Source organism: Opisthocomus hoazin, chromosome 11 (assembly GCF_030867145.1).
Source record: "Opisthocomus hoazin isolate bOpiHoa1 chromosome 11, bOpiHoa1.hap1, whole genome shotgun sequence".
NCBI classification, from domain to species: Eukaryota; Metazoa; Chordata; class Aves; order Opisthocomiformes; family Opisthocomidae; genus Opisthocomus; species Opisthocomus hoazin.
In genome coordinates, this window is record NC_134424.1 from 13,939,682 (window position 1) to 14,060,564 (window position 120,883).

The 120,883-nt window shown below is 52.1% G+C and overlaps 2 protein-coding genes and 1 long non-coding RNA gene across 4 annotated transcripts; all 3 read right to left on the minus strand.

Annotated features, from left to right (window-relative positions):
* Positions 1-1,071: 1,071 nt before the first annotated feature.
* NCKIPSD (NCK interacting protein with SH3 domain) lies at positions 1,072-55,624 on the minus strand. The gene is made up of 13 exons (XM_075432667.1): positions 55,397-55,624; positions 33,217-33,329; positions 32,245-32,446; positions 27,819-27,906; positions 24,998-25,626; positions 16,642-16,812; positions 15,366-15,452; positions 13,777-13,915; positions 8,312-8,392; positions 6,904-7,032; positions 5,044-5,136; positions 3,309-3,481; positions 1,072-2,737 (listed from the first exon to the last, which is right to left on the minus strand). The coding sequence occupies exons 1-13, from the start codon at positions 55,565-55,567 to the stop codon at positions 2,534-2,536; spliced, it is 2,280 nt and encodes a 759-aa protein (XP_075288782.1). The 5' UTR covers positions 55,568-55,624; the 3' UTR covers positions 1,072-2,533.
* A 9,250-nt stretch (positions 55,625-64,874) lies between these two features.
* Positions 64,875-95,769, minus strand: IP6K2 (inositol hexakisphosphate kinase 2). Of its 2 annotated transcripts, none has more exons than XM_075432699.1 (6): positions 95,688-95,769; positions 72,690-72,988; positions 70,362-70,584; positions 69,371-69,546; positions 67,862-68,037; positions 64,875-65,659 (listed from the first exon to the last, which is right to left on the minus strand). In XM_075432699.1, exons 2-6 carry the CDS (start codon positions 72,889-72,891, stop codon positions 65,162-65,164), a joined length of 1,275 nt encoding a protein of 424 aa, XP_075288814.1. In that variant the 5' UTR covers positions 72,892-72,988; positions 95,688-95,769; the 3' UTR covers positions 64,875-65,161. The 2 variants fall into 2 exon arrangements, with proteins under 2 accessions (XP_075288814.1, XP_075288815.1); XM_075432700.1 differs by lacking the exon at positions 95,688-95,769 and adding an exon at positions 95,486-95,596.
* On the minus strand, positions 71,440-72,680 carry LOC142362712 (uncharacterized). Its single transcript, XR_012765242.1, has 2 exons — positions 72,434-72,680; positions 71,440-71,693 (listed from the first exon to the last, which is right to left on the minus strand). It is a non-coding gene; the product is annotated as an uncharacterized LOC142362712 (long non-coding RNA).
* Positions 95,770-120,883: the final 25,114 nt, after the last annotated feature.

Sequence of the window (120,883 nt, forward strand, 5' to 3'; positions counted from 1 at the left end):
CACGAGGAGACACCACGCTAATGGCGGCCCATTAGGGCTAATGGAAATGCGTGTTATCTGCGCCCGTCACCCCTGCACAGAGCAGGAACCGCCGAGCGGGCTTGGGGATAACGAGTTCCCACACTGGGGTTTGATTCCCTGCGATGTGCGAAGGCCTTTGCTAGGCGGCGGGTGCAGCTCTCCCCCGGGACCCCCCGTGGCTGGCTGCCCCCCGGCTCCTCCAGCCTGGCCGTGGTGACAGGGCCGGCAGAGGCTCGGGGATGCTGAAGGGAGCCGCCAGCTCTGCCCGTTCGGGCCCTGCCAGCCCCCGCGGCAGGCAGGGCGCAGTCCCGACAAGCTTTGCCCAGGCTCTGCTCCTGCCTAGCAGAGCCATGGGTCCTGCCCGCTTCTGGGCCTCGGCTGGGCTCTGGGCCTCCTCCTCTGGCACAGCAAAGCCTGGGCTGCGTCGGTGAGGGCGAGTGCCAGAGGAACATCCCACCACTGCAGCGGGGCACGAGACAAAACCAAGCCCAAGCCAGGAGCAGAGACCAGCGTCCCTGCTGCCAACTCGGTGCTTCGCCAAGCGCCCGCTGCCCTCCCACCACACGCACCCCCTGCCACCCGAGGCACCCCCGAAGCAGCGTGCACAGAGCCAAGGTTTGGAAACAGACATCTGCAGCCAAAGCGCGACTCATTAGCACTCGATACAGACCGTTAAACCCTCGCCACGCGGCCTTGCTGCCTCGGCAGCTCTGCTGGGAGCCAGCTGAAGCTGCGTGTGCCTTGCGGGGAGCGAAGTGCTGAGTCCAGCTCTGCCCAACCCTTCATCTGGAGCAGCGATGCTGGGCAGGCCCACGGGGGTGATGGCTGTGCCCCCAGCAAGGGCTGCTGCCCTCCGCCGCTCCTTGTCAGCCAGCAACATGGTAGGAAAATACAGAGCAAGAAGCTGGGTGTGGGAAAACGACTGTCTTGCTCCCATTTGAAGATCAGCACCCGCTGCTTTGCCGTAGCGGGCAGCAGGCACCTGAGCCGTCCCCACCCCTTCGGTCCCCCCACAACAGGATGGGGCAGGCAGGGATACGTTCACAGAAGTCCAGTTTAAGACATTTTTATTCCTCTGCATGTTACACTTAGTGTTTAAGAAAATACAGGATCCCTTTTGACATTCATACATTTTTACAGGGGAAAAATAGGTTTCTCTACGAGGGTGGTTATTAAGCTTGGGCATTCTCAGGCTGACTTCAGGAGGTCCTCGCTCCCCTTGGCTGCCACGCCAACCCCCTCCTGAGCAGCACTGCCCCAGTGCCCAGAGGCCAGGCCTGCAGAGCAGGACTCTGTCATCGCCCCAAGCTAGGGGAAAAAAAACAAACCCAAAATACAGTGCCCAGTGTTTCCAGTTCCACTTCCCAATAGCTCCTACACTGGATACTGCAAAGGAAGAGCTGGGGACAGGGAGCGACCAGACTGCACACAAGAATATCTAAGAGACCCACGTTAGCGTGTGTGACTGTCTGTAACAGGGCAGCAGGTTAATCCCGTTTGCTAGAAACCTAGAGGAAATATAAATAAGGGTTCCCCACACTCGTGCATAGTCACAAACAGCTACTGGACACCAGGCTCACGCTGCCTTGAGTGCTGCCACGTGGAGAGGGAGGGCAGCGAGGCAGAGCTACTATGAAGCTCAAGGCAAGAAATCCACACGCTTCACGAACAGAGCGCGCCTGCCCACGCACAGCCCCTCTGCTCGGGGCCCCGGGGCAGCGCTGCGAGAGGCGGAAAGCGGCAGCTCTCGCTTGGCAGGACACTTCTTTGCGCTGTGTCCGGGCCAAAGGCTTCCTAAGGGCAGTGTCACTCATGGGGTTGTTACTTCTAGGCTGCCACAGTGTGCAAGAAATTCAGATTGAAACGTCACTATAGAAAGCAGATTGAAAAAAGCAGCTGCTGGGGTAAGACCTCTATGACCCTAGGTGGGCTGCTACCCAGAGGCAAAGCTGAGGGCCAGGAGGGAGTGAAAGGCTCACTAGACGAGGCGTTGGACTGCGAGCGAGCTACCCCCCCTTGGCAGGGCTGCAGCACAGTGGCACTAGCAGCAGAAAACAGAACAGATGTTACGAAAGCTTCTTCCAAGCACCAGCAGACTCCACTTGGTCACTGCAGGGAGAGATGCACATGGACAAGTAGTGGTACTCTAAGGCAAAGGCCTTTCTCTTCGAGACCTCGGGACACCAGCGCAGCGAACCGCAGCCCCTGCCCTGGCTGCCAAGTCCCCCGCAAGCTCTCTGCCCTTCCCGCTAACACCAGCTGCCCAGGTACCTCCCGCCCGAGGCCGGCAGGCAAACCACGCCAGCGCCCACCCCACTCCGACCACCCCCGGGCACCGCACGCCCTGCCTGCTGCTGGCGTCTCTGAAGGGCCGGTGAAGGCTGTCCCAGCCTTAGGCCTCGCGTGGAGGGGTATAAGGTATGAGCTGTACTGGGAGGGAATGGGGAGAAAGTGTCAATAGGAGACATCATCGATCCAAGTGGTTCAAACTCCAGTCCAAGCTGAGGGGCGGTTAGCTGGTACCGGGAGAGATTTCTGGGAACTCCTTATAAATCTCCAAGATGATCAGTTTGTCCATCTGGCACTGCTGGCTCTCCTCCTCCTCGCCCAGGATGCGCTGCAGGATGCCCTGCAGGTCGGAGAGGCGGTGCTGGTGCTGCAGATAGGGCGTGGAGCGGATGATGGCGTGCATCAGAGACAGATACTCCATCCTCAGCTGCCAAGTGGGAGGGGAGACAAAACACAGAGCACAATGAAAGATTTAAAATGAGATAAACAAGCATGCCAGCCTCCATTACAGCATGAGCGCAGGAACAGCTGCTGCTGCACCACCAGCCAGAGCACGACTCCAGAGGCACCTGCTTTTCCTTAAGGCTCATTAGCAGCTACGGAAAATTCGGCTTTTCCCACAGCAACCCAGTGCTGCTCTCCACCCGCTCTCAAACATGTGCACATCCCCTGCCTCTTGCAATACCAAAACAGAGAGATCCCTCCTCTGCTACTCACAGAGGGTCCCTGTTCCCAGAGGTCCCTGGACAGAACGGTGCAGACCACAAGAAGCCTGGCAGATCTTTCTTCAAATGTGCCCTTCTACTGCTGTGTGCTGGGCAGGATAAATCCCCGCTTCCTCCTCAGCCCCCAGGGTTGATCTGAGCACCCAAAAATGTTGTTTCCACCCCAGGACTCCACTCCTGCCTGCACCAGCAGGCCTCTCGGAGGTCCAGGAGAAACACCATTGTTTTGGGACTGTGCTCCCTTCCCCAGTGCCTATGGGTTACTGCGAGCACCTTGTCTCCTGGGGAGAGATCAGCAATCTGTCGCACCAGGATGTCTATCAGGACCATCATGTCCGTGTGGTAGAAGATGCTGGCCGTATCCTTGCTGGCAAAGACGTCCTGCAGAAACTTCAGCACTGAGTGCGGTGGCTGAGGCTGGTGCTTGAAGATACAAACTGGATCATCTGGGGGAGGCAGAGAGACTGTGCTAAGCCACACGCTCCCCGCTGCCCTGCTCCTCCACCTCCAGCGCTCAGCCCGTCGTCAGGCCTGCAGGCTTTGAGCGGAGGCTGCCCCTGGCCTCGGCCACCCGCTCCCTGCCTGCGGCGAGCCTTTGTGCCCGCAGACCTCAGCCCCTTGCACAAAGCTGCGCAGTCAGGATGGCAGCTCTGCAGGGTACCAAGCCGAGACCAAACTCATTAGCATTAGCATTAATCATTGTTTATGTTTCACCTACCATGCCAGGTGAGAGCTCATTAGCACAATGCCTCTCAGTGCCCCCCCTTTTTGCTCAACAGCTACCTCTCATTTTTTCCCTGGTTTATAAAGTCTGGTCTAATGACCCCTCTGAAAAGTCCTTCAGAACCTGTACCAGAAACAAGCTTTCACCAAGGAGACCAGGCTAGTACCATCCCAGAAGCAAGAAAAGAAACACTTCTAACTTTAAATAGGCCACCACATTCTGTTTTCTTCCAAAACACGTCCCTGCAGACCCCAAGAGGGGCTCCGGGACACTGCAGCCCCCCTCAGCAATTGTCAGGAAGGCAGGCAAAAAAAGAAGTATCTTCATTATGTTGTGGCCCCCCCTCTTTCTTCCCCCAGCCCCTCACAGTAAGGTGATCCCTGCAGGGAATCTGGCAGGGAAAGGGCTAAACAAAGGCTTTGGGAGGAGGCCAGACAGAAGAACACTGAGATGCCGGCTGCCCTCAAACTGATACAGTGTGGAGACAGTGATTTGCAACTCCAAAGAGAACTAAAGCCGGAGTAAGATGAGCTGCAAGCATCACAGGATGAGTTATTTACCAGCAAATCAACAAAATGAATCTCAGGCAGCAAAGCCCCCGTGCTCCAGAAGGTATTAGAAAGCACAATAGTGGCACGCAGCTCAGGCAGACATATCTGGCACTGCTCTTCCTGCGGAGATCTCCAGCTTTCTAGCAATCTGCTTTGCAAAAGCTCTACACGTACAGTGGATTTCACTCTACACCTGGAGCAGACAAAGCTAACTCTCTGCCTGCGAGGCTGAAATGGGAAGTTCCACTCTAAGCAGCATTTCGGAAGGCAAGACCTCCCTCCGGATCCGTCCCCCGGGGCAGATGATTGCCAGCACAGGCTGAGGTTTGTGTGCCAGCGCTGATGGTGCCTTGTCTGTCCAAGGACACAAGGACCAGCATTCCTCCCAGAGAAGAGCTTGCCTACATTGCACTCGGCCACGCCGCGACCTGGGGCTGATCCGACCCAGAAGTACATGGAAATGGCAGCCCAGCGGCCTCTCCTCTCTTCCTAGACGCCATCAACACCACTTTATTCTCCGTGCAGCTCCATCCCCAGCAATGCAGCCTGTCACCCTCACCAACGCACCAGGAAGCTACACATCCTGCCTGAGCCAACAGCTCCTCAGCTGCCCGCATCCCCGACAGATCCCACCCCGACACATCCCACCTCTTAACGAGCACCGGGCTCATCTCACCGAGCCACCATTAGCTGCACCCCCTGCCAGGCACCTAACAGTGCCGCAAACACTTACCTCCTCTGTTCAGCAGCAGCAGCAGCTTTTCTGTGAAAGTCTTGACATTTGAGTGCTTGCTTATTGTAGTCATGATCACACTGTGTTCTGGAACTAAGGAAGAAACCTGTTCAGCACATCCCTTTGTTTCCTGAAGACCACGGTAATAAAAAAAAAAATAGTGGAGGGCTCCTATTTTGCACAAGTGCTCTGGGGAGCTTTGGGGAACCACAGTCTGTCAGGGCTATGAGAAGTTTCAGCCCCAGAGTGGGTGGGCAGGGAGAGGGACAGTGAAATAAATGCAGAAACAACGCATGAAACACTTAGGACTTTGTGCTTACTACAAGCATCTGATTCACATGTGGGCTCCAGTCCTGCCAGCCCAAACACCTTGCAAAGGCTTTGTGTTGTCAAACATTACCTCTGCTCCCAACCCTCTGAAGCCAACGGCTCCACTCTCTGGTATCTTCATAGTTCGTGCCAGCAGTGCCTAGCTGGAATTCATTGCCTTGCAAGGGCTCATACGAAGGGATGACCAGGTGCCATGTCAGAAGGAAAAAGTTCTTCCCAGCACTCGGCTCTGGGCTGTGCAAGGATAGGGGCTGAAGACTTCTAGGAAGTGTCTCCTAGCCTGCTTTGGGGGTGATCTGTCGTCGCTAAAATATGTTGACCCTAGCAGACCTTGTGCACGTGTGTGAGTGTGCACACTCCAAAGCATCCGAACAGCACAGTGTGGCTACTTCTGTGGCACAGGGCTGGCAACCCTATAATATCTCACAGGCTGAAAAGCGCTTTAGGATCTTTACATTGAAGGGCATCGATATAATATGCTTTTAGGACAGTTTTTTGAATTAATGCTGCACCACTGAACTGTACGATGAATCTTTCAGACAGAGGAATAAAAATTCAATCCACTAATAAGCAACCTGAACATCATTTAACATGTTCTTAGCATCAGAGAACAAGTCACTGCTCTCGGCTACACCCCCGGTGGGCAATAATCCCCCAGAAACACACAGCCCATCATGCATTATTGCCTAATTACTGCAGCCAGAAACTATATGGGTAGGCATGAGAAGGGGTAATGAACGAAAGCAGCAGAGACCATACTTAATCAGTCTTTATGCAGTCACCTTTCACATGAAATTAGAAACTTTCACATAAATGTTAATGAAGCACAACTCAAAATAACAGGTAAATTACTGGACACGTCCTTGCTGCTTTATCCTCCTCTCTCTCCACGAAGCCAAGAATAAAGCCATGAAGCAGAACACGAGCAAGGAATTAACTACAGACAATTGGAGCAACAGGAGATTTTGGGATAAGGAGTGGCCTTTCTTAGCAGGACCTGGAACTACTCTCCAATCTTCCAACAACAGGCTTCAAAACTCACAGGCAGTGAGTTGGACTAGATGACCCACAGAGGTCCCTTCCAACCCCTATTATTCTGTGATTCTGTGATTCTCTAGGGACCAGACATGCTGTCTGCTCTGGTGGAGCTCAGCAGGGGAGGGAGGACAGAGACTGAGGGCACTCAGAGCGAACGCAGCTCAGGCCAGCACTGGAGAACCCCACTCACGTTCTGCAAGTGCAGCCCAGCAACTGCTTTGACCCAGGCGGTGTGGAAGTACAGAGAGAAATCTGCTGGGCTTCACAGAGCTGCTGTGCCCCAGAGGGTCAGCTGGTTGGACATGGCTGCTTAGACTGTTTCTTCCTCCAGGTTTTTGCGCAGTGTTTAAACACAGTGTATTGCCGGAGGCTAGGGGAGCTGCAGAGGGTATCACAGCACCATGAAGGCCCAGCGAGATTCTCCCTCCCCATTGCTCACGCCTCACTCCAGACCACTGAAATCCTGCCAAGGCAGAGCAGCACCAAACTGACCTGGAATGTGGAGATTGAAGGCCAGAAGGACGTTGACAAATAAGTCAGGCAGCTGGTCGGTGGCGTCCGAGGGCAGACCATCCTCAATCACATCCAGCAGGAACTGCACAAACTGAGAGTTGAGATGTTCTGCGCAAGGAGAAAGAGGGGCACTTACAGCACAGTGAAAATAAACCAAGCAACAAGGGACCACACAAGCCACTTCTCTGTGCTTTTATCCTTAAAAACCATTAGCGGAGTGCCAGTGTCAGCCTTCAGGGAATTAACAACCCTGCAAGTGGACTAGACAGACCCCTGAAGTGCCTGTGTGCAAGAGAAGTGGCTCAGAACATTCCACAGTGCAAACGAACACTGAAAGTTGGTCCCCCACTTGCAATTTTTTAGAGTAAACAAAACACCAAATCCTGCTCTAGTTGCTGTTGCAGCATCACTGCCACCAATGAAGGCCTCAAGTAGGAAGAGATTTGTGCTCTTCACCACTGGTTTAATCCATCTATTTAAAAAAAAAGTAATCATCCAGATCATTAGTAATAACCCATTTTTCAATTTACCTATTAGAAGAGCTCAGGAGCTCAAGCAAATAAGTCCACCTGCAGGAAATAATTGCCAGGGTTACACAAAGAGAGAAAAGCAGGAGGTGTGGAGTCTCATTCCACAGTCTCTACTGCAGCAACCTAGATCCTGTATGTGTTTACCGGGGTGTTAAGGTGAAGGTGCCGAGGAGTTGCTTATAAAAATCTCTACTGCATTTCTAGGAAAACTGAGCCCAGAGTTTCCCAGGTAGGGGGAACACCACAGGGCCTGGGGAAGAAGCAGGCAGGCAGGGCTTTCCAGGATGAAGACTGGAATGAAAGGACAGAGGATAAAACAGACAGATCTGGCACATTTGTACTTTTTAATTGACTACAGTACCCTTAATCATCTCTGCTTTCCCTAAGAGCTTACAACACACAGGGCTGCACCATCCTGTTCGAAGGGAGAGCAGGAAAAGGCCACATCATGCAGCTGACAGCTTTAGTGGGCGTTCACGGAGTGATCCAGGCTCTCAGCCTCCTCTGCAGACAGAGCATCTCCGAGACAAGAGGTGCCTGCTTTCACACAGGGCAGTGGTAAAACAAAACGTGGCTTAGTGACGGGCAAATCCACCTCTTCTGCAGCATGGCATCAGTCCTCCACTGCCCTAATCCCGATCTGCACTGCTCTCCCTGGAAATCTGGCATCTCAGCCCAGTGTTTCAGCAGCCAGGCTCTACTGATAAAGAGCAGACCCTGCTCTTGCCCTGCTCATGCTGGGCTTTCCCCACCTTGGCCACCACGAAAGGTCCCTTCCCTGTGTCTGCTGGCATGCCCCAGATGTCCCACCACCAGCTCTGCTACCCTGCCAAGCCATAAGCAGAAGCTACTCTTACCATAGTGATGATACGGCAGGGGCTCCCCCATGGAGAACATCATTGCCAGCACCAGTGCAGAGTAGCACATCTTTTGATGATCTGCAAGACAAAGGTCCTGCCATTAGTTCTTCTGAGGATGTGGGACACTGTTCCCGAGCTGCAGCTGGGAAGTCATACATTTCATACAGACATTTAACACCGATTAGACTGCTCCTTGTTCCTGGTTTTATTGAGCTATAAGGGTGTTTTTCCCCCTGTTTAAGCACACCACACGCCTTCTGTGCCATGCATTTCCAAAGCAATTTAAAAATAATCATGGCAAGAATTCTCAATCTTTTTCCCCTACGCTTAAGAGGATCTGGGCAAACTTGATCTGAATAATTAAAAACCTCCCCTGCACAGTCCCAGGACACATCCCATAGTTATGCAACTACTGAACCCAGAAAAAGCATCCATCTGGCCACCTTGAAATGCCGCCTGTTCCAACCAACACCACCCCCGGACAGCTATGCTGCTTGTTACCGTCTCCGCACTGCTCTACTTTCGCTACCTCAGCTCTGCCTGGAGGTACAAAAGGTCTCTGGGGAGACCAGATCCCTGCTCGTGACTCAGGCTGTGCATTTGCCCACCTCCCCGGCCACACGTGTCTCCAGCATTGATGTCCCACAGCCTGCCAGTCCACCACAATTTTCCCTGGCAGCAGCTATACCCGAATGCTCCAGAGAACCACAGCCGGTGCCTTTCCTTAATTTTAATTAATGGATACACCTCAAATGATATTTGCAGAAGAAAAAAAAGCCATGGAATAGGATCTGTATCATCATCAAATGTAGCCTCCATTAAGTTCAACAAGTCTGAAGATGGTAGGAAAAGCAGTATTATTTTTATAAAGTAGGTTACCACACATACTGGCTAACTAAAGTTCAGCTATATCTGCCACAAACAGCCTAGGGGCACTGGTTACAAGGAAACTGAGGGTGTATTTATAAAAAACTGACCAAAGGTACTTTTTATTAGAGAAGGAAAAAATCCCTTCAACGTATGATGCTTCTCCCAACAGTACTGCTTCCCTGCACGACATGCGCTGGTTCCAGTCCCCCCTCCAAACCCTTTAACACATTTCACTTCTCTATGCACAAATCAATCCATCTCCAAGCACCTGCACCCTGCAGTTTGGTTTTGACTGCACAGGCTGATGCCTTCACTGTCACCACATACTCCTGGACTTAGCCAAAGGACTTGCAACACTTGGCAGCTCTCAGATTTACTGTTAGCACGGGAGAAAAAAACGCTAGCAAATCATTCCAGCCTCGTGTCCCTGGAAAGTCAGCTCTATAAACAAAGAACATGTAGACTTTGTCAGAGCTCCACGAGATGTCTGAGTTTTCAAACAGCAATACATTGAGTGAAAATAGATCATTGGGGGCTTAACCAGAGATACTACAGCATTAACAAGATTAAGAGTCTGTAGGAGAGCACTCTATACTATGTGGTAGCAAAGGAAAGCTGGAAACTCCTGTTACTCTTGGTAAACAGAGACGGAGGATATTCACTGACTTAAATGTAATTCATACTTATGTAAGCAGCTCTCAGCTATGAGTGTAAGTGATGCCAAAGCTCACTGTAGCAGAAAAAGAATCTGACACACTGCTTCATTTTTATATCCGTGGCTTCAGGAGCTGGGTATCAGAGGCAGGATTCTGCGGTAGGTAGACATAGGGATCTGCTGTTCCCATGCTCCTAGTAAAGCTTTCACGAATAAAACATTTTCTCTCATCACGTCAGGAACAATGAAATAACGATCTGAGAACCAGAAGCCAATGATAAGCATGTGGTTGTAGCAAATATGGAGGAAGAGACTAATTAGAGATGGGACAAGGGAGGGTAGCTTTACACATCCTTGGCCCATCTGCCATGAACTGATGTCCATTCATCTTGGCTGACAGCAGACTCCACTACTAGGTGGCAAATCCTGTCGTATTTGCCTAAGGATGCCAAAACCAGTCAGAAAGCTGAACTCAGGACAAATCCAGATTAACCCGGTGTACTTGTTCAGCACAGACTCTACAAGTTTTTGGAGTGCCCCAGCTGCAGCAAGACTCATCCAAGATTCACCACACTGAAAAACAAAGTAATTGCCAGTCAAAGCAACGTTTCCTTCCAGAGCAGTACCAGTGGCTGCAAGACAGTAAATAGCATTAACGCAACTCTCCTGAGGCAGAGGGACTCTGCTGATGACAGACTGATAAGCATCACAAGTTGTCGTGAAGGGCAGGAGAGAGGCGGCTGTTTGCCCACCAACCTGCATTTCTGCAGCCTGCTGAGGTGCTGGTAAGAAAGCTGCTATTACGTATCAAAGGTATTTCTCAGAGGCCTTTGAACACCTTGCTTCCAACCTCTGAACACAGCAGTGCAACATCCGGGCACTGGAAGCAGACACAACGGTCCACAACTGAAGTGAAAAGAGCCCGACAGCTTACTCACATGTACACTGAGGTGCAACAAGGAAGAAAGTCATGATTACAGACCGGATTATCCCTGTCTGTTTTCTTTGGAATTGTTCTGGCTAATTCTGCCTCACTGTGGCTTATTATAAGCTCTTCTAACACTGGTAGATGTGCAGGCCAGCTGCAGCCGAGGGGAGTGGCTGTCCAGAAGCAGTAAGACCCAAGCATCTGGCAGAAGAACTGGCCAGCAGCCAGCACGTCTGCACCAGCCCCAGGGTAAAGTGCCTTCTCATCAAAGGCACCCAGCATCCACGCACAGAGCTTCTGCCTCGGCTGCTCTTCAGTAACAAGCCAGGAGGGATCCCACAGAGCTGCTGCTGCCAGTTCAACGCTCCCCAGTCGTTTACTGCTGGCACTGATTGCTCTGGCCCCTGCCATCCGCAGAAGGGATTAGCTATTCCACAGTATGCTGCGGATCAGCTGCTATTCCCCAGTTTTTAGTACCAAAATAAGCTCAAGTCATTCTAGGATTCAAGGTCACATTTTCACACAAGGTACCGCTTGCCATTTGCTGGCAGGATATGGAGCAGTAAGCACCAGCATGGCAGGACGGAACTACTAATGCCCTAAAACACCTCTGAAGGACAGACTTGCTTGGATCAAGGATGGTTACTTCTCTGCAGCCCTGCTGTGAAGGCCAAGAGGGCTGAATGCCGCACAGACGACATCTGCGCAGGCGCCCACCATAAGCGTAGCACAAGGAAAGCAGCACAGGATCAGGACACCAATTTGGGAGGCTCCAGTAATCAAAGCGGTCTTGCCAGCAAAGGAAGAGCAGCTTTTCCCCCTTTGACTGTACTGCCTATGTATTGCAGCAAGGATGGACAAAAAACCCTCACCTTGAGATGAAGTTAGGGAAAGCAGAGATGCTGCAGAGCTGCAGGTTGGCAGTTTGGAGTCTGTAGCAGAGCCACTCTTCACTCCCTTTCACTGCAATGCTGTTTAGGTCCCAAAGCAGAGGTAACACTTGCTGGGAGATAGGCCTGCTTCAACCAGAAGTGCCATGTGGAGATCAGCCAAGGCATGCAGAAGTCACCTAGGTCCGAGCTTGATGCTCCATCATCTCAAGAGGCTGAGTTAGCTGTGCTATCTGGGGTGTCGCAGCCCCAGCAAAATGCCCTGGGCAGCAACGCTGCGGCCAGGCAAGGAGTAATGAGGGTGACCAGCCTGCCCTGCCTGCACAAAGGCAGCCTGGGGAACAGAGCAGGAGACTGAAGTCTGTCCGGGCATGGTGCAGAAGCTGCTCACCTGGAGACAGTCTTTATGAATTAGTGATGGATGGACGACAAAGTTTATTTTTGGCAGCACAAAATCAGGAGTAATGTTGCCACAGAAGCACAGTCATAGTCCCATAACCAAGTATTAATTGCTTCCTGGGCAGCAAAACCTCAGCCTAGAGAAGAAGCTTCTCATGCATAACCAGCTAAAACATCAACAGTGTGGCAAGTTCACTGTGCAGAATTGATAAGCAGTAGTAACACAAAGAGAAAGCATAGCCAACACCGGTGAAATGATCTCAAGTCCTGCATGACACCACCAGTGCTTTGCCCTGCCCCGAGCTGAAACACTGTTTCTCAGACACTCCCCACCTTTGACACGTCTGCACTTCAAAGCATCTAAGCAAAGACAAGCACAAAGCCTTCTGCAACAGGCTTGATTTTCACCTCTCATACCCCTTTCCAGATACCAGATTGGCCCCGTTACTCCTGTCCACCAGCGCTGCGTTAGCACAGTCTGTGGTGGGATGCTGGGGACAGAGATGTTTATTATGCACATCCAAGGTGGTCATCTTGGACATTTACTTGGCTCACATGAAATGGATGTGATGGTGCCTGTTCTGCGCAGACTTGTCAATTCCTACACAGTCTCATCACCAAATTCTACCTCTCCACAGCTCCAGGACACCCGTAGCAAACCAACAGGCTACGGACTGCAATGAGGACAGCAAGGCTCTGGACACTGAGACTCTTCAGATTTGATCCACATGGTCACTCAACAGCTACTTTAATTGTGGGTCATGATTAGCACAAAACAATGGATTTTCAATATCCCTTTAAGGGAAAAAGTAGTATATGCCACTGCCAGCACTGATGGCCTACAGGCTGACTTCAAAGTGGGGAGCAAAGCTGTGACCACCTAGGGCCAGGCATGCGTGAGGAGCTGGAAGGTAACGTCAGCAGAGCATTACTACATGTTCACCTCGTTCTTAGGCTCTTTCTCGGCATCTGCTCCTGGCTGCTGCGAGATAAAGGACACTGGGAGGGGTCTCCGGAGCTCTGATGGATAATGTTAGCAAAATCTGACTACACCACCACCTCCGAGCTTTTGAGCACATGGTGCTCCAAGGGCAGGAATGACATTCCTGTTGATAGCAGGGACAGGTTATCCTAACAAAGAGAGCAGGAGAACTAGAAGGAACGTGAGGGCAAGCCTGGGTATGGAAAGCAAAGAGCTGGGGAAAGCAGGCTGTGGCACTATCCTGCAGAGGATCAGGACTGCAACTTTGTTAACAGCACTACCACCTCCCTTGGTACAACGGCTGAGAGAAGGTCCTTCCCTTTAACCAGCCTACATCTCATCCACCAGCCAGAAACACTGCAAAGATCTGGTGTAGAGTGCTGAGAAAAACTGCCTGTAAGAAGCTGCAGAGATCTTCCTTGAGATCTGCAGGTGTCTATTGTCAGCATCATGAAACAAAACTGGAAGAGCTCAAAATATGCTTCAAGACATCTACAAGAAGTGATGCAGATCATTAATGGCATGTTCAAGAACTAGAGAGCCTTGCACCATTGGACTGAAACGTCCCCTCCCATGCATTCTCCACTTGGAGCTGTAATAACCCGAATAACTTTAAAACCAGACACCATTCTCCCGAGAGCACTGGGCATGTCGAGCAGCCAGGCCACCAGTGCTGCTGTAAATCATCTAATGGAGAGACACGTTCCTGGGGACCTGGGTACAGCAGCTTTGGCTCACCTTGTGTGTGAGTCTGCATGTCCCGGGCCAGCTCCATCGGCAGCACAGAGTTTACAAGCGTTGAGATGACTGCAGCATCCAAGTTGCACATGGCTCCAAAGCACTTCAACAGCAGCAGCCGTAACGGCACCCTGTGTTCCTGCAAAAACAATTTATTAGAAGAAACGATGTCCCGGATGATGGCTGACTAAGGCAGAGACATAACTGGCTAGAAGCTCCTGCTGCTGGGAAGCCACAGACCCTCCCAGGGTGACAGTGAACCCAGAAGCTCTACTAGCTTTTAACATCAGCACAGGAGTCATTTTACGATAACGTTTACACCTGGGCTGCCTACAGGTTGTTGGCACATGCGGCAGCCAGAGCTCAGATATGAAACACCCCTCTTCATCCACTAAATATGAGACAAATCAACAACCTATACCCGTCCCCAGCAAACAGATTTAATTTGCTGGGTAGCCAGGATTTTCTGAGCACACCGAGGTTTTGCGAATGCTGCTCTGAAGGCAGTTTCCTGACAACAGAATATAGGCAAACCCTCTTCAGCATGTGATGGTTAATGAACAGGATGGGAGCAGCTCCTCCACTGTGAGGCTGTCGGGTTTGTGCTGGGAGCAGAGGGTATATAACCAGCAAGTTTTGGGACGTGCAGGGATTCCAGCAAAGACAACACTCAACCTGCAGCTCCCATGCAGGAGCTCCGGTGCTGGGGCAGCCTTCATACTCCAGCCTCAGCTAACAACTCCAGGGTTCAGAGGACAGAAGTGAGCCAAGCACTGGCACCAGGCACACCAGCAGCCAGGACAGGAGAGCCAACCGTTCTCCACCTGGCCAGGCCTCCTCGGCATCCTGGTCAGCGAAGAGCAGGCAGTGAAAGCCAGCAAGCTCCATTATGCCCAGCCTGCCTTCCCACCACTCTCAGATACGCTACAGCCCCCTGATGCTGAGCTCTGAGTTCAGATACAGAAGTGCCAGATGAAAGCTAAATGCCACAAGACCTGCTGTGCTGTAGCTGGAGAATTAGGGACAAGATGGGGACAAGTCTCCAACTCCCACTGAGTCCTACAGCAGCACGTTCCAGGAAGGAGAGGGGCAAAGCAACACCGCATAGGCATTGAAGGCAAAACTTCCATTTCTTCCTCTGAATACCGATTTCCTTCCTCACTCCCAGGGCTTCTACTCACAACCTACTTTCCTAAGCAATGCTATTTACCAATGCACAGGAGTGCGTCCAATTATAAAAGGAGCAGTCACAGCCTGTCAGCTTTCCCAAGGCATCCTCGGAAATCCTTCCTCTAGACAGTAGCGATGCTGATTCTGTCCCTCAATGGAGCTAATAAAAGCAGCAAGCTTTACCCTTCACAGTGCTAGCTACTGCTTCGAAGCCTACAGCATCCTCTGCTCTTCCACACAACTTGCACGCATAGCATTGACGTTAGCCAGCATGCAAAAGGGAGGTGCTGCAACTCCTCCTGGTTCACAGAACTACCCTGTCCAGGGGAATATCTTACATATATTCATCATAGCAACCCTGCTCTTTTGCATCTTCAGGGAAATCTCAAAAAGAGATGCGATGCATTCTGCCACCTTACCATCTGATAATACGCCACAAGGGACAGGACGGATTCAAACTCATTCTTCTTGCACATTTTCTTGCAAACTTCTGGGTCTGCATCTGTCTGGAAGCAGGAATGAACAGGTCAGCCCAGCGGCACATCAAAGGAGCAAGGTACCTCCTGCGGGGACCTCGAGGGAGGCCAGCTGCTTTCAGATCTCAGTAGCCTCAGCACAACCATCTCACAAAGAAACTGAAGGCAGAGCACAAAAACAGCTCAAGAACAGCCACCCTGCAGATACTGCAAAGTGAATTCTTGAGAAACATCTCTGCCATACAGCACGTCTGGGGCTGAAAACCTCTAAAAAAACCATGACCTGAGCAGCACCTTGATGCACCACGCAGTTACACCAGGCACCTCCAGCACCGTTTCCATCCTGAGAAGTGTTGTACATCTCTCCCACCCCTAAGTTATGAGGAAACTGTTGCACAAAATCCCCCTCTGCCTTGCCCTGCAGGCCCACGGCGAGGCGGCGCAGGCCATATGTTGAGTAATAAAGACATTGGCATTTACTGTGCAAAAAACCGTATCTGTTCTGCTTATGTCAGAACTGGAGAGGAACACAGAACAGGTGCCAGAACAAACCTCACACTGGCACCCGTAACACAGACCATGCCACTGCGCTGAGTGGCAGCTCCCATGTCGTCATGCTCCCCGTACACAGATGGGCTTGTACGTGCTAGCGACAGCATTGGGACAGTATTTCCCACTGCTGCTCGCTACAGGGATGTACCTCTCCTCTATGCACAGATGTGGTGAGACACTATACTTTCTCATAAAAATAGCTTTAAAGCTCACTTTCAAGGTAACCAAAGAATTTTCTTTGCATTTAATGGGCCTCACCCTGCAGGTGCTTTCCAACCACAGAGGATGTTTTAAATAGAAGATGTTTTAAACAGGCCTAGGAGTGCAACAACCTCCACAGCAGACTTCTAGGTTTTCTGTGGGAGGTTGGGTTTCTTTGCAGGTGAGCGTTTATATTCTCCTGTGATAGGTAAATACCACAGCTACCATGAAAAACGGCTCTATAACTCTTATCAGAACAGCTTTGTAAGGTGGAGTGGAAGGCAGCTCAAGAGTACTGCAGACCCACGCAGGAGGGCAGGGCTTCACAGTGACAGTAAAGGATGCACAAGAAACCTATGCCCTGTGAAACTGCAGATCCGATGGCAACACAGGGGCGAAAGAGGTCAGAAAAAAGGAACTTCACCAGGGCTCTCTGCTCTGCCTGTAAAGAGAGAAATTTACTCACCAGGATACGAAGCAGCTCCTCGAGGTAGCAGCATATGACGTTCTCATCTTCATAGAGCGCCCAGCTGCGCTGCTGAGCATCGTCCTTGTGCCTGGCCAGATCTGTGAAGATCACCTCCAGCCGCTGCTCATCGTGGCAGATCTGTCCTGAGGGCAGCCCGGCACTCAGATTCTGCACAATAGCAAAACCACTGGTTAGTGGGGTCCTGACAGCTAGCTGTTGTTTGGGTGCCTGTTTCCTCTAATCTTTGTCTCGGGACTGGCAGTTGACCTCATTCAGTCAAGAGCTGGCAGCAAAAACCAGCAAGTTTAAGACACACGCGTTATTTCAGCCCTCGTACTTTTGGAGGCTCTACCTGCCTCCCTTCCCTGCACAGCTAATGCAGTGAATGACTCAAATAGGTGCCAGAACTGGTGCACAGCCAGAAAGTCTTTAAATCCAAGCTGCCGCCATCCTGCTGGAGCATTAGCTGTCTTCTAAGGATGTCAAAGAACCCAATTATTGCATTTAGTAACCTAAGGCTGATCCAGGCAAGCCAACGTTTCCAAAGCTGCGGGACCTTGGACCGGAGTCCCTCCTAGATCACATAATTGTAACCTCTTAGCACACAGGCACATCACAAACTTCCCCACTACTCTTCGCAGCAAACCAGAGGGCGTTTGCAGAACACCACCTGGCTGCCTGCCTGCCCTGGGGAGGGCAAACGCTGCAGAAAGGGGAATGCTGATTTCCTAGCAGAGAGGAAATTCGGCCATGAAGCCAACTCAGGATGACCACAGCCCTCCACACATTTTGTAACACTCACAGGAAAACCCCAAACTGCTTGGCAGAGGACTATGCTCAGTGCCAGCTAAACCCTCCTTCTCCCCTCCCAGAGGGCAGCCAAGCGACGCTGCATCTTTCACAAAAGCAGCCCAGCACACGCCAAGAGCACGGGGCAACCCAGCCTCGCTGCACCTGAAGGTACTGCATTACCCCTCCGCGAAACAAATCAAGCACTGGTTTCCTTCTTGGTGCGGGCATCAGGTGGGTGTTCGGAAGCCCTTCAGAGGACATGCTGTAGGCTCTGAAAATCATCCTGAGAACGGGGAAAGCCAAATCAACCCAGCACAAGCCAAGACCACTGCAAGGCAGCAGCGGAACACAGCTCCAGGCTCACCCCCAGTAAAATGATGTGTCCTGGACACCAAAGCACCACATTGCACAACTGCCTCCAGGAAGGAGATGCTCCCTTCACTGTCCCCTCCCTCCAGCCTGAAAGGGACAGATTTTCCTTAAACCCTTGAGTCAGGAGCAAGCACTTGCATGGTACTCGACAGGCCAGCTGCTCAGTACTAGGTCTGCCATCTTCTGCAGCAAGGACAGGAACCAAATCATACTGGGCTGCTTTGGTTCTGCTTTATTCCAAACAGCAGAGCTCAACCACCGCTCACAGCGGCTCTAAAGCTCATAGCTATGACACAGACTAACTCAGCAAATCTTGCTGCACATGCTCCTCTCAAATGCCGCCAGCTGCATCCCCACCACTTCTACCTCATACATAACCTTTGCCATGAAGGCTTCACTCTTCAGTTGTTTTTCCTATACTTCTCCTCTTCTTTGAGAGCAAGAGGGGAGTAGTCAGGCAGCAGTTAACCTGCCCCAACAGCTGCTGTGCTCTGTGATTTAGGATAAGCCTCTAGGACCTAAGTATCTTGTATGAACCACTCGGTTTCCTGAAAGCAGGGTAAGAAGGCAAGACAGCACATGGAACCGGGCTGATTGCAGTTGACGAGCCCAGGCACACCACTAAGAGAGGTAAGGAGTAATTTGCCGAAGAACTTAAGTTATATACGCAAGGGTTTGGCAGCAGTGACAACGCACAGCAGGAGATCAGCAAGGTGGAAGAGAACAGAGCTAAGAAATTCAAAGAACAGGGAAAACCCACCCACTGAGACCAAACCCTCAACAACTTTTGGATGAAGCTGTCTTGCAGCATGCAGTGATAAGTCACGATCATCCAGTGCGAAAAGGCCTCTACCGCTACCAGCCAGGACACGCTGCTACTGCACCGGCGTCTTCTCCTGGAAACCTAGAGCAGACGTAGCCCCGTCCTGGCGCGGCTCCTTCCAACCGGCTGGCTGTGTGGCTGGCAGCAGCGAGCCTTTAAGCAGATCTCACATCGCAAGCAGAGCAGGATTTTGCACAGAGACACAAGCCTGTTTGTGTCAACATGGACGCGAAACACGGAGTCGCACACCCCCGACACCAGCACGCCAGACGGCCGAGTGCGGGAGCGGCGCCCTTCCTGCGCACCTTCCACCTCCGGCCCTTGCTGGGAAAACCACTCCAGGTTTAACAGCAACATCTCGCCTGCTTTATTACAGACAGAATTGCTAGTAATTTGCTTCAGGGTATTTGGGGTATGAACTAATTACGATTTCAATTCAGTGCTTCCATTACATAATAAAAAAGTGCTCTTGTCGCTGATCTTTACATAATTTTTGTCAGGCATGTAACGAAGGAAGGAGCACGCTGCTTTAACACAAGCCTCTGTACGCTCTTCAGATTTTGGGAAGCTGGGACAGCCTAGCAGAAAACGAGGTACCCAGCTGTGAGGGAGGACAGAAGCTTCCAGGAGCTGAACACAAATGCAAGACAATCTGCCACTGAATTATGATACACCACAGAAGCAAATACGTTAAGAAACTTGCTTGGTCTTGCCATCTCCTCCTCTCTTTCAGAGGATCTACAACACCGCAGTGTCACCTGCCTGTCCTCGTGTGTTCCAGCTGCTCAGGAGAGGGTTCTCCATTCATGTACCTTATTCACATCCTCCTCACCAGAGCAGTGCAGGGCTGGTCCTACCTCAGTCCACTGCTGGGACATTTTTTTGGATGAGCATTTTAATGAGGACTCATTTTAACGACCACTCTGTTCAGCCTCTTATCACTAATCTGCTCCCTCCAATCCTTCATCTGCAGCCCTTGTGACTCCACCAAGCATCAAGCTCCTAACGGACTTGGAAGAGATCAATCCATTAACAAGCCCTTCAACCCAACCGGTGTAACTACAGCGTGTGCGCGCGCGCCATCTCAATTCACTCTCAGCAACATTCACAGCCCTCCCACCACCGGGGTCAAGTCTCTGCTTATTAAACATCTTGACAGCTTCTACAACCTGCAGCCTGGGCACATGGCCGTTTCCAGGAATCTGCTGGAGAGCCCATAAGCAGGAGGAGGTTTCAGTATTTCTAGCAACGCCACTTTGTATTATCTCGCTGCTTTACATAGTTCCCTCCCCCCAGCCCAGCAGAACAAACTGCTGCAGGGATTTTGTTCCTCCTGTGCAGCCCAAAACCATTTAGGGAACCTCATCGCACCCACGTTGTTCAGAGGTGCTCATGCCTACCACGCAATCCCAGCTCTTCCTCACCTCTTCCCACGCCCCCCTCCCCACCACCCCACCAGCAAGCGTGGTGGATCACCAGTGCCGTGGGTACACACACCTACCAGCAGTTTCCCTCCAGATGAGCCCAGATCCACCTCAGGTACACCAGACAGCAGGTGTTTAGACACATTTCAAGGGGGCTGCTCTAGGAATTCCCCCTCCTCTGGCCAGTAAACTGTTCCCACTACAGCACCATGCACAAAACCCAGGCAGCTAACACCGCTCTCGACACGGGGCTCAGACTGCCAGACTCCTCGGCAGCCGCTGGGCCAGATGAAACACGGTGCGGGACAGAGGCCTGACTCGAGCCGAGCCAGGCTCTGCAGGGCTGGGCCCCCCGGGGACGCGCAGCCCTGCGGCGGGGCAGGACGGCTCTGCGGGGAGGCACTGCCCACCGCGCGCGGAGCAGGGCATCATGGCAGGAGAGGACCACTTGCCTTTCAGCCACCACGTTAGCCACGCTCCAGTCAGGTCTCTTCAGGCGTCCTGGCCACCTGCAGCCCAAGGCGCCTCTGCTCCGCAGACGCACTCAGCAGCAGCTCTCCGGATGCGTGTGGCCCACCGACAGCTGAACTGAGATGGCTGTGTGTGAAGGCTCCGGCACAGACCTTCGTAAAGGCTCCTCTAGCAATTAGTGAGCAAAGGACTTGCCTCAGCACTAACGCATCCCTCCCACCCTCCAGGCTCACTTCTGTTACAGCATTTCACCAAGGAGCAGCCCTATGCCGGCACGCTAACAGCCCGGCCAAAGGACTCGGCCTTGAAAGCACTCGCCCCGCCGACCTCCCCATTGTCCCAGGCGAGCAGTGGGACAAAGCTCCCGCAGCGAAGAGCTGAGCAGCATTTGTGTCTTGTCAAAAGCAATTCTCCTCTAAGCAACGCCAAATCAGTGAGCGAACGGGAACTGCACGCGAGAGGCAGCCCACGTGGCTTCAGTGGCAGGAGAGGGAGCTCGGCCACATTCACCACGAGGTTTGTCAGGGCTCTTTGGGGACAACAGGCGCTGGTGACGGGCAGCTGGGAGCAGGTCTCAGCCCAGCACTACAAGGGAAACCGCCTCCAGAAATACGTCACCTCCCACACCAACTTCCTAACTTGTTCCTCCATCCCCGACACATCCAAGCACTGTTCAGCCCCCCTCAGCAGCCTGGGCTGATCTGCAGGACCAACCCGAATCACAACCCTTTGTCAGCAGCTTTCAAGCTTAAATTTAAGGCAGCCAGACATGGGTCCGAGTCACAAGTGCAACACAGCAACGCTAATTTAATAAAAAGCAGGTAAGTGATTTCTAAGCGCTCCCTCTCAAGGTGTGTATTAGGCTATTTTGCTTGCCTCACACTCAGTTTAATAAATCCTCAGATCGGCCGCCCTAGACAAGATGTCTACAGTCCTACCCCCTCCTCTCAGATGGGAGCTAATTCAGCAGAGCTGAAGGCAATCACGTATCACCAACACGTACTAATCTAAGTGATTTTCTAGATGCTTGAAAACCAGGCAGCATCTATATTACCTTTAGATACCGCCAAATTTCAAACCAGTTCTCATGAAAGCCAGCTCCAGTTCAGATGGTCACTGCAGCAATGCCTTTGAAAAAAGGTTTCATTTGCCTTTGCGCATCTTGCCTAGTCACCATGCCATGCATCAGGAACCAGCTAAAGCACAAGAAGAGGGGCCATTTCCAAGGCCAGGCCACATCCTGACACAGGGAAGCCAACTCAGTATGTTTGCTCCTGCAGATCAGGCTTCCCCAAGTAGCACGGTACCTCTGCAGCATCTTTCCTAGGGTGTGAGCACCTCAACACCCTCTTGTCTTTGCTGTTCCCCCAGCATAGCCTTATGTTACCTCTCTAAAAGCAGGAGCATGATGCTGTCCCAGCAGAACAGTCTTTTGTCCCCTTGAAAGCACAAGCCTGGGCAGACTCCATGCCAGAGGAGCAGCAAGGTAAGTAAGAGGGAAGTGCCACCGCAATTCAACCTGCAGAAGGCACTGGGGATAGGAGCGAGGTAATGGATCTGGAATTGATTCAGTAAATGAGTGACCTGACTTCAAATTAAGAATGGAATAGGAATAGAAAGGATATAACTAACTAAAGAATGTGATGCAAAAGGTTGAAGCAGGTATCATATCTACTATGAGCAGACCAAGGCTTTAAATCAAAGCTGATCTCTCGCTCTGTTTTAGGGGATGGAAGAAAAACCTTGAAAAGTATGCAAAAGAAGAATTAACCACATATTTGCGTGGATTGGGGTGTAGAGGGATTTCAGAAGTTACAAATTGAAGAAATAAAAAAACCCCTTGACCTAGAACTGATGACTCAGCAACAATTCTACACAGAAACTCCCGAGACTGGAATGATTTGATACAATGAACAACACAAAGTCAACAATAATAACTTGTACCATTAAGCTATGCTAGCGAAGCTACGGCAGTACAGCCACCCCACAACTACACATCACTGCCCTTTCAACTGTTAGAGCTGGTCTTCTGTACCAGGTGAACAACCTCACCTGGGACCAAGCCCCACACGAGCAGAGCTTCATCTTCTGCATAGGACACTGAGGAACAACATGCACCACAACCACAACGTTTACACCTGACCACTGTGCAAGCCCACCCAGGCTCTCCTTCTGAAAGCAGTACTGCTCATGATAGGTATGACGAGGCATTACGAGATGGGACAGGACCTTCTGCTGTGCCTCCATACACTACCAGGCATTTTAAAGTCCTGCAGATGTTCTCAATGACAGATACCGTACCAGTTCTGAATAGACACATACTTGTTCCTGCACCAGCATCAGAATTTCTTCCCATCTTTTTCAGGCTGGTCTACAGCAATGGCCATGAAATTCAGGTTTTCAAATCCCCTCTGCAGAAACCTGGCATTAAATGACTTCTGTGGAATTAAGCTTACTGTATCCCACAGAATCACAGAACAGTAGGGGTTGGAAGGGACCTCTGTGGGTCATCTAGTCCAACCCCCCTGCCGAAGCAGGGTCACCTACAGCAGGCCGCAGAGGACCCCGTCCAGGCGGGTCTTGAATATCTCCAGAGAAGGAGACTCCACAACCTCCCTGGGCAGCCTGTTCCAGTGCTCCGTCACCCTCAGAGGGAAGAAGTTCTTCCTCATGTTCAGACGGAACTTCCTGTGCCTCAGTTTGTGCCCATTGCCCCTTGTCCTGTCACTGGGCACCACTGAAAAGAGCTTGGCCCCATCCTCCTGACACCCACCCTTCAGATATTTGTAGGCATTTATAAGGTCCCCTCGCAGCCTTCTCTTCTTCAGGCTGAACAAGCCCAGTTCCCTCAACCTCTCCTCGTAGGGGAGATGCTCCAGTCCCCTCACCATCCTTGTAGCCCTTGTATCCCAAGAATAGGTATTAAAGATAAAAATATTATTCAAATCTTGCCCAAGGTCCAAATAACAGAAAAATGAACTTCTTAGCGTGCAAGTCAGAGCCAGAAATTTAGCTGTTTCAAGCAAATGTTTTCCGCTGAATCTAGATTGCACATTGACACGGTATTGTTACTGAAGTAGGAAGCAATTAACCACTGGGTTATGGCCACAAACTGAGACTTGATGATTGCATATGGGACCCTCTATTCAGTGTAGACAGCTCACCAGATTACAATTTGATGTAAAATTTGAATGTCATTAGTTTTCCATACTCAAATACCTCTGAACAGTTCATTATAATCTTGCCATTAGCAATGGAACTCCAACCTTAGACGCTTATATGAAGCGTACTCCTCTGGGTTGTATTCACCAAGTGGGAGCTGAAATTTATTATCCCTCCAAGTAAAGCGTAGGGCTGCCCAGCTGCACTTTGCCATTTCATCGACTGCTGCAAGAAAACATGCTTTTATTTCCCCTTCTCGTGTGTCTACAGTACAGGAAGGAGGAATATACGATTAATTTGGAATAAGGTTTATTTAGAACAAGCTCAAGATAATGCTCTTCCTCCAGCGGCTGAAAACCTACTCTTCCATGGTCTTCAAAAAAAGCAGGGCTGAGGCATGTGTTATAGACAGGTTCGCACCTACAGAAAGGCAGTTTTTATCGCTTTGATGAAAAACCAGGCCAGACATATAGAAGTTTTGACAGCTCCACTGTCAAGAGACCAGAATCTGCAGATTTATAGTATAGATAGGAATGCAGAATCTGCACAGAGGACATGCAGTGCTGTAGAACAAAATAAGTTTCTACAATACATTATTTTATAAAAGATTTCTATACAGAAGCACTTATTGTGAAGGCTCCATTTTCCTCAGCTTCTATTTTTCTCGTTCATAACAGAAAATACTTCTTTAAAAAGTCACTATTCATTTCTTTCTCCGATTTTATGCTGCCACGATGGTTCTCCATGAGCTTTCACAATCAGCAGTCAACAACTCATGTCAGAGCTTTCTCAGTGTGCCTCAAGTCCTGCTGCATCCATTCCCGCCACTGCTTTGTCACCAGCACTGTCCCCAGGACCCAGAAGCTTGTCATCTCCCACCTAATGTGTTCATGCGGTTCAATTCAATGCCAACCACCTCATTACCCTCTCCCCAAACCACAGTCGCATCTGAGACACCCACCCCTCCACCACAGCCCACCAGTGCTTCCCAGCACCAAGGACCCTCTCAGCTGGTCTCGCCTCTCGCCCTCAGCTCCAAACTCAAGGTTATGTCCTACATCTGCAGCTCATTTGGGGAATGAACTCACCTGTCTTCCACTTCCCTGCTACCAGTACTCAGACCTGGTTTAAACCCCTGGCTCCCTTGGCTAGACACTTGCCCCCATCTAGCACCTCACCTCTTTCCTTTGGGGTCTCACTGCACGTCTTATCCCAAACACCAGGAGAGCTCGTTGAGCTCCTAACACCTTCTGCCCGATGCCAGGAGGTGGCTTGCAGCAGCCCCCCAGCCCAGCTCCACGCACATTACCTTACTCTCCACCACAGAGATGAGAATCTGCTCCATGATGCTGCTGGTTGCTGGGACGGAGGTCTGGATGTGGCCGATGACCACACCGATGGCCACGCGGGACAGCTCGTAGCTGAGGTGGGTGTTCCTGCGCACCAGCTCGATCAGTTCGGCACCTATCGTCTTGGGCACGGACGCCACCAGACCACTGGGTTCTGCTGGCACCGGATCCACTGCAGCCACCTTCTTATCCTCCAGGCACAGGGAGCTGAAGGCATCCAGGCTTGCAGCGGCCACTGGGGCAGCTTTTTTCACCTGCGAAGCCTTCTCACCATCCACAGTGTGGGACCTCTGGACCCCCGCTTCAGCCGGCGGTGCTGGGGCAGCCCTCTTGGTCTGGGGAGATTTGCTGGCCCCGTCCTTCGGGGAAGTCCCGTAGCGGGAGTGGGCCACCGAGCCGGTGTCCAGATTGCGTGTTATGGTGGTGTGGACGCTCCGGCTTGGGACAGGGGGTGGGGTGTTGGCAGGACTGGAGGTGGCCGTCGGGAGAGCGGTCTCCGACGCAGAAGAAGCGGTGTACAAGGTATCCAGGGATGTCGTGCTTATAGAGGAGGCACTAGAGGCTGACCCAGGGATAATTTCAACAGCGTCTGAAAGGGAACAATTAAAAATGCCTTAGCAACAGCATCAAAGGAAAAAAGAAAAAAACCAAATTGCTACAGCGCAGTCCATTAAAAGGCTCATTGTGCATGCGACCAGAGCAGTTTAACTCCTCTTCCTGCCTCACTTATCTCAAAGGGGGATTGTACCAGTTCTCTCTGGAGCATTCTCACACAATCACCTCTTTGGAACCGGGAAAACTACTCTATTGAGATGAATACCCTTCAAAGGGCTTAGTGTTTTATGCAGGGGAAGAGAGGGAGGGGGGAAGAGGACTAGGGGACAGAAGAGTCTTCTGCCCTGGCTTAGCGAGGGCCTTTCTCTGCGTTCAGGATCTAAGCTCTCACTTCTGAATGATGGTGCCTGAGAACTGCAAGACACCGAAGGCTTCACACGCCAGCCCGCACCTCCCTCTCACACAAACCTCGCTGACTGCACACCACGGATTGCACCAACAGTGGAGGAAACATTTGGCTGCCAACACTTCTAGGCTCTCCCTTTCAGCACTCTTCAACACTCGGTCATGAGCCCTGTAGCCCTGCTAGCGTATCCTGCTTTCACAAGCCTCCACGTCATCCGCTCTGCTGTATTTCTCCCCCCACCTCTAGTTTTGACTAGCTCTAGCAGTGGTAGCTGTCCCACCTTCCAAGCAAAAAACCCACTACAAGCAAAGAGATGTTAAGATTTTTCTTTCCTTTAACCTATTCTAGTATATAATTTTGGTAAACCTTATCCATTCCTTTCTAGGGAGCAGGGATGCATTCAAGTCCTTCCCTGACCATGAAGACAGTTACTTGGGCAAACACTGGGCTGCCTTCACCTAGAGCTTCACGAGGGCAGCTGGTGTTAGTGCTGAAAGAGAAGGATGCACCTCACGGGGAGCCCGGCTCTCAGGAAAGGCCGTTTCCCCCACACCAAAGGAAGGACCAGCGGGACAGACACGTGAAATGCCTTTGCTGTACCTCTGCAGGCCCTGCTGGTCCTGGGAGCCCTCCACTACTCCATCCACCACTCCAGCCCCAGGCAAGCACAAGCTAGGCAGAAAAACATGGCCCTTCACTCCCACGGGGGTTCAGCATCCCTCTTTTTCCCTCCTCTTACTCACAAAGGAGCATTCACAAATCGTATCTCCCACTATGCTTGTTAAATCAAGATAAGTTGAAGGAAGCTGACCTTTGCGAATTCCCACTACCACAGTGAAAAATGGCTCAATACCATTAAAATAAGATGGTGCCAGCCTCAACTTTCAATTAACTACCTGCAAGTCAACAGCTCTGACCTGCTCCTCACAAGAGGACACGAGTGGGCTTGAAATGGGCTGCATCACACACAGCATGACCGTCAGCACAGGAGAGCGCTGGGGCAAGCTGACAGCAACTCAGCAGGATGACCACTGCCTCTGCCAGCCCAACCATACTGAAGATGGAGAAGCTCCTGCCTTGGCCCCATGGTCCTGCTCTTCTCTGAAGTGCTCACAACCAGCAGCTCCCCTGCCTGTGGGCAGCATAGACTTAGCCGTGCCCCTGGTATTATTTCTGCTCCTTACAGACACCAGACGCTAATTTTATGGAAATCTGAACCAAGTGCTGTACAAAGAAGGTACCCAACAGACCGAGAGGCAAAAGCAGACTTGGCCTTGTCCGAAAAGCGCTACCAGTGAGCTCCCCCGGTGAAGTACCACACTCTGCACTGCCAGGGAAACCTCCCTTTGCCTTGGTGGGAGACGGCCATGGTGTATGGGGGACAAAAACACCCACGAGAATCTTAAATCACCAAGGTTGTGTGCTGGCAAGATCAGCCACGTGAGCAGGCAGAGAGTTTGGTCCCCGGAGAGCACCACATTTCCCAGGGCTACCAGCACCGGAGGACCAGGAGGGTGCTGTGCCTGGCATCCATCTGCAGGTGCCAGGCAGCCCAAGCCCTCCCGGATCAGAGAGGACATGAAGGAGCACTGGCCACCAGCTCATGATTGTTAGCATCAAAACCTATATGAATTTAGGAGATCCCTATTTACACAGATATATACAAAAAAAAAGGATATAAAACCTAGAGGAATTTAGGAGATAGAGATACATATATAAGGATGCCCTTCTAGGCATAAAGCAAAAGTGTCTAGGCACCATGACTTATGTCGCCCAGTGTCCGTTTCGTGCCCAAGATCTGGAGAGCAGTTTGTCCTTACTTTTAATGGGAGCAGCAATCTGCGCGTTCTTGCGTTTCTCTGGAGGTGGGGGGGTGATAGGAGCAGCACGCCGGGGCTGTGGTGGGATCTATAAGGAAAGATTTCAGAGCAATCAAAGGAGGTTGACAATAGAGACATTCCTTCTTTCTCGCGTGTGCGCGTAGATTTGTCCTTACATCTCTCTCATCATTAGGGGAAGTTTTCTCAGGAGGACAGATATTAATAGGCGGCTTCCTAGAAGAACAAAGCAGGACTCAAGCCTGCTTCATCCCCTCCCTGTGACAGGCAAAGCAGCCCTTGTTTAATTGCTGTGTTCAGCAGCACACAGCGCACACGTTGTGTAGACCTGTCAAGCATTTACTCCTCCTTTATTCCAAACGCAATCCCACACACTCACCGTGACTCCACATTACTCTCAATAGCTCCACAGAGGCTGCAAACAGAGCGCGTATTTAGAGACTCTTCTGGAGAGATCCATTACATCAGCTACAAATACCCTTGCAGAAAGACAAAGCCAAGGACTGGAGACACATAAATGCCTTTTCCATGCTTTCAGAGCTATTCCTGCTCACGCAGCGAGAAAATAGGGCTGGACCCTCTGTGCAATGCTACGCTACCTATAGCAAGACCCACTGGGCAAAGCTTTTGCCAGGGAGTTGCATTAACTCTCCACTTCTGGGGTTTCTCCCCTCAGTCTCTTCAGCTACAAACGTTGAGCCAGCAGCGTGTGAGCCCCAGACCCTCATCTTTTCCTGTCAGATCCCAACACCGTCATCACCAACATCACTTTCACCCACAGAATTACTCTGGTAAGGTACAACCTCAGGGTTAACCTCTGATCAGTAGGACGCTGCTGAACACGCCGGCCAAGCTAGGTGGGAGCACATTGCATCAACACCTTAATCCTCACATCCCAGCGGCTCAGGGCCAGGAGACTCGGTTCAGGGTCTCTCGGGACTTCTGTGGTTTGGAGCCTGCTGCCTGAAGTACACCTCGGTATTTATGGGGTATTGCAATTGCTGCCTGGAGCAAAACCTCCCAGGGCAGCACGGGAAGGGACGGGAGGTGATCGCCTGAATGCCTCAGCTAACCCACATTGAAGGCAGCTGAAATCTACAGTGACATTCAGGCCTTCCCACTGTGCCAGTTCTCCAGGTTTGTTTAGCCCTGGAAGAGAAGCTTTTCTGTGACCTGTCAGCGCTCAACAGCCCTGTGACGCCGCACAGGGCACAGGCACAGAGTCTTGCCAGGCCCCGCAGTGAAAAACTGAGACGGGCCCCTGAAAAGTCTCTGTTTTAAATAGCTCAGAACAAGGAGAATGAAAAATGTACTTTTTTTCCCCCCTGGATCCAGGAAGAGCAGAAACCTCCTCTGAAATGGGAGCAGAGGTCTTCCTGGAAATAAGACGCCTTCAGGAGCCACCTTAAATTATCAAGATTCGATGCCAAAAGCTGACAACGTGGTGCTCACAGCCCGTGTCTGGAGCCCACCAGACAAGTGAAGACACAGCAGTCTGCACAGCTCACAAAGGCTTTTAAAAAGGGAGCTCGTGGTGCGCTTCTCCCACCCAACACCTAATATATCCAACCTTTCACTGTCACACAACCAGCTACTCCTTTACAAGCGCCTTTAGCTGGTGGATTAGTACGAGATGCTGCTGCAGACTCCCAGCCTGAGCTCTTCTGCTCTTGTCAATCCATCCCACATTGTTCTCTGGGTAAAACGCTATATGATACTTGCACACAGCTTCAAAAATGATCCGTGTCGGTCCAAAAAGAGACTGTACAGCTGAGAGAGGGCAAACAGATCAGAGGGGTCTCTGCACCGCATAGTTGGAAGGCTGATCCCAAATCCGGGAAGCTCAGCTGTGCTAAAAGCAGAGCCCTCTCTGCAGCGCGGCGGAGCTCTCAGCACGGCCACGCTGACAGAAGCGGTGGGATTTAGCAGACAGGCAGGCTCAGAGCTTAGAGCAGCAGCGTGACGTTATTTGGAGACAGCTAGGGCTGGGTCATTCTGGAGTATTTCCACGGCTTCATTAGCCCTTCCAAATTTACCATGCAAGTTTAACACAGCTATTGCAGACTAGTGTTTAAATTAATAGATGTACAGCTAATGCTAGCTCGGAGCCCTGCCAGCCGCATTTAGACGTGAAGCATCACATGAATTTCCCCGTGCTGACGCCTGTCTGAGCTGCAAGCTGCTGCACGGTCAGGAGTCGCAAGGGGTGACCGATGGCCATCCCTCTCCCTCCGCCCCACATCCCAGGTACAACATCGAACACCCAAGGGAAGGGGAGCAAAAAGGAGGAAACATCCTCCATGCAGCTGCCACGGGGAAGGTGACCATGCAGGGGTCTCTGCAGCTCAGATCCCTCCTGTCAGAGGAGAGACCTTATCAAGGGTCCAGAGAGAGGCACCTACACATGTTGAAAGCCGCCCTTTCCCCGGGTCTCTACAAGGGAGCTGTGAAATTCCCCTAATCCATGGATTTTACACGTGTGCTGCTTCTCCTTTTCCATTTTGCAGGGACTTCTTGCAGAGGCTCTGCTCCCAGCGCTGCTCGAGACAAGAGCTGATTCAACCACAACGCTCCCATCCCCTTCCCAGCCAGGCAGAGACCACCACCACTCCTTCAACCCCAACTCCTGGGAATTATGCTATTATAATAGAAACATTTGAAAAACAAGCGAAAAACCACCCAATGGAAAAACAAAACAAAACAAAACAAAACGACAATCCCCTGCCCACCACCTCCTCTAGGCAAACTCTGCCAAGCCAGACACACTGGTCTACAGCAAAGGCTTCTGGAGACGAGCATCACAAGCCCACTGAGCATTCACAACTGCAGCAGGCTGACTAAAACACTCTGAGAGCCCAACCTCCTCTCTTGGTAGCTGGTATGTAACTGCCCCAGCTTCCCATCTCATGCTAACCATGGAGGAGTTGAAGAGAGGCTCAGCACGGGTGTCATCACCAAGTTCTTCAGCCAGTTCAGCCCTGGGAGCAAAGCCACCCACAGGAAATTTGCAGTTCAAATTTTGTGTAAGTTTTCAGATGCAAACATTGAAGGCACCTAAAACCCCCAAGCAGTGAAAAGCACATCCCAAGACCGCTGCTTCTCTGGAGCTAGCGAGAAAGTTTAGATTTCAGTAGATCTCCTCTTAGGCAGATGCATAACCAGTGGAAGAAAGCAACGCTGCTTCTTCCGTTTCTTATTTTCCAGGCATACAGGAAATCCCTCGGCTGAACTGTCAAAGCCTCAGGGAGCCCTTTCAGCACAGGTCAAAGCTGGAAGCCCTTCACCTGCATCCTCAGTGCCACCCAGACAGAAACTGTTCTTTGTCAGCCAAGGAATCTGTCTTGTTCCTTTTTGGCAAGCAACCAAACCACAGACCAGATAAAGACGGGGAATCGGCATGAAGAATGGGCTGTGAAGTGCTCCATCCTCTTAGCCCATAATGCACAGGCTCAAGAATGGAGCTGGCTTGGCTACCAAGGAGAAAAATGGCGTTTGTAAGGATTGTCGTGTTCTGCATGAGCCAGAGCTACCTTTCATCTCTGCAGAGTCGCAATTCTTCAAGTGTAAAACAAGCCTCATCTGCTAGGAGTGACAGTGTATCAGTACCTTATCAACACTGCCTCCGAACACTTGTCCCTGACAGATGAAGAAAAACTACAGTGCATGTGTTCATCTGTAGCAGAAAAAAAATCCCCGTGCTCATCCTTGCTTGGCGCCTTTAGCCCCAACACCCAGCGATACCCGCACAGCGTAATCGGCCACGTCTTTCACCCCCAACAGCTGCTGCATCCGTTCGGGGCTACTTCTCTGCGGCCTCGCTGGCGCCGCACAGTAACCTTGGAACCGTGTGCCGCCGAGGTAAAAAAAAATCTGCTCTAAATCACATTTCCTGCAATTTACCTTTAATTCATCATGACAAGGAACATTCAAAGCAAGGTCTTTGGGGTTTTTATGATTCAAGCTGTAAAAAAAGGCAGCCACAGTGATAAAATGCTTAAGGACCAAAGATCCGGTTGTGCAGATTTAACAAAGGGGAAACAAAGCAGTGCTGAGTACTTGGAGGGAGCTCTGCTGCTCACGTCAAAACTGTTTTTCAAAGTATTCTCTGCGGAGCTTGCAACTCTTTTAGAAAGCTGTCCAGAGACAGTCACACAATCTAGAGCGGATCTTGCACGCCACCATAAAACCATGGACCCTCAAGGATCCCTAAAAGCCTCACGAGCGTAATGGCAGAGTGACTGTTCCGGACTTCTTGGATAGAGACAGCATCAGTCGACATTGCAGTAACCCTAGGTAAGCAGCACAAACACTTGATTTGTCACTTCAGCCGCAAAGGCATTCCATTAAACAGGACAAGCGATGCCATACCACTAAAGGAGGAACCTAGAAAGCGTCCAGCTGCTGTTACCTGATAGAGACCTTCATCCTCCTCCTCAAACTCAGTGTTTGGAAGGCTGTGATGGCGCTCGTATCCCGTCCGGCAGACCCCGTTGGGCTGCCGAGCCACATCCAGATGGTGATCGCTGGAGGACTGCGTCATAACCATCCCCTGCGGGGTGGGAGAGTGACCTTTGCGAGACACGGTCTCCTTCCGGTGATGGATCAGTTTTCTGAAACGGCACGACGAAATCAGGAACAGCACCGCTAAAGGGAGGAAGCGACCGCGCCGCAACATTTAAATGATATTTTAAAACTATTTATTGCATTTGGGCTATATATACCAGAATGGGTTACATTAGTCTGAACAGCAACTCCAGTTTCATTAACAACTAAGGAAGCACTTCTGGGGGAGGAAGGAAGAGGCTTTGCAAGAGCCCATGATTTATTCATCAGTTCGCTGGAGAAAAATGCTGCTTCCTCAGGGGGAGAGTCACATATTGCACTGCAAGCTTCAGAAATTGCCTGCACTTTGGAATCGCTGTTCAACTGAGATTAAACCAGCATGCCTCAGCACCGAGTGCGAGGTGTCAGAGAAAACAAAAATTCTCCTCACAAGCAATTATTTGAGAACATATTAAGGACTTGTACCCCGTGCCAACAACCTCTACAATTCCTGGCTCGTAGAGAGAAGAAAAGGCATCCAGAAAGGTTTTAGATGTCTCCTCTAAGCCTACAGTGCAGCTGAGAGTTTTCTCTTCTTTGCACCTGCAGGGACAGAGAGGGGAGAGCAAAGCACTGCTTTGCGGGACACGTTTGACTGGAGGAGCAGCACTGGCTACCAGCTCAAACACTGGGAAGCTCTCTGACTGCATCAGCACTTTGCAGCACAGGGACTCAAATCAACGATGTCCGCTGTGACCCCCAAGGACAGAAAAGACACAAGCACCACACGCTGACCACCCTCCATCCACCCGCTCTCCCAGACGCCCATCATACTTACTGGAGGACATCTCTCTGCTCCAGGTTGTACTTTCCCCCATTCTTCATTGCCGCGTTGTGCACAGCCTCAATGGCACGGTCAATAGACTGGAGAACCACATCTTGCTCCAGCACCTGAGAGACACAACATCCCACACGTTACTGCACTGCTTCAGCTGCGGTTCTTTTGCACCAGAGCTTAGGGCAGGAGAGACCGCAGGGCAGGGAACCCACAGAGCAGGCACCGCACAAGCCACACTGCCAGCAAACAGCTCCTAGCGCCAGAACCCCATCTCGGCACCATCGCGCTTCCCCCTCCTTCCTCCAAAGGAATCACAGAATGTTAGGGGTTGGAAGAGACCTCTGTGGGTCATCTAGACCAACCCTCCTGCCAAAGCAGGGTCACCTACAGCAGGCTGCACAGGACCTTGTCCAGGCAGGTCTTGAATATCTCCAGAGACGGAGACTCCACAGCCTCCCTGGGCAGCCTGTTCCAGTGCTCCATCACCCTCAAAGAAGTTCTTCCTCATGTTCAGACAGAACTTCTCATGCTTCAGTTTGTGCCCATTGCCCCTTGTCCTGTCGCTGGGCACCACTGAAAAGAGTTTGGCCCCATCCTCCCGACACGCACCCTTGAGATATTTATAAGCATTTATAAGGTCTCCTATCAGCCTCTTCAGGCTAAACAAGCCCAGCTCCCTCAGCCTTTCCTTGCAGGAGAGATGCTCCAGTCCCCTCATCATCCTCGTAGCCCTTTTGAAGCCGTGCTTTGAACTGTCTGCCCTTTCAAGGTTTACATTTGGAAAACCAAGTCACCGTTCCCAGCACCAACCTCCAGTGATCACTACAAGACCACCCAGGGCAGGGTTTCAGGACCACCCTTGAATATTCAGCCTGCTCCAGGAGCTTTCCAGACCCCACTGCAAGGCCCAGCTTATCCCAAGCTCAATTATTTCTGCTCTTGCTGCCCTGCTATGGAGCAAACACACAGCTGTGAATGTTACAGATCTAGCTGAAATCTGGCAGCCTTCAGAGTCCATTTGCTCTAGGACTGCATTTTTGCTCGCCTTTTTCTTGATGGTTTTTATACTTGTTTTGCAACTTGAAGTGGCTTTTCCAAATCTCCACCCAAATAGCAACATTCACTCCTCCTGCCAGCCAGCTCAGCGCTCACTGCTGCAGCTGAAACAAACACCAGCCTCGAAACAAGGCATAGTGCAGACCTCATTCCCAGCCCTTCACAGGGGGCTGGGAGAGCTGTAGCGGAGGGGCATGGGAAGGAAAAGCAGGTTTCCAGACTTGGAACATCCCTCAAGGCTTTGTTTATCAGCAGTTGACACACATTCAGGAAAGACCTTTACAGGACTAAGGCTGGAGGCGAAGCACATGCTACCGAGTCTGTACGCTGGGTCCAGCAGACCCGCAGGTCTCCCGTCCGGTGCTGCTGGTGCCGGCACCCTCCGTCCGGTGCCACCGCCGGCAGCCCCAGCCCACGCACACAGCGGGGGAGCAGGAGCGAAGGGGAGCGCTTGGGCTCCAGCGCTCACTGCCGCTGTTTGAACGCTAAAACCCCCTTCATCTTCGCTTGCTTTGCCCCCTCCCTGCATCAGAGCAACCATTTATCCAGGCGAGGAGCGGCTGGAATCTCATCAAGGATGCACCTTAATTGGCCTTAGGGGGCTGCAGAGCAGCAGACGGCCAGCCCTCCCCGCCGGGGCCGAAAGTGCCTGCCTCCATTGCACGGGCATGCAGTTTTCTGATAACATGCTATGTATTATTTATATCCTGATTAATTACTAAACCAAATGTGAATTTACAGCTAGCGCAGACTGTGGGGAAAAAACCAACCTCCAAACAAGGTGGGGATGAGAGGCCCGCTCTGCAACACACATCTTCGAAAAAGAAAAATTTAGGAGGGTTTTTTTGTTGGTTTGTTTTCCCAAGAAAGAGAAATAGGGAAGAAAGCACCTGGGAAAACTTTAAAAATAAAACCAGGTATGTTAAAATACTTCTACCAGATTTGTTGAAGTATCAGATCAAGGACAAAACCAACCGTCAGAACCCAGCTTTGGGCTGAAGCCCCCCAGCACCCCGACAGGGCCCAGGGAGCACGTCACCCCCTCTGACCACAGATCTACGCGAGGAAATGGAGCAAAGCGCGTTTGCACACGTTTAAAGGAGCGTCGGAAGGCAAGGCAAGCTATTTCAGAGAACGCATCACATCTTCTGAGAAGATAAGTTTACAGTAAGCTGAACGCTTTCTTCGGGAAAGGGGAGCAGCGCAGCAGTCCCCAGCGCTGCTGTCCCCAGGGGAAGGCCAGTGCTGCTCTGAGCATTGAGACCCCTGCCCTCCGCCTGCCCTCGTGCAGCCCCCACCCTAAAATCCAACACAGCTCCCGCTACGGCCTCCCAACACCCACCCCGGCGCACACCCCGATTCCCCCCATCCACCACCACCCCCTCCACATGACGCACCCCTCCACCCTGCCTTCTCTCCCCCTCCCCAGCCCACCAGCCTTCCCACCCTTCCTCCACCTGATCGCAGCACGGAGCGCCGAATCCCGCCGAACGGCTCCGCGTCTCTGCCCCCTTCAAGAGGGCACACCGACACCGTCCACAGCCCGCAGGGACCCACAGCCCGGAGCTGCTACTCGCTGTGCGATGCCATTTGCTATGGAGAGGGCGCTTCTTTCCTGATAAATCACAGCGTTTTCACACTAATGCAGCAGCGTTGTGACAACTGGCTTTTACCTGCTGTGCTCTTTCCTTTGTTTCCACTTCCTAACCCCTCTATTAACAGGGCCCTGTCAAAGGGGCTAGAATAAAAAAGCAGCATTAACTTTCCACTTGCACTTTACGACATTGCTGGTGCTGCTCATCAATCATCTCCTCCTCCCCTGCTCAGCTGAGCTGTCAAGGGGCAGGGTCTGCAGCACAGGGGCCACCTCGCATTCGAGGTTTGCAGGACACTCAGCATTGGGGACCCCCTGCACTACACTCATAAACTTAAAAACCAGACATCAGTATCCTGGATATCATGGGATTAGAAGGAATCCGCACGCTTCCCGGGTTAACCAAAATGGCATTGCTTTGTTGGAAGAGGATGGACAAAGCAGCACGCTGCAGTTAAGAGGGGCATGGGTTGCGCGGGGGCAGAAGTCAGGCTTGCTGGTGTCTCACCTTACAAACGCCTTGGCCCTAGGACTCCAGGGATCGCCTGCTGACAGCAATTCAGGATAATGCCCATGCCCCGCTGCTCTCCCCACACAGTTTCGGGAGACCGGTCCCTCCGTCATGCTGACAGGGGACTCCTGCCAGCACCCAGCACCCGCTCCGGAGGAGGCTCGCAGGCGGGATGCTGAGCGGTACGGCCAGGCAGCGCAGGCCCCCGCCTTCCCACACGCTTGCAGGCAATCCTGGCAACGCACGGCTCTGTGGCTTGCGGAGGAGAGGCCACAGACCGGCACCAAGGAAACGGAGCAGAGCCTTTGAGGAGAGATCCGTGCTCAGAAGTCTGTGCTACCATCCAGCCCCGGCCCCTTCCCACGCCCCAGGATACAGCGATGAAACCCCGCTCATTGTGGGCTAAGCTAAGGCTCACAGGGAAGCAAGGGAGCGCACGAGAAGGGCACCGCTGTACGGCGTGCTGTCAGAGCAGTCGTACCAAGTAAAGCCCAGAATCCAGCTGGATTTACTGAAGCTGTGCTGGTCACCGCAAGGGCGGGGGCTGGCAGAGCCCCGAGCAGCCGCCGCAGCACGCTAGCTGTTAACTCTGTCCTTCACCAGTCACCAGCGGCGCAGCCATGCCGGCGTCTCCTGGACGACGGAGCAGTGACAGCGGTGGAAGGTGCCGGCTGCGGCAAGAGGCACCAACAGGACACCACCTCCTGCCCACCACACCGCGAGAACAGAGGGGTATTTTGGCGAGGTATGACCTGCAGTCACCTGGCATCTCACCCCAGAAAGGAGTGGCCGCCACTCTCTCTATCAGGTATTTCTGGTTTAATCAAATAAAACGCCATGGCAGAGGAAACCCGGGCTCCACAGACAGCCCGTCATCACCAGCGTGGCTACAGCGAGAGGCAGGAGCAGAGCGGGGCCCTGAGGATCATGGGCTGGACTGGCGTCTCGTCAGAGAACCGGGGGCACTGCCAGCACCCTGCGGGAACAAGCTACAGCTCTGTTAGAGCCACGGATATCAGCCGGGAAACAGAATTTCTTCCTTGCAGCCCAGCGTAGGAGAATCACAGAGGCATCAATAAATCATTACTTCCTCTCTCCTTGCTAATAACATGAGCAAACAACGGGTTTCCCCAGAGCCCGCTGCCAATTTCCTCCTGCCCCCGTGCTGACGGGGCACAGAGCCAGACCTCAGCACGGCCCTGGGGTGCTCTGCACGTCCCCCCACCCCCGAGGCAGACGGGGAAGGACACCTTTTCCAAGGCCAAAGCCAGGCTTTCAAACAGCATCCTTCCAAGGACATCTCGAAGGCACCCAAGCATGGCCGACGCGAGGCACGGCCGCGCAGGCAGGGATGCATTCACCCCGCTGCTCGCATCGCTCTCATCGCCGCTGCCCCTAGAGCAGCCTCCCCAGACCGAGGACGCACAGATGTGCACAGATGTGGAACAGGCTGCCCAGGGAGGTGGTGGAGTCCCCATCCCCGGAGGTGTTCAAAAAACGTGTAGATGTGGCATTTTGGGATCTGGTTTAGTAGACATGGGGGTGTTGGGTGGATGGTTGGACATGATGATCTTAGAGGTCTTTTCCAACCTCTGAGTCTATGTGCTGCGCACCTCTGCCTCCCCACATAGGGGTCGATGAGAGGCCCTAGCGCTTCGGAAAACGCTGCCCATTGCCTGGCTGCGTGGGCAGCACGACCTCCCCTCCGGCTCTGCCAAGGCTATCGATAGTGCCGCCCCCTCCCGCTTCGTTTTGAGCCCTTCCACCGGTACCGCTGGCATTGTTTAAATGCACTCACACAGAAGAACCTGCTCAACAGTCTAGAATAATCACACCTTTCAGAAAAGCATTTTCTAGACAAACAGGCTGACAGCTGCATCAGTGCAGACAGGCTGAGCCACCCTGCGTGTGCAAGACTCCCACATTTATGAAAGTGGCCCATTAACGTATGGCTGGCTTTTCTTTGCCTCCACAGGGGGCTGATCCAAGAAAACACGGCATTTTTTTTCCTTCTGCCTCCCCAGTTTTTAGCGATCGAAGGTGTCTGCTCTCCTGCATGTGCAGGAATCAGTGCCCTCACTCCAGCGGCTGCCTTTGCAGCCATAGGGGTGTCCAGGCACGGCTGCTGATTGTCACCCTCATGTCACTGCTCCGGCTCTCACAACACGACAACAAAAGACAGTCCAAGTTTTGTCTCCAGTGACAGCTCGGTTTTCACACAGCTGCACTGACACGGACCACTGCTGGAATTGGGATATTGACCCCGCTGGCGTACACAGACACAGGCTGGTTCTTTGTTACGCAACTCCGAGACGAACGCCACCTCTTCGGTCACACACCGCTCGGCCCCAGTCACCACCAGACTGTCTGCACGCTGTATTCCTTCCAGATTTCAGTGATCACAGCAGCAATTTACAAAAATCAACGAGCCTTTGTCTGCAGCTGAGCGATGTACCAGATATGGGTTCCCCCCTCTGAACCACACAGCTCAAACAAATGGGCTGAGTTTTGGTTTTTGCATTGCTGTGGGAAATTCAGCTCCTCTCTCTCTCACTTTTTGCAGCCCCAATCAGAAATTTTTAGTCCCCAGGCTGTTGGCTAAGAGCTTTGCATTAACTTACTCTTGTTGGCATGACGATATTGTGCCTTGCGGCACTTAAAAACGCATGATAAAAACGCAAGTGAAACAACGGGCAACTGTCCTGGTTATTGAGCAAATAAGACAAGAAAAGCTCCAAACAAACCCACAGCATCTCCGACTCGCTAGCGAGCGAACAAAGACCTGGCTGAGCTCTTCTGACAAAGCGGCAGCCCAGAAACAGAGCTGCAATTCCTGCTGATCTGCTGTAGTGGGTTTCCAACAGATCGGTGTTTCTCTGCTGTGTGCTGACAGCAGCCACTCGAGCGGAAGAGCCTGCACAAATGAGAAATGAAGAGAAAGGACAGCCAGGGAAAGGGCTTAAGTTGTGCAAAGCCTGCTAAAGCAAAAGGCAGGAACTCTGGCTTTTGCTCTAGCACGCTTTGCACAATTTAAGCCCAAAAGTTTGGGCGCTCTCTCAGCAAAAGAGAGATACTAACGAGGGACGGTGCAGGAATGAGCAGCTTTTGGAATAAACAAAACCCTGAAGGCAGCAGAGGGATGCACGGCAACCGAACTTCAAACGATTCCTCTCCCAGAAGCAGGCAGCTTTGGAGTCAGAGCGAGGGGGGCAGAGACATGCCGAGGAACAACGAAACGCATGCACCCCACCCCTGCACACTCGTACTTCCCAAGGGGGAAATGCTTCGTCCTGGGTCTCTCCAGCCATGCTCAGACCCTGTTTACTGGCCACGATGATCAGAATCAGGCACTGATTCTTTCCCCTTGCAAATCTGTGCCCTCCAGTAACCAGAACACGTCTCAAGCCAAAACACGCTAAGAGGATAAAAGCAGAGACAGAAATCTTTAAAATAAAGCAATCAGCGCATACTTACATATCTCGCTGTTCTCTGCTGCCTGAATTCTCACTGCTCTCAGTGCTTCAGGGACTTCCCTGGCTCAGCACGTCCCAGGTGAACAGCCGCCAGGCAACAGAGCTGCCCCTCTCTCTAGGGTTACCCACTTAGCACCCTTCTGGCACACAATGCCAAACCAAGTCAACATCAGACATGACCAACACCGCATCTGTGCAGGGGAAACGTATGTTTCTACTTAGATATATGTATACGTAAATCATACACGCACACACATATATTAGAGCTACCATCTACGCTGAGAAAGAAAACTGCAGACAGCCTCTACGTTGATGAAAGCTGTGGCTTATGAACCAGGATATATAAAGGTGGAAGAAAAGATGCTGCCATGAAGTGCTGGCAGTTATTCTAGCACTTTGACATATCAGAAGTTGCAGAAAAAAGCCCAACAGAAGGGGTTGTGCCAGTCCTTGCACAGTCATCCTTAAGTCTTCAGCCTGGTAGCTGAAAAACCTTGCTGCAGATGCCCCTCGCTGCTCAGTGAGATTCAGTAGGGCTGCTGGATTGCTTGCACGCAATTAGGACAGGTGCATAAGAAACTCTCTGTATTAAACATGATCAAAACCACAAATCACTTCCATCTTCCCAGAGCGCGGGGCAGACTACAAGCTGCTAGTCTCAGTACATCTTTGTTTTCATCCAACCAGCAAAAACATGGGTGTGGGCTGAAGACCCAGCCACAGAAACACTTTGCAATTTGTCAGGTTTGCAAGCGCTGCCAGGACATGGGGCAAGGAGAGAGCCCAGAGGAAGAAGCGAGCCTGGGAAACTGTGCAAGTTCTGGCTCCTCTTCTGGCATTCAAGAGGGAAGGTTCCATTTTCCCCCAAAATCTATTTCCATAGCAGAGATTGTAGCAAATGCTGGAAATATGAGTGTCACACAAAAGGCAGGACCAAGAAATTCAAATTTCTGTGACATTCAAGAGCTTTGTACATTTCCAGCACACGAGGATCAAGTAAGTGAAGTCTCCAGAGGCCAAGCAAGAAAAACTGCAAGTAAGCTGGCAATTCAACTGATGCACAAAGACAGATGCAAGAGAAGGGCACATATGTATGTGTTAACCGAAAGGGACCTTCCTCCTGCATGCCACAAACTGGCACTGATTTAACAGCATGCAGTTATGTGTTTCAGAAAGAGATAATAACTCGTGATTCATCTTGCAAGGAAACTTATGCTTTATCAACTCTCCTTCCAAAATCCTCCCTCTCCTGTGACCAACCTTCTGGCGAGGGACAGAAGGTGGCAAACTGCAGCTATGATGCTCTTTGGGCATAATGACCGTGTTGCCCGAACTCCAAGCGATGGACAAACTGTACTGACCTAACAGGAAAAGGAAGACTGGAAAAGAAAACCGGCCTGCTGTCTCGGCCCCAGCGACGCTGGCGAGGCACGAAGGAGCAGGGGCGAGGAGGGTGGGCAGGTCACCATCCGAGGGAGCGCAGAGCCGCGGGCCTGGGCACAAACAACTCGGGGCTGCCCCGCAGAAAACAAGCGCAGCGTTCTGGTATCTGCTGCACAAACAGCCACGTGTACTTTATTAAAGCCGCTAATGAGGGAAAAGAGCTTCCATCCTCACGGGGCAAACACAGGAAAGTCCTCAGCTAGTTTTATTCCTGGACAGATGTAAATTGCACAAAATTGTAAACCAAGCAAATCCCCAGGATCTTTTTAGCAGCGCTGGGATCAGAGCTGCGGGGCCCGGTGCAGCCGGTGCTCCTTCCTGCAAAGCTGTCACTGCGAAGACGAAAACCTGCCTTGCATTCCTGTCAGCAAACCTGAGAGAGGCCTTGGGAAGCTCTCCCCAGACACAAGTGATTCCAGTCGGAAGGATGAAGGCAGCTTGCTTGCCGCAGGATCAGTTAACAGGCTGGCTAGAAAATCATTTTCTTGCATCCCAGACTCTGCATGCGGAGCAAACGCTGCCTCTCCTGCCACGAAGGGACGCAGCCACCCCTGCACACCCCAAAATAAAAAGAAAGCCAGCAGAGCAGGATCAGAAACCACACTATCTCATACAGAAAATCCAGCGCTTGCCTCTGTAACGAGCATTTCTCTTCAAGTTACTTGCGCATCCTACCCAAAACGCAGCTTATCACGGTGATGTGATCAGATCATACCTGTGACCTACTCTGAAAGAAAATGACCCCCAAACCACCATATGGAAAAACCCGAGTATTTGTTACCAGGAGTAGAATTGCTCCAAGCAACCACAGAGTAACAGCAACCAGGAAGGCTGGGTTTACACTGTCCCTCTGCTCAGAACAGCTCCACATTCCCACATGGCAAAGCTCGTTCCAAGATGGAGGAATCACTTACAAACAGTCCTTTTACCATCCTCCCTTCACCCAACTCCCAAGCGCATCAGGTAGACCAAGATCCTTGAGGACTTCTCCCGTCAATGGTGTTGCAGGCCAGCGACCCAAGAGAGCAAGCACACTTACAAAGTTTCTCCAAAGTAGGTGCCCGAAAACCCCGATTTCTATATAATGTTCCCATAATACGGATCTCAATGACCATTTCTCTTCTGCCCACATCCCTCCCTGGGTGACAGGCACAGGTAATTGAAATATCAGTACCAGGAAACCCCAGGATACCCAACTGCCACCTCCCCAGCATCTTCAGGCTGTATGGACCAGCTCCCACGGGTGTGGGGAAACGCAGCTCCCCTGCGCTGGGCAGGCGCTTCCCAGCACGGGAATCCCAGATGAGTCTTCCACCCAAGCAGAACGGCACGCCCAGTGCCAGCAGCCTCCCTCCAGCCATCGGCAGCCTTCATGACTTTAACTTGGGTACAGAAAACTCATTATGGGATTTTAACACCATGGGCTCCTAGTAAAAAAGAAAACCCTGAAATGCTCCGTTGCTTTCAGGTGAGCTGTTGTAAAGGTAACACAAGAAGGAACACCTCCTTCTGAAAGGGAACGGTCATCTCCCTCGCGCCCCTATCATGGATTTTGGCAGTTCTCTATTTCAACACATTCAGAGTAGTGCTATCGAACAGGGGATGCTATTCACGCTTTTGCCTTATTAGTGCTACACACAAAAGTTACATGAAGTTAGGTGAGCCAGCTAATTATAGCAAAGTCATTTAAAGACTGTTGAGGGTGCAGGTGCAGGGCAGCAAGGGAGGGAGCATCAGAGGGGCTGAAATACTCCATGCGGGCTGCACCGTCAAGAGGGAGATCATGCTAATTGGCCATAGACAAAATACCCAAGTATACCAACATGCTTGTTAGCTGAGAGCTGCTGCTGCAAGCACATTTATTCCTGGGAAAGCAGATGTTTCTGCTGGAGCAATCAGCACCCAGACACTCACCAAATGCAGGGAGTCAACGCAATGGAGCTTTATTTGGACAACGATAAAGATAACGCTAACTCATGCCCCAAAATAAATGAAGATACTACTGAGATCTATAGCAATGTCTCACAACTACAACTGTTACATGCATGACCATAACGTCAGAGCACAAGCCAAAAAACCCACCAGAAAATCGTGAACCGAAGTCCCTGCAGCCTCCCGAGCTGCGTTCCGACCGGCAGACCGTGGGAGGGGACAGCACACGATTTTTCTGTGCTGCAAAACTTTGGCAGACTGACGGTTTCCCTTGACCTACAAAAGTACCTTGAGAATTGCAAGTTTAGCTATGTTTATCAGAGGAATGAGGCTAACTTGCTGTTATCTCCAGATTCAGTTCAAGAACAAATCCTGGGGTTTGTTTAGTGGGCTTTTTTAACCTTAAAAATGATTAAAGGGTTCAGCTGGATTTGCTGACATTTCACCTATAAGGAAGTAAGAGGTGAGTCACGGAAGAAAAGCAATTCGTTAGTGTCCCACACTATCTGCAGGGAAAATACAGCCTGCTGCTCTAGCTGCAAGTTATAATCCCATCTCCTTCAGCAGCTTAGAGTGGCACAGGCTCCCCAGAAACCACGAAGAAATGGGAACACGAGGCGAATGTCCTTTTAGGACATTGTGCTACAGGCAGCAGAACAGCCATAATCCTGTTTTCCTCACTTCCCGAGCAGTGAACAAAGAAACCTGCATTTGCGGGACTGCTCACCTCTCACGCGCAGACCCTTCCGCCCCACTGATGTGCCTCATTGCAGGACTGACCCCTCACACGCCACGTCCACTCGTGCTAGCACCCACCTTCCTTGGCAGCATCAGTGAGAGCGAATCACTGTATTTCAGGCAATCTTCCAGCCCATCTCCAGCAGGACAAATCCCGGAGGAGAGGAGACGGCCAGGACTCGGCTCACCCCCACCCGACCCCACTGGTGGCCCCTCCATAGAGGGGGTCCTGAGCAGGACCCACCCCGGGGCACAGAAGGTGGCAGAAGCTGCTCGACAGCAAGCAAGGGGCTACAGCAGCTCTCAAGCTGTGGGTTCTGCACAGCCCCTGCACGCGCTGCCTCTCTCCTCCACCTCCCCTTTTCCTTCCAGCCCCCCTAAACACCTCCAGGTTGACCCTTTGCCACTCATAACTCCCCATGGCCCGGCTGTGTAGTCCTCCATATCTAAAGAGTCTCACGAGACCAAACATCACCAACTGTGATTTTGTTGGGAGAACTTTTTTGCTCAGCCATTAATAGTATATTAATAGCTTTTAAAAGCTTCTGAAGTGACCAGAACTTGGTATCATTTTGAGATCTTAAGCTTCCGAATGAGAGCTCAAGAATACAGCCAGTTCACATGTGTCCATGCATACAAAAGTCTCAGATGCCAGCCCATATCACTGGCTATCTCGTCACCAAGCTAATGGAGGACACAAGAAATCAATTAAAAAAAAAAAAAAAACAAATTAAAGGGGATGCATTTTTCAGTTTAAGTCAATAAAGGTGATTCCGGTCCAGACAAAAACTCTGTTACTTACAACCCGGCACTTCCAAGGACGTTATTTTTTTTGATGTCAAAGGGAAAAAGTCTTGATCTGTAAACACTTTGATGGGGGCAGGCTCAGGGAAATCCCTCAGCTTCTGCATTAAGTACGCCATGAATTTCTATGATCGCCATTCTTACCTGAGGTACTGGTTTTCCATGCAATTATTCTTTTTACACACTGAAAAACATGGGCTTCCCTGATACTTGAGCTTCTGCCCGCACAACCCTCAAGCACAGCCAAGCCCAGGCACAAAGGGAAAGGGACTGTGGACCTGCCCTCTGGCGTGTAACTCAGGTGTGATTTATGACCTGGGCGTAGCACACTCGATGTCCAAGCCATGGCAGCCCCTCCAGCCCCCTGCAAACACACATCCTTTCCTTGAGAGGAGAGGGAAAAAGGGTATCTTCAAGCAGCCTGGAAAACCACAGAATTCACGAGTCTACCCAAAAAGGAATTGTCACCACATCAGATTGAGAGGACACGGAGGTTTGCATTTGTCTGCTTGGTGGTGAGCTTCAGCTTGATGTCTTTAGGCAGCCATCTGGTTTCCACAGGAGCTGCCACGGTTCTCCTTACAACCATCGCAGCACACAGACACCGCACTGAACTTGACTGACAGAGCCCTCTGCCCTGAAAACCTGTCCAGCACCATTTCCACCTTCCATGTGTGAGCGGGTGAAAGTCGCCTGTGTGGTCCATCCAGGCTTTCTTCCCACCTCCAGCAAAGGAGGACACAACTCGGAGGCTGAGCCGTCCCTGGCAGGACGGGCAGAGGAGCTCGAGGGCGCTGGAGCAGGTGACAGGAACTGTGGGAGATAACCCGACCACATCGGCAGCTGTGGATGTATCACGTCCCACCCCACGTGCAAACCCCACAGATGAGAATTCAAGACCTTTTCATCACGGCATCATCCCAGCTTCCAGGTGATCCCCTCCTCCTCGTGGGCGACTATTTTTGAAGCTCTTGCTGCGTCTTCTCCCTCAACCCTCTGTTTTTATTCAGCATAATAGAAGGTTTGGAACTGGAGCCTGCCCTCAGGCTCCCATACTACCAGGCACTGTCCTCGCTTGTACTAGAAAAATAACCCAAGAAATAATTAATAGTTACTACTTAGAATAGATCTAATCTGAACCTTGAACCAGTGATTTAGCAAGAAGCGACCCACAGCCTGGAATTATCTAGTGTGCTTACTCCAACAGCTTGATTTTTTTTTTTTTTTAATTAAACCTCTTGAGCAGCTGAACAAACTAGAACATCAGCCTATGCCACCGTTTCCAGACCACAGGGACAGAAATCACTGTCCCACAGACCGCTCCCACACCCCCCACCCCACCCCAGCCGCCTGAGCAGGAGAGGGGGACGCAGCGGCGTGGGTGGGACCCCACCAGCGAGGCAGCGTGGACAGGCACCCATTCAACAGCACATCTCGCTAGCACGACAGGCAGCTGAGCCCGAGCAGGGGGCTCACCACTCACCGCAGGGTGCTGCCCCTTCAGCCATACCAGAAGGACAGGAGGAAGAACACAGGCTTCACAACCCGGCAAGCAAGCAGTGAGCAGCTTCCAAGGCGGAAGGGAGTGACGACTTCTGCTAAACAACTTCAAAGAGGCAAACAAATAACCAGGAAAAACAAACCCATGAGCTTCCCGTCTCATTCTAAGAAGCGCATGCTGCCAAAATTCTACTTCCCCTTCTTGCTTAAGCCTCATGCTGAAGAGGACAAGTATTGGCGCTTTGCTCCCCTGCAAGGGACGCAAACAGCTCTGCCAGGTGAGCTCTGCATCGCTGGGCGTGAGCGCAGCAGAGCTGAAGTGAAGCCAACACTCCTCTCCTGCTGCCGGGTGGTGGGTTTTGTCTTTGGGACAACTCTGTTTCTCCGTGAGCGCTGACGGAGCTTCGCCCAGAGTAGCACTCAACATCCCCGTGGTGAGAAAGCGGTGAGGGGGGTGAAGGGGGGCAGAAACAGATGCAGCCATGAATCGTGTCCTCTGTTCCACTTCTCACATGACAAGCCGCAAAATGCTTTAAACAAAAAAAATTAGAAGTTATGCCATGTGATAAAGATCAAGATAAATTAGTTTTGACAAGTCTCTCCTGTAAAGGTCAAAGCTTTATTTGTGAGCCACTGGCTGCGGAAGCGAAGCGATGCTCCTCCCGCAGCGCTGCCTGGGCACAGGACCAGCGCCCACACAATTCCTACTGCAACGCAACACCGGAGGCCACGAGGGTGGTCACGGTCCACAGCAAGAATTTCCAGTGGACCTAAACAGACTGTCGTCTACATGGAGACTTTCACCTCTAAACACAACAAGTGTTTTGCAGCTCCAGATGTCAACTCACAGAAAAAGTATGAACCAGGGTCCTGCCGCAGGGCTGGCTTCCATCTCCCTCTGCTGCAGCAAAGGGACCAAACCGCTTCTCATGCCCCATTGCCGGCACTGCTCCCGAACTGAGCTCAATTATTTCTCCTGGGTCTTGTGACACAGTTTTGCCATCTCCACTCGCCAGGCCAGCCCTGGAAACGGCAGCTCCTTCCCCCTCAGAAGTCAGTGCCCACCAGCAAAAGCCGTCTGCCGGCACAGTCTCAGTGAAGGCAGCCGTGGCACACCAGCCCGGCCGGACCAGCCTCCCTCACCAGCGGCACCACGGCAGCCACCAGGCTCCATCACCGAACACCGCTCAGCACGGGCAGCCCTGCCCCGTCCCCCTCGGCGAGGCACCAGGCAGCACGCTGTTACAGAGAGAGCACACGTGAAGAACCGGGGCAGGTCTGCAAGAGCCTGCAAACTGGGGTTGACCCCCAGTCAACAGCCAACGCTTCCAGCCTTCCATGGCCAAGAAGAAAGCCTCAATTTAAGGTTTTCTCTTTAGAACAAATGCAATGCACATGCATTTCAATTCCTCTCCACACACAGCTCTACCAGAACCTGTGAGTTGTAAAATTTTGGTTGTAGCACTGACCATGTAGTATGTAAGCATCTCTGAAGCCTAATTTTTTGGTGGACTATCTAATTCTACACTTGCACGCTAAGGCTGCTTGTACTTCCCTCCTTATAAACCCCTTCTGGAATTTATCCTTTCTCCAACGCCCAGACTGACAGCTCACATGCTGAATACATAATCCTAGCTGGGAATGACAAAGATTAAATCCTTCATGAAGAAGTGAAGCTGGGATGCTCTTAAAAATTCTGTTTGTTTTCATGTACATCTGAGCTGTACAAGTCAGGGAAGAAAAAGAGAAGGCTTCCTCTGTTCCAGAACCAGAGCTCTCCTGACAACAACCTCAAGAGATAGGTTCAGCTCTTTTCCGTGTTTCAGCCTCTGACAGATGTAAATATCCATTTTACACCATGGGATTTGACTTTCCCCACAGGCATTAATATGCCTCAGACCTAGCAAGGGATCTCCTTAGGTCAGCCAGCGACCATGATACAGTCTGCTTTTATCCAAGCCTTTCCTAGCGTACAGCCTGCTCCGAGCACGGAGGTCACTGTTCTTTTGCAAGAAGCCTTCTTCATGTTGTTTTCCCATTGTCACTAACACCAGCACATTGTTCTCCAAGGACAACCAGCACGCATTCCTTCTCCCCACTCTTCAGTGTGCTGCTCCCTCTGTACATCACACAGAGCAACAATCACAAAAAAATCAATTTCCATAAACTTTCTGGTTTATTGGTTTCAATACAAATCTCTCCTCTTGTTTTTTTTTTACTAAGAGTTCACCTGATGGGATGCTTGCCATCCTAGAAGGACACGCAAGAGCGGGATCATGCAAAGAGGTGCACGATTACCAGCGTGGAGCAGGTGAGGCTCACCAAGCCCAGAGACATTCAGATTTCAGGTTTGAAGACACCTACTAACCCCCTTTGGCTCAGAAGGCACAGCCGAGGCTGAGCTGTCAGTGCCCTGCTCAAGGCGAGGACAGCACAGAGGGGATCCTCTGCAGCACCAGCAGACAGCAAGGGCTGAAGGTGGGACACCGTTCGGCAGTCCGGTCGTCCACCAGCCTGACTTGATGTTAGCACTGCTACTTTAGAGAGACGTACCTACACTGCTGGGCAGTCATCAACAACCTGCCTTCCCGTGGGCTGACAGCAGTGTTGAGCAGCTTCAATTTGCATCAACTAAATTTCAACATCAGGGAGAGAAATTCTGCTGAGCCACAACCCTCCCATGTGGCCCCTTGCCTGTACTCTCACTTAGGGGCAGGGGAGCAGGTCTGGCGAAGAAAGGCACTTGCGTGGAGTCCCACAGCGAGCTAGTGGCAGATTTTAACAGATTCCAGATTCCCATATGTCAATCACAGAAGCACCTTGCTCAGTAAATACACCCGATCCAGTGAAGACTTCTTCCTGCCAGCAGGGCGAGGGGAAGGGTGTCTGCGTCTGCTGTCCTCCAGCGTCAGCGCCTCGCCAGCCATTTTGAACCGACACTCATAGCTCAAAACCGGCAGCTCTTCCCTTCGCAACGAGAAGTTGATCATCTTCCAGATGAAGACCAGGGAAGGAAGTCTAGCCATCTTCTGACGAAAAGCATTCAAAAACCATACAGCAGGCAGCCCGAAAAATCGCAGATCTGATCAGTAAAACTGCAATATAACTGCACGCGTAGCACAGTGAAATCTCATGGCCAGACCGGCGCTGGAAAGCAGGGGTGCAAATGACCTGGCAGACACTGCAGCCCCACGGGGAAGCTGAAAACCAGACTGTGTCTATCAGTTCTGGGCAAGTACCTCTCCAAAGACCTAGAAGAAAATGGCACATCTCTTCGTGCCAACCTCCCCCTCACCTTGCCCTTCCTCCTAGGAGAACAGAGGCACAGCCACATCACTCCAGAGCAGACGTGGGCTCTCAGACTTCTCCCTACTGCTTGCCCACTTCTGACCAAGATGACCTTCACGCTGTTCAGCCCTGAAACAGGCTGAACACCTCCAGCCCAATGCAAACCCACTGGGACCACCCAAGCACCCACCAGTGCCACCCCACCCCGCTCAGCCACTGCACGGCTGCAGGAGCGACAAGCACAGACCACCCATACTGCTCAGACATGGGCGCCCAGGTCACAAAGGCAAATTCTATCCACTGTCAAAAAGCCTAATTATTTCTAATCAAAGTGAGAAGAACACTTCTTCACACCCAAACAAAAACAGAGGCAAAAGATCATTAGAGTACTTCTACTTTAATCACTCTGAACTGTGAAAGACTGCAGAACTTCTGGCTAAAATTTCAGGTCTTTAGCTACAGTAATTAGAAATGGTTATAATCCCCCTGTGTAATTTAGTCTCCAGAATAAAACTTCATCTCAAAGCATTAGCAGCTCTGATGTGATAGCATCTCTGTTGCTGCGACAGCCCAGAGAAAAATGCTTCATTCTTTCAGTTCTTTGCATGTGTCAAGAAACACAGCCTCAGCTGCAAAGCGCTACCAGCTGCTTATTCTCCAAAATAAAACTTTATTTTTAGCCTCAGAGCTTACTCAGGATCTGTGCGAGTGTTGGGATTCAGCCCTCACGCCCATTGAAAGCTCCATCAAACCCGCAGATGACAAACAACGACGCGGGCTCCAGCGCAGGACACAGTCTGTACGCCAGCCTGCACGATGACCACCTTCTGTTCTGGAGCAACGAGAGGAACTTTGCCAGCAGGCAGGAGCACCGAGTTTAAAGTTGGATTTTATGTAGACGGAGGGAGAAACTCTTACAGCAAAGCACAATTGCCAAAGCTCAGTTTCTAGTGACTGGGGATTTGCTATCAGAGCATCTGATTGATTGACACCGTACAACCAGCTCCATGCTCCGCAACCACCATCATCTCCACGCTCGCGTGAAAGGTGTGACAGTACCTGAGCTGCCACAGCTCGCTGCTCCCCCAGGGCTCCCGTGCTGGCACCAGCCTCAGCGCATCCCACTCTGCCACTGAACCAACGCATTTGCTATCCTGGCAGAGAAGCAACCAGATTAGAACCTTTAAGGGTGATGGAGCACTGGAACAGGTTGCCCAGAGAGGTTGTGGATTCTCCTTCTCTGGAGATATTCAAGACCCGCCTGGACAAGGTCCTGTGCAGCCTGCTGTAGGTGACCCTGCTTCGCCAGCGGGCTGACCCACAGAGGTCCCTTCCAACCCCTACCATGCTGTGATCCTGTGGAAACAAAGAGTTTTCCAGCAAGCCAGTGCACGGAATTAATTATGAGCGGGGCCGACAAGAACAGAGGCAGCACAGGGAAGGGCGGGTGGTGGGAGCGGGCGTAGGAGGTGGGCTCAGGCTCAAGGAGCAGCCACCCCTGCGCTTTGAGCCCCGGCACGCTCGGTCTGGAAGGAAAGGCATCTCCTGCGCAGCCTCGCTGCACGACGCGTCTCCAAGCCTGAACCCACGCCAACGCTGCAGCACGAGCCAGGACGAAGGGGTTTCCTGCAAACAGAGGAGAACTCAAAATTCACTCTATCGCAGAAACCTCTCTTCTCTCTGCAGCTTGGGAGGTGAAACACCACTCCTGCGCCCGCCTGGCCAGGACTACCTGTATTCTGCTGCTGGGCATCTGCTGGTGCTGCAGGAGAACGTCGAGTTGTTGCTAGGCTGCATGAAGCAGTCTCTTATTTTTATCACATGCCTGTTTATTCTTGTAGAAAAAGATACAGTAAACAGCAATCCAAGGCATCCTCAAAATGCTCATCCCACTCTTGGCTGGGTCCGTTTTCTCACCAGACGTTCCGGAGCTTCCTGGCCATCGGCACAAGCCCCTTCCTACCCAGACAGCCCCCTTCCCGCTCCTCCAGAGGTACAACGTGAAAGTGTGGCAGAGCAGGGGAGGCCTCAGCTCAGCAGAGAATCTAAACTCACATTTCAAACAATATTTCAGTTATTCCAAATAAATTTCAAGTCATTTTGTATAGGCTATTAATAGTAATTTCAAAGCCGTTCCCTAACGGCTTAATGAAGCTGAGCAGCTGACAGGCCCCTTCAGTGCAGCAGTCAGCATGCTAAACCATTCCCACCTCACCAAGAAACATCCTCCTGCAACTTAGCACTTCTTTGTGCACCCCTGACATTTACCAACACAGCATTTTACGGCTGCCATTCCCCTCCTTGGCGTGTAATATCAACACTTCTACTGACGGGGAATGCAGCCTGGGTCAGCACAGACACGAGAGCAGGCAAGGCCAGCCGTGGTGCCTGGTGAAGACAGAGCTGGAGCAGACTGCTGCTCCCATACGTGGGTCCCACGGCCAGCAGCAGGCCAGCTCCTGCCCTGCTCCCCATCCCGCTGAGAGCAGAGGTAATGAACCTTCCTGGAAGGCCAAGTGTCACCCGTAGCTTGGCATCCTCAAGGACAGCAGCTCACCTCACACTCCCTGTGCTGCTGTGGTGCGGTCTGGCCTTCAGCCGAACCTGGAATAACTCGACTCCTGTTATGATATCACACGTCCCAGTGCGATGATAGCAACATATGGGCTATTTAACCCAAAGGAAGAACCTTTATTCTGTGCTAGACTCAGCATTTGTCCCTTCCTGACACCGAGTGAACCTCCTGCTCCTAACGAAGCTTTCTAAATTGAATCTTCTAAAGCTTCACATAAAGCTTTGCAAGGCCTGCCTTCTGCAGTGACTGTTTGACTCCAGAGGACATGCTAAACTCCAGTTTAATCTCCGCATTTTTCTGCCAGTCATACCTCGCTGAAGCACCAGGACACAGCTGGAGACAAAACACCAACCTTGTGCTGACGGGCACCTTTCCATTCAAACAGAAGCCACGGCACCCGAGCCAACAGCTTCGCTGCAGCAGTATTTGCCTGGCATTAGATATCAGCATTTGTCTCTTGCTCCGTCAATAGCTGGAGGCAATTACCCTGCGTGCTCTTACCGGCCAGCGCAGCGATGGGTACACATTTTCACTTGTCTCGGCAACAGCACCTGTCAGCCCCCAAGTTCGTTACGCTTTGCTCGCTACCGCTGTCCCTGCCGGCGTTGCCGCTGGAGATCTGCACCGTGGGTGTGCAGAGCCGGGGCTCAGCCGCACGCGAGGCCGGCGTTTCGGCAAGCAGCTCGCTCAGCTCGCAGTTCACAGCCTGGCCCCGCTCAGCGGCACGCGGCCCCATCCCTCCCTCTCACTGCCCGACGGCTTCAGTATCTATCCCCAGAATGGCACTCGAATTGACACGACTCTTAATAACGCACAACTGAGCTGAAAGCCAACTACAGAAGAGTAAAGTCAGCAGGAATCTCAGCTGAAGCTGGGCGTTTCTAATGGACCCCAATTAACATCACACCATCTGCACCTTCTGGTGCCCTGGCTTGGTCCTGACTTATTTCTTAGCGGCATTACGTGTTTCTAAAAAGGATTTATTGGTTTTCCCCCCCCCACGACTAACCCTCTTTTAATAGCAACGCTGAGCCACAAAGATTTCAGTACAAAATTCTGCCGCATTTGCAACAAGACATCAGCCAAGAATAAGCTTTAAATAATAAATGGGAATTATTTTTTCCTCTAGAGAAGCCAAAGCATGAAATTGCCGAATCTATGAAAGCTGACCAAAAAAACCCTGAAAATCGAGAGGAGCTCAGAAGAAAGCTAATGCTCCTAACTGCGGATGGCGGCAGCACCAGCAGCCCAAGCCTCTCCCATGAGCATCCTCTCGGGGGCCTGCTGCGAGGGGCTTTCGGGAGATTTGCTGCTGTCGGTTGTGCAACCTATTGCTCACCTGGAACCTGACTGCACTGCTAACGAGGCCGAAGGCTGACTTTTACAATGGTGACTCCTGTTGGCCACTCTCTCTCCCTGCTAAGCACGCTAACACTAATCATTAGCTGGGGTTTTTTTCTGTTGTGATTGGAGCAGCATTAATTGCCTCCCACATTGCTGCCACTAATTAGTCTCAGTGCCCTTATTAAATCAAAACTGGTTGTTTGCACTCTCATCCCGGACATTCAGCAAACAGTCTCAAGCAAGCTTTCAGCAAGCAGATGCCTTCTCCCATGAATAAAAGGGGGTTCTGGTTTCAGATCAGCCCTTTGGAGCTGGTCAGGATGCAACTGCGGAAAGAGTCACAGACACAGAGCATTACTGCAGCTGCAGAGCAGCAAACTAGATCCTGCTGCCTCGCGCATCGTCAGGCAAGTTCTGGTGCCGGGAACTTAACGGACAAAACAAGAGGAACGGATGCAGGGAAGGCTCTTCTGTTTCCTGCTACCAGGTCTAAGGGCATTTGGGAGAGTTACATCTGAACCAGATAAGAGCGCTCACAAAGTCACCAGCAACGCTGCTTTAATATTAGTGAATTACTAACAGAATGTCAGGACTCAGCTGCACGCTATCTTAAGGCTACAGCAAAACAACCTGATAAACGAGTGTAAAGCCAGTACAGAAACGCTTTTCCTCCAAGGCTTAGAATCTGGTATGAGCGAGGTGGAGAGACGCGGGAAGGCTGCTCCTGAAGGGAGCCTGGGAGAAGGCTCCCGCACCTACGGCAGCGAGCAGACGTCATGCCACACCAGCAAACGAAGCAGGGGACTGCAGAGAGGAGACTCACGAGCAGCAGCCTGGAGCTATGCCACCGTGGGGTTTTAAAATCTAGTTTCATAAGGTCTTTGCTCTGTAACTAAATAGCTCCTGTAAACAGCTTAAGGGCTTACTGATACGCAAGCTGTCCCCTCCCGCCAGGCTGCGGAGGAGCCCCGGGGAGGCTCAGAGGGACGCGGGCTCCCGCACCAGGCAGCGGGCAGAGACCCGGCGCTGCCCCGGCTCACCGCGAGGCACGCACCCGCGCTCACTTACAGGCCGGGCTCCTGCTAACCCGAAATGCAACGGCATCTGCAGGAGCATCAGCGGCACCCTGAAATAAAGGGCTCTGCCACCAACCCTCAGCCACCAGCAGGCCCACCCGCTCACCTGCGTGCAGCCACCCCTTCACTGACGGGAGGCTGTTCGGGGTGCGGCTCCCGCAGCAACCCCCCGAGGCCCAGAACCCCCACGAATTCCCCTTCTATGAGAGGCCGGGTATAACTTCCATCCCTCCGCACCCTCCGCTGTACGAGCCGCAAGCACCCCCTCCCCGTGACGCCCGCAGCTGCCCGGGGCGCGCTCCCCCCCCCGACCCCGCCAGGGCCTGGCAGCCCCCGCACCCCCCGCGGTCGCCAGCGCCACGGGCTCGGCTGTGACCGCCCGCACCGGCAGCCGCGGCGGCTTCTCCGGCCCCCCCGCAGGGCGCAGCTCCGTCCCCGGGGTCGGGGTGGCGGTGGCGGGAGGTGCCGGGCGAGCAGGAACCCCCGCGGCGGAGCAGCCGGCACGGAGACGGCCCTCGCCCCCTCCCCAGGGCACCCCCCGGGCCTGCCGCTCCCCTCTCCCGCGCCCGGGCGGCAGCGAAGCCGGCCCCTCGGCCCCGACAGCCGGCCAGCGGGCGCCCAGGGGACCCTTCCCCAGCCCACCTCCTCCGGGCGGACCTGCCGAGCCCTCACGCTGCCCCCCCGCAGGCCCCGCTCCCCCGGGCAGCGCGCCGGGGGGCTGGGGCCGGCCCGGCTGCTCCCCCAGCCCACGGCAAAGCCCCCGCGGGGGGCGGCGGAAGAGCCGCCCGGGACCCCCCGGCGCCGCAGACAGGGGCCGGCACCGCAGCCCGCCGGGGCCCGGCCCACCTGCAGCCGCTGGAGGTAGGAGGCCGGCGCGTAGCCCGTCTCGCCGGAGCCGGCGCGGGTGACGAGCCACCAGTGCTGGTTGCTGCGCTCCAGCAGCAGGAACGTCTCCCCGGCGGCGAAGGGCAGCGAGTTGGGCTCGGCCGAGCGGAAGCTGTACAGGGCCCGGTACATGGCGGCGGCACCGGCACCCCCGAACGCCGCGGCCCGGCTCGGCCCGGCCCGGCCCGGCCCGCCACGCCCCCCGCGCGGCCACACCCCCCCGGCGTCACCGCCGCGCCTCGCCCCCGCACTGCGCCGCGCCGCACCGCCACCTGGCGGCGCGGCGGCGCCTCTCACGCCGCCTCCGGGCGGTCCGGGTGCTGCGCAGCGCCCAGCAGGGGGCAGCAGCGGCTCGCGGAGCGCCGCGGGGGCGGCAGCGGAGGGGGAACCTGGGATGGAACCATGGGATGGACCCCCAGGATGGACCCCGGCGTGGAACCATGGGATGGAAGCATGGGATGGACCCCGGGATGGACCCCGGGATGGAACCATGGGATGGAACCATGGGATGGACCCCTGGGATGGACCCCGAGACCAATTCCCCAGGATGGACCCCTGGGATGGACCCCGGGATGGAACCATGGGATGAAACCATGGGATGGAAGCATGGGATGGACCCCGGGGTGGACCCCTGGGATGGAACCATGGGATGGACCCCTGGGATGGAACCATGGGACGGAACCCTGGGATGGAACCCTGGGATGGACCCCGGGATGGACCCCTGGGATGGAGCCCAGACCGATCCTCCAGGATGGACCCCCGGGATGAACCCCGGGCCCGATCTCCAGGATGGAGGCTTGGGACCGATCACCTGGGATGGAGCCCTGGGATGAAGCCCTGGGATGGACCCCGGGATAGACCCCAGGACGAATCCCCCAGGATGGACCCCCGGGGATGGACCGTTGGCAGGATCTTGCTAGCACTGACGCCTCCACAGCACTGGTCTGTTTGTGTCCTGGTGTGCCTCCTCTGTCACGGCTTTGCCCGGGTCACTGCCGTCCCCGGGAGCCCATTGCCGGTCACCCACTACCCATCACCCATCGCCCACCTTTGCACCGGCCCATCTGACCACCACGTCCAGGCCGAACACTGGTGCACCACTTCCCCCCCAAACTCTTTCCAGCCCAGGCGGGAACCCCCCAAGAAGCGCCCTCCTCTGGGAGTCCCATATTGCAGCAACCAGTGCCACTAAATCCTGCAGTCCCCGTGCACCGGTGAGCCCCCACCCGGGGCACCAAGCCCTGCTCCCGGCCCACGGGGGGTTCCCCCAGGTTAGGTCCCCGGGAACGGTCCCATTGCCCTGCGGAGAACGGCCGTGTCCCACTCCCCCCCAGCGTGGAAATCGGGCAGAGCCAGAGCAGGGGCCTGGCCCCACGCCGTGCCCCACAGCGGACACGGTGACCTGGCGCGTGGCCGTGGGGACGCGGGGGCACTGCCCGTTGGGCCAGGAGCTCTCGGAGGGGACACGACTGCCCCTAGCCCTGTCCATCTGTGCCTTGATGCCCCATTCCAGGAGAACAGCCCTTGGGCCACCACCCAGACACCAGCAGCTCCCTCCAGGCCCCCACTGCCCTTGCCGGGGGTCCGAGCCCCTCCTGCTGCCCTGGGGACGCGGGTGTCAGCCCTGCAGCGCATCGCCCCCTTCCCTCTTCCCCAGCCAGCGCTGTCTCCGTGCTGCCCTAGGGACGAGAGGATTTTTCCACCTGGCCAAGCCAGTATGGAGACCCCAGCACGAGGCTGAGAGCGGCGAGGCTTGGGGCGTGCTCGGGTTGTGACACCCCACCAGGGCTGGTACACTTGCTCCTGCAGCTGAGCCCAGCGCAGAGACACCCCTCACCCATCCTGCCCACCCTGCCACCCCGCCGGGGTGCGGGGATGGAGGGGTGCAGAGATGGAATGCTCCGCAGACGCCCCCCCTCCCAGTGATGGGGGAGTTTATTCCACCCAGAAACCACCAACAACCAAATCCAGCCCGTGGTTACACAATAAAAGCCAGGCTTGCGGCCGCCACAGCCCCCGCCTGCTCCCAGCACGGCCTCCCCGGCCCCCCGGCTTTCCCAGAGCTGCGGGTGAGGGAATGCTGGCTGAGCCTGGGGACGGCGGTGAGGGCGGCGGATGGGCCAGGAGCGAGCGGCTGCCCAGGCGCCCCGGCTGCGGGCAGCACACCGGGCATCGCCGCCGCGAGCTGAACCTGGGCGCTTTTGGGCTGGAAAGCGACAGGGAACCGTGCATGGGAACCCTGAGATGCAGCTGGGGCATCTTCAGGAGCTGTTTCAGGTCTGGGCTTCGTGCCTGGTCCCGGTCCTTTCCAGATGCCCGGCGGGGCACGGTGTGACGGTGGGCGAGGGGTGGGCAGCTGGGGAGCAGCGCTTCCCGCTTGTGGGGTGATCACTCTTGGCATCACCCGGATCCCGCGGGGCTGGGATCCCCCATGCCTGCCCGTCCCCTGCCTGTGGCACCGCCGCCGGCCCTGGTTCCGGCTGCAGCGTTTGCCCTGCCGCGGGGTCTGCTGGCAGCCGTACCCCCGCTCCAGCCGAGCCCCGGCCGCTCCCTGGCGCGAGCCCAGCTCCTGTTTGCACTGGGATAACGGCGCTTTCTTTCCGCGAAGCCGGCAGCACAGGCTGTGCCGGCAGCGACGGCAGCTGGGGGGGTGCAGGCACCCACCACCCACACACCGGCCGCCCTCTGCTCGGCACGGTGCCGGGAAGGGGCCCAATGTCCTCTGCACGGGGCTCTGCAAACCCTCCTGCGCCCGGGTACAGGGCGCCGGGGGCAAAGAGCTTGTGAGGGCGCTGGGAGCCCAGGACGGGTTCCTGCTGCTGGGGAATCGGCTCCAAACAGCAAGTGCAGGGCGATCTGTCTTGGACGGAGAGGGGCAAGGAGCAAGGACCCCGCTGTGTCATTTGCGGGTGACATTTAAAGCCACACTTGAGACTGCAGATAACAAGGCTGGCACCCCCTGCCCTCTGCGCTGGGGGACCAGGATCCCCATCAGCACTTCCAGGGCCCTGCGCGCGTGGCAGCCTCTGCCGAAGCCCCGGCAGCCCCACCGACCCGCTTTGCTCCGGGGCCGTGGAGGGGAAGCGTTGCACAACCGCCCTCGTATGATGGAAACACAAACTTGCCAGCTCCGCGTACGCTTATATAATTCCGCACTGCCCCGTCGTCAACACGTTGCAAAAGAGCAGTGGGATCAATCGCTCTGCTTTTAGGTGTGCAAATATTATCGTGCTCCCGCCAGCGCTCTCTGGGCAAAAAGTCATCCGGGGTGGAGGTGCTGCGGGAACCCGGGGCCGGGGGCTCCAGGGGCAGCACCCCCAGCACGTCCCGTGGGGACCAGGGGTGTCCGTGAGTGGGGCAGGGAGGCACTGGGACGCCCCTTGGCCATGTCCCTGTTTCCTGACGTTCTGGCAGCCCTTCCTCCTGCAAAACCTGCTCCAGGCAGGAGGATCAGCCCTGCCTGGCTCCTGCCAACCGCAGGGCACGGCGGGCAGGGTGGGAGCAGCCCCAGCCCCTCCACAGGCAGACCCACGTGCCCCCCGCAGCTCTGCTGGAAGCTGGTCCAGCCACCTCCCCTGGGGAGGGAGGTTTGGAGGTGGCAGAGCCACCAAGGCTGCCACGGACTGGAGCCACCTCCGTGGCAGAGCAGGAGGGCGAGGTGTGGGGCTGGGCTCTGCCCGCTCGCCCACGGCCGGGCCAGCCCGGGCGGCAGCACCGGTGGCAGCTGGGCACTGTGGGGGTCAGGGGCTGCGCTGGGCGCTGGGACACACACACATGTCCCTGCTCCTGAGCGAGATGTGGAGCTTGGGCAGCTCTGCACCTCGTGCCATGCACATGGCCCTGAGCAAGCTGGGGTGGCTGGCGGCCGGGAGCGCAGCCCCACACAGAAAACACTCCGGCATCGCTGACGGGAGGTCTGCCCCCTCCAACCACATCAGCTTGCTGACGGGACAAGCCCCGAAGCCAGCGCTGCCTGCCAGCAGCAGGGCCGGGCACCCCGCCAGCCAGCAGCGAACCCTGCTGCCGCCGCTTGCCAAGGACACGGCGCCCCGCGCTGAGCCCGAAAACACCAGCGAGGGGCTGCTCTGCTGGCGGAGTCTGAAGGGGGACGGAGCCGAAGGCGTCGGGGCGGTGGGTGGCTCTGGGACCCACTCCCCTCCGCCCGCCCGCGGGGCTGGGGTGTCTGCAGGGCTCCTTGCACAACCCCGTCCTGCACAGAGCCCCGCTCTGGGCTGGCGGGGGCCCAGGCCCCTCCTGCGGCCGGAGGAAGGAGCCGCCAGCCCTGCCAACAGCTGCGCTTCCTGGAAACGGAGAAGACAGAAGGTCGGGAGAGTTGAGGGATGGCGGCGGGGTGACCGGGAGATGCTGCGGGAAGGGATGCAAGGCGAGCGGCACGCAGCCCGGCCCGCCCAGCAGTGCTGCTTCGGCAAAACAAGCTCTCTGGCTCCATGCAGCAGTGCCCTGCTCTTCATTAAGCTCTCTGCTCCCATCATGACCTGCTGAGCCCTGCGCCGGCCCGCAGCCACAGGCCAGCCCCTTCCCGGCTCTGCAGGCGGCAATGCCGTGCTGCGGGAACAGCCGTTTCGGGGGAATACCGCTTTTTCTGCCACCAGCCGAGCAGCCAGGCTCCTCGCCTCAGCGTGCCTGCGGCGTAAAACCCAGGTGCCGGCAGAAGGCATTCGCATAGCGAGAGGAGAGCGGGAAGGACCCGGGGTAAGGCGCTCGGCAGGGTGCAGCACCACGGCCCGGGGTCCCCACGCCGTCCTCCCCACGGCAGGGCTGCCAGGGCGAAGGAGACGCGCTCTCGAGTTGATGTCTCGAGCCAAGCCAACGCTGCGTTGCCCAGCATCACCTTTCTCATGTCCTCTCCCCGTTGCACAAGTGTTGGCCGGGGAAGAGCTGCAGAGCGAGGGGCTGCCCGGGGTGCAGTGGCAGATCCTGGCCTTGTGGGCTGGAGGAGCTCCTCTGCTTCCCTTCCAGGGAGATTGAAAACACCCTGCGGGGCGAGCACAGCCTGTCGCAGCTGGGCTGGCAGGGACATTTCTATGGTGGAAACCCAAGAAAGAAAAGGGGACAGAGCCGGTGGCCCCACCTGGAGCCAGCAGCCCAGTGCACACAGCCCAACATGGCAGACATCAGGCTGCCTGCCAGCGTCACCCTTTGACGCCCACGCTGTCCACAGGGCAGGGGGACCAGGGACATGTCCCTGCCCACAGCCCTCACCTGAGTGAGAACCCTGGGCAGGGAGTGGGCGCAGCAGGCGAGGGGTGCCGGGGTGGGGGGCCATGCCGGAGGAGCGGGGTGCTCAGCGTGGGGGGGGCTGGCACCAGACTCGCCACTGGGGTTCGCTCTGCCGTCACGCAGGGGGCTGAGTCGCAGGCTGTGAGCGAGGGGTGGGCAAGAGGCGGCTGCGGGAGGCCCCTTAGCCAACCCTCATTTCCATACAACTCGGGGAAGGCGGCTTCGCCCCCGGCAGCTCCCAGCCAGCAGCACGAGCCATTCCCGGTCACCTCTGCCCTGCCCTGTGCGGCTCCGGACTGCGGCACCGCTGCAGCCGGCCAAGTGGCAGTGCGGGACCCTTGGCATCCTGTGCCCAGGACGGACCCACAGCGCAGGAGGGACGGATGCCTGCCCTCAGCCCCACTACGGCATCACCATAGAAACGGCTTAAAACCAGATTTATCAGTGTCCGCTTACGCAGACTTGACCCCACCACCATTAGAAACGGCAAAAGCACGACTACTCAGCTGCATGCAGCACACGCTGTCCCTGGGGCAGTGGGTGCCATGGGGCTGCAAGGGCACAGGGTCCCTCTGCCCCCATCCACCGGGAGTCACCGTGTCCCCGGCCAGCTTGGGGCAGCGGGACGTGCCCTGTGTCGTGCTGGGGCCCCAGCACTTTGCAGCCCGGGGGCCGTGGGGTGAGCAGGGCACACCACTCTCCCTGGGGCAGAGGCCACAGCGACACGGGACGCTGTCCTGTGGGGATGCTGCTGCCCAGCCACGGGGAAATATGTTGCTCTTGCTCCACAAAAGCCATCTGTGTGTCCCTCCCCGCTGGCAGGGACCCAGCTCGGGGGAAGACGACCAGCAGCGACTCAAGAGGCAGGGACAGCACAGAGACGAATGTGTCCTCACCTCCGGGGGGCCATGGCCAGTCCTTTACCTCTTCTTGCTCCTGCCCTGCCCAGTGCCAGGGCCACCCGACAACAGACCCTGGCAGGGCCACAGCCCCCCGGCCCCCAGCGCCTGGCCATCAGAGCAGAGCTCAATCCACCGGAGAAGCCGGCGCCGGCTACAGGAACGCGTTTCATCCCTGGCCAGCTGACCCGTGGCGATTCCCGGTAGCTGCCCCAGTTTTGGGCTGGAAGTGACCTATTTACACACGGCGAGGTTCCCTGCGAGCCCGGGGCTGGCACAGCGTCACGCAGGGGAGGCTGCGGGGAAGCGGGGCTGCGGGTGCCGGCGCCCAGCCAGGCTGGACCACGCACTGCCCCTCACCCAGCCCCGGCAGAGTACCCAGCGCAGGGTGAGACCGGGGACATCGATGGCCTTGCTGGGCCTGGGCTGGCAGGAAAAGGTGGGTCCCCTCCAAGCATCAGGAAGCGGCCAGGGAGGGGACCAGACACCGGGGAGCCGCGAGGAACAGGGACGTGCGCTCAGCGTCGTCCTCCACGGAGCAGGTGGCCGCAGAGTGGGGGGTCCCTGCCCCAGCCCCCCATCCCCCACCACAGAGGTGCCTCTGCTGGGGCTCTGTGCTCCCCAGGACAGGCTGGGGGGCCACCCAGCTGCCCCTTCCCAGTGCTCCTGCCGGCACAGCCAGCGGATGGAGGCAAAGCAGGAACAGAAAAGCCCTCAAGCGTCTCCCCCAGCCCAGCTGCTGCTCTCCCGTTGCTCCATCGCTCTGTCCTTCACCGTGTCCCTAGGCAGGGGACGCCCGGGCCATCACATCCCCCCTCCCCAGACCCACGCCCTGGTCCTCCCAGCAGCCCGGGCACAGGGATGACGAGCGGCCGCTTGCAGGCAGGGGCCATGGGAGCCCAGCGTGTCTCAGGCTGGCCGTTACGCAATTGCCTTTCCACAAACACAAGGAACTGCTTGGAGGGATTTGTGCAGAACAGCATGGAAGGAAAACAAACTTGCTCTTGAACTCTGTGAGACAGCGTCATTCAGAGGGACTCGTGGTCTTGGTCGCCCCCTCTTTAACCCTCGAGAGCACGGTCTGGGCCGGGACGCCTGCGGTTTAGGTCAACATGCAGGTGAGGGAGATTTTTCCTCCTGCCGTTTTGCTCTTACAGCTCTTAAAGCAACTGACAAAAAAGGTCATCTCTATCCCCGCTCCCGCCCTGCACCGCGGCAGGCCCAGGAAGCTCCCAGCCACCTTGCTGTGCTTTGCGGTGCTGGCACAGCCCCCGCTAATCCTCAATGCTGGCAAAAGGATTTTGGAAGCACAGGCGAGGGCCCAGGCTGCCCCCCTGCCTTCCCACCTGGGGCTTTAACACTACATACACAGCCCCAAGGGCTCCAGGCGTGGCTGCTGACACCGGGCTGTGCTGAGACCGGGTCTAGACCCAGGCTGACGCCGCTGGCAGCGTTACCAAGAGGGCAGCTCCCCGCCCGCAGCCCGGGCTCTGTCTGCAGGCAGCCAAACAAAGAGGACTTGTTCTGGAGGCAGCTTGCATCACAGCAAATGCGATTGTTCTCATCGGATTTTATGAATTCCCTTTGGAGTTCCTACGTCACCCGAGCACATTAGAGGACTTTATCCCTGCTAATTTCAGACTGCAAAGTCAAACCGTGTATCAGATGAATCTGCACAGGCAGGCTTATTCACACGCAGCACCAGCAACAGGCGACCGCAGCGCCTGCCAAGAGGCTCGTCATTAGCTCGTTAGCAGAGGGCATCGCATCCTAAGCAGGAGAACCGAAAAGGAAACATCACGTTGCAGCCGCGGCCGCTTCCCGTGTGCCGGGCACCGACTCACACCTTCGGCACGTCGCAGGGGCAGCAGGCAGGAAGCCTCAGCGATCACTGCCCAAAGCAGATTTCAAATTCAAAGAAATTGAAAGTGCTGGGAATAAACAGCCCCATCCTCCCCGCCAAGGCTGTTCCCAGCCCGTGCCAGGAGCAGCGCAGGGGCAGCTCGTGGGGCCCTGTCAGCGGCCCCCAGCACTCACGAAGCAGCAACAAATGGCAAGTTAAGGACGGAGAAATCCCCCACGTGTAGGTATAAAACAGGGAGGTGACTGCACGGCCTAAGAGCACCTCTTTAATACTGACACCAGTTTGTGCCTGAACACTATGGAACAGACACAAAAAAGCAATCACAAACTAATGTTGTAAGAGCAAAGGTAAAAAAGCCCTTCAGAAAGTACAAAAGAGCACAGGACAGCCATCAGAGACTTTGATCAGGAGAACTTGATAGCAACAGCTGGGGAACATGCAGCTAAAGCTGCAGGGCTAGAGCCGATTGACGAAGGTGACCTTCCACCAGCGGATCTGCAGCCTTCCCGTCACATCCCACCTCCTGTCTCCTCAGCACGCCTGCGGGAAGCTGGAGGATGGGCTGCGGAGGTGATCCCAGCCTCACCCGCCTCCCCACACTCTTGGCTGCCACATGGACTCACCGCTTCACCGTGGGCACGTAGCGAGCACCAACCTCCCACGCTGACGTCAGCACTGCCACACCCAGTTTTCTTTCGCCCTGCCACGATGACTTAGAGGCTTCACAAGGGGAGAAGTCATTTGTCTAAAAAAAAAAGGTGAGATAAGCGTTCCACTCTTAAAGGAAGAGCCAGTGGTTTGGAGTTACTCCATTATCTTTATTTCAGTTACTCACTGTCCTCTCTCACTTTCTGACACCTCCTTCCGTCTATTTGTCCCCAGTAAGACTTTAAGCTCCTCAGGACACCTTTCAGGCTCAGCCACTCTCCTCAGCCACTGCCATTGCAGCTAATCTTGGAGGAGTTTTACGCATGTTTTGGCTCAGATTAAAAAAATGAGAGTAGCTCTCTGGAAATGGGTTACACAGCACAAGCTCTAGTTTACAAGACCCTGAAACAGGAAAAAGGTCGTTGGAGATGTTAAGAGACAAGTTCTCACTTATCAAAGTCACATCACCCCAGCCAGAAGGGACCTCCGGAGGTCTCCCAGCCAGCCTCCTGCCGTTTGGTGCCTCTGGGCTGTCCTTTCCCTGCTCTACACAGGCCCCATTGCCTCGGCCTCTCCTCACAGCACAGGTGCCCCAGCCCCAGGCCAGCTCGGTGCCTCAGCAGGGCTTGCCCATGGCTCCTGCCGGAGGCCCAGAAGAGATGTGCTATTCCACATGCAGCCTCACAAGGCACATAAGCCTTGCTGTTCATACACTGCTTCTGCATCACACCGCCAGATCTCCGAGCTTCACGTCTTCCTCGGTCACCGACAGCAACAGAAGCACCACTTACAATGAACAAAAAGAATTTTATTGGAACGTATACACACAGCGATAACAGAGGTATCTGAGTAATCAAATATGGAATGTTTAAGAAAGTTAAAATAAATAAGGATACCAAGTTTTGCCAGTGCTAGGTCCAGCACCAATATAAGTAAATGCCCTCCAAACAAGTCTGACTCCGACATGACTATCCCTGCGGAGCCTGTACAGATTCCTACCACCAGAAAGTGGCCAATAATTTTGGAATACAAAGAGTCACCATAGTGCTTTCTATTGATGCGCATTCACACTGTTTATTCACTGCTTTCGTCTCTTATTTCTTTAATAATATCTATTAAATTCTGAAGTCCAAAAACATAGCCCGTGTCCTGGCCCTCATGCACCACACTATCTTCTCCATAGTACTTGCAGGTTGTGTGGGCAAAGTCTATCATACGGACATCAACAGTACTAGCAGTTGGTTTGTAGGCATATGCTCCTGCTGACTCATCTGAAGATTCCTCCGAAAGGTCCTCTAAGTCCTCTGGGTCCGAGTCAACAGCAACTTCCTGCCTTTCCTTTCCATCATAAATGATCAGCAAGGAGCTCGAATAGAAGCGGTAAGACTCCTGTTTCTCTAGGACAGACTTGAGTTCAGTCAGTTTTTTAATAACAGATTCAAAGAGTTCTCTGCGCAGGTATTTGCCGTTATGAAAGAACTGGTAAAGTGCTTCTTTAAATCCTTGGACTGACAGTTTTCTTCCATGGTACTTATTCATGAACATTAGCTGGCCAGTACCTGCCTGGTAGACCTGCACATACAAACACAAGAGAAGAGAAAAGAAATAGTTAAAAATGCTGATAATAGTGACTCCAGGCATTGAGTCAAAAAAAAAAAAAAAAAGATACAAAGACATGCTACAGAGGGCTTTTTACAAGATGATATATTATTCTTAAAACTGCTCTTGCACACTTACAGAAACTGCTAACAGATCCAGCAGTGTCTATGGAACTCAGAGGCATGGAGGAAACAAAATTCCTTCAATTCAGATTTGAGCCTTTCCACTAGGAATGTAACACTGAGGAGTTTAAGTGAGATTAGGAAAGCTGCGGCCAAGATCTCCAAAGTCAAGCTACAACTTGTACCACAGCCACTCACTCAGCTCATTAACTGCCTCTGCTCTTGGGCTTTCCCCTTGATTCTCAGAATGTTGAGCTCTAAGTGACAGCTAACACTCCTACATAAACTAAGGCATGCCCACAACTCTCTGTACTTAAAGGAGTTGGAGGTGCTCCTGCAGGAAGATTCCTTCGTACAGAATAGTCTATACACCCACAGCTCGGTAATGCCTAAACATCTGGGTGAAGTAAGGATTGCAGGTGCCTCCACAGTTCCTCCTTGTTTTCCAGCACAGGTGTATACCGAAAGGTGAACAATAAGCAGGCCCCACTCAAATTCCAGCACACTGTGGTCAGAAAAGCAGCCCCTACACTTTCATTTCTGCCTCGTGTTTTCTCCGAAGTTAAACAGTGAGCTGAACACCAAACATGCCATCAGTCATGCCGTGGAACCTAACACACACTGCTGGCATTCCTGGAATCTACTGGATGGGATGAGATGCTTCAGAAAAGACTGAAATACAAATAAGTTGTTTCCCATTTGTCACTCGAGGAATACACAAACAAGTAAATGAAAAACTCAGGTGAAAGTCCACACAACTATCTCCTTATTTGTCCACGAGTCTTATCACATTTACCAAGCCAATTCTCGTCTGCACTTTGCAACAAGTCTGCTTTAAGTAGTGAAAGATCTGTGGCTTTTCAAAGTCCGCAACACAGAACGGATTCCTTCTTAATATTCTGTCAGGTTTCCACATGCTTTATTCAAAACGCATGTACTGGCAGACCCTTCTTTCAATTGTTTCCTACGCTATCCTGAAACAATCAAAACAGTAATTTTACTACAGTTTTAAATTGCTGCTATGAGGAGACTGTTTTTGTACTCAGAGAACACATTCACTGATGCAGAGCGCATGCTGCCACCTTCAACTACCAAGTGACACTCGAAAGCCTCTTCACTCCCCTCACTGAAGGAAAAGAAGCTGGTGAAGGGTCTAGCAAACAAGTCCTATGAGGAGCACCTGAGGGAACCAGGGTTGCTCAGCCTAGAGAAACAAGAGGCTGAGGGGAGACCTTATCGCTCTCTACAACTACCTGTAAGGAGGCTGGAGTGAGGCAGGTGTTGGTCTGGGCTTGTTTAGCCTGAAGAAGAGAAGGCTGAGAGGGGACCTAATAAATGCTTATAAATATCTGAAGGGTGGGTGTCAGGAGGATGGGGCCAAGCTCTTTTCAGTAGTGTCCACCGACAGGACAAGGGGCAATGGGCACAAACTGAAGCACAGGAAGTTCTGTCTGAACATGAGGAAGAACTTCTTCCCTCTGAGAGTGACGGAGCACTGGAACAGGCTGCCCAGGGAAGCTGTGGAGTCTCCTTCTCTGGAGATATTCAAGACCTGCCTGGACAAGGTCCTCTGCGGCCTGCTGTAGGTGACCCTGCTTCGGCAGGAGGGTTGGACTAGATGACCCACAGAAGTCCCTTTCAACTCACAGAATCACAGAATGTGATTCTGTGGTCTCTTCTCCAAAATAAGCAACAGGACAAGAGGAAACAGCCTCTAGTCATGCCAAGGGAGGGTTAGATTGGGTACTAGGAAAAACTTCCTCACAGAAAGGGCTGTCAAGCATTGGAACACAATGCTGATGGAAGTGGTGGGGTCACCACACCTGGAGGTATTTAAAACACACATAGATGTGGTGCTTAGGGACATGGTTTAGTGGTAGACTTGGCTGTGTCTGGTTAACAGCTGGACTCGATCTTAAAGGTCTTTTCCAACCTAAATGATTCTATGACCTCAAAGACAGCAACACATGGGATTGACTACATAAGCCAAAAACCCCACCAACAGAAAGGAGTGCAACTGTATTGCCCTACATGTAATGAGTTTTCCTCTCACCTGCATGCCACAAACTCGGACCCCGATAACAGCCGATGTACTCTGCTGACACTTGCGAATCTGATTAGCCTTCTTCTCTTCTGATGCATCATCTCCATGCTGTCGGGTTCCCATCTTAAGGTCCAACACACATGGTACTTCATATCGCGATGTCAGGTTTTCCAGCAAAATGAATTCTGATTAGTTAAGGAACAATCCTCACAATGTGGAATACAGGTTTCAAAACAACTGTCACAGATTTTGTAGTGCCAGTCTTATTAACTTTAAGCATACCCAAAACATGCCAGTATACAGTAGCCTATCAAGTTACAGCTACACAAACTTGGCATGAAGCAGAGTGGATATCTAGTTCCAGTCTCACTGGTCTCTAGAGAAGACAGGTGAATTTCACATTAAGTGAAAAAAAAAAAAAGCAACTAGGGTCATATAGAAATATAATCTGGCAGATGACTTTGAATTATGAACTATTTCCTGCCTAGCAAGAGACTTCTTTTTGTGGGAAATTAAGATTTCCTGTGCTTCAGTTACCATTCAAAAAACAGTGAAGCATTTTCACACCTTTGAAACACAATAGTTAAAAAGCACTGCAGACATCTGTAGTAATACTGTTCCAGAGATACCACACACTTCTTCTGAGGTAATTTAATAATCATCTACACTGAACTGGTGAGGACATCAGCCATGAAATGCTTTATATCATTTTGAACAGTTTATTAGTCAGAGATGTTCTAGTAATCCATTCATCAAAACTCCTCACACGAGGAATTTGTTTACCTAATTTTTTTGCAGGATTTATCAGTTGCATCCCACAAGATTCCTTCCCCTCTTCCCCCGCCAGAATGCACAGGGTGGATATGTCTGCCTACGGTTCAGGGCACAAAACCAGTGCGCTTCAGCTTTCATTGATTCGGCCACCGTTTTTGTGTTTCTCATGCTCCAATCCTACCTGACAGTATATAGTCAGTTTATCAAAAAGGCTCACTAAAAAGAGACTACTAGAAGCGGACAACTCCAGGTATTGGAATATTCTCTATTTTTACGGCAACATGAAGTTGTTGCTGATGTTTTTAAGTTTTTAAGATAGTTTTTAAGATCACCAATACCAAAATAGTAACAAGCAGCAAGACAACTCTCTTCCTTTGAAAGCTGACATTAGTAGACTGGTTTTGTGGAAGATCCCACAGTACGCTGTGAAACCTTTCCACTAACTAATGTGGAAGATCCCAAACACAGTACGCTGTGAAACCTTTCCACTAACTAATCCACAATTTGTAGATATGAATTAAGTTATCTGAGTTTCCTAGCCTAACTATTCTATTACATGCTGGAAAACCCCATGTTCTGGAAAGTGCTGGCAATTCCTTCAAAGTCACCAAATAAATCACAGCTTTGGAGAGTCTCTCTGGATTGCAGTTAAGCCTGCGCTGTACTTTTATCTGGCACGTTCAAGAAATTAAAAGCAGAGCCCTACTCATTCTGCTGTTATGAGGTATTTTCAGGAAAGGATACTATATTGATTCCGATGTTTTGCATTTTCCTTCATCCGCTGTAACTGCTGCTGGTGACATTTAATGCTCCAAGGATTATGATGTTTAAACTGTGAACTGACATTTCCTTTTTTCTCTACAGTATAATACAAGACTTCAGATTTCTTCAGCCACTCAAATTCTTCCTCCAATTTGTGACTAGAAAACAGAACAAAGCAGCAAATTAGAGGTCAAGCAGAAAAATAAGCACTTTAAAGGGACTGTCAATGGACTGACCTTTAAAAACTGGTTTGCTCATCTTCACCAACAGCTAGCATAAGCTTTATTTTGCTTTCTGTACAACCGGACAAGTTGCCCATCAGTAATATTTCAAGTCTATAAAGCTATTTCCATATTAATAATTATTAATATTATTTAGAATATAGCCAAATAGGCTACAAAACATGTAGTAATTATATTTATGTTTTCTTTACCTGTGTGAATTACTTACATAAGAGTAATGCAAGTAGCAGTGATAAGTTTTAAGATTTATCCTTTGCTAAGGTCACTGCTTTTAGCACAATAGCTCATAGTTTACAGCAGGCACCATTAACACAAACGAAAAAGGGGAAAAAAGTCACTAAGGGATAAAGCAGGATTCCTACAAAAGTATGCCACATATAGTAGCACTGCAATATTGTTTTGTTTTTATACAACTATTGGGCTTTCGCAGGTGTGTTTTTTTTCCTTTTTTTTTGTGGAAGCTTCAAAAATAATATTGGAAAGCCTTTTTCAATTCATCACAGCAAAAAATAACGAAAAGGCTCAACATGCTACTGGGCTGAGGACACATCAGTTTCACTGCTGAACCTGTCTGAATGGAAGAGGTCAGGAAAAACAAAAGAAAGAAGAGAAAAGAAAATGAAAGTAAGTTCTGGAGAATTCTCTGGAATTCTGGAGACCAGATCCTAATCTGACAGCAAAACATGTTTTACTTCACCGCTCCACATTCCAGTTCCCCCCATCAAACCTACCTTTTCATTTTTTCCTCTTTCCTGTGCTGTCGCACCCACTCCTTAGATATCTTCTCATTCTCCAACAACACTGTCTTTTTGTTAGTCCATCGTAACAGTTTGCTTTTGGGTTCACAGTCAGAATTATCTAAGTTTTCTAAGTTATCGTGGTCCCCATTTAATGGATATGCTATTAGACATAAGTTTCCATCTTCATCCTCTTCAAAGCTCACTGACACCACACCTGAAGAGAGAAAGGACACAGAGAGTTATGAATTGCTGCAGTCACAAACCTTTTAGAATGCATTATTTTACACTAAGAATATAGCAACTTTTGGTTTTTTTCTCTTACCCTGGTCCTTAGTTTCTATCTTGCCACAGGCCAAACCTCATCTGCCAACCTAACAAATATTAAAAGACCTAGACAAAAATGACACCTCACAAAAGACAATTTATCACATTGACAAAACAATGATACAGAAGATTCTTTTCTCTCTGATGCAGTCAAATAAGAATCAAATAATAACAGGAGACAATTTCAATTAATAAAAGTTTTTATTATTTAAAAAAACCCTGACTGGTCTGACCCTAAGCAAAATGTAAAACATTTGTTAACATCTTGCAGTGAGAAGTGACCTGCACAAAAAATACTCCACACCAAAAGCTTTAAGTTTTGCATGACAGCAAAGCAAAAAGGACATATCCAAACAAGATTTGCTTAATAGATCCCCAGGGAAAAATGTGCAAGTAGAACAAAACAAGGAAAACGTCACATTACAATAGAAACTAGTCCAAAAGCTTCCACTTAAAATCACCATGTTTAATCACACATTTTCTTCTTTTGGGAATATATTTTATTGATACTGGTTACGCAGCAATCTTGTGAAATAAATAACAAAAATGCAGTACAAAACAGATCTGTTTGTGGTACAGAAACATTGTGAACCTTGAAAGCATTTTTTTTCCTCATCCTCCCCTTAAGAGTCTCTAGAGCACTGCATTGCATTTTAAGAGTCTTAGCAGAGCGCTCTGACAGAGATGCGCCCAGTACTACATTAGCAAGTTTCAGTGATTAATAAAGCCATAACAATTGTCTGAATTGTTTTTTAATTTTATTTCAGTCCTCTCTCTTTATTCTCAAATCAGTCTGCACGGTTCTTGCAGCTCATCACTAGGCCAGAGGGGAGAGGTCTCGGCGAGAGATTGGCACTTCTGAGCTGGGCAGGCGGCTCCGAGACCTACAGTAGCAGGGGCAGGGAGCACAGAAGCTCTGACTGACAGTCCTGCTGCCACAAAAGTAAGGACAACAGGAAAAAAGGGGGAGCCAGCTAGCAAATGGCCTTTGGCTTTATCCTGGAAAAAAAAAAAAATAACAGAGATGGACCAAGCGAGGCCCCTTACCCCTAAATCCCTCCCCACATTCCCCAAAAAGCCATATACACTAGTACAATTGTTCTATTACATTGAGAAGTATCATTCAAAGATCACATTTTCTTCCAGTCCAACAGAACTTGTAGTTAGAGGTGTCAAAAAGTCTCTGTAAGTGTGCAGGGAGTGTAACTGTGAAACATCTCCTCTGCAGTCCTCCGCGAGTTTCACAAACAGTATGCAAAACTTCATTGCCCTTACAGCTGTTAAAATCAACGTGCTTTAAAAAGCAACTCCATTTTAAAAAGTGCTTCAGACACATTATTTATTAATCACCAGGCAGCAGTTGATGGAATAGTGAAGAAAAAGAAGAGTGTTTCTGTTAACTAGTGCAATGCTTAGGAGAACTGGAATTTCCACTCCTACATAACATCTGACTCAGCCACATCACGGCTACTTGATCCTTGCCTACCTAAATGCCATGAATTTTCATTTCCTTAATGGCAGAAACAACACTGCAAATATTCAACAAGACACCATACTAACATGTATTTATTGTGATCCAAATGAGAGTCCGAGGAGAAATCCAAAAACAAGAGACCACAACTAAGCTTACCAAATCCCTGTAAACAAACATTAAACAAGTACCAAAAAACCCCCCTTAGAAACCCACAAAAGAAGCAGCAGAGAATGACTGAAAAATCCATGAGCTGTTAGCTACTTACCTGTGCCTAAAGGAGATATATGGGCTATCACCAGCAGAGCTGCTCTACTCTAATGCTGTTAGTCAGCCCAAACACCAACTTGACAAGCATTTCCACCCTGCATCTCCACAGCCTGCCTCAGACAACATCAAAATACATGAAAATAAAACCCTAAAATCTCTTCCACGCAGAAGAGATTTCAGAGATAACAGAGCACAGCACACTTGTATTTACAGGAAGAAAAAGCCCAACCCCAACCTAAGGTTTGGTAACTTACCCTCGTATTGCGGAGTGAATTTACGCATTTCTGTTGGGAGAGTCTCATAGAACTGGTGTTCCCTCTGAATAAGGGGTTTACAGATGGTCTTCTCATTAAACCGGAGGACACAGGAGTGTCCTCCAACCTGATGTACAAAAGGCTGGAGCAGGACTCCCTTGGAATAATGCTCCACTTCCATAGCTCCGAATGCTGGGCTCATCCTTGTAGCGCATTAGACAGAAGGCGGCGGCAGCAGTGAAGGCAGTTCAGCGCCACGAGCCTCCGCGACCTGACGGTGTTTACTCCGATTCAACAGTCTGCCGAGACAAACACAAGAGAGCGCCGGGCCGTCAGCCTCCCCGCCCGCCGAGGCCGGTCAGCAGGGCCGAGCGGTGTCGCCGGCGAAGCCCGCCCGACGGCTGCCCCCAGCCGAGGCCGAGGACCCGCGCGCCGCTCGCTCCTCCGGGGCGGTCGACTGCGGGCCGGCGCCGAGCGCACCCAGGCAGCCCCGCCGCGGCCCCGCCCCTCGGCGCGCCGCAGCCAATGGGAGCCCCAACGGGGCGGCGCGGACACCCGCGGGGCGCTCGCCCCGCCCGGCCGCGCATGCGCATCGGCGGCACTGATCTGCGGGACAGCGGCAGCTAGAACTCCGGCTTTTTTTTTTGTTAAAAAACACTGATAAGTCCCGCCAGAGTCCTACTCCAAGTTACGCCTAACGCCCTCCAGCGTCCGCTTAGAGCCAGACGCATCAGCGCTCCCAACTGGACCCTCCCCCGCGCTGAAAGCTCACCACGCACAGCCCAGGCCAGCCAGAGAAATTCACAACTCAAACCGAGCGCTCCATCCCAGGCAACGACAGCAATCCCAGGAACCTGCCGAGGTCCAGCCTGGGCACGCATTTCACCAGCTGATTCACGACAACGCGTCAGATAATTGGAGTGTTTCATAGATGCTAACTTTTCAGATGAAAAACACCACCACCAAGCCATTTCCCGAGACCTTCATTTTGCGTAAATGCAGCAGAAGGCAGAGTGTTCCGCGCCATCTGCGTCCGAAGGGTCTGCTGCTGCACCCCGGTGACGACACGCTGCTCCCTGCTAGCCAGCCTCCGGTTTCACACAACTTGCACTTCAATGCGCAAGGAAAGGAGGAAGGCTAAAAAAACACAACATGACTGTCTTGGTCTGTACCTTCCAGTAAATTTTTAAGTCGAGTTGCTCTAATTTTAGACCTGAGCTTTAATGATTAACTTTTCGCAGCTAAAAACAACCTCATACTTATTTTGTCTGAAGATCATTACATGAACAATAATGCACTTAATTCAAAGAGACTACAAAGTGTTCTAGGTCACAGGTCTATTTTTATTTGCCCTCCTTAGATGTTTAACAGCCTTACACTAACTGGAAAAGCACAGACCCGCGGGCTTACAGCAGTGACACCAACAGAACTACACGCGCCTACAGCATGCCCTGTATGAGGGCATTCACCAAACTGAACAGCTGAACTGTTTGAAGAAATAACAGATCAATCAATTGAACTCCAGCTCCTGCAATGTTTATCTGCATTTAAGGATAACATCAATAGTTTTATCCACTACACGTTAGCTTTTTTCCCCCCTCCTTTCTCTCAAGAGCCTCATCTGACAAAAAGTTACCAGCTCTTTTTTTTTTTTTTTTAAGAAAATTCAAATTCTTTAACACGGAAAACAAAACTCAGGTCCTCTCTGCAAGAATATGTAAAATTTAATCTGGATTATTTCCCAGAAACAATACTCTCATCTGATAGTCTATTTACATTTTAAGCTTCCAACAAAACCAGTAAACTTTCCATCTCTATTTGTACTACTTTCCTAGTATTTTTCATAATGCAGCTACCACATCCCCAGAGCAGTTTCTCACCAACCTCAACATCAACAGCTTGGAGACACACAGGTAAAAAAGCCTCTTGGTTCCACCCAGGACAGAAGCCATTTCCAAACCCTACTTAGCCACCACCAGCGGAGCCTAGATGGCGTGCAGAGCCCCGCACTGGGCCCAGCCCTGGCAGGCAGAAGCTGGCACTGCCCGTGCTGCCCTGACACACAGCTGCCTGGTGCCTCCCCGCAGCAGCACCCACTCCATGCACAGCCGTACTACTCCTCACGTAAGACTTGAGTGTTTAGCAGCAGGTGTGTAACATACTTCAGCCTTTCACCAAACGCACACTTCACAAGCCACACTAGTTCCCAAGTAAGCTCTGACTGAGAGTTGCTTCCACTTTTCATTAACGGAATTTGAAGCATCAGTTTGGGTTTGTATAACACACCAGTAATTTTATAGGTCCCAAGAATTTTCATCAAGACTTCTGTCCTGGGTTTGGCCAGGACAGGGTTAATTTTCACCAGACTCCAGGAAGGGACACAGCCGGGGGGTGGGGACTGACCCCACCTGGCCAGAGCCCGGTATTCCACACCATGTGACGTCACGCTGGGTTCCGGTGGGGGGGGGGCAGCGCGGCAGGGACTCACTCGCAGCTCGGGAGCGTGCGCTGGTCCTGTCCAGGAGAGCAGGTCTGTTGTGCGAATTTGTGTCCTATTTTCTCCTTATTTGTATCGTTGTTGTTCCTCTTCCCTCTGTCTGCTGTTCTGTTAAACTGCCCTTATCCCGACCCACCGGTTTCTGCCTCTTTCTTTTCATTCTCCTCCGCACGCCGGCGGGGGGAGGGGTGGCCGCATGGTGCTTTTGTTGCCAGCGACAGCCGAAACCAAAACATTAAATTGGCGCCCAGCGTGGGGCGGGGATAACGGCAGGGCTGAGCAGCGGGTGTTAAAACTGCTTTCATGATTTTGTTAAAATTTATTATACACATTTACTGTGTTAGTTAAAGTCGCCGGTAAAAATGTTTCTGACTTTGATCAAATGTCTCTGCTACGTAAATCCTTACTTGCTGTATGTGTTTGCCGCTGTGCTGTTTGTTACCTTGGGAAGAAAGATCAGGATGATGATTTTGCTGTACTGTATGATATCGACTTATGATAACATCACTGTGCATGAAATTAGGCTTCTGTTTGCATGCGGCACTGCGGTCATTTCCGTACCTCGGATCCTATGTCTTAGAATTTGTTAGTAATCAAACCCAGTCTGTGGGGAAAACCGAAGGGGATACTTTCCCCCACTCTTTCGCCCCCCCTCTCTCCCTCACGCTGGTCCTAACTGCTTTTGAGAATTTCGAGTACCCCTGGTATGCTCAGGCCAGCGGGTTTCTATTGTTATGCCTCCTGAATGGGTTTCAGCTTTTATTTAGGGTTAAACAAGTCGTTAAGAACATCGTGCAGAGACCTACCCCGGGGCCGGATAGCTGTGAGTGGCTGGGTGTGTGGGACAGCATGGGCAGGTGTCTAGAGCAGTGGGCACCTGCGATGTGTTTTAAACTCACCCCTGAACAAATACAGAATCCGGACAATCTGGTAAAATATCTGAAAAAACTGTGCTGCCACCCTGGGAACTCGAGAGAGACACAGATCACCACAATGTGCTGGGGTCTGGCCCATGCCTACCGAGCCCTGTTCAACACTGTTCAGTGCCTTAAAGGGGAAAGGGGGGGAAGCGAAGCGGCAGGCACTGCGGCTGGCGCTGCCTCCCCAGCCGGCCCTGCAGCCCCTCCAGCCCAGCAGGCAGTCACAGCCCCCCCGACCAGCACCACGGCTGCTGCAGCCACAGCTGCAGGGTCTGCCTCGGTTTCCCTGGCAGGCACAGCAGCTGCTCCAGCCCCAGCTCCAGCTGCAGGCATCGCGGCTGAGCCCAATGACCAACCTGTGCCAGTAGCAGTCGCCTCTGTAAAATTAAAGAAAGACGCAAAGAGAGCAGATCGCTCCGGGAGGGATGACGATGAGCCAGGGTCATCACAGGAGATAGAGACAGAGATCATCACCCGGTCCCTGTCCCTGGGCGAGCTGTGAGATGTGGAAAGATTTCAGCCGCCACCCTGGCGAGCACATTGTCACCTGGCTGCTGCGGTGCTGGGAGAACAGGGCCAGCAGCTTGGAATTAGAGGGCAAGGAAGCCAAGCAGCTGGGATCCCTGGCCAGGGACGGGGGCATTGACAAGGCCATTGGGAAAAAGGAACAAGTCCTCAGCCTCTGGAGGAGACTTCTCTCAGGGGTGAGGGAGAGGTACCCCTTCAGTGACGATTTTGTATGTTATTCTGGCAAGTGGACCAATATGGAAAAGGGTATTCAGTACCTGAGGGAATTAGCTGTGCGGGAGCTGGTTTATAATGAACCAGATGATGACCAGTTACCCACAGACCCAGATGAAGTCCAGTGCACAGCATCTATGTGGAGGAAGTTTGTGCGGAGCGCACCCTCCTCATATGCCAACTCACTGGCAGTTGTAAACTGGAAGTGTAAGGAGGCACAAACAGTGGATGAGGTGGCCGTCAGACTCCGGCAATATGAGGAAAGTCTCTCTTTCTCCCTTGTCTCAGCTGTGGAGAAACTGGCCCAGGAGGTGCGGCAAATCAAAGAGAACATGTCCTACTCCCCACCTGCACAGGCCAGTGTCTCAGCTATCAGGGGCAAGCGTTTCTCTGCTCAGGAGAGGGAATACAGAGGCTATACACCCCGGGGCACCCTGTAGTTTTACCTGCGTGACCACGGAGAGGACATGAGGAAGTGGGATGGAAAACCCACCTCAAGTCTAGAGGCACAAGTGCGTGAGTTGCGAGGTAAAACAATCACCAAAGGGGATTCTGTTAGGAAAAATGCTGCTCCGGTTTCCAGCAGCCAGCTCTCCAGACCAGGTAGACAGTTTGATCTTGATTCCGATCCTCTGGAGGGGACCTCCAAGTCATTCTTACAGCAGGTGAGCAGCAAATTCTCTGACCAGGATTAGAGGGGCCCTGCCTCCAGCCAGGTGGAGGAAAGGGACAACCACAACCGTGTTTATTGGACAGTGTGGATTCGGTGGCCTGGCACGTCAGATCCACAAGAGTATAAAGCTCTAGTGGACACTGGTGCACAGTGTACTTTAATGCCATCAGATTTCAAAGGGTCAGAGTCCATTTGCATTTCGGGAGTGACAGGGGGGTCCCAAGAGCTGAGTGTATTGTAGGCTGAAGTGAGCCTCACTGGGCAGGAGTTGCAGAAGTACCCCATTGTAACTGGCCCAGAGGCTCCGTGCATCCTTGGGATAGACTATCTTAGGAGAGGGTATTTCAAGGACCCAAAGGGGTATCGGTGGGCTTTCGGCATAGCTGCTGTGGAGACGGAAGAAATTAAACAGCTGTCCATTTTGCCTGGTCTCTCGGAGGATCCTTCCGTTGTGGGGCTGCTGAGGGTTGAAGAACAACAAGTGCCAATTGCGACCACAACGGTGCACCGGCAACAGTATCGTACCAACCGAGACTCCCTTCTCCCCATTCATCAGCTGATCCGTCAACTGGAGAGTCAAGGAGTGATCAGCAAAACTCGCTCACCCTTTAATAGTCCCATATGGCCAGTGAGAAAATCTACTGGAGAGTGGAGACTGACAATAGACTACCGTGGCCTGAATGAAGTCACACCACCGCTGAGTGTTGCCGTGCCAGACATGTTAGAACTTCAATATCAGCTGGAGTCAAAGGCAGCCAAGTGGTACGCTACAACTGACAGCGCTAATGCATTCTTCTCCATCCCTTTGGCAGCAGAGTGCAGGCCACAGTTTGCTTTCACCTGGAGGGGCATCCAGTACACCTGGAATCGACTGCCCCAGGGGTGGAAACACAGTCCCACCATTTGCCATGGACTAATCCAGACTGCACTGGAAAAGGGTGAAGCCCCAGAACATTGGCAGTACATCAATGACATCATTGTATGGGGTGACACCGCGGAGGAAGCTTTTGAGAAAGCGGAGAAAATAGTACACATCCTTCTGAAAGCCGGTTTCGCCATTAAGCGAAGTAAAGTCAAGGGACCTGCGCAAGAGATCCAGTTTTTGGGGATAAAATGGCAGGATCACAGAATCACAGAATAGTAGGGGTTGGAAGGGACCTCTGTGGGTCATCTTGTCCAACCCTCCTGCCGAAGCAGGGTCACCTACAGCAGGCTGCACAGGACCTTGTCCAGGCGGGTCTTGAATATCTCCAGAGAAGGAGACTCCACAACCTCCCTGGGCAGCCTGTTCCAGTGCTCCGTCACCCTCAGAGGGAAGAAGTTCTTCCTCATGTTCAGACGGAACTTCCTGTGCCTCAGTTTCTGCCCATTGCCCCTTGTCCTGTCACTGGGCACCACTGAAAAGAGCTTGTCCCCATCCTCCTGACACCCACCCTTCAGATATTTATAAGCATTTATTAGGTCCCCTCTCAGCCTTCTCTTCTTCAGGCTGAACAAGCCCAGCTCCCTCAGCCTCTCCTCGTAGGGGAGATGTTCCAGTCCCCTCATCATCCTTGTAGCCCTCGGCTGGACTCTCTCCAGTAGCTCTTCATCTTTCTTGAACTGGGGAGCCCAGAACTGGACACAGTACTCTAGATGAGGCCTCACCAGGGCAGGGTAGAGGGGAAGGAGAACCTCCCTCGACCTGCTGGCCACACTCTTCTTGATGCACCCCAGGATCCCATTGGCTTTCTTGGCAGCCAGGGCACACTGCTGGCTCATGGTTAACCTGTCGTCCACCAGGACACCCAGGTCCCTCTCCGCAGAGCTGCTCTCCAGCAGGTCCACCCCAAGCCTGTACTGGTGCATGAGGTTGTTCCTCCCCAGGTGCAGGACCCTGCATTTGGCAGGATGGGCACCATCAAATCCCAATGGATGTCATCAACAAAATAGCAGCTATGTCTCCACCAACCAGCAAAAAGGAAGCACAAGCCTTCTTAGGTGTTGTGGGTTTTTGGAGGATGCACATTCCAAATTACAGCCAAAGTGTAAGTCCTCTGTACCATGTGACCCGAAAGAAGAATGATTTTTGAATGGGGCCCTGAGCAACGACAGGCATTTGAACAGAGTAAACGGGAGATAGTTCATGCCGTAGTCCTCGGTCCAGTCTGGTCAGGGCAAGATGTTAAAAACGTGCTCTACACCGCAGCCGGGGAGAATAGCCCAACCTGGAGTCTCTGACAGAAAGCACCAGGGGAGACTCGAGGTCGACCCCTGGGGTTTTGGAGCCGGGGACACAAAGGATCCGAGGCCCTCTATACTCCCACTGAAAAAGAGATTCTGGCAGCATATGAAGGCGTTCGAGCTGCTTCAGAAGTGGTCGGCACTGAAGCACAGCTGCTCCTAGCACCACGATTGCCGGTCCTGGGCTGGATGTTCAAAGAGAGGGTCCCCTCTACGCATCATGCCACCGATGCTACGTGGAGTAAGTGGGTCGCGCTGATCACCCAGCATGCCTGAATGGGAAACCCCAGTCGCCCAGGAATTCTGGAGGTCATCATGGACTGGCCAGAAGGCAAAGATTTTGGAGCACCGCCAGAGGAGGAGGTGACACACGCTGAAGAGGCCCCACTGTATAACCAGCTGCCAGAAGATAAGAAACAGTATGCCCTGTTCATGGATGGGTCCTGTCGCATTGTGGGGAAGCAGCGGAGGTGGAAGGCTGCTGTATGGAGCCCTACACGACAAGTCGCAGAAGCTGCCGAGGGAGAAGGTGAGTCAAGCCAGTTTGCAGAGTTGAAAGCCATCCAGCTGGCTTTAGACATTGCCAGTCGAGAGAAGTGGCCAGTGCTCTATCTTTACACCGACTCTTGGATGGTGGCCAATGCCTTGTGGGGGTGGCTGCAGCAATGGAAGAAGAACAACTGGCAGCGCAGAGGCAAACCTATCTGGGCTGCCCCATTGTGGCAAGATATTGCTGCCCGGCTAGAGCAGCTGGCTGTAAAAGTCTGTCATGCAGACGCCCACGTCCCTAAGAGTCAGGCCATTGCAGAACATCAGAACAACCACCAGGTAGATCAGGCTGCTAAGATTGAAGTGGCTCAGGTGGATCTGGACTGGCAACATAAGGGTGAACTCTTTATAGCTCGGTGGGCCCATGACACCTTGGGCCACCAAGGAAGAGACGCGACATACAGATGGGCTCGTGACTGAGGGGTGGACTTGACCATGGACACTATCGCACAGGTCATCCATGAATGAGAGACATGCGCTGTAATCAAGCAAGCCAAGTGGGTAAAGCCTCAGTGGTATGGAGGACGATGGCTAAAATATAAATATGGGGAGGTCTGGCAGATTGATTACATCACACTGCCACAAACCCGCCAAGGCAAGTGCTATGTGCTCACAATGGTGGAGGCCACCACCGGATGGCTGGAAACCTACCCTGTGCCCCATGCCACCGCCTGGAATACCATCCTGGGCCTGGAAAAACAAGTCCTGTGGCAACGTGGCATTCCCGAAAGAATTGAGTCGGACAACGGGACTCACTTTCCCAACAGTCTCATAGACACCTGGGCCAGAGAACACGGTATCGAGTGGGTGTATCACATCCCCTACCATGCACCAGCCTCTGGAAAGATCGAGCGGTACAATGGGCTGCTAAAAACCACTTTGAGGGCAATGGGGGTGGGACTTTGAGAAACTGGGATACTCATTTAGCAAAGGCCACCTGGTTGGTTAACACCAGAGGGTCCACCAACCGGGCTGGTCCTGCCCAGTCAAAACGTCAGCGCCCCGTAGAAGGGGATAAAGTCCCTGTAGTGCACATGCGGAACATGTCAGGGAAGACGGTTTGGGTTAATCCTGCCTCGGGCAAAGGCAAGCCCGTCTGGGGGATTGCTTTTGCTCAAGGACCTGGGTGTACCTGGTGGATAATGCGGAAGGATGGGGAAGTCCGATGTGTACCTCATGGGGATTTGATTTTGAGCGAGAATAGTCCATAAATAAATTGTATAAAGTTAATTGTTAAATAACCTTGTCACTGTCTGTTATCACTGTTATAATTGTTATATTTTGTACCAGTAGTAGCATAGTAAGAATCGTCCAGATTAAAGAAGGATGGACTTTTTTTTGATGAAAACCTAGCAGAGCACAGCGATGATGGAACTGGACCTCGTTTTCAACAACTGGCACCCAGCAACTTCATCGAGATCAATGTCTCCAACCTGCAGACTGTGGGCACAGGCTGCACCAGATACATCAGCCATGAGCTCTGGATGCAGCAAGTGACCGCCCACCACCACACATCACCTCTCCTGCCACGGAAGACCATTACGACAGATGGAGCCCGAAGTCATGGATTAAATGAACTCAATGGACACTTTAGAGTGATGATCCATAGACTAAGGGAATGATATCTGGAGACAGGAGAAGTGGTGGTGATCAACTGGACAACGGGGGACCTGGGCATGACGTAGATGGTATGGAATAAGGGGTGGATAATGTCCTCGGTTTGGCCAGGACAGGGTTAATTTTCACCAGACTCCAGGAAGGGGCACAGCCGGGGGGTGGGGGCTGACCCCACCTGGCCAAACAGAGCCCGGTATTCCATACCATGTGACGTCACGCTGGGTTGGGGGGGGGGGGGGAGGGGGCAGCGCAGCAGGGACTCACTCGCAACTCAGGAGTGTGCGGCGCCGGTCCTGTCCAGGAGAGCGGGTCTGTTGTGCGAGTTTATGTCCTATTTTCTCCTTATTTGTATCGTTGTTGTTCCTGTTCCCTCTGTCTGCTGTTCTGTTAAACTGCCCTTATCCCGACCCACCGGTTTCTGCCTCTTTCTTTTCATTCTCCTCCGCACACCGGCAGGGGGAGGGGCGGCCACGTGGCACTTTTGTTGCCAGCGGTAGCCAAAACCAAAACAACTTCCTTGAGCGAACAATGCCTCTAGTATCCTGGAATTTCCCAGAGAAAGCCGTAAGGGTGCCAGCTTTCACTGGGAGGCACAGTTACACATGTACAAGATGTTGTGGTGGCAGAGCTGTACAGCAGCTGTTAACAGCATCGCAGTACACCAGCATTACAAGAGCCACTCTTCCCAAAACAGCACTACCATTCTGTGGCCGCCTTCCTAACTATCCCTGATGCAGAGGCAGCGATTCAAACTTAGAGCATACCTTGCAACATCCCTTAACCTCAAACACCAGGTTAGGCCTAATCCTACTGTGTCAGAGCAGATTTGCATCAGGAGTTAAGCCTAGAAGACGTTTACACTACAGAAAGGACTCTCTAGCAAAAACCACCAACACCACACAGATAAATGCACAACACCTTGTTTACCCAACACATCTTCAGGGAGCTCATTAGTAGCAGCTCAACTTGTTTGCTTTCACATATGCCCAAGTGGCCTGGACAGTATCCGCACACTGTGTGCCACATTCACTCAGCAACGGAATTGCCAAGCACAGAATTGGAAAGGACTACTTGCTACTTTACCTTCTCCTGAAAGGGTAAGATCTGGCAGCACATCACACAGCACAACTTCCCATTCGAGGGATAACAAAGCAAGTTTTTTATAGCTCTGATATTATAAAAGTATCAGTTATGTAATATTTAGACAGCATTGGGTTCTTTTTGAGAGGAATATTAGAAGCATCTATACATAGTCAACCAGTGTACTCAGTCTTCATGGCCACAAGGCAAATGTGAACCTACCAGAGATAAAAGGGGAAACTTGCACAAGTAAAAATGAGTTTACTGTGCCTGTATTAGTAAGCTCTCCTCCGGTTTTTATCTTCCAAAACCACAGTGCAACTCCCGTATGTTCTGTTTCTACTATTAGATTTTTGTGGTATGTGCTCCTGCTGAAAAAGCTGTATTAATACAGCTGTGCAATTAAAACTGTGTCCAGGAGGCCTGCTGAACAGTGTCAGCAAGGAGTTCCTTGCTGTAAAGCCTTTAACAAATCTCCTTATTTGTGCAATTTACTGCTGCCTTATAAACCCATAATGCATACATGATTTGAACAGAGCAACAGTGTTCAAGAAGGCAGCAGCAAGCCTGTGCAATCCTGTCAATAACTTAGATTAATGAATCCAGAGGTTTCAGTTTGCACTTTGAACAATTAATATATATTAGCCTGTCAAGATAAGAAGCACTGTTTACCTAATAAAGTCAGTTTGTTTTCATCCAATGTAGTTCTCACTTGCAAAAAAATTTGAGTAAGATATTAAGGCTTTTTCTGCTGTATGCTTTAACATTACTACTACAATCAATAAGGATTTGTCTGTCATTTTTGCTTTACTTAATATTGGGAATCTTGCCACTCAGATTAACAACAGGATCTGGAGCACAATTGTAACGCCCAAGAAATTCTTTGCACGGTTTCATTTATAAATACCTTGCTTCCACAAAGAACCTGACAAGTATGTCCAATTAGTTTCACTTCCTTAGAAATAAAAACTTCAAGTGGCATTGATGTTGATCAGCTTTAGCACAATACAGTTCTTCACTGCCTTTCCTCTGGTTCTACACTGAGTTTGTCTCTTTGGGCAAGAAAGGGCACGAAACAGCTCGTTTTAGGCAGTTTTCCCAGATACCAAATGCAGGCTCAGTGTACCCTGCTCTCTTCCTCCTATGTGCTTTTAAGTGCCTTTAGTTAAGATCTTTTGTTCAAAGAACACATCAGCAAAAAAGCAGATGTACTATTCCTTCACATGTCAAGAATTTCAAGAGAAAAGTCTGACATAACTTGAAGGAAGCAAATAAAAACTCGTCTAGACACAGTAACAATAGCTTGAGCCATGTCATTTCTGCAGTAAGCAGCAAAATATGTTTAAAACCGAAATCCGTAAAACAGAAGCTGCATGTACAGACATCTTATTCACTTGTGACAATGACCATCAAAAGAATATTGCAATGAACTCATGTTTTCAGACTTTTAACATTAATCTCAGGTGATGGCATTCGTTGGAAGATATTTCATGTCACTATAGATTCTCGACTTAGTCCCATAAGTAACTGCATTAACAAACACATCCTCTGGAGAGCACAGCTCTCAATTAAGCAGCAGCTCCTTCCTTCATAATGATCTCAAAACCAACACTCTTCCCAAATCTTTCTAACAGCAGAATTACTGACACAGAGCTGCTCGCCTAAACAATTTGTTAAAACTGTGTTATCTCAAGTGCAGACTTTTTGAGTGGTCAATATCTGCAGCTCCAAATAGCCACAAATCAGCTTTATGGTGACAAAAATAGCAAGGCAGCAAAGCTTTCTGCCTGTCCTTTTCTCACTTCACTGGGTAGTGCAAAGGAGAAGATGACAGGGTAGCTACCTGCAGGGCAGAGCTGCTGCAGGACGCCGTAACCTTGCTGTACCAAAGCTAAGCCCTTTCCTAAGGTTCCAAGGAAACAGAGGAACGGCACAACCAACCAAGAAGAGTAAAAAAGAGTATCAGTTACCCACTAGAGAAGCCAATGAGAAAGCTGCTTCAGCCCAAAGAATACTCAGGAAGGAGTATCAGCTGAGAAGGGACATAGGAACACACAAACATCAATGTGGAAAGTGTATGGTATGTTTGTGAGAGCCACCTGTTCCATGCACAAAATGAAAAAGGTACCTCAATTCTGAATTGAAAAGTCACTACAATGCTCAAAGAGAATGACCCTTCACCACTGAAGCAGAATAAACACACTTTAAGACCTACAATACAGTGATCAAGATGGAATAGTTACAGGAATTTTACACGTCCTTATGTGACCAAACTACAAATTCCATTACTAGTATTCTGTTACTTGACCAACAGCAAGGTTCACTCCTTGAATCAAAGAACACAAAATATAAAGCAAAGGATGCAACATCAGAATATTAAAAACATTAGCTATGTTAAACATGATCAGGCTCAAAGTTCTTCCACAACTTGTGATTCACTCTGAGGAAAACCAATGCCATTCCTCTACACCTAACACCACTTTATTAGCAATCTTGCCCAGTCTAACAGTGGTAAGAGGTTGCTTCCAATATTCACTTCAGTTGCTGCTTGGCTCATGAATTGAAGTTACTCTGGTGTGTTCTGCTCCAGAAGTTAAGACTACAATGGAGACACTCAAATTCTCTAGTGTCTAGTCAGCTGCCTTAAAACAGTATCAGAAATGCAAAATTACATTTTAAAGATGAACTGCATACAGAGTAGGAAGCAAACCCTGTACAACAGGTGTTTTTTGTTCTTAACGGAAGATTTCTGCATCCATTTCTCACAACTGTTTTAATAGATTCCTAACCTTGAAGATGCACTATACCTCTAAATAAAATGCAAGTCCCATGCTAGGAAGTTTTTGAAGCCTTTTTTATCTTCAACAGTAACAATACCACTAAGTTTAAGCAGTAAAAGGGGGGGGGGGTATGACACCACATAGGCGACCATACTGTTTTTTAGCTGACTCATTTTCTGTTTCCCCTAAATGCAAGTTCAAAAGATGACACAAGGCAGCAGCATGCTGTAGGTTTTTGCAACATTCACTAATAGATTTGGCTAGCGTCCGGACATACTCAGACCCATAAGGTATTTCAGAAAACTGCTCCATTGAGCTTACTTTAAAAGAAAGGCTAGAGTGGAAGAAAACCCTCTTTTCATTAAGTATAACTTCAAACAAAGTGGTTGTGAGGGGAAAAAAAAAAAAAAAAAAAAAAGATGCTGAGCTGTAAGTTTCGACGCAAGTAAAGGTTATTTAAGCTCTTCTGCAGCAAATCAATAAATGTAACAATCATTAAGTTATCTCCACATGACTTGTACTCAGAGATGAGTAACCATGAGGTTTTGTAAAAATACTCAGCAGGAACACTCAAATCCAAGAGTAAAATACCAACTCCTCCACACCTACATATTGAGACTACACGTGCATTCCCCTTCCAAGTACTTCTGCTATAGTATACTTTTACTATAGCCTTCACTAGGAAATCATCAGGGTGATGGGAGTCAGGCACTGTAGTGATGAGTATCATAACCACCTATAGATGCAAAAAGCCAAAAAAGCGCAAATTCTTCTTGTTGAATGTAGGGTGGTCAGGCTATACCAATAAAAGAAACCACCTGCTTGTTATAAGTGCTGATATAAAGCTTTTTTTTTTAATCTGTCTTTATTAAATGGCTGGTAACTACAGCAACATGTTGCTGTAATTTGGAAGAATTAAAGAACTTCTCCAGATACAAGAAAATAAAAAAAACTAAAATTAACTTACCTAATCACACAAAACAGACTGAATCTAGGAACCCAAAATTGTACATGAACTCAGTGACAAAGTTTCTACAAAATATGTTTGCAAAACCATTTGGGAAAGTGACAGAGCTAACTGGATAGCAGTCTTGGCCCATCAGGGTAGAAAGCTAATCCTATTTTTAACATTAGGCTGTGAACAAAGGATTCCCACCAAGAAAGAATGCATGCTTAACAGGTGGAAAGTATCTGTTCAGCAGTTCAATAAATTAAAGCAGCAGCCCTTGCCCTTCTGTATACCAAATACAGGAACTCCCTGTACCAAGTTGTATATATTTTTTTGCTCCATTATTGGAGTAATTTAACAATAACACTGAATAATACCCACTGGCATCATATTTTAAGAAAATTCTATGCTTTGTGCCAGAGCTCACCTGTCACTGGCACATGACAAGCCAAACACAGCTGAAACAGTATTTAGTATTTTTAAAAAAATGTTCCTACATTTTTTGTAAACATTTAACAATTTAACACATGTTCAAAACACTAACTAAAAAACCTCAAGACAGTTTAAAACTACAGTGCAGGAAAACATCCTGCAATGCCCTATGTTTTTCCGAGGACCCCAGGTCAGGTATGTCACACCTAAAGGTACTACTCCTCCAGATCTTTTTTCCCCTCCACTGAAAGCAGAGGGCGGACAGTCCAACTTTGGCTACAATGGCAAAGGACTCCCAAGTGCTACGTTCAAGGTCTGGTTCTGCTATGAGCTTCTCCAGGGTGTATGCCAGCACCCTCTGTAGAGATCACTTTTTGTAAAGAGAGAATCAGGCCCATACAATAAGAGTTTTGTCACACCACACCCAGATGCTGACAAATGTATATAAACATACTTTTTCAGCACAAAATATTTCTTTTTGAAGTAGCAACATTTTTATGCTATCTCCTTTTACTCTCTAAACATGGAGTTGTAGTTTTGTCTTCCCTTAAATATAACCCAAATAAAGCAGCAGTTACTATGAGAAATAAACACTGCCACACAGGTTAAGACATGCATTTACACCTGTAAATTCAATACCACAGCTGCAGGTAGCTACCTCTTGTAGCAAATATCAGACGGACTTTTGAATGGAACTTCAACAGATGAAACTAAGAATTATGGACCATTGATATATCTAAGCATAACATATTAAGCGACCAAACCATAAACAAAAAAATCCAAAGCTGCAAAATGTTCTATTATTGCTCTTCAAGCACAATCATTATCCCCATCTTCCTTAAATCACCTCTACATTACCAGGAGAAACCCATTTCCCCAACCCTTTTGTCTTGAAAAGCAAGGCAGTAACCAAGGTGGTCTCCAAGAGCTTCTAGCTTTTTCTTAACATAAGTGTGCACAGAAACCCCTCACCCGCAATTTCTTAAACCTCAGTGAGGAGACTGTGTGCTCAGTACAACTAATTTCTAACATCCCAGAAAGAAACAGCTTTCTGCTTTCCCTACAGCATTTGTAATCTGTACATACACACAGCTCTGGAGAAATGCCAGAGAGGCCTCTCAAGCAAAGCTATTTTACCCCCCTAGAACTAGAATAAAGCCAAGTTACAGGTTACTAAGCATATTCAGCCAGAAAAGAGTATGCAATTCTGATCCATACAGTTTTTCCAGGGATTGTGTAATTTAAGAACTAGCCTCTTTTCCAAATTAAAATGCCATGGAAGCTAAGACATCTGAACCACCAAAATTAAGCTACTTAAACTTCATATTTAGAAACTGATCCATCTTAAAACAGTATTGTGGCACCAGCAGCTAAAACCACCAGTTGCTATAAACAGACAATACTGCCCTTTGTCATGGAGAAACTAAAATAGTGTTCAGCCATTAGACTTCTGAAAATATGACAGCAAGAGCTAAATTGTGTGGATTACACACATGAAAGTGTTACTGAAGATACCCAACTCCCCAGAAATTCCAGCATTAATAAGTCCAAGGCTATGCCTTTCTCATTACCATGAATTTAGCAGTCTGGGAACTGTATTTCTAGCCATTCTGTAAAAGAACATGGTATCTTTGTGACTGGCCCTTGAGTTGTGACCAATTTGCCATGTATGAGAAGTTGCTCAAGAGGACAACTGTCAAGTCCTATTCAAAGGTCACATCCACTTAACTACACAAAGATTTGCTGTCTGTATTCCCTTCAGAAATCCAAATCCCTAACACTTTTTAAACCATAAGCACTAGCAGCCCACCATGTAAGATTGTTAAATTTAAGCTTAGATGCCCAAATCCTACAATCCAGTCTAACTCTTTGGGCAAAAATTTCTAAAGCAGCACAAAGGAAAGATCATCTATAAATAAACTATTACAGGAAGAGTGGTGTCCAAAATGCACAGTTACATATTTCAGGCATCCCATTAATGTGTATATTCATCTATACCATCAAATACTTTGAATTAAGAAGTTTAGTCTCTTTCTGCATAAACTGGTCAAAAAGTAGCCCAGGAGGAGATATTCATCAGCCCTGAAATGCTTATCCACATTCACAACTGTAATTCTTCAAGTGGAGGTTCTGAGACTTTACTTCTCATGATCATGATAGACAGAGCTTTTGCTCCAGAACAGCTCACATTCATGAGATGTATTTAACATACCTTTTGTAATTTTATTTATGATTCAAAATATATCAAACTACTGAAAATGCATCTCAAATCAGATAACACCACACAGACTTGCATCTCAAAAGGCAAGAGTTTACATGATTCAGTGACCACTACAGGCACTTTCCCTGAAAAAGAGTTAGGAAAATAACTGGGTCCTAAGACCTTGAACATATAGCTCCCTCCACGATGACTGAGCAATCATAGAAGTTCAAACATCAAAAATAGAAAAGAATAATTTCACTGTGCTTCTTGCTGAACTGCAGCAGATTAGATGTGAGCAAGTAAGGACAGTAGAGGAGTCTTACAAGACACTGATGTGGGACAACAAAGCTAAGGAGAAAGTCATGAATGTTTCCTCTGGTAAACATAACTCATTTCAAGCAGTTTCTCCCTAGTAAAAAGGGACAAGGACCTTTTGAACAAACACACCTGCACAGTACTTCAAAAATGCTTTTTTTAAAGAAAAATTGTTTACATATTTCCTGTTTTATCTTCCAGTGATCTCATGGTACACCATCTGGGGCCAATTACAGGCTCACCATAATAATCATAATAATGTCAAAGAATTAATCCATTTTCGTCTCATACAGTTTACACATTCAAACAACAGTACAAAACCACTTGAAAAAAATCTTATCGATTTCAGTCATCTGTAAAAGGAAGCTTTTGCAGGAGCTTGGCTGTACTGCTCTCATCACCCTGCAGGCTCAAATACATTTAATGATTGAAAAGAGACAGTTTTAATAGCCCAGCTAATGGGACACATCTATACTAAGTCTGACTCCCTTAAACACACCTGTTGCTTTACAGGCAACTTTTATAGCAGCCAGTGACTCCATAGCACAAGCAAGCATGGTTTTCACAACTGTCTGCATAGAGAAACCATCACTAATCAAAAACGGAAGACTCTGACAGGATGAAGGCCAAAAGTGCACTGTCTCTTCAAAAACTCGCAGTATGGCACCACCATCCAGACTGTATTAGTGTTCCAATCTGTACTTCTGAAAAATAGCACACCGTCGGGAAGAAAAAGACTTCAAGGAGAAGTCAAGCTATGAAACATCATTTTGTTTTCTGGAAGCAAACTGTGCATAGTGATGTTAAATCATTATTTGCACTTTAAACCAAGAAAGCACCACTCAGCATTTCAGTTTAAATACTTGAAAGGTTTTGTTTCAACAGCACTGGAAGACAGTCCTCCTCTCACCACACAACTCACTGCAGCTCCATAAGCATTTACTTCATTTACCCCTCATCCCTGAGAGATTGCTTGTTTCCACAATTTCTGAGATGATTCTCCACAAATGTCTTGTTCCCTCCCCATCTAGAACTATACTCCCAACCTTCATATTCACAGATGTCTCTTCAGAAAACTGACTGATTATATTAAGACATATCCATTTTTTTTTTTTCCTAAGTTAGCTCGAACAGACTCCCAAGTACAATGCTAGTTATTTCAGTATGAGCACATCCACCCATCAATTTAACCCTGTATATTCAGGTAAATGAAATCAACCTTCTCAAAGGGCTAACATCTCAGAAACACCAAGATGATGCCTATCATGTCAGCAGTTTCACTCCTCACCTTTCTAACAGGGAACTACATTAATCTTATTGTAAAAAAAAATTAAAAATCAATTGCCATCACATTCTCCCCCTACTTACAAAATGTTCTTCTGGAAAAAGATACGAGAAATGAAAAGTGCAAATGTTAAAAGGAAGAGGTCATCTTCAACAAGCATAAAATCAGGCAGCACCCACAATTCCTGAGAAGGTTTCAGGCACTGTAGAAAATTTCTGCATCACAGCACTGCACAGCTATTTGGGTATTCTCAAAGCCCTCTGTGCTTCAAGAAAATAAGATAAACACTTTTGCTGTGTTTCTTATAATACAAATTCTGGCAGAAATCCTCCAAACTCTTGCTTCTTCTGTGTGTGATTTTCTGAGAAAAAATAGCCTAAATAATTGTATCTTCTGTCCTTGAGCTTGTATACTCTAAGTCTCAACAACCTGAGGCATCATCAACCAGTTTCAGCAAGTCATTAGAATTTCTTTTTTTTCAGTTCCTTCCAATTTGTTTTGATATAAAAACAGCAGGACAGAAGACAGGGACAAAGAGAGGCAGAACAGCTGAAAGGCTACTGCGTGAATCCAGTACTTACCTGTTCTGTTTGGGCTATTAACTGGCTGATGAGCACCTATACAGCTTCAAACCAGCCACCACCTGCATACTGTCCTCTTGCGCAACCATTCACCATGGCACATACACAGAGTTTGTCTTCATAAAGCAAGACTCTTGGTGGCCAAAACCTTTTTATGAGCAACTCTTTCTTTTTCCAGTAAAACAATGCAAAACCGGGCACTAACTGCTTCCAATGACCCCCAATAGACAATTTTCCATGTGCACTAGCAATCCACACACAGGTTATCAAAGACAGCTGGTTAAATATCTGATAACCAGTAGAGTGAAAGAGTACTTTCCGTACCTATCATGAAGGCTATCGTTACCTTATTCTAACACAGCCCATCTTTCTGAGATGGAGTCAGGACTTCAAAGACCCATTGCTATACAAGCCAAGAAGCTGCAAAAGCTTTCTGTGAAGATTTCAAGCTCCTAAGCACCCGATTAAACACAATCGATGTCAGACCTTCATTTGAACAAACGGTTTTGCTTCCATTATGTCTGCAGTATTTCAGACTTTGCAGGAGGAGAAACTTCTAGCTACTTACAGCACATAATACTGCGTCATACAGCTTTTTGCAAAAGAGGGGAAGAAATAATTATTTTAAAACAAAACACTTATTTAAAACAAAACAGTCCAAAATCATTTTCTAATGAGCTATTTCTAAGAAAAGCTATGGAAATGCACATCTACAGCAGTTGTATCTTAAAACTATAAAATGTAGCCTCTTAATATTTGAAAGCTATCCCTGTATTGTTTCAAAGATAAAATAACCTTGGGCAAGACAGAAAGCCAGATAAAAGAATTAGCACGAGAGGAAAAATCCTCTCCCCGCAATGGAAAATTTTCATCTCCAAGCCAGGCACAGAGATGCTCAGCCGGACCTGCGTTGCCGGGAGACCAACCGCAGCTTCTTGCCAACAGGGACGAGCTAAGCATCAGCAAATTCATCAGCTGATAAGTGGATGAACTGAATGAGAGGCAGCATGATTTTCCACACACCAGCGTAAAAACCTGATAGCTTTCAGGTAACAGTTCTAGTCCATGCTCACCACACACAGAAGAATTATTATCAATATAAAATATTAGCCTAATAAAGCTTCAAACTCCACAGCTTAGCTCTTATCCCCACACTTCTGGGTACAGCTAGTGCAACAGACTGCATTCAAGTAAAAACTTTTTGTCGCAACTCAGTTTCTGCCCCTTCAATCTTTTGATGCAGTATCCAAACTTTTGGAATACACTACTACCCATTAAATAAGTTAGGTGTTTAAGCACTGGTGCAGAAATATTAAGAAAACCAATGAACAACATCAAAAAGCAAGAAGGTACACCTTGGCCTAGCATTATAAACCACATCAAATCATGCCTCACTTCAAATCCCTGCCTTTGCCCCTAGCCTTTCCCACCCAAAGCGCAGCTCCCTGGGCCGGACAGCATCAGAAGCGCTACCAAGGAGACACTTGCTTTGCCTATTCTGGATCTAGAACTGCTCCCAAGCTCAGGCAGTCACTTGGTCACAGGAGCAGCACTCCTGATCCCCCACAGAAACACCTCAGCTGTCTCCCAATTTCCAAACACCATCAGATGAGAATCATCAAAAGTAGTAACTGACATTTAATACCAGTTACTCCAGAATTTCCCCAGATCTTATCTCACTCAATTCACTAAAAGTATTCAGACAGTAAAGAAGATTTTTAAGAACGACTATTTAATTTATTCCTTTAAATGCAGTATCCTCATGGAACTTCTGTCGCTAGTGAAGCGGGTTTTTCACCATCAACCTGACAGCATACATTTCCCTGCCTCCACCAATTTCTAAACCAAAAAGACAGACATTTGTGTCCCTAGCACCATAGCTGACAGACTGAAGCACCCTTAGTTACAACAAGGTTTACACCCTTCCCCTACCCTTTAAAGGCAAAAAGCATCCCCAAAAGATCTTCTCTCACTCCCCAGCTGATCAGAGAAGAATTAAAGTAGGACCATACCAGTGACTGGCTGGAAGCCCACTCACTGACAAGCAGCTAAGACTTTTTTTCTTTAACGTCTTTTCTCATCCTGATTTTTCAAAACTGCATGCCTGACATATCCGAAATCATCTTTGCAAGCAACTGGTAGGGAAAGAATTTTTGAGAGCACAACATCAACACAAAGCTGGTATTACTTGTATGACCAACGTACCACAGAGAAGGTAACAGATTATTACTTCAGAAAGGCATAAACAGCAAAGACAGAAAATGCAGGAAAACAGCTTTTCAATTAAATTAATTCACATTAATTTATGAAAAGCCACCTGGCCAAGTTTAAGGTCTTAAGTTTTTGCAAACAAGTACATATCAATGACTGTAATCCTTCCCTGAAAGTCTTCCTCAAACCCTTAACCAGGAGACACTTCTGAGTACTTAAGAGTATTCTTTTTCGAAGAAATACTCCTGAATTCTGGCAGTTAAATCACTGGGTTCTTCCTCATTTAGTAATATACTTTAATCAAGAAAAAATTGTAACAAGCTGGAAGATGGTGAACAGGCCAAATGTAAATAGATTAATCAGCCCATTTTTAAAATACATATATTGGGGTGTGGATACATGGGTATACAAACCCAGTTTCCATTCCTTAACGTCATCGTAAGTCCTGAAAACATGCAAATTGATTTCAAGTTAAAGACAATTTTAAATTTTACAAGTAGTTTTTATCTTATATAAGCAAACTTATGAGCAAAGATTCCAATTCTTACACCTTTAAAAGCCAAAATAACCCTGATCTTGTTATTCTCAAATTTGAACTGTTCTACTATCACATCACTGTTACATGCTGAGTAACGATCAATAACGCATGACCTGACTGAAACGTTAAAACAAACAAACTCACATTAGCTTTAATGTTCCAGAACTAAATATTGAAGAAAAATTCTAATTACGGTATTTGACACAGAACTGCTCCCTTAGATGTTCGTGAGTCTAAAAAATCACACAGGCAGAGGATGTATTTCTAAACCACCTGAGTATATGGGACACATAACGCACTGTGTCAAAAAAAAAAGACAGGCTAAAAGTAGAGAGCAACTAAATTCCAGCACATATCAGGAAATATATCAGTGTTAAACACGCATACTTTTCACAGTGGAATTAAGGCCAAGGACATATCAGGGTGTAACCACCAACAGGTTGTTATTCTATCAACAACGATAACATTTATTTTCTTAAGCACTACGCCGATTTCCAAAGCCTCAACCGTAAATGTTTTTGTTTAAGAGCCTGAGGGCCCCAAGCCACGTTAACAAGGTATCGTAAATCCGTGATGCTCAAAACAGCTCATAACAAGCCCTCACCCAGGATTTCCGTTTTACACAGAAAAAGGGTATTCGTGAGCAGCACGTCCAATTATGCAACGCCTCCCGGAGCGCTCCTTCTTTTCATTTTGCAATATTACCGAGTGCATCAAACAGTCGCCAAACCCGCAGCGCGCCCATCACCCGGGCAAAACGGAAACCCGACGTCTTACGATCCCGGCAGACGAGGACTGCTGAGTAACAACCGGCTGCGGGGCCACCCCACCACGGAGACCAAGTCACTGCCTCCCCCCCCGGGCCAGGGCCGGCGCTGCCGGAAGCCTCCCGCCCCGGTAACCCCTGCCGCCGGCCCGCACAGCCCCGCGGGGGCGGATACGGCTCAGCAGGCATCGCGATGCGGTGTGCGAACGGGGATGCTCCGCCAACGTCGTCGTCCCCCCCCCCCCCCCCCCCCGGGCCAAACGCGCACCCGCCGGGGCGATGCCAGGCCAGAGCCCTGCTCCCTCTACCCGGGGGGTAACCAGGGCAGAGTCCCCCCTCCCGTCCCGCTGAGCCCGCGCAACGCCCCTCCCTCCGCCGCCGCCGACCATCCCCCGTGGGAAGCCGGGCGGCCGCCTCCCCCGGGCCGGACACCGACCTCCCGCGGCGGGCGGGGCTGGTGCCTGCAAAAGCAGGGAGGGCCCCGCCGCGCCTCACCGCCAGCGGCAGCCCCCAGCCGACCCCTCAGAGCCCACAGCCCCGCGGGGCAGGGGAGGGAGGCCGCAGCGGCTTCGCGTGAGCCCGCGGCGCCGAGCGGGCCGGCCAGCAGGCTCGGAGGAACGGCCGGAAGTGCCCGTTACCTGGTATCAGCCCAGCGGCGGCTTCGCCTCTTTTGTTCCTCAGACGTCAAAATGGCGGCGCGGTGCGGGCCGGCCCTCCCCCACCCCAGCGGGCACGGCCCGCCCTCCCGCCCGCCTCCCTATTGGCTCGGTCCGCACGGCCGCGCGCTGATTGGGCGGCCGCCAGCGCCGCTGTTGCTAGGGGAGCCGGGGCGGGCGCGGGGCAGGGGCGCCGGTGCCTCAGGGCCTCCCCGGCCCCGGCCCTGCTCCCCATCCCGGCCTGGCTGCGCACTCCTTCCACGGAGACCACGGGGACGTGGGGACGGCCGGCCTGCCCCGTCGACCCCGGGCCCGGGAGGCAGGATCGCAGGGAGAAGCAGCCCCTCCCTGTCTCCGGCCTCCCTGCAGGGCCTGTCTCAGCTTTGTGAGGGCACATGGACATGGCCTCCACCTTGGCGAGGTGAAGGCTGGCCCCGTGGTGCACCCTGACTCGTCCCCAGGCCTCAGGCCCCCACCCAGGCGCCCTCAGCCCGGTGTGGCCCTGTGCAGGGTGGGTTGGGTTGGGGTTCCGCTTCCTGCGCTCCTTAACAATCTTTGGAGTTGGGCCTCCTTGGCTTGCAGGCCGCAGCAGCCATTGGTAGGGCTGTTGTTGGCTTTGCCTCGGTGCCGGCTTGGAGACAGCTCATCTGTGCCGGTGTGCAATGCGTGCTGTTAGTTTGGACATGACTGGGGCCTGGCTGCGAGGGGCTTTCGCTGCTCCCCCACGCCGTGCCGTCCTTCCTCGCCTCGCTGACGAGGGAGAGGAAGAGCATCTGTCGAGTCCTTGAAGCAGAAGAGGCTCACAGGGCTGTATGCCTGAGCTCACGCGTTGGTTCGGCGTTTCTGTTTCTGCACCACCAAGAACTGCGCTCAGGCATGCGCAGCCAAAGCTCCGGAGGCTCTCCCTACTCAGCTTTACCCCGACTGACTTCTCGGCGCCTGTGGCCTGATGATTTAAATGCCATTGCAGCTGTTGGGGTTCGCATGCAAGCCCACGAATGCGCCTTCAACAACCGAGCCACCATCATTGTAAGGAAAAAAGACTAAATAATTACATTATTGCAGTTTAAATTACTAGGCAACAGTCTCTCTGACAATGAATTTAGTAATACTCTGCCATTATTTAATCGCACTAATGAGACAGAACAACTCCACTTAGATACAAATTACTCTGCATTTCATTTAAATAAAGGTCAGAGAGCTAAAAGCCACACAAGCCGCCACAATTCTGCTGTACAACACACCCAGCAAAAGGCATCCTTTGTTTCCAGAAGGGACCACGGCTTTCTGGCCGTGAGCTGCCAAGGCAGGGCTGCACGCACAGAGCATCTCGCTCAAACCTCCCACATCCAACCCAGACCACCTGCCCAAGAGTGAGCACGGTGCGTCTCTGCCTTGGGAACAGCTCCTTGGTTTGGAGATGTGAGCATTGGTTCACCAAAGAGATTCACAGGGCAAGAGATCTCTGATTTCTCCTTGTTCTAAAGTACAAACATTCATACAGTCTTGTGTAAGAAACAATTACACCCCTTCGTTCTCACTGCTTAAAATATGCCTCCCTTGTCTGTCAGGGTGACAATTGAAGCCAGGCTGCCTATTGAGAGTCTCCTTATTTATCTGGCTGGCACCATCATGATTATCTTCACTTCAAAATCTGTTTTCGTATGTGTCTCTTACCATTTAAAACTGGTGACTTTCCTTGGATATTTAAAGATTTTGTTTTAAATCCATGCCTCCATGGGCGAAGCTTGTCGTGAGAGCAGGTCTGTAATTTACTCAAGAGACTGGTGGTTACGGCTGGAGATTATCGGCACCTGCTACTAGTTTTAATCTTTGTTTGCAAGCGCAGAGCTGGTCCAGGGCTCATGTCTGATTCATGTTCCCCAGCCACAGGGAGAGGGGAACCGAGGTGCCAGCCCATGGGACCTCTCCCTGGTGGGTGGCTGCATGATCCCTCCAGAAGCTGGGAATATTTCCACCTGCTCACGGCAGCATTAGGTTTCCTCAAGCCTTGCTCCTTGCTGCACTTCTTTCTGTTCCTCTTAATTAGCAGGGGGAGATGTGAGTCACTCAGCAATCTCCTACCCCCCTCCGCGATCAGCTTCCCTGATACAGTTCATGCCTGTAATAAGACTTCAACATCGAGCTTGGCAGGCCTTTCATTCCCTGGCTGCCCTTGCCCGCACAGGGCTCACAGTTGCTTCCTAAACACCGTAATGGTTTTCCAACCCCCTGTCCCATTGGTGCTGGGATGAACCTCCAGCTAGCCGTGCTCGCAGACAAACAAGCAAGGCTGATCCTTTGGCTGCCTGGCACTCCAGGTGACCCCACACTGCTCTGGAGAACATTTCACCCTGAGCAATGTCGTGAGGCCGGTGAATATAAGATGCTTAGCTCTGGGAGTCGCTGCAGTAGCAATCCTCTCACCACGACAATGGAGATGCAGCGTTTAAGCCGGCGAGGATCTGCTCACACAGGCCGTCGGAAAGGTGCCTGTTTCTCCCACTGCCAAAACCATTCACAAAATAAAGAGGGATTAAACATCCCACTTCCACAAACACTTTCATCTCCCTTGTGTGCACTGTGTGTGTATGTGTGTGCGTGTGTGTCTATAGATATATACACACACATACTTTTAAGGAGCTGATGAAAAGCGCCAGACTGACAGTTTAAAGGAACAAGCACTTCCCGTTACCTACCGAACTGGTACAATATAGGAAGCATTACAGCAAACTTCTCTCCCATGGGCTGTGTCAAATCCACGATCCAGAGGAAACAGCCTTAGGCATGAAGTTCATTCATATTCATTTTTTTTGTCTCCCCTGCTAAGGATCTAGGAATTATTCCTTTTTCAGGGAGCAGAGGAATGTTATGAACTTCCCTGGTTCAATATTATCCTCGCTGCGATGAGGGTTGCAAAATTTCATTGATATGAAAACTGAGACCCTGAATCAAAAGATGTAAGCCCCCCAAAACTCAGCCTCTTTTAACCAAATCAGCCCAGTTTTCTAACTGCATAGTCCTCATCTGAAATCTTAATCCCATGCTCTGTCTGCACGGTGCGGTCTGTGCCATTTTTACTGTGCCTATGGAAATTCAAATTAACGCACATGGTTCTAGTTATTATTTACTTGCAAAACATTTCATCAGATGATGTGTCTGATTCAGGACTCAAAAAGCCAGGCCACTAAAGGAGGACAGCACTTAATTTAATGAAGTAGCAGGGAAATGTCATGCTTTAAAGATGTCTTGCACGGAAATAGATTCCATGCTGTATCCTCAGTCCTCAAAGGGTCAAAAATAGTAATTATGAGAGCGGGGCTGGAAGAAGAGGGATAATGATGGGGATTTTTGCGCAGGCAGCAGCAAAGCCAGCTGCCTGAGCCCCAGCAGTTCAGCTGCCCGCCGGGCAGGCCTGTCCCTTGCCAGGCACTTTCTATTACTCCTGAGCAATTGCAAACTGATGGATGAGTCGCAGAAGAAAAACACAACTGGACTTTGTTTACTGGGATGGAAGCTCAGCTCTGGGATTTCTCAAGAGCTGCCGAGTTGGACAGCTGACAGCTGCTGCTCGATGAGCCAGGGCACGAGGCACTGCAGGTGAGGGATCTGTGCTTTCCTGCAAAAGGCTGTGATTAATGGAAAGGTTTTTCTCCACCCCAAGTTCCTTTTAACTGATCTGACCAGACTCAGGAACCACAAGAAAAAACATCTGTATATTATGGGTTAAGGTTTAATTTGTTGGCTATGCTTCAGGCAAGCGGGGAGCACGTGATCCACGGTGCACTGAAAATGGGGATGGCGGCAGTGCCGAGCCAGGCAGGCTGCTTTCCTGCAGCAAAAGGGCTGAATGCTACGGCCCAGCCTGCCTGCGCTTGTTGTGTTCCTGCAGAAGCCCTGGGCTGGCGACGTGTACCCGCGTCCTGCTGCAGCCTGCTCCGCTGCCCAGGGAGGATGCATGAGAACGACCAGAAAAGAGGGCAGCGACAGAGACCTGCCTCTGAGCCGGCGACGCATGCAAACCACTCCCTGGCCCTTCCCAGGGAGATCTTCAGCCCCTTCAGAGAGAAAGGACTCTTGCCAGACCCACTCCTGTGGGTCCCAGATGAGCCCCACCAGCCCCAGAAAGCCTGGCCTGTCCACCCAGCCATACTGAGCCCAGGAGATGGTGTCTGTGGTTTGCTAACGGAGATCTGGCTTGGGCTCCCTTTAACGAAATGCCGGTTACTGCTGTGTCCCTTTGCTCCCCTCCCTTCATCAGTGCTGTCTGCTGAGGCTGTTAATTCTCCAGCAGATCTCTCTCTTACCTAGTGAACTGCTGCCACGGCAAAATTCATCTGTGTCATTGTAGGATAAAACAATCTCTTGCCAAGTGACACATGAAAAGAACAATACATAAATAGCAAGTGCCCAAAGGTTAGGAGAGGACAGAGGGTTTTTTCCATACAATCCTTTCTAAGTTTTCCTGCGGGGCAAGGCGGAGGCGGACCCCACCTCCTAGTGTGTGCTGGTAACGCTGGTGGTATGCAGCCATGGCCGTGATCGCATGGTGGCATCACCCATGCCTGGTCTTCCAGGTCTTCTCTCTTCTGGGAGAGTGCTTTGGGAATCTGTCAGGCTGGTGGGGTGTGTGTGTGGGGCAGCTCACAGCCCTGGGCAGGCTCTGCAGCCAGAGGAAAGACCAGGTCCACAGGTTTGGGTCAGCCCTTTGCTCCTGCCTTCTGTGTCGGTGCTGCCGTGCTCCGTGGGTGAGAGCCGGTGTCACTGCGTGGGGTGGCCGCCACAGCCGCGAGTGAAGCCGGAAAGAGCCGGCAGTTTTGGTTTCCTCTTGTGCTTGTGTGCTGCAGCAGCTCCATGCCCCAGCACCTCCCCTCCTGCAGCTTTGCCATCTGATTCTCCTTTTTCTGAGTGTCCCTCAGATGCTCCTTGGTGAATAAATTCCCTACTCCTCTCCTCATCCTGCAGGGCCGGGCAGCGGCACAAGCACCATTGCAGCAGGCTGGAATAATTATCTCTATTTGTGTTGTTATTTGTGGAATAATTATGTTTACCATGGTAGTGCTTAGGGCCAGACTCCCATGTCTGAAATTGTGCTTTCCGCTCCAGGTTTTGCCCAGAGACCCTCGGTTATTGTCGGTGCGCCCACCACAGAGCAGCTTGTGTGCTCGCCCTGAGGCACTGCGCTCTGCCCTCTGCACAGTCACACTTATACGGCTTCGCCTTCAGCAAAACAGCCCCAGCTCCCCAGCATGCAAAGAGGAGCACGACTCAGAGCTGAAACTCCCCCAGGGAACATTTTGGGAACTTCCCATGCCAGGTGATACTGGGGTTTGGCTGGCATCCCTTGGTCGCACACCCTGCCACACCTACCCGCCTGGCACTGCCAAAATGTCAGCGGTGCTGCTCAGCACAGCGCAGCAATGCAAACTATTTAGAGCAGGGAAAAGCCAGTTTAGATATAAATATCAATCAAAATAAGTCAGCTTGTCCTTCAGCTGCTTTAAACCTGCCACCCCCAGTCTTTGATTTCCATTTTCACTTCTGTGTCTGCTTTGCACAGCCTGGTACGCCCAAAGATACACCCCAAATCCTGCTCCCACTGCATTTCTGTGGGATTGGGCCAGTCCCAGCAGACCCCTTAGGAGGCATATGCAGGCAAGAGAAGGTCAGAAGCTTTGGCTCGGCAGCTGCAGACGTCCCTCATTGAGTCCCCCCACCCCGTCAAGAACCAGTTACAGCAAACTTCTCATCCTCACTCAGCCAATTTAATGCTTGCAAGATTTTGCACTAGTAAGTCAAATGAGAGAAATAAATGCTGGCAAAAATAGCGACTGGGAGGGGACTGTCTGTATTTCACACATCACAGGGCACCTTTTGTGCAGGAAGGAAAGGGCTTGTGATGCCTCACTCACCACCGTCCGCCTCGCCGCAGATGAGCCAGGTGCTGTCTGCAATACCTGCTTCCTCGCAGAAATCCAGTGTGGCTCCGGCTCAGGACAGCATGGACTCACCAGCAGCTCCGTTCCCTGCCCACCAAGCCTGCAGCGACCGAAGAACCGCAGGCTCCTGCTGCAGGTGCTCCAGCACTAACCCCCCCGCCGCAGGAACCAAAGCCTCCCTCCCTTTCCCTTTCCCCCTCTGGTCTGTCCCTGGACGCAGCCCCCCATTGCCCTCCTCTTTTCTGTCCTGTGGAGGAGCCTGGATGTGGTTTTCCTCCTGTTCCTTCCCTTTGCCTGCTCCTCCTGTTAGCTTGCCTCTGAGCATCTTACTCCTTACTCCAGCCATCAGGGAGGAGGTGTTGCTGTAGGAGTCAGAACTCACCCCCATGTACCTTTTAGCTTTGCAGATGAGCCTTTTCATCCCACTTTGAAGGGAAAAACTCTACCAGGTTCTCCTAAATGATGAGGTCCAACTTGCCTCAGAGTGAATCTTTATTCATGGAAGAGCAAAGTCCTTCCCCCTGGTGGAGTTGTCCCCACCAAGGAGCTCACAGCAGAGCCCGCTTTGCCATGTGGTGCCACAGGGCGGGCCGGCAGCGGTTGCGAGCTCCACGGCTACGAGTCCTCTCGGGGCTGTGGCCACGCAGGAAAGCTCAGCCTCGTGTGATGGGCACCAAGGAGGAATGGGCTCAGCTACTGCAGATTTCCTGGTTATTTCATGGGGGACTTCCCAAGCAGATTGCTCCACTCAACAGCAGACCAGAACATGCCATACCGTGCGTGTCTGTGGCTGGGACCTGCACCTCCCCACCTCTTGCTGAGGCTCTCCATCCTGCCCACAACATAGTTTTCTCCACCAGATCTCCACAGCTAACGGGGCAAACCAGAAGACCCATATGAGAGTTGGGAGGAATGGGGATGAGTGGTGTTCTCTACTAGCTGGGAAGAACACACTCCATCAGGTCTCCAGGGCCCAGGGAGCTGGCAGCAGCCCACGCTCCTGGCCCATTGCCCCTAGAGCACCAATGCTCCAGGCAATGCCAAGAGGACAGGCTGAATCAGCGTTGATCAGGAATGTAATTTCTTGTGAAATATATCCCATATATCCCTTCCCTGCAGTTTCTGCTGCTGCTTCAGGGACTCTTCCTTGAGCTATTATTAGTGCTGGGGTACATCACTGCCAGCTTCTGCTGCTTTGAAACAGGCACCGGCTGCGAACATCCAGGCATCAGCGACCGCGAGCCGCAGGGCCGTACGGACGGGAACCTTATCGCTCAGCCAGCAGACGACCAGGCTGCACTCCTGAGCTGCTGGATGGACCCTGGCTTGGGAGAGCAAACAAGGAGCGTCTCAATCGTGCTGGTGCGGGACGGGGAGGAGGAGGGCCCTGCCGCAAGAGCCCCCTCTTCCCCCGGCATCAGGGGATGCTTTCCGGCAGCACTGCCATTGCCTAGCTGTGCGACACCAAGCAAGCTAATTAATCCTGTGTGCTTCTCCTCTTTCCAGAGAGGGTGTTTATGCTGACCTACTTCTTACAGAGAAATTTGCAAAGGGCTTCAATGTTCATGACAAGCAAGTGACACCGAAAGTGCTAATTACGCTGGCTATTCCCAGTACCCAGACCACCGTGGAGCCAAAACAGCAGCAAGCAAAAGCGGAATATCACAGCTCTGGGGCGAGTAACAGAGAGATCCGGCTGCAGGAAGGTCATGATTTCCAGCCTGGCAACCGGCTCTTGCTTTTGGGCAAGAGCGACTCACGTGCCGGCCAGCCACGTGGAAGGGTGGCTCAGCCGTGAGATGGCACGAGCAGCCACGTGGCAGAGAGGAAGGTTTGCCTTGCGTCTCTTTGCAGAGATGCTGTGCGTTGGGCACGGGGGTCCTGGCAGTCCCTGGGCAGAGAGCTGTGGGCAGCTAGCCTGGGGCGAGCGATGCAGCCCTGGGGCAGTGAGGAGAGGCAGGGGATCTCCGCAGCAAATGCTTTGCGTGCCTCCCCAGGCACGCTGACACTGTCACCTCGTACTGTCACCTCAGGGGCCCCGCCAGGGCTGCCTGAGCCACAGAGAGCTTTTACCTCTCTCCTCCCCACCTCTCCCTGGCTGAGCCTCCCTGGGGCTGCAGAAACCTGAGCAGGAGCCATTAGCAGAAATGAAGAAATACGGGGACCTGCGCTGAACGAGCACCCTTCCCCAGCAGCATCCCGGCCCCCACAGCCACCCCCTGCCCTCCCTCCGCATCCCAGCTGGCCAAAACCCCTCTTGCAGAAGACTGCTCAGAACAAGGGCCGGAGCTCTTAAGGAGGAAATTCTGAGTTAAATTCCTTCCTCCCGAGTCATTTGCAGAAGGGAACAGTGTGTGCTCCCAGCACAGAGCTGACTGACGTCTTGCTGGCCTCCTGCCGCTCCTTGGCTGCCTGTCACCGAGGGGCCAAGGCTCTCCCAGCGAGGCGGTGGGAGGGTTTGGCTGATGGAGAAGCCCTGAAGGGTGTAATTGCGGTGCCTCTGCGTGGGGAAGGGCTGGCAGGGGTTGCATTGCCAGCGGCGCAGAATGAACCCTCACCAGAAAAACCCTGCATGCGCTGAAGGGAAGAGGATGCAGAAGGTCACTGGGGAGCTGCAAAGATCCCCTGCATCTCCCAGGGGAAAAGGACTAACAGAGTTACACTGCAGATTATACGTGAGCCTGGCATAAAGCAGGTATTACTGAGGGCTCAATAACCAAACCCAGGATTAAGCAGAAGGACCAAAGCCTCATTCGGTGCAAATGGCCACAGCTGCGTGGACGCTGTGAGCCCCATCTTAATTCATCCTCAGTTCCTCAGCAGGAATAATGAACAGTTAAAGCAGCCCAAGGAAGCTGTTCATTTTGTATTTGCATTGAGCTGCTTAAAAAGTAAACAAGGCGTAAGGCCAGGCCTGCCAGCAGCTGTCACTGACCTCAAAATCAAAGATGTTGTGGGCTGGTCCAAAGTAGGGCAGGCTCGCAAACAGAGATGGGAGGGACATGAGCTGCAGCTGCCATGGAGCTAAGGCTGCTGCCCCCCTTCCTAGACCAAATCTGTCAGTGGGGTACAGAGCTGGCAAAAAATACGTGAAAAAGTATTCCCGACAATTCTCTCTCTCCAGTCTCAAAGATGAGGCAAACACTGCCCTGATCTGGACAATCTGTGTAGGGATTATTAAACCAAACTGTATCTGGGCCAAGGTTAATGAAAAAGCCTGCAAAATCCTCCCGGCCACAGCATTTTAGTTCCCGCATCACCCGTGCCAGTGGGGAGGTGCGAGGCTGGCGGCGTGCACGCCTGCCGTGAGCCGCAGCAAGCCGACCAGGGCTTGGGCTAGGCTTCCCGTCCTTGCAAAGGTGACAAGAGGCTCACCTCACACTGGCTTGTGAAGCCCGCAGAGCACCTCTGCTCACAGCTGGCACGGATTGTTGTCACCCCGCAGGGACACACTTCGTGCTGCTCCATGAGGGCTGCAGTCCCCTCAGAGCAGCTCCAGCCCTGCTTGCCCCATCCGGGGCTTGTGGGGCAGAGCTGGTGCCACCCTGCCACGGCTGGGGCCACATGGGAGAGCCGCAGCCGACCAGCATCACGGGCAGAGCCAGGCTGTGCCCGTGTGATGTGCGGGTGCGCACCCAGGAGAGTTTTCTTCACCTGCTCCAAATCCCACGTCTCTGCTTGGGCAGCTTCAAGGCAGACTTGCCGCCATGGACTGTCCTGGGAAGATAGGAAACGTGCTCAGGTTCTTTCCCGCTTTTCTTTTAGGTAAACAGAGAAGTTCTTCAAAGTGTGGGTTTGTGGTTCTTTCGTTTTCCTGCGTTTTTATCACAGAGGGCTCTGGAAACAGGATGACTGGGGGCATCACAGTGTGAGCTCACGCATCGCTGCCCTGACGGGCTCCTTATTGCTGGAGCAGCTTCCAGCATCCTAGCTCTGACATTAAGAACATGAAGTCTCTGGCCATCAACACAAAGGAAAACTAGAAACCATAGCACGGCAGTAATCAGGGCAACAAGGTCTTCTGCTTCCACCAGCTTGAGGCTGCCCAGATCCTGCTGTCCAAATCTGCTGGGAAACCCAGCTTCTCTGGTCACAGCTGCTTCCCTGGGGCTCTCACCGGGGTGCTTCCCTTCCAGTGCCAGTTCCTTAATAAATACTTGTTGTTCCCATCACATTTCCCTTGTGCCGGCCAGTGACGCCAGCCCTGCTGGCAAGTGATTAATTCCTTATTCACAGTCACACAAATTCATCAAAAATTAGCCCAGAGACAGCTCCTCGAAGTGTTGGAGGAGGCTGAGGGCAGAGCTGCACTGGTGGTCCATGATCTGGAGATGCAGCCTCGTGCAAACCACTTGGCACTGGCCATCCCGCTACATGGCAGGGCCAGGAAGGGCTGCTGCAGATGAGGGAAGCAGAGCCCATACTCCATCTTTTGCCTCTTCAACATCCACCCTTCAATAAGGCACAATTATCTGTTTACTTAAGAGCCAGGGTGATTAACCGCCCAAATGGTTACCAAGGAATGCAAGAGTCACAATAGTCCTTATTACAGAGCGGATGAATTAAATGGACATCATTGTTCCTCCTGGCCTTGAAACCGTGGCAATGCACCCCAGCACCTTCACCCACTGCAGACTGGCACTGAAAGCACGCAGGGAACTGCTGTCCCTCAAGGGCAGCTCTGGGCAGCAAGGCCAGCTGGGTCCGTGCTCTCCGCGGCAGGACTGAGCGTGCCGGGCCTGCCCCCAGCCCCTGGCCCGCCTGGAGCAGAGCAAAGCCACCAGCTTGCGAACACTTCTGTGCAACACAGAAATCGGTGCACGAGGTTTCCCAGCCCACCAGATCACAGTGCTAATTTGAATGTTGTAAATATTTGACTTTCATTTGCAGTTTAACCTCACCTGCCTTCAGCTGAGAGTAATTTCCAAGTAAATGGCTGGCTTCACTGTGCCTCAGGGGACGTGAGCCACATCATCAGCCCCCAGACCCCACCACTGCAGAGACCACTACCCCAGCAACCATCCGCAGGCACCAAAGGGCTTGCGGTAGGGGTCAGCTCAATTCCTCAACGGGATTTTCAGTGCCCGTAACTTCCCAGGGGCGGATTTTGATGGAGGAGGCTGAAGGTCCCCATCAGCCCTGCCAACTCTGACTGCCATCCCAACATGGCTGCGGGCGCTGCCAGTGCCTTTGTCCCGTTCCCCACCTCACAGCCACACTGGGGATATTTGTGTCACGGGGCCACGCTTGTGGGACGCCAGTCGTGTCACTGGGCTGCATTTCGGGAGGGACCCATTTGGCGAACACAGCAGCCACCTGTGTTTACCCGCTCCCGTCTCAGGCTGGCACACACACGATTACAGCTTTCGGTTTCAGCCTCCCATCTGTTTATATTAAATGCCTTTGAGTGATGTGCTGTCACCTCAGAGGAGTGTCCCGGGCCAGCCTGCCTGGCACCTCCTGGTCAGAGATGGCTGCGGGCTGACTCGATCACAACCTGAGAGCACCTATGCAGGGCATAAAGCTGCTATAATGGTGTCCTGTCATCCCTGGCACACTTACAGGGCTCTGAGGCTGCGCTCAGGAAATATATTGAGCCCTGTGGCAATGCGACCGAAGCATGGGATGCCAAGTGGCTGCATCGTCCCTGTCCCTGTGACAGAGACCTGCCACGCTGCCCAGCCGCTTGCGGCTACTGCGGAGCAGGGTCACAGCCTGGACACTCCTGCTCCACAGCACCAGAACAGCAGAGCTGGTCAGCGGGACCCTGGCACATGGCAGCAGGATTTTGGGGTCACCACAGGACGAAGAGATGCGGGTGAGCAGCAGAAAGGGATGCTGTGAGAAGATTCAGAGGTACCCACAGAGCTATTGCCATCAAAAATAAAACAAGGAGGTAGCCCCCGACAAGCCCACCCACCCACTCCCATTCGCACAGCTGTAACGAAGCGTTACGCGTCCCTGCCGGGAGGCTATCTGCTCGCATCACGCCCGAGCGAGAAACGGTAATAGCTGGGCACATGTAAGCAGGAACAAACCCTATTTTTAGTGCCATATAATAAGCTACATCTGAGAGAAGATGAAGGGGAAGAAGATGAGTCAACAGAGCAAACAGGGCTGAACTTTCCCGCTAGTGAGGCAGTTAGTCCATGTAAAGAGAGCTGTTACCAGGAAAGCTCTCCCCAGCAGCATCACTTCCAGGGGATAAGGGCTGACAGCCCCATCCTACCATTAGACCAGGGCTTGTCCAGCTCCGGTGGAGGCAGCCCTTGGTGCTCCCCTGGGCAGAGGGGCTGGGGCTGGGCAGACCCAGCTACTGATTATGGCCCTCTAGCTTCATCCTGCTCATCAGCTCCGGCTTTCTCCTTCCTGGTGGTGGGGAGAGGTTGGGGGCCTCAGCACCCCCTCGCTGGCACTGCCCCGGCTGCCTTGTGCACTCTGTGCCATTAGCAATGGTCCCGTGGGGATTCTCTGGGTCCCCACCCGGCCAACAAGCACTCGCACCGGGAGAGGGAACGTCTCTGCTCCAAACGCAGCATATCCAAGCTTAGGTCCAGAGAAAATCAACCCAAATCTTAGCCTGTGAACCAGCCTACGTGCTCCACTGTGGGAAGGGCTAACCATCGTCAAGGGTCCCCGCGCGGTCACAGCCCCAGGGACCACCAGGTCCCTTCCCCGACTCTGCGGGCAAGCAGCCCCTGCCCAGCCCAGAGGCTCAGGCAGCCAGCGGCTCACGCAGGGCTATTTTTAGCCTCCTCACTCAGCCTTTCATTTTAAAGCCACCCACGGGAAACATTTCCATTTTATCATGAAAACAACTCTGCTGCAAAAATAAATTATAAGGACATCAAAGCACTAAAATAAAGGGGGAAAAGAAAGCCCTCCTTACGCCAGGGAGCAGGGGGAGCAGAGGGGCGGCCCTGCTTCCTCCCAGCGGGCTGGATGCAAAGAGACCTCCTAAAGCTCTTTCAGAACAAAATAACAATGCAGCAAATGAGAAAAGCAAATTAAAATAGAAGAGGAGAGCTAAAGCAGTGAGTGGATGCGCCAGCAGCAATGCAGTGAGCTCTCACTGGGCAGCTGGCTGTCCTCCATCAGGGCTGGAGTGTGCCTTCCCCAGCTGCCTCTGCTGGGATTTCACTGGGATGCATCCCAGGGAAAGCCTGGCTGCACGTCACCCCTGCTCCAGGTATGGACTCTGGGTCCCCAATAGCTAATGAGGCTGTGGAACCTCCCTGGGGTCCTCAGAGCCCCCCAGCACCAGCCCTTGGCTCCCTGCAACTTTCCAGGTCATGAGGAAGCTGTTCTTGTTAATCTGATCCATCCCAGTACCTTTGCTAACCCATGGCCTTGGGAGCACAATGTTTCTGGGCTGTAAAAATAGCTGTGGGTGTGCTGGGAACGGAGATGGGCCACGGCCAGCACCACCATTTCGCTGCTGTGCCAGCCAGCAGCACATGCTCCCTCCCTCGGCTGGCAACACCCCAGGGTTTGGAGTGATGCCAAGGTCACCCTGACCTCTGTGCAGTCCCCCATGCCTCGAATCCAGATCCTGGGGGATGTCCTGGAGACCCTCCGTGCTCCTTCCCCATCCCTGATTCCCAAGGAGAAGCTTCTGCGCCACAAACAGCCATACCAACACGTGCCCAGGCCAAGCACGGGGGGACAGGGCAGGCAGCAGAGACGCCCTCGCTGCCCGAGCGACGGCCGCGGGGAGCACAGCCTGTAAATGAGGGCAGGCAGGGCAGGGGACAAGCCAAGAGCCTGACCTCCGCTTGACATCGTTGCAGGTGAAACACAAACCTCGACCCACAGTGTCTATTACCTAATTAATAGATTATAATATGCCCGAGGAAATAAACCTTTCCCAGCCCAGCAGCGAGGGCTCTTGTGGCGGGGGAGCATTCACTGGTGCCGGCAGCCCCTTGGGGCAGAAGCAGGTTCTGGGTTCAGCTGTGCCGGTTTCAGTGATTCAAAGCCTTCAGCCCCCTGCAGAAACCACATGGGGAGAAATCCAGAGAGGAGCGAGGCACAGGGCAGCCCTTCTCGGTGGCCACCATCGCCCTCGCAGCACGCAGGGCACAGCAGGGGGGACAGGCAAAATTGGCCGTCGCCTGCCAGTGTGCTGGGGAGAAGCCACGGAGGAGTCACCCGCCGGGCTGGTGACGCACGGAGCAAAACCCAAAGCCTTTTCCCTCCGGCCAGGCACACTCACGACTCCTCCCGGCGTGGGGTCCTGCGTGCCGGGAGCTGAGCAGGCTGCAGGGACCGTGGAATCGTGGTTTGCGAGGCATCCTTCTGCGCTGACGAGGTCCTGCGTGGGGGTGACCCCAATGGCTGTGCCGTCACCTCCTCGCTGTGCAGCTCGGCGGGGACCGGGCTGTGCTCGCTTTCCCCAGGGAATAGCTTGAGTCAAACACTTCGTGATTTTCCAGGAAAATGCCCAGCGCTGATGCTCCCCCTCTGCAGCCATCTGACGTTGGAGCCAGCTGATGGCTTCCCCGAGAGACTCACCCGCCCCAGGGTCCCCTGTCCCCGGCAGCAGCTCTGGGTTACACCAGCTCCTGCTCCGGCAGCCACCCCAGAGCAGCCCTGCGGGCTGCATCGCTGTCCCTCGGGCCTGCCAAGCAGCCCTGGTCCTGGGTTGCTCGCACCACACACCAGGAGGTTTCCTCTCGGGGTCCGTGGGAGCGACAGTCACCCCAACTGCTGCCATTGGCTCTTTGCCAGCCGGTACAAGCCCAGGCGTGGCCGGCCGAGGTGATCGCCCAGGACGAGAGCTGTAGTGTGTCCTCCCTGGGGTGCCCACAGCTTTGTCATCCCCTGGGGTCTGCGCTGTCCCCCTCTCTGCCAGGTGACACTGGCATGTGGCAGGGCTTGCCAAGGACATGCCTGGGACGGGCAGCCACACTGCTCAGGCTGCCTGGCACGGAGAGGGGCTGCACCACCATCTGGTTCCGCCCCCAGCCCCGGGGCTCCTGGGGGCTGCGCACTCAGCGGGGAGCGGCAGGGCTCACACACCGCAAACCCACTGCCTCCAGCCCAGCACCCGGCACGGCTGCGTGCCGCCGTGGGCTCTCTCCGCTCCCCTGCAGCCAGGGCAGGGGCAGCAGGCGGGTCCCCAGGCGAGGTGCTGCGTCGCTGCCATAGGAGGATTTGGATTTAGTGCTGGTGATTTAGACACCGCTTGTCAGTCCTGGTGACATCAGGTGGGGAGTGTGCTCCACGGGTAAGTGTTGTCAGTGTTCCCGACCCGGGGGCAGTTACCAGCCAGAGGCAAACGGGAACCCAAGGACAATCCAAGGGAGCGTCCAGCACTGACAGGGAGCTGCTCCCAGGGCTGGCACCCAGCCGGGGGTCACCACCGAAGTGCCCATGGGGTCCCTGGGGGTGGCTGCAGGCTCGTCGGGCTCAGCCGGGCTGCTGGCAGGGCAGGGAGAAGCAGGCAACCAGCGCTTGCTGAGGGAAAAGCCCTGCCTGGAGGCCAGGCAGTGCCAGAGCAGCATTTCATGGGCTCAGCAGCCCCCTGGCCACCCTGCCAGCCCAACAGACCCCTCCACCATGTCCCCCCACTGTCCCCTACCCCTTCCCTGGTACCTGCTTCCAGCTGCAGCATTTCCCTGCTCAGTTATGCCATGAGCCAGCTTTCAAGAGGCTCTCTAAGAGCGTAGCCAGCACCCTCCTTTTTTTTTTTTTTTGAAGTGTTGCCAGTTTAACTGGAGGGGAAGGGAATGCTGAAAAACCCTGGCTCGCTCCCTCCCTGCATCAGGGCTGGCACCCCACAAACTCCCTTCTCCTGTTAGCAATTAACTGCACTTGCTGTAAGGTCTCTCCTCAGCCCAATTTTTCAATTAAAGAAATACCTGGGGTGGGGAGGGGGGAAGGGAAACACGTGTCATATCATTAAAGATGACATCAGCCTACACTCGCCCCAGGTGAGAAAGTCAGGGTGGCACGGGCAGCCGTTGGAGCAGTGTGCACGGTTCAGCCTTGCGAAACATCTTGGACCATGGCGAGACGGGTGAGGCGATGCTGCGGCTTGGCCAGCATGCCCGCACGGCTCTCCCGGAGCCCTCCCCGTCGGGATCATGCCAAAGAGAAACTGCCTTTGGTTTAGTCTCCTTGTGCTAAACACGCTTGCTATCGGGTTATTTTGAGAAGCTGGCACGGACAGACACACGCAGGCTTTCTTTGGAGAGCCGACCCATGCCGGCCGCCCCCGGAGCCAGCCAGCCCCATCATTAGCAGAGGTGCAGATTTCAGGGGTGTGGGTGGCTTTGTTTGCTTTGGATTTTGCACATGCACTTGTTCTCCTTGGTATTTGCTCCTGCAGCTCCAGCTGGGCGCCTACCCAGGAGCCCAGCTCAGCTACCTACCCCTGCAGTTCTGACCTCCCCGGCACCGCATTCCCCTTTGCTCCAATTTCAGATAATTTCAGGCTTTGCTAGCTAAAAATACTGACAAGCAATTAATCCCTTTCTGCGAGATGGGATTTTCCCCTCTCTGCAGAGAGCAGGTGGGGAGGTGAAGCCAAACCATGCCAAGTTACAAAACTCCGCGTGGGTGAGGAGACGAGAAGGCGGCCGGCAAGTCAGCATGATTCTGCATGAAAAAGCAGGGCTGAAGGCCATCCCTTCCTGGGGACATGCATCATCCTCTGTCACTCAAAACCCTTCCACCACCTGAACCCAGGTCCCTGCACAGCCAAGGCTCAGCTCTACCATTAATTCAGGATGCTTTGGAGAAAAATGATTCCCAGTACCATGTACCCAGTACCCCAGGCACGGTACCCACCGTCGCAGGTTATTTGGTCCTGCTGACAGCCAGCACCATGGGCAGGACCATGCCCGTGTCCCAGGAGGGTGTGGAGGAGAGGTCGGGTGCTGTTATTAAGTGCCTGACACTGTAGGCAACTTTTTAATTGCATTTGGCTAAAGGAAATCTGCAGTGGGGCCGGAGCTGAGCAAGGCTGATACCAGCGGCTTTCCCAACAGAGAATATTCCTGTGGCTGCAGAGCAGCAGCCCCGGCAAACCCACTGGCTGGTCCCGCACCTTGCCCTGCCCCAGCAGAAGCAACGGACGTCTCATCCCCTCCGACGCACCACGGAGACCTTCCTTCAGTGTTCATCGGTGCTGCAGGGTCCCTTGGCTGGTGGTGAGGTGGGCACTGGGGGTGTTTCCCAGGTCCCTCCTGGAGCGTGCGGAAACCCGCTGGAACAGGTTGTCTTTGCAGCCCAGGACAGCCGGTGCCGTTCCCACGGCAGGGACGAATGTCACACACACGCACCCACTCCTCCCCTCTGCCCAAACACACACATCACCGCGCTCATAAAAGCAGCTGTTTTCTTATCCATCTCCCGGCGGTCACACCTCCACGCAGAACCGGTGCGAGCGGCGCGGTGACGCACCGGATGCCTTTCAGTAGCGCCGCGGTGACGCTCGGCATCAGAGGCGGCGATTGCTGCCACCTTGCCTGGCAGCACAGGGAGCCAGAGCCACCTCTGCTTTGGCTTGGCCGCCCACTCCCTTCGCACCACGCAGCGGCATTTCCCAGCTCGGGGCTTCCCCTGGGTGCCCGGGGCACGCAGAGGAGCTGCAGCAGAAACGCTGTCGAAAGGGACGTCCAGCAGCATGGCATGTCCGATGCCAGGCCGGGGGTGCCACCACCGCACACCTTCCCACAGCCTTTGCAAGGGGGTCCCCAGGGTGCGCCGACCAAGGATGGTGACGCTTGTTTCCAGTGCCAGCATCCGTGCCGGGGACACCAACAGCCCTTTGGGGTCTCATGAGAGACGGGGTGACGGGAGTCAACGCTCTGCCTCCTGCAATCCCTGCTACTCACTTAGCTCCTGGGGGTTTTTGTGTCTCACGCGATGGCCCGTTTGGGTCCCCAGCCAGAGACCCAAGCAGAGTGGGCAGACACACACTCATACACACATCCATATACATGTGTCTATATATATATATGTATACACACACATATACCCCTTGTATACAAATACAAGCAGAGCCCACCACGCCAGCACCCCAGCCCTGCCCGCCCGGGCTGCAGGCTGGCCTTGGCTGCAGGCGCAGGGCTCAGCGCGGGGTGACGTTAGGTTTTATCGCCCGATGCTGGAGGCAGCGGGTGTGCCTCCCTCCTGCTGCCCTGGACTTCACCCCACCTTCCCTGCCCTTCCCCAGCTCCGCCAGATCGAGCTGACCGGTGTCCACGGCTCTATTTCAGCACGAAAGGCCGGCTGTTTCCCTGTCAGAGGTTCATGTTTTTATTTAACTCCCTTTCAGCTTCCCAAATTAGCACGGACAGGCTCCTGCTCTGTTTGCCTTGGAAGAAGATGCATTGCCGCAAATTATTTTTGATTCAAGTAAACAAAGCCTCTACCTCTCTTTTTTTTCCCTGGTCCTCTTTGATGTCGGTGGCTAATTTCAGTGCTCAGAGAACTGAGTGCAAGGGCCCTGGCTGGGGCCCAGCACAAGGCACCGGGGACATCGTGGGCTCCCTGCCCTGGCACCGCCGCAAAGCCAGCACAGCCCCAGCCCCGCTGCAAAGGGCTGCTTGTGCCCCTGAGCCCCAAAACTATCCCAAGCTAGGGGACTTACCCCAACAGCAGCACCCAGGAAAACGCATCCCCCCTGCAGAGCTCCAGTGTCCCAGCCCGCTGGCCAGCAGCACAGTGGCTGGCTGCCCCACGTCCCTCCTGCCCTGCTGCCACCTGTGCCGGCCGAGGCCAGGAGAAGGGCCAGGCTCCCGGCCAGCACGCTGCAGATCCCTGCATCGCTCCCCCCACCCAGCGTGCCGCTGCAGGGGTTTCCCAGTCCGGAGTAGCTGGGGAGAGCCACAGCCAGCGGGCAGCCGGGCCAGAGGAAACCGCACTTCAGGACCGGTGTGAAATGTGCCCACTTGGCATCGCTCCTGGCGATGGGGAGGAGGACGGGTGGCCATGCTGCGAGGGGACAGCAGCCCATCCCCAGCACGTAGGCAGGGCTGTGAAAGCAGGGATTTGTCCCAGTTCAGCTGTTCCTGTGCCTGAGCCAAGGGATTAACCGGTGCAGTAATTCCTGCTTAACCGGCGGGGAGCCGTGCCGGTTCCCGTTCCCACTTCCCAGCCAGTTGCTCACCCCCTTCGCTGACCCACCCAGCCTCGCCATCCCCTCAGAGGAACAGTTTCTCTTGCTGCCTCCGTCCGAAAGCGTCGCAGCCAGGAGGAGGCACACCTCCCTGGGGGGCTGCCAAACCTGCGGTGCGGGCATCAAGTTTGGGGGTGCCGGCAGCCTGCCCTTGGCTGTTGTGGGGCACCGCGGGGGGCTGCAGCAAGCCCCGGATGGCACAGCATGGCATGGCACGGCAGCACGGGGTGAGACCACGGGCAGAGTGAGACCAGGTAGGAGCCCCGCAGCAGCCCCTCGGGGCAGGGTCCCCCAGCTCTAGTGGTGCCGGGGGATTTTCAGGCAATGAGTTGCGCGAGGCCCCATGTCAGCAGGGACGCATGGGGTGATGTTTATCCAGCACTCATCCCAAACTATTTTTGGGACCTGTTCTGCAGCGGGGCAGAACCTCCTCGCCCATCGGTGTGCAGGTACCTTGGGCGCACAGCCCTTTGCAGCACGGCGAGTGCCTCAACCCTGTAATGGGGCAAGGCAGCGACATCGCAGCTGAGTGCAGAGACCCCCTGCAGCAGGGCCAGTCTCCCTTGGGGGACAGAGACCCCACCGAGCCCCCCTCCCCTACAGCTGACCCTCACAGCCCCTGTGGACAGCCCTTCTCCCGACATCAATCCACTTAGACACACAGGCAGCTATTAATAGCCGGGGCTGATGTTGATTTGGATCAAGTGGAAGATAACAAGGTTATTTTTAGGTTTATCTCTCAGTCTGTCAAGGGAAATAGGCTTTGCTGGCTCAGGCCCCTAACCTGTCAGGACACGGCTGGGCACTGGGACGGGTGACACCTGCGGTGGGGACGGAGGATGTGTGCACCTCAGAAGCTCCGAAGGCACAGCAGATGCAGTAGGACAAGCCCTGATGTGCTGGTTCCCATCGTGCCAGCTGCCTTGCCTGGCAGGTCCACTTGTGCCACCTCGGCTCAGGGAGCAGTGGCACAGGCAGCCCGCAGCACCAGATTCACAGGTCTCAGGCCCACCCTGGCTGTGCCCCCAGAGCCCCTCTATCTCTCCTGGCAGGGCAGGTGGGTATCCACCGGCACAGCTATGCTCTCACCGGGATGGGGAGCCAACATCGCACATCCCTCCGTGGGAAGGAGGTTTCAAACCAAGAGCTCCAGCTTGGCAACATCTGACTGCCAAAAGAGTTGCTTGAATTACAAAGTCCCAAGTGCTTGTGTTTGCTGTGCCGAGCGGCATCTAAAAATATCAAAACCACTAACTCACCCTGTAATGAGATGTTTAGCAGAGGGAGCCACCACAGAAACCAAACCAGCGTTGCCGGGAGGCTTTTCCCATCTGGAAAGCTCACGGAGCCGCCATGCGCTCCTCCAAAACACTCCAATGACACCACGGCTTTTGAGGGAGGGGAGACAGCTCCGGATGGCTGCAGTTCCCCTTCACTTCAGCTCCCTGCATGAACCCTGGGGGCAGGGGGCCCCGGTGGGATGGGGTCCCGGTGAGGTGTGAGGATGCCCCAGGTCAGGCCAGGTGTGCCCAGACCCATCCCACAGGGGCTCAGCACCTGTAATGATATAATATCTTCTATTTTCTTTTAGATTTTATATTTCCTTTCTAATTATGCAGAGATAATGATGTGACTGGGTTTGGCCACATCTAAAATGATTTCAGCAACAGCCGCCTTGGGCATGTGACTTGTCCCTCATGCTGCCAGCCCCATGGCCAAGATGGGGTAAAGCAGCAAGCAGCTGTGAACAAAGTTTCAAAAAGGGAATTTCTGTGCAATTTTAACCTTAAGCAGTGCCAGTCAGCCCAGCCTACAACAGCTGGATTGCTTCACGAGCGCTCAGACAGGTTTTAATGGCCAGAATTTGGCCGCGCGGAAGGCAGCACTGGCAAGGCTACAGCAGGTCAGGGGTCCAGCGCCAGCTCTCGTGTGCCCTTGGCCCCGGCACGCCTGCAGCCACAGGCAGGCTGGCGCAGGATCCGTGATTGCCTTGGGACAGATTACTGGAGGACACGGGGATCGTTAAGGATGGGAGGTGGCACGGAGCCTGGAAATGGGGAACCAGCTCTGCCTGGTGACAAAGTGTCCTGGGTTTGGCCAGAACAGGGTTAATTTTCATCGGAATCCAGTAAGGGGCACAGCCGGGGGGTGGGGGCTGACCCCACCTGGCCAAACAGAGCCCGGTATTCCATACCATGTGACGTCACGCTGGGTTCCGGTGGGGGGGGGGGGGCGGCGCGGCGGGAACGCACTCTCGGCTTGGGCGGGCGCAGCGCCGGTCCGGTTTTCGGGAGTGTGGCTGTTGTACGGTTCGTGGTTGTGTTTTCTCTTTATTTGTATCGTTGTTGTTCCTGTTTTCCCTCTGTTTGCTGTTCTGTTAAACTGCCCTTATCCCGACCCACCAGTTTCTGCCTCTTTCTTTCCATTCTCCTCCGCACGCCGGCGGGGGGAGGGGCGGCCGCGTGGCGCTTTTGTTGCCGGCGGCAGCCGAAACCAAAACATTAAATTGGCGCCCAGACGTGGAGCGGGGATAACGGCAGGGCTGAGCAGCGAGTGTTAAAACTGCTTTCATAGATTTTGTTAAAATTTATTATACGCATTTACTGTGCTAGTTAAAGTCGCCGGTAAAAATGTTTCTGACTTTGATCAAATATCTGTGCTACGTAAATCCTTACTTGCTGTATGTGTTTACTGCCATGCTGTTCATCATCGCTGGGAAAAAGATCAGGATGATGATTTTGCTCTACCTTACGATATCGACTTATGATATGATAACATCACTGTGCATGAAATTAGTCTTGTATTTGCATGCGGCACTGCGGTCATTTCCGTACCTCGGGTCCTATGTCTTAGATTTTGTTAGTAATCAAACCCAGTCTGTGGGGAAAACCGAAGGGGATACCTTCCCCCACTCTTTCGCCCCCCCTCTCTCCCTCAGGCTGGTCCTAACGGCTTTTGAGAATTTCGAGTACCCGTGGGATGCTCAGGCCAGCACTCTCCTTTTGTTCTGCCTCCTGAATGGGTTTCAGCTTTTGTTTAGGGTTAAGCAAGTCGTTAAGAACATCGTGCAGAGACCTGCCCCGGGGCTGGATAGCTGTGAGTGGCTGGGTGTGTGGGACAGCATGGGCAAGTACCTAGGGCAGTGGGCACCTCCGGTGTTTTTTAAACTCACCCCTGAGGAAGTACAGGATCCGGACAAACTAGTAAAGTATCTGCAAAAAGTGTGCTGCCACCCTGGGAACTCCAGAGAGACACAGATCACCGCAACGTGCTGGGGTCTGGCCCATGCCTACCGAGCCCTGTTCAACACTGTTCAGTGCCTTAAGGGGGAAAGGGGGGGAAACGAAGCAGCAGGCACTGCAGCTGGCGCTGCCCCCCCAGTCGGCCCTGCAGCCCCTCCAGCCCAGCAGGCAGTCCCAGCCCCCCCGACCGGCACCACGGCTGCTGCAGCCACAGCTGCAGGGTCTGCCTCGGTTTCCCCAGCGGACACAGCAGCTGCTCCAGCTCCAGCCACAGGCACAGTGACCGAGCCCAATGACCAACCTGTGCAGGTAGCAGTCGCCCCCGTAAAACTAAAGAAAGACGCAAAGAGAGCAGATCGCTCCGGGAGGGATGATGATGAGCCAGGGTCATCACGGGAGATAGAGACAGAGATCATCACCCGGTCCCTGTCCCTGGGCGAGCTGCGAGACATGCGGAAAGATTTCAGCCGCCATCCAGGAGAGCACATTGCCACCTGGCTGCTGCGGTGCTGGGATAACGGGGCCAGCAGCTTGGAGTTAGAGGGCAAGGAAGCCAAGCAGCTGGGATCCCTGGCCAGGGATGGGGGCATTGACAAGGCCATTGGGAAAAAGGAACAAGTCCTCAGCCTCTGGAGGAGACTTCTCTCAGGGGTGAGGGAGAGATACCCCTTCAGTGACGATTTTGTATGCTATCCTGGCAAGTGGACCAATATGGAAAGGGGTATTCAGTACTTGAGGGAATTGGCTGTGCGGGAGCTGGTTTACTGTGACACAGACGATGAGCAGGTACCCACAGACCCAGATGAACTCCAGTGCTCACAATCCATGTGGAGGAAGTTTGTGCGGAGTGCACCCTCCTCGCATGCCAACTCACTGGCAGTTGTAAACTGGAAAGGTAAAGACACACCAACAGTGGACGAGGTGGCTGTCAGACTCCGCCAATATGAGGAAAGTCTCTCTTCCTCCCTTGTCTCAGCTGTGGAGAAACTGGCCCGGGAGGTCCGACAAATGAAAGAGAGTAGGTCCTACTCCCCACCTGTACGGGCCATCATCTCAGCTATTAGGGGCAAGCGTTTCCCTGCTCAGGAGAGGGAATACAGAGGCTATACACCCCGGGGCACCCTGTGGTTCTACTTGCGTGACCACGGAGAGGACATGAGGAAGTGGGATGGAAAACCCACCTCAAGTCTAGAGGCCCGAGTACGTGAGTTGCGAGGTAAAACAATCACCAAAGGGGATTCTGTTAGGAAAAGTGCCGCTCCAGTTTCCAAAAGCCAGCTCTCCAGACCAGGTAGAAAGTTTGACCTTGATTCTGATCCTCTGGAGGGGACCTCCAAGTCATTTTTACAGCAGGTGAGCAGCAATTTCTCTGACGAGGATTAGAGGGGCCCTGCCTCCAGCCAGGTGGAGGAAAGGGACAACCGTGTCTATTGGACGGTGTGGATTCGGTGGCCTGGCACGTCAGATCCACAAGAGTATAAAGCTCTAGTGGACACTGGTGCACAGTGTACTTTAATGCCATCAGAGTTCAAAGGGTCAGAGTCCATTTGCATTTCGGGAGTGACAGGGGGGTCCCAAGAGCTGAGTCTACTGGAGGCTGAAGTGAGCCTCACTGGGCAGGACTGGCAGAAGCACCCCATTGTAACTGGCCCCGAGGCTCCGTGCATCCTTGGGATAGACTATCTTAGGAGAGGGTATTTCAAGGACCCAAGGGGGTATCGGTGGGCTTTCGGCATAGCTGCTGTGGAGACGGAAGAAATTAAACAGCTGTCCATTTTGCCTGGTCTCTCGGAGGATCCTTCCGTTGTGGGGTTGCTGAGGGTTGAAGAACAACAGGTGCCAATCGCGACCACAACGGTACACCGGCGACAGTATCGTACCAACCAAGACTCCCTTCTCCCCATTCATCAGCTGATCCGCCAGCTGGAGAGTCAAGGAGTGATCACCAAAACTCGCTCACCCTTTAATAGTCCCATATGGCCAGTAAGAAAATCTACTGGAGAGTGGAGACTGACAATAGACTACCGTGGCCTGAATGAAGTCACACCATCGCTGAGTGCTGCCGTGCCAGACATGCTAGAACTTCAATATCAGCTGGAGTCAAAGGCAGCCAAGTGGTATGCGACAATTGACATCGCTAATGCATTCTTCTCCATCCCTTTGGCAGCAGAGTGCAGGCCACAGTTTGCTTTCACCTGGAGGGGCATCCAGTACACCTGGAATCGACTGCCCCAGGGGTGGAAACACAGTCCCACCATTTGCCATGGACTAATCCAGACTGCACTGGAAAAGGGTGAAGCCCCAGAACATCTGCAGTACATCGACGACATCATTATATGGGGCGACACAGCGGAGGAGGTTTTCGAGAAAGGGGAGAAAATAGTTCAGATCCTTCTGAAAGCCGGTTTCGCCATTAAGCGAAGTAAAGTCAAAGGACCTGCACAAGAGATCCAGTTTTTGGGAATAAAATGGCAGGATGGGCGCCGTCAAATCCCAATGGATGTCATCAACAAAATAGCAGCTATGTCTCCACCAACCAGCAAAAAGGAAGCACAGGCCTTCCTGGGTGTTGTGGGTTTTTGGAGGATGCACATCCCAAATTACAGCCAAATTGTGAGTCCTCTGTACCACGTGACCCGGAAGAAGAATGATTTTGAATGGGGCCCTGAGCAACGACAGGCATTTGAACAGATTAAACGGGAGATAGTTCATGCCGTAGCCCTTGGTCCAGTCCGGTCAGGGCAAGATGTTAAAAACGTGCTCTACACCGCAGCCGGGGAGAATGGCCCAACCTGGAGTCTCTGGCAGAAAGCACCAGGGGAGACTCGAGGTCGACCCCTGGGGTTCTGGAGCCGGGGATACAAAGGA

Coding starts and splice junctions, on each gene's coding strand:
- NCKIPSD (XM_075432667.1), bottom strand. CDS start 55,567: ATGTACCGGGCCCTGTACAGCTTCCGCTCGGCCGAGCCCAACTCGCTG. Junction 27,907..32,244: donor AGGATGAAGGTCTCTATCAG/GTAACAGCAGCT, acceptor CTTTCCTTATAG/ATCCCACCACAGCCCCGGCG. Junction 2,738..3,308: donor ATCTCTCCCCAGGAGACAAG/GTGCTCGCAGTA, acceptor CCCACTTGGCAG/CTGAGGATGGAGTATCTGTC.
- IP6K2 (XM_075432699.1), bottom strand. CDS start 72,891: ATGAGCCCAGCATTCGGAGCTATGGAAGTGGAGCATTATTCCAAGGGA. Junction 69,547..70,361: donor AAAGAGGAAAAAATGAAAAG/GTAGGTTTGATG, acceptor TCTGTTTTCTAG/TCACAAATTGGAGGAAGAAT. Junction 65,660..67,861: donor TCCGAGTTTGTGGCATGCAG/GTGAGAGGAAAA, acceptor TTGTATGTGCAG/GTCTACCAGGCAGGTACTGG.